Here is a 144179-nt window from a genome sequence, read left to right on the forward strand (position 1 = left end):
TGTGGATGATACCACTCTAATGGCAGAAAGGTAAGAAGAGCTCAAGAATCTCTTGATGAGGGTGAAAGAGGAGAGTGAAAGAGCCAGCTTAAAACTAAACATTAAAAAAATTAAGATCATGGCATCTGGTCCCATTATTGCATGGCAAATGGAGGGGGGGAAAGATGGCAGTAGTGACAGATTTCCTCTTCTTGGGGCTCTAAAATCACTGTAAATGGTGACTGCAGCCATGAAATCAGAAGACATTTGCTTCTTGACAGGAAAGCTATGATAAACCTAGACAGTATGTTGAAAAGCAGAGACATTACTCTGCCGACAAAGGTCTGTATAGTCAAGGCTATGGTCTTTCCAGTGGTGACATACTTGTGAGAGCTGGATGATAAAGAAGGCAGGGTGCTGAAGAATTGATGCCTTCAAACTATGGTGCTGGAGAAGACTCCTGAGAGTCCCTTGGGCAGCAAAGAGATCAAACCAGTCAATCTTAAGGGAAATCAACCCTGAATATTTGTTGGAAGGAATGATGCTGAAGCGCCAGTATTTTGGTCACCTGATGAAAACAGCCAACACTTTGGGAAAGTCCCTGATGCTGGGAAAGATTGAGGGCAGGAGAAGAGGGTGTCAGAGGATGAGATGGCTGGATGGCACCACTGATGCATCAATGGATGTTCAATGGACATGAACTTGGGCAAACTTTGGGAAATAGTGAGAGACAGAGAGGCCTGGTGTGGTACAGTCCATGAGATTGCGAAGAGTCAGACACGACTGGGAACTGAACAACAATAACATAAGCTCCTAATTATTAATATTAATATTGTCACAACTTAGCCTTGTTTTACCTCATTGCTACTGTAATTCTTTCCATCCAGCGTTTCTATCCATTCAAATTCTCTTGTCTGAAACGTTGCAACTGCTACAGGCATCACATAAAAAGTTGCTGCAATCATTAGCTTTTCAGTTTAATATCTACCTGAGCTATTTCAAATCCTGAAAGATGATGCTGTGAAAGTGCTGCACTCAATATTCCAGCAAATTTGGAAAACTCAGCAGTGGCCACAGGACTGGAAAAGGTCAGTTTTTATTCTAATCCCTAAAAAAGGCAATCCCAAAGAATGCTCGAACTACCGCACAATTGCACTCATCTCACACACTAGTAAAGTAATGCTCAAAATTCTCCAAGCCAGGCTTCAGCAACACATGAACCATGAACTTTCAGATGTTCCAGCTGGTTTTAGAAAAGGCAGAGGAACCAGAGATTAAATTGAAAACATCCGCTGGATCATCGAAAAAGCAAGAGAGTTCCAGAAAATCATCTATTTCTGCTTTATTGACTATGCCAAAGCCTTCGACTGTGTGGATCACAATAAACTGTGGGAAATTCTGAAAGATATGGGCCTACCAGACCACCTGACCTGCCTCTTGAGAAACCTGTATGCAGGTCAGGAAGCAACAACTAGAACTGGACATGGAACAACAGACTGGTTCCAAATAGGAAAAGGAGTACATCAAGGCTGTATATTGTCACCCTGCTTATTTAACTTATATGCAGAGTACATCATAAGAAACTCTGGGCTGGAAGAAGCACAAGCTGGAATCAAGATTGCTGGGAGAAATATCAATAACCTCAGATATGCAGATGACACCACCCTTATGGCAGAAAGTGAAGAGGAACTAAAAAGCCCCTTGATGAAAGTGAAAGAGGAGAGTGAAAAAGTTGGCTTAAAGCTCAACATTCAGAAAACTAAGATCATGGCATCTGGTCCCATCACCTCATGGGAAATAAATGGGGAGATAGTGGAAACAGTGTCAGACTTTATTTTTTTGGGCTCCAAAATCACTGCAGATGGTGACTGCAGCCATGAAATTAAAAGATGCTTACACCTTGGAAGGAAAGTTATGACCAACCTACACAGCATATTAAAAAGCAGAGACATTACTTTGCCAACAAAGGTCCATCTGGTCAAGGCTATGGTTTTTCCAGTGGTCATGTATGGATGTGAGAGTTGGACTGTGAGGAAAGCTGAGCACCGAAAAATTGATGCTTTTGAACTATGGTGTTGGAGAAGACTCTTGAGAGTCCCTTGGACTGCAAGGAGATCCAACCAGTCCATCCTAAAGGAGATCAGCGCTGGGTGTTCGTTGGAATGACTGATGCTGAAGTTGAAACTCCAGTACTTTGGCCACCTCATGCGAAGAGTTGACTCATTGGAAAAGACCCTGATGCTGGGAGGGACTGGGGGCAGGAGAAGAAGGGGACGACAGAGGATGAGATGGCTGGATGGCATCACCGACTCGATGGGCATGAGTTTGAGTAAACCCTGGGAGTTGGTGATGGACAGGGAGGCCTGGGATGCTGCAGTTCATGGGGTCACAAAGAGTCTGACACAACTGAGCGACTGAACTGAATTGAACTGAAGCATTTTTTGTTTAATCATTCTGAACTCTTCTTCTCTTAAATTTCCAGTCTCCCTTGCCTCTGGATCTTGGTTTGCTCATCTGTTGATGGCCCAACCTCAGACCATCCTGATTGTTATGAGTTGAATTGTATCTCTCCTCCCCACCCAAGTTATGCTGGAGTCCTATCTCCCAGGACCTGAGACTATGACCTTATTTGGAAATAGTCTTGATAGAGGTTCTCTTGTGGCTCAGCTGGTAAAGAATCTGCCTGTAATGCAGGAGACCTGGGTTTGATCCCTGGGTTGAGAAGATCCCCTGGAGAAGGGAAAGGCTACCCACTCCATATATACTAGAGTATACATGACTATATACTGTGTATACTGGACTATACATGGACTACATAGTCCATGGGATCGCAAAGAGTCGGACATGACTGAGCGACTTTTACTTTCACTTTAATAGAGGTAATTAAGTCAAAATGAGTGGTGTTCACTATGACTGGCATCCCTATGAAAGAAGAAATCTGGACACAGACAGAAACATACAGAAAGACAATGATGTGAAGAGACACAGGGAGAAGATGGCCGTCTATTAGCCAAAGAGAAAGGCCTGGTATAGATTGTTCCTCATAGTCCTCAGAAGGACTCGATCCTAATGACACTTTGATTTCAGAGTTCTAGCTTCTAGAACTGTGAGATGACAAATTTCTATTGTTTAAGCCCAATTTGTGGTACTTTATTATGGCAGTCCAACACACGAATACACTGATCCTTATTTGATAGCACCTTGTGTGTGTGCTTAGTCACTCAGTTGTGTCCAACTTCCTGCAAACGGATGGACTACACCATGCCAGGCTCCTCTGTCAGTGGGGATTCTCCAGGCAAGAATACTGGAGTGGGTTGCCATGCCCTCCTCCAGGGGATCTTCCCTACCCAGGGATCGAAGCCATGTCTCCCTCACTGCAGATGGATTCTTAACTGACTGAGCTACCAGGGAAGCCAAAGAATACTGGAGTGTGTAGCCTATCCCTTCTCCAGGGGTTTACACCTTGGGATGCAGCTCTGATCACTGTTCCTCAGCTCCAGGTACAGAAACCAAATACAGGATATCCCATCCCACAAAACACAGCAGCAAAACAATATTCCTTATGCTCTCTATCTGGAGAAGTAAACTGGATAGCCACACTTTGGGCTTCAAGAGCATTTTTGTTTTACGCCTCTGTACAAGTAATAATTATTAGTCTCTTTCAAAACATGTAATTCACTATTGCATTTACTAGTCGATATTGTTAAAGGTATTGCTCACCATATCACCCATAACCCTACATGGAATCCTGTGTGAGAAACTTCTGAAATTCATTTCATAAATTGGCAATATCTATGAAAATTATAAATGTAATGATAATCTATGCCCAATAATTCCAGATTGCCCTTAAGGTGGATATAAGCTTGGAGTGTTTGAAGATCAGGAAAAAGGCCAGTCTTAGTCTTTCACCTTAATGAACAATCAAGAGTGGAGTAGAGTAAGGAATATTCCATAAAACATGAACTATTTTCTATTTGATCTTTTTGGATCCTTAGAATTTGGAACATTTAGACTAAGAGTTTCCATTCAATATATATCTTGCCCATAGCATGTACGTGTGACTCTTCACTTTGTGGATCCTCAGATATAAGAGTAAGACTACTTTCTGTTACTGTTATGAAATGGGTCAGAGAGTCAAGAAACCCATCAGGTGTGTCTTACAAAGTAGCTCTATAGTGTAGCCCAGACAACACTCAAACTGTACATATAGCAAGAGTAGACTGCTTATAAATTATTAATATGAAAGCTCAGAAGCCTTATACACCCAGAAGAAACAAACACTTTGCACCTGCTTCTGTAATTCTTACATAAGTGAAGGAAGAGCTGAAATTTAGACTGTTTTGTGGTTTCTTTGGCTTCTATCTGCCCCAAAGAAAACAAATACACACACAGCTGTTATAGCACTTGCTTTCTGCTCCAGAAGAGGATAAATATGGAATAGAAATCTTGAGTGTCTGCAGACGTTGCCTAATAACTGAAAAGAGACAAACACAGCAGGTCTCTCCTGGCTCCAGTAAGGAGGCAGTAATTCACTATTGAAGGGAATCTGCACCTGCTGTGACGGCTGCTTTACGCTCATTTGTGCACCAGAGGCTGTCCATGCATAACAATATAAGTTTAAAGTGGAGGAAGTAACATCACTACTGTGGATCTGGAGGTAGAGAGCTGTATGAGGATCCCAAACAAAAAAAGGTTAAGTGACCAGTCCTACTGAGATGAAAGCAGTTTCCCAAGCTTGGTCCCATTAAACCAAGGGTGCCAAGGCCAAGTGTGACTCCAATTGAGAGGTAGTGACCAGAGATTAAATCAGTGCAGTTTTTTAAAATATATATTTTATTTTTTACATTTCATAAACCAAAGATTTGTGAATTCCAGATCATGCTCAATTTAAATGTTTTCAAAGGGTCGTGCAGTTGTAATACAATAAGGTGGTTGGCTGAGGTTGGTGATGTTAATAAATTTAACACTTGTTTTTTACTGTTATTTCCTGTTGTAGTTATCGGTGGTATTGGCCAAAGATGTTATTATTTTTTTTAATGCCATTGATTACAGAGAGACGGAGTAGCCTTCAAAGTTTCCTTTGGAAAGGTCTTGCTTTTTCTTCCTAGTATAAATAATCTGGCAGTGATTTTTAACAAGAATCATTTGGCAAAATATGAAGATATCAATCACAAGTGCTTTGAAACATTTCAGAAAAAACTCATCCATTCCATTCATCCAACCAGCTTTGATTGATTGCTGAGGTGACCTTGAAACTGACACCTGAAGGATGAGTAAAGCTAATCTTAAGCAAGGTAGGTGTGATGACCATTATAGATAAGCAAATGGCATAGGTTCTGATATATGAGGGGGGCTTGGAGGTAAAGTTACTCCAGTTAATGAAAGGAAGTGTGCTTCTAAACTCTGGTAGAATAGAGGACAAATAAGGAACAGTCCCTGCCCAGTGGGAGCTTACATTCCAGTAGGGGGAACTAGACATGTGCACTAATAAAAGTAACAGAATATGATCAATTTTGTGATAAGAAAGTGAACAATGGTTTAAAAGGGCCCAAAGATAACTCTACCAGGCTTTCTATAATGCTTGAGCTGAGTCATGAAATATGATCATATACTCCCCAAATCCCCATTTGTCATTTCAGAGAATAACAAATGCTCCAGACAGAGGAAACTGAAATATGAAGGCAGAAGTTAAAATAGCTTGATACATTCAGACTGCTGAAGCTCACTCCATTTAGAATAATTCATATACTCATTTATTAAACAAATTTCTGAAAACAGTGAAGAAGATGTGTTCTGTCTATGCATGCATGAAACCTACTTTATAGTGATGGAGGCAGATTTTTAAAGTAAAATAGGTAGCCAGTGGGAGTTTGATGTATGATGCAGGGAATCCAAAGCCAGTGCTCTGTGACAACCTAGAGGGATGGGAAGGGGAGGGAGATGGGAAGGGGGTTCAAGAGGGAGGGGACATATGTATACCTAATGCTGATTCAGTTTGATGTATGGCAAAAACCTTCACAATATTGTAAAGTAATTATCCTCTAATTTAAAAAATAAAATATAAAAATGAAGGGGTATAAGGCATGCCCCCCCCAAATAAATCACTATGTAAGTAAATATAAAATTACAAATTTTAAGTGTTTATAAAGGAAAAAAGTGAGAGCTAAGGTAGATACAGAAAAAGGGACACAAGGAGGAACAGAAATATTCTTTAAAGTCTAGGATGTGCTCTTACAAGAGGTGACTTTTAAAGTGACACATAAAGAATGAACAAAAACTAATCTTAAGCAAAGTAAGTGTGATGACCTTTATAAGTAAGTAAATGGCATAGATTCTGACATGAGGAGAGAAGGGTGGGAGGTAAGGTTAATTTAAGAGTTAAAGGAAGGAAGTGCATGCCATCACCTTACTAAGGTATTTAATCTCAGTCTTGTAGGCAATACAGAACCATAAGGTAATGTTGAAAGAAACAAATATGATCATATTTGCATTCTTTCTTGGCAGGGTAGAGAGGTATTAGCCACAAAGTAACCAGTTAGGAAACTGAGGCAGTGGTCCAGTCAATGGAGAAAGGAATGATAGAAGTGATGTTAAGGAAGGAAAATAGTAGGTGTATAAAACAAGCCCACAGTTACTCAAAAAGCAGTGAAATTCAGGAAATTTACCCAAAGGGAAGATCAAAAAATGAGAGGAAAAGTCAGTGGATGTTATTTTTCATGGGACTTCCTTAGGGCCTCCTTTGTGACTCTAACGATTCTTTGATTTTGAGTTTGCCTACTTAGCATGCCATGTTTACCAGAGGTCTACATAACTTTATAAATATTTCAGAGTTATAGTTTTAATTATGCCTAAGGCTATATATTTTTACAAATTTAAAATTTTAATTTTCTGTTAATTGTAATTTATTTTCATACTTTTCAAAAGGAAATTTTGAGCTTTATTATCTTATGGTCAGAAAAGACCTATTTTATTTCTCCTGTCTGTGGCATTCTTTATGTCATAAACTGTAGTAATAAATGGCTTTTGATTGTAGTAACCACAATCAGTTCAACTCTTCTTTGTTTAATCAGTCACAGAAGCCAGTCTTTGACTATCTAAGATTTATATCTGCCTTCTGTTAACAGAATCTTATATGCTCATTAAGAAGTTAGTTCACTCCTGCCTGAGATACAAAAGCAACTAAATTCAAAAGGTATAATATCAGGTAACATTGTGTTTGCCTTCAAAGTGTCTATAAATTTCAGCAGGTGTCTTTTGGGTACTCAAACTAGCTAGTGATGCTACTTTATCACAGCATCAAAGAGAACTGAGAATTGTAACATGACTGTATTCATGCAATGATGTTCTACCATTAAACTTTATTAGTCAAACTTCTTTCAGCATAGTATAGTTGAGCTTCTGCTCACATGGGGAAAGGGGGAATAGGGTCAGCTGGTCATAGGGTGAGATGTACAGGGTATCAGTGACTTGATGGATCACCAAGTCCTACCAGAAATATCCTTCCTTAGGCCTGTGCTTGTATTGTACACTTCCAAATATATTCCAAATTATTCAATGTTAGTAATACTTTTTGTGAAAGTCGCTCAGTTGTGTCCAACTCTTTGTGACCCCATGGAATATACAGTCCATGGAATTCTCCAGGCCAGAATACTGGACTGGGTAGTCTTTCCCTTCTCCAGGGGATCTTCCCAACCCAGGAATTGAACCAAGGTCTCCTGCATTGTGGGCAGATTCTGTACCAGCTGAGCCACAAGGGAAGCCATTTGATTTATACTGATTTTAAAGATGATAAAGCAACATTATCCTACAGCCTCTGAAGTCTCTTTTTTAACTAATAAACTGTATGATAGCTCCCCACCTGATTTTGGCTTATTGGAATAGACTCTATATTTTAGACATTGTCCTTAGAAAATTTATGATTTATCAGTGAAAATCCTAAGAAGTAATAATAATGAGAAATTTGATTGTATCTCTTGCTTAAGTTTTCCAAAAGAAAGCCAATTATAGCAATTAATTATAGCAATTTAATTATCTTTCTCATTATTTTACCCTAATATCTATAAAGTTATGTGTTCCTTCTTGGTGTTTCCATTGTAGTTTATGCACCTAAAAAGGGATAATGTATTTTAAAACACTGTGTACTTGCATGTTATAAAACTACAAATATATAATTTATTTTAAAGGTCACCAGATAAAATAAATATACATAATATGTAATAAACATTAAAATATAAACCTTTCTTTTCTATTTCCATGTAACTTTCTGTTTATTAGGAAATATCCATCTGCTGGAAATGGCAAATAGAAATGGAAAAAAAGAGTAGTTGATATTCAACTACTGACTACCAAAATGGCATTTTTGAGTCATTTTTTATGACAAGATTCTTAGAAGCCAAGCACTGTGGAAAGAGAAAATAAATCTCTAATTTTTTTCTACTCTTTTAAAATATCAAGCAGGACAGGCTGACCTGAACATCAAGTTCCCATGGGTAGAGAGAATCAGAAGACATATATCCTTTTCATATAGGAAAGTGAACAAATTCTACTTCTTCCAGCATAAAAGACTGTGGGAAGAAAACTTTAAAGAGACATGGAGGAGGGTCAGTCCCTCAGACATTCTCCTCACGAAGCCCCCATCCTCCATTTTCCCACCAACTCCAGGGGATTTTCCTCCTATTTCCTCTTTGCAACTCTTGAAAGAAATGATCTCATAGGGTACTACCTTGTATCAAAACAAAGAACAAACTACACACATAATACCAAAAACAATGGAAAGGTTTGACTTGTTTATAAGACTTGAGCTAGCCCTGCAAATGCTCCATCATCTCCTTTAGTGTATGGAAAAGATTCAGAAATTTGTATGCAAGAGGTGGGGCCATAAGGAAAGCAATCAAGCCATTAGACTTTACGGTATTGCTGCAACAGTGTTCAGGGCACTTATCAAAAGGATCTTAGTCCTAGGAAGCTGAGTACAGTGGGCTGAAACTGAGAGGGTTATGCAATGCTAGACAAGAGTCACATTGGAACTTAGTGAGCCTGGGTGGAGCACTGGGGCCTAACCAGCTAAGAGAAACAAAAGCACAGTAAAACCTGTGAGAGAGAGATGCAGTAAGTCCCAACCAGAAGCTTTGTCATAGAGGAACTAGAAATCAATGCAGGATTTATTCATGGGCCATGGATCTTATTTGTGGATCTTAGATTCTCTCTCTCCAGCCTTTGTGAGACTTGAAACCCCTCCCTAACATTCTCAGATGCTATCCTAAGGGAAAGCCAGGGGGATGGAAAGCAAGTTGAAAGATTGAGCATTAGAATCCTCAAAGATAAGGAATTATCTTTGAGAAACTATTCAATCCCCAAGAGTCTGTGATGCCATTACTTACTGAATTTAAGTTTCTTTTGGCCCTCCTGGATGAAGGACTACGGGAATAGATCCATTTAAGAAATTAAAGAAATTGCTTTTTTGTTAATTTGAAAAATAACGTGTTCAATCATCAACTGTACCACACAAATCATTTTCTAAGCACGTTTATCTTCCCTTTTAGATAGTGAGTATATTGTGTAAAGACCTGAGTTTTCTGTTTGTTTGCTTGTTTTTTTGTTTTTTAAAAATCTTCAGAGCACTTATCAAAAGGATCCTAATCCCAGGAAGCTGAGTACAGTGCTCAGCTTTCAAAAATGGTAATGGGTGTGAATATAGAGAAAAAATAATCTAAGTATCCTTTGATTTATAAGATATATAAGCGTACACTTTATAATTCTTTCTTTTCCATTTTTCTACAGAGAAATCAGATTGATTATATTCTTTGCATATGTTAAGTGAGTGAATTAGTGAATGAATGAGTATCTAGTGAAGAAAGGCCTGGGAGATCATTTAAAAAGTACACATTTTGCTGGTTAGGATCTGAGGTAAACAGACATGAAAAGTGCAATGAAGACAGACATCCTGTTGAGAAGTGAAGTTCTGGGTGAAGAGATGAATACTTGGAATCTTCCAACACAGAAAATTAAGCCTCACAAGGATTACTGCATTGAATTATATTTGACCTTTAATCTCAAATGCCATTAAAAGCAACATAAGCAAAAAAAGAATATTGGAATCTTCATTTCATTTATACTTTTCATTTGAACTTCAATGAAGCTCTCTTTGTTCTCTTATGTGAGTAATGGGTTCAAGGTTTTTGTTAGTCTTTTTGCTGCAGCAGGGTGCAGTAGCTGAACTTCTTCTTTAACCTGTATGAGTACAGATTCATTTTTCAATTGAGGATGTTATCTCTAGAAGGAATATATTTCTCCAACACAATTCAAGAGCAGAGTCATAATAACAAGTCTTCCCAATGGTCTAAGAAAAGGAATCTGGCTCCTGGCAGCTGAAGAACATGCTGATGCCAACATGGCAAAGGCATCTTTTCACTGCAAGTAAAAACTGGCACCTTTCAAAAATGGTAATGGGTGTGAATATAGAGAAAAAATAATCTAAGTATCCTTTGATTTATAGGATATATAAGCATATACTTTATAATCCTTTCTTTTCCATTTTTCTACCAAGAAATCAGATTGATTATATTCTTTGCAGCCAAAGATGGAGAAGTTCTATACAGTCAGCCAAAACAAGATCAGGAGCTGACTGTGGCACAGATCATGAACTCCTTATTGCCAAATTTAGACTTAAATTGAAGAAAGTAGGGAAAACCGCTAGACCATTCAGGTATGACCTAAATCAAATCCCTTAGGATTATACAGTGGAAGTGACAAATAGATTCAAGGGATTAGATCTGATAGAGTGCCTGAAGAACTATATATGGAAGTTCATCACATTGTACAGGAGGCAGGGATCAAGACAATCCCCAAGGAAAAGAAATGAAAAAAGGCAAAATAGTTGTCTGAGGAGGCCTTACAAATACATGTGAATAGAAGAGAAGCAAAAGGAAAGATATATCCATTTGAATGCAGAGTTCCAAAGAATAACAAGGACAGAAAAGAAAGCCTTCCTCAGCAATCAATGCAAAGAAATAGAAGAAAGTAATAGAATGGGAAAGACTAGAGATCTCTTTAAGAAAATCAGAGATACCAAGGGAACATTTCATGCAAAGATGGGCACAATAAAGGACAGAAATGGTATGTACCTAACAGAAGCAGAAGATATTAAGAAGAGGTGGCAAGAATATACAGAACTATACAAAAAAGATCTTAATGACCCAGGTAATCACCAACCTAGAGCCAGACATCCTGGCCTTAGGAAAGTCAAGTGGGCCTTAGGAAGCATCACCACAAATAAAGCTAGTGGAGGTGATGGAATTTCAGCTGAGCTATTTCAAATCCTAAAAGATGATGCTGTGAAAGTGCTGCACTCAATATGCCAGCAAATTTGGAAAACTCAGCAGTGGCCACAGGACTGGAAAAGGTCAGTTTTCATTCCAATCCCAAAGAAAGGCAATGTCATAGAATGCTCAGACTACTGTACAATGGCACTCATCTTACATGCTAGTAAAGTAATGCTTAAAATTCTCCAAGCCAGGCTTCAACAGTACACAAGCCACGAACTTCCAGATGTTCAAGCTGGTTTTAGAAAAGGCAGAGGAACCAGAGATCAAATTGCCAACATCCGTCGGATCATCAAAAAAGCAAGAGAGTTCCAGAAAAACATCTCCTTCTGCTTTATTGACTATGCCAAAACCTTTGACTATGTGAACCACAACAAACTGTGGAAAATTCTGAAAGAGATGGGAATACCAGACCACCTGACCTGCCTCCTGAGAAATCTGTACGCAGGTCAGGAAGCAACAGTTAGAACTGGACATGGAACAACAGACTGGTTCCAAATAGGGAAAGGAGTATGTCAAGGCTGTATATTGTCAGCCTGCTTATTTAACTTATATGTAGAGTACATCATGAGAAATGCTGGGCTAGAAGAAGCACAAGCTGGAATCAAGATTTGCCGGGAGAAATATCAATAATCTCAGATATGCAGACGATATCACCCTTATGGCAGAAAGTGAAGAACTGAAGAGCCTCTTGATGAAAGTGAAATAGGAGAGTGAAAAAGTTGGCTTAAAGCTCAACATTCAGAAAACTAAGATCATGGCATCTGGCCTCATGGCATCTATCTGGTCCCATCACTTCATAGCAAATAGATGGGGAAACAGTGGTAACAGTGACAGACTTTATTTTGGGGGGGCTCCAAAATCACTGCAGATGGTGACTGCAGCCATGAAATTAAAAGATACTTGCTCCTTGAAAGAAAATTTATGACCAACCTAGACAGCTTATTAAAAATCAGAGACATTACTTTGCCAACAAAGATCTGTCTAGTTAAAGCTATGGTTTTTCCAGTAGTCATGTATGGATGTAAGAGTTGGACTATAAAGAAAGCTGAGTACCAAAGAATTGATGCTTTTGAGCTGTGGTATTGGAGAAGACTCCTGAGAGTCCCTTGGACTGCAAGGAGATCCAACCAGTCCATCCTAAAGGAGATCAGTCCTGGGTGTTCATTGGAAGGACTGATGCTGAAGCTGAAACTCCAGTACTTTGCCACCTGATGCGAAGAACTGATCTTTTCATTTGAAAAGATCCTGATGCTGGGAAAGGTTGAAGGCAGGAGGAGAAGAGAACAACAGAGGATGAGATGGTTGGATGGCATCACCAACTCAATGGACATGAGTAAACTCCAGGAGTTGGCAATGGACAGGGAGGTCTAGCATGCTGCAGTCCATGGGGTTGCAAAGAGTCAGACATGACTGAGCAATTGAACTGAACAAACCAAGAAAAACAGTATGCCTGAATGCTATGATAACTTCTCTCTTTACTCCACCCCCAGAAAATGAAAGCAAAGACTGAGTCCGAAACAGTCAATGCTACCCTACTTGAGAATAGGGACCCTTTGGTGAGACAAACAAAACAATTAAAATTCTCTTCTTCCTTGTGATATTTCTAGATTTTTCAAATGCCACTTAGAGTAAAGTGACTCAAGAGAGTCAAGTGAGGATAAACTGGAGGCCAAAGGTACGGAAACAGGGAGTTTTGAAGCTAAATTTATGCCAAATCTTACATTTACAGTTCCAAACCATTAAATTGGCATTTCTTTACATCACTGATACACACCAGCACAACACACCATTTTGCAAGGTAGTTCCAATCACGTGCCTGACTGTCAGAGATAACCAAATACTAATATGGCGGGGTGACTCTCCTGGGAAAATTGCCTAACGGTAGCTTCCTTATCTGTAACAGGGGATAGTGAAACCTCCCTCCCAGGGTTATGGCAAAGACTAAATGAGATAATGGCTATAAAACACTTGGCACTGTGTTTGGCACATAGGAAATACTCACAAAATAGTAGCAATTATTACTATTATTACAGCTCCAAAGTTATGAAGTTGAGATCACCATGAACACCTGTGTAGCTAGGAGAACACTATCATGTCCTGATATATTTCAGATATCTGTTTTCAGTGCTATAAACCTGGTGTATCAGTTAACTGAACACATACAAGCATAGTTAAGATTCTGCTAAATGTCAGAAGGCAATTTATGAAAATGATGAATGCTTCTTAGACCACGTGATATTTGAAGCAATTTTTTCTCATGCTTCTACTTACTCTTACAGAAATTCTCTGTGGAAGACAAGTGGTAAATGAGCGGCAGTTTCTGCAAGAAACATAATATGAGATATCTTCAGCTTTTGAAGTGGAACATGGAGGGAATCAACTTTTTAAGAAATAAATGGAACAAACAATATATGCTCTTTATGTCTGGCATTTTTACAGCAACATTATCTTTGTGAGACCCATCCATATTGTTGCATGAAGCAGCAGATACTATTTAAGTATATAAATATATGCTAAGTTGCTTCAGTAGTGTCCGACTCTTTTTGTGCTACTGACTGTAGCCCGCCAGGCTCCTCTGTCCATGGGATTCTTCAGGCAAGAATGCTGGAGTGGGTTGCCATGCCTTCCTCTAGGGGATCTTCCTGACCTGGGGATTGAACCCGTGTCTCCTGCATCTACTGCATTGCAGGCAGATCCGTTACCATTAGCATCACCTGGGAAGCCCCATAACACAATTTATTTATCCATGATATTGTTGAGTATTTGGGTTATTTTTTCTTTGAGTAAGTCATAAATAGTACTGTTATATATTTTAAAAATAATTTAAAAAACATTTATTTGGGTATATATTTCATATGTTGAACTATCCTTGCATTCCCATAAAAAATCCCACTTGGTCCTCACGTACAATCCTTTTGATATGCTACTGAATTTGATTTGTTAGCATTTATTGAGAATTGTTTATTCATGTTCATAAAACATATTGGTCTGTAGTTTTCTCTTCTTATACTATCTTTGTTAGACTTAATTTCCTGTGATTTTGTCTTCGAGCCATTGTTTAAGACTGTATTATTTAATTTCTACAAATGTGTGAATTTTCAAGTTTTACTTCTGCTGTTGATTTCATCCTGTAGTAGTGACGGAATATAATTTGAATCATATTTGTCTTTTTAAATCTATTGAGACTAACCTGAAAAATGTCCCAGGTACATTTAAGGAGAATGCATATGCTGTTACAGTTAAGTAGAGTGTTCTGAATTTGTCAGATCTCACTGATTTACTGTGGTAAGTTCTCTGTGTCCTTTCTTATGTTCTACCAATTGTTGACAGTGGAGTATCAAAGTCTCCTCCTGTTATTGCAGAGCTGTCTGTTTTCCTCTTCAGTTCTGTCAGTTTTTGCTTCATAAATTTTGCAAGTCTGTAATTAGGTATGTAAATGTTTATAATTATAACACATTCTTGATGTACTGAAGCTTTTATTAACATATACCGCTCTTTGTTTCTTTTAACTTATTTTTAATTTAAAGTCTATTTTTTCTGATATTAGTATAGCCACCCTTGCTGTCTTTTGATTACTGTTTGTATGGACTATCTTTTTCCATTCTTTCACATTCAGTCTGTTTGTATTTTTGAGGAAAGTGAGTCTTTTATAGATGGCATATATATTGGATCATGTGGTTTTATCCCTTCTTTCAGTCTCTGTCTTCTGATTAGAGTATTTAATATATTTGCATTTAAAGTAGTTGCTGATAAGTAGAGGCTTACTTCTGTCACTTTTCTATTTGTTTTTTGTATTCCTTACAGCTCTTTTGTTCCTCATTTCCTGCATTAGTGTCTTCTTTTATGTTTACTTGATTTTTTTGTAGTGAAACATTTAAATTTCTTTCTCATTTCCTTTTGTATATTCAATGGCTATTTTCTTTGTGGTGACCATGGTGATTGTATTTAACATCCTAAGATTATAACACTTTAATTTGAATTATACCAACTTAACTCTGATAACATACAAAAAATTGAATCCTCCAGAGAGGATTCAATCTATTTTAGAGGGAAAGAAAGAGGAAAATCAGCTCAATTTAATCTAGGACTAAACTCTTCACAGCTCTGTCACTATCTGTTCCAGTTGCTGACATCACAAATTTACTGTTCATATTGTGTGCTCTAAGACCTAAATTAATAATTTTTTTCTAAAAAATGCATTAGTCTTTTAAATCATGGATATGACAACATGTAGATTTGCAAACTAAAATTACAATAATACTAATTTTAGACAATAATTAAAAATATATTAGTCTCTTAAATCATGTGTAACAAAGAGTGGAGCTACAAATCATTGTCTGATATTACCTTTTATAGCTGCCATGTATTTAACTATTGAGATTTTTATTTCTTCAGATGGCTTCAATTTATTGTCTGATTCTCTTTCATTTTACCTTTCTTTTGAGCATTTCTCACAAGGAAGTTCCAATGGTAATGAGGTCTCTCATTTACCTAGAAATGTTTTAAGTTCTCCCTCACTGTGAAGGACACTTTTGCTATACATAGGATTCTCAGTTGACAGTTCATTTTTTCCTTTGAGCACTTTGAATATATTGGCTCCTGGCCCCCAAAGTTTCTTATGAGAAAAATCTGATGATCTTATTGAGTATCCCTTGTATGTGATGAACTGCTTCTTGCTGCTTTCAAGATCCTCTATCTTTGATTTTCAAAAATTTTATTATAATGTGTCTTGGTGTGGATGTCTTTGAGTTCATCTTACTTGGAGTTTGTTGAACTTCTTAGATATTTATATTCATGTCTTTCATCAAATTTGGAAAGCTTTCTGACTTTATTTCTTTAAATATCCTCTCTACCTACTTTCTTTCTCTTCTCTTTCTGGGACTTTTGCACCGAATAAATGGTCTGTTTGATAGTGTCACTTAGGCTATGCTCAATTTTTCTTTCATCTTTTTTCTTTCTATTTCTCACTTTTAGTAATTTCCATTGTTCTATATTCAAGTTTGATGATGCTTCTGCCTGCTCAAGTATGTCTTGGAATCCCTCTAGTGAATTTTTCATTTCAGTTATTGTACTTTTCAGCTCTGGGATTTCTGTTTGGTTTCTTTTTATATTTTCTATCTCTTTATTGGTATTTTCAATTTGTTTACATATCACTTTCTTGAATATCTTTAAACAGTAGTTTTTAATTTCTTCACCCTGTATTTCTTGCAACAGGTATTTTAAAGGAGCATTTATTTATCTTTATTTTTAATAGGCAATACTTTCTTGCTGCTTTGTTTGTCTTACAACTTTTTTTGTTGAAAACTTGATGTTTGAATCTAATAATGTGTAAACTCTGAAAATCAGATTCTCCCCTTGCCCCGGGGTTTGCTGTTTTTCTTTCTTTCTTTCTTGTTTTATGTTTATGTTTTCTTTATCTCTGTTCCAAGGATCAGCCTGAGGTGTAAACTTAAAATCTTCTCAGGTTTTTTTCTAAGCCTTCACCTTTCCCATGCATGGTCACTTTCTCATTTTCCTCTGTATGTGCAGTTGCTTTTGAATGCCTTTGGCTTTAGTGTCTGTCTCCCAAAAGGGAGAAAAAAAAAAAAAAAAAGAAAAACAAAGTAAGGAGACAGGGCTCTGGCCATTTAGGTCCCTTAGAAATCACTTCAGCTTGAGGGGAAGAGCTGAAAATGGGGGAAATACAACAGCTGCCCCTTCCTTTTTGCACCTCTAAGATCACAATCAGTGATCAACAATTACAGCACTATTTCCTGATATTTGGAGAGCAGGGGCTTTTTGCCTACCCTTGCTTCCATAAGCTGTGTCTAGCTGCTGCAGCAATGTGTGTACAGTTGCCTGCTGTGAGGCTGAGGCTAGGGGATGGGTAGTTACTACTGGGCTAAGAGCTAAAATTGGCTGGTTAACCTCAATTTACTGTCTATGACTTCCCCTGAAAGTTGCAAGCCTTCAATATACTCCAGAGTTTTAAATTAATTACAGAAGACAGATTCTGCCAGCAAAATTGTTGTCACAGTAGAAAGACAGTTTTCTTGTGCTTTCTGCTCCTCCAACTCCCCAGAATTCTCTCTACTTCTCACTATTTCTTTCCTCCATGCTTCAGACTGGTAATTTTCTTCTGATCTATTTTTCAGCTCACTAATTCTCTCAAACCGTGTTAAATATCCAATTAAACTCATCTAGCAATTGTTTAAGTTCACTTGTTGTATTTTTCAGTTCTATAAATTCTATTTGATTCTTACAGTTTCAGGGGCAGAATTCCTAATCTATTAAAATATAATTACTTTGATTATGTTAATTATTGCTACTTTTAAATCTGTTTCTGCTACCTCCAATATTTGAGGACACCTTGTTTCTGCTGTGTATTTTTTCTCTTGGTCTTATTTCCTAATATAGATTTTTTTTACTCAAATGCTGGCCATTTTATATGGAAAAAATAGTGACTCTGGATGTTATATTCCTCCAGAGAGTATTCAACCTACTTTAGAAGGCAAGAATGAGGAAAAGCAGCTCAATTTAATCCAGGACTGAACTCAATCTTGGTACGTTTCAGTCTTCATCTAAGTTTCTTGCATTCTTAGGTTGTAGGTTTCTATATTTCCTAACAGAGAGCCTGAAGAGTTTCCTGAGGATTCTCCTGCTTAATATGCCATGAACCTCAACTTTGGTCTTTCTGACCCTTTTGGGTTGACAAAATTGCTAATCTACTTTTTATTCTCACTATGTTATACTGAACCTTTTGCCTTATGAAGCTAGTTAGCAACACTCTGATGGGGAAATGGTATTGATGTTGGTCTTATTTGTCTCAGCCTCACTTCTCTATGAAATCTCAACAACCCTAAACTCTAACTTGTCTTTCTTCATGCTCATACAATTGCATAAAGCTCTGCTGGATTATCTGCTTCTTCAATTCAGTTCAGTTCAGCCGCTCAGTCATGTCCAACTCTTTGAGACCTCATGAATCGCAGCACATCAGTCCTCCCTGTCTATCATCAACTCCCAGAGTTTACTCAAACTCATGCCCATCAAGTCTGTGATGCCATCCAGCCATCTCATCCTCTGTTGTCCCCTTCTTCTCCTGCCCCCAATCCCTCCCAGCATCAAGGTCTTTTCCAATGAGTCAACTCTTCGCATCAGATGACCAAAGTATTGGAGTTTCAGCTTCAGCATCAGTCCTTCCAATGAACACCCAGGACTGATCTCCTGGTTGGATCTCCTTGCAGTCCAAGGGACTCTCAAGAGTCTTCTCCAACACACAGTTCAAAAGCATCAGTTTTTCGGCACTCAGCTTTCTTCACAGTCCAACTCTCACATCCATACATGACCACTGGAAAAACCATAGCCTTGACTAGATGGACCTTTGTTGGCAAAATAATGTCTCTGCTTTTTAATATGCTGTCTAGGTTGGTCATAACTTTCCTTCCAAGGAGGAAGCATCTTTTAATTTCATGGCTGCAATCACCATCTGCAGTGATTTTGCAGCCCCAAAAAATGAAGTCTGACACTGCTTCCACTGTTTCCTCATCTATTTCCTTCTTAGCAGGTACTTTTTCTTTTCTTTTTTAAAAAAAGTCTGGTGTTCTGTTCCAAAATGTGGCAGAAAATGGCAGTCAACCCAACAATTAAGGAGACTTGGAGAAAGTTTGGTTTACTTCAAAAAGTATTCTTCTCTGGAACACGATTTTCAAGTGTTGGTTGCCTTGGAAACTCTTAGATATTCAGCGTAAGGAAGATATAAGTATTTCAGATTTTCTAGTTGCTCTTGGAAAGAGCACTGTTGGTCTGCTCTTAGCTACTACATACTAGAAAAAAGGGGAAATTTTGAACTTTTATTGAGTATTTACTATTGCCAGGCACATAGTAAGGATCTGCCAGGAATAGATCCTTCCTATGCTACATTTTTTTCAGCAGTACCTTGAGATGCTGAGAGTCAGATATTAGACTCAAAGGGGTTACATAACTTTCTCAAAGTTTTTAAGAGGCAGAATCAAGAAATACAGTTCCAATGTTTTTAAACCTTTTTTCACGATACTAAACCCAACATGGAACATAATAGACTATCTGGTAATGATTACAGGTTAATGGTAAAGTCCTACTTTAATGTCATTTGGTTATATATAATTGGATATCTGAAGTCCCATATAATAATTTTAATAAGGAAACTGAGATAGCCAACAGTAATGAAAACTAAAGAGATCACTAAATCTTACCCTTCAAATTCAGGTAAATAATTCAGACTTCTGGCTTGAAGAAGCAGAATATGCGCAAAAGAAAAATTGCAGCAAGAGGAAAAAATAAAAAGATGAGTAGAAAAGGGGAGCTATTTAAAATCATGCATGCTGGAGAGAAGTGGTTCTTGTGTATTAAATGCAGAACTGGACATCACCTTTAAGAAAAGCAAAGGTATAATTTGCATAGAAGAGGTGAATAGTAACTTAAAGTGTTGAAGTAATAGGTTCATGATCAGTGAAGTGTTGAAATAATACATTGTTTTAGACTTAAAAAAAAACAGGTTTCTAAATTCCATTATGTAAATTCTTCCTTCTTATCTGTAGTGATGAAAAGCAAGAAAAGAATGGCAGGAAAATGTGACTGGAGGTAATAATCACTGCAACTGGTATACATACACATTACCTTACAGCACCCTTTTGAGGCAGGGAAGAAAAAAAAATGTAAAATTTGTTACTACTATTTACTGTTGAGCAAAATCTAAAGTAAGGCAGATATAGATGTGTTCAACATAATAGATAAAAACTTTTAAAGGAGGTAAAATATTTATATACCTAACCAAACAAATAAAGGACAGAAACAGTATGGACTTAACAGAAGCAGAAGATATTAAGAAGAGGTGGCAAGAATATATAGAAGAATATAAAAAAAAAAAAGATCTTAATGACCCAGGTAACCATGATTGTGTGATCACTCACCTAGAGCCAGACATCCTGGAGTGCAAAGTCAAGTGGGCCTTAGGAAGCATCACCACAAACAAAGCTAGTGGAGGTGATGGAATTCCAGCTGAGCTATTTCAAATCCTAAAAGATGATGCTGTGAAAGTGCTGCACTCAATATGCCAGCAAATTTGGAAAACTCAGCAGTGGCCACAGGACTGGAAAAGGTCAGTTTTCATTCCAGTCCCAAAGAAAGGCAATGCCGAAGGATGTTCAGACTACCACACAATTGCACTCATCTCACACACTAGCAAAGTAATGCTCAAAATTCTCCAAGCCAGGCTTCAAAAGTACATGAACCAAGAACTTCTAGATTTTCAAGCTGAATTTAGAAAATGCAGAGATCAAATTGCCAACATCTATTGGATCATAGAAAAAGCAAGAGAATTCCAGAAAAGCATCTATTTCTGCTTCATTGACTATGCTAAAGCCTTTGACTGTGTGGATCACAACAAACTGGAACATTCTTCAAGAGATGAAATACCAGACCACCTGACCTGAGAAATCTTCATGCAGGTCAAGAAACAACAGTTAGAACTGGACATGGAACAATAGACTGGTTCCAAATTGAGAAAGGAGTACGTCAAGGCTGTATACTATCATCCTGCTCATTTAACTTACATGCAGAGTACATCATGAGAAACACTGGGCTGGATGAAGCACAAGCTACCTGAATCAAAAGCGCCAGGAGAAATAGCAATAATCTCAGATATGCAGATGACACTACCCTTATGGCAGAAAGTGAAGAGGAACTAAAGAGCCTCTTGATGAAAGTGAAAGAGGAGAGAGAAAAAGCTGGCTTAAAACTCAACTTTCAAAAAACTAAGATCGTGGCATCCAGTCCCATCACTTCATGGCAAATAGATGGGGAAACAATAGAACACTGTTTCACAATAGAAACAGTGACAGATTTTATTTTGGGGGGCTCCAAAATCACTGCAGATAGTGACTGCAGCCATGAAATTAAAAGACGCTTGCTCCTTGGAAGAAAAGCTATGACAAATCTAGACAGCATATTGAAAAGCAGAGACATTACCAACAAAGGTCCGTCTAGTCAAAACTGGTTTTTCCAGTAGTCATGTACAGATGTGAGACTTGGACCATAAAGAAAGCTGAGCACTGAAGAATTGATGTTTTTGAACTGTACTGTTGGAGAAGACTCTTGAGGGTCCCTTGTACTGCAAGGAGATCAAATCAGTCAATCCTAAAGGAAATCAATCCTGAATATTCATTGGAAGGACTGATGCTAAAGCTGAGGCTCCAATACTTTGGCCACCTGATGAGAAGAATTGACTCACTGGAAAAGACCCTGATGCTGGGGAAGACCGAAGGCAGGAGGAGAAAGGGATGACAGAGGACGAGATGATTGGATGGCATCACCAACTTGATGGCCGTGAGTTTAAGCAAGCTCCAGGAGTTGGTAATGGACAGGGAAGCCTGGCGTGTTGCAGTCCGTGGGGTTGCAAAGAGTCAGACATGACTGAGTGACTGAACTGAAGTGCTGTTGCTGCTGCTGCTAAGTCGCTTCAGTCGTGTCCGACTCTGTGCGACCCCATAGACGGCAGCCCAACAGGCTCCACCGTCCCAGGGATTCTCCAGGCAAGAACCTTGGAGTGGGTTGCCATTTCCTTCTCCAATGCATGAAAGTGAAAAGTGAAAGTGAAGTCAGTCATGTCCGACTCTTTGCGACCCCACGGACTGCGGCCTACCAGGCTCCTCCATCCATGGGATTTTCCGGGCAAGAGTACTGGAGTGGGGTGCCATTGCCTTCTCCGCTGAACTGAACTGGAATGAACCAAATGAATGTAACAGACAATAGAAGGAGCAATCAGGTTGGTTGTTGATCTATGAGCTAATACTATAGGAATAGTGGAGAAACTGGGGATGAGAAGAGAAGACCTGTGTAGAAAATTAGAGATTTATAGGATTCAGGAGAGGAAAGCAGGTGGAGAATGGGTTGTATTAGGTTCCAGATTTATGAGAATAGCAAGCCCAAGAAGGTTATCCAAAGTGGCACACCCACTGGATATGCTATAAATAAGCACTAACATCAGCTGAAGAGCCTTATGTTTTAAATTGGCCAGTTTTACCCAGGCCTGAGGCATTTTGTACCTATCCTATAAGATTCTACCCCACTTTTCCTTGGCTTAGAAACAGAGCTCTAAGGGCCCAATGTTTGGGATTCTGCAGAGGCAGCAAGCCAGCCTGGGCCCTCAAGTCAGATGTGTTATGTAGGGACAAGAATCCAGTGAGCATGCAGGTTCTCTATCAGATGATTATTAAAAAAAAAAGAAAAAAACAAATCCACCAGGCTTGAGCCCTTCTAGACAGGACTGAAGGGTTAGCAATGGTTTCCCTGGCAGTGCAGCGTACTGCTGCTTGCCTAGAACCATTCCCAGTTTTAAGCTTCTTAGTCACAGGCATTTCCCCAGGGTTTTTCTAAAATAAGAAGATCGCAAGAATTTAGTGTCCTATTTTCCTTAGAGTCCACAGGAATCTTAACCTGGCCATCTGAGAAAGGAACTTAGCAAAGCAGAGGACGGAAATTAACATTGTTTAAATGATGACTGCGATAAGGCTATTCTGCGTTTGTTTTCTTCTTTCCTAATCCTCCCTATGGCCATTTGTGGTTCATCTGAATCTGCCTGCTGAGTAAGACTTGATTTCCTTAGAACAGAGAAGGTATGGCACCTGTAATTTCATATTTCCTCTGAGGGCGTTTGGCACATCTTCCTGACTACTGATTGTTATTATGTTTATAAACATAATGTGAATACACTAAATAATATAGCTACATACTCACATGTAATGTTGCCTGTTCATTTGCTCCAGTGTTATTTAATCTTCATTTTCAATTTGACAAGCATTTATTCGACTACTTAGTGACAGGACTGACGCTAGTTAGATAAAATAGGCAGAACTAAGTGGTTACCTGGATAAGCTGGAGGTGGTGTCAAAGCGAGAGGAATTTGAGGTAACTGCTAGGTTTCCTACTGGGGAAAGAGGAGGAGCATGGGAAGATAAGGCTGAGTTCAGTTTTGGACATGTTGAGTTTAAGGTTCCCTAATGCATGAAGTTAAAAGACACTTCCTCCTTGGAAGGAAAGTTATGACCAACCTAGATAGCATATTAAAAAGCAGAGACATTACTTTGCCAACAAAGGTCCGTCTGGTCAAGGCTATGGTTTTTCCAGTGGTCATGTATGGATGTGAGAGTTGGACTGTGAAGAAAGCTGAGTGCCGAAAAACTGATGCTTTTGAACTGTGTGTTGGAGAAGACTCTTGAGAGTCCCTTGGACAACAAGGAGATCCAACCAGTCCATCCTGAAGGAGATCAGTCCTGGGTGTTCATTGGAAGGACTGATGCTGAAGCTGAAACTCCAATACTTTGGCCACCTCATGCGAAGAGTTGACTCATTGGAAAAGACCCTGATGCTGGGAAGGATTGGGGGCAGGAGGAGAAGGGGACGACAGAGGATGAGATGGCTGGATGGCATCACAGACTTGATGGGCATGAGTTTGAGTAAACTCTGGGAGTTTGTGATGGACAGGGAGCCCTGGCGTGCTGCGATTCATGGGGGTCACAAAGAGTCGGACACGATTGAGCGACTGAACTGAACTGAACTGAATGCAGTGCGTGGGCTTCCCTGGTAAAGAATCCACCTGTCAATTCAGGAGATGTGGGTTCCATCCCCTGGTTGGGAAGATCCCCTGGAGACGGAAATGGCAACCCACTCCAGTTTCCTTGCCTAGGCAATCCCATGGACAGGGGAGTCTGGTGGGCTATAGTTCATGAGGTAGCAAAGAGCCAGACAGGACTTAGTGACTAAACAACAACAAAATGAAGTGCAAGTTCCTCAAGAAAATAGCTATTGTTTTTTTCAGGGTTTACTATACAGCAAGCACTATGTCAAATAACTTGCATGCATTCTTATGAATATTTGTGGTTTGTCTTACTTGGAAAGATGAGTAAACGGAGGTGTAGAGGGGTAAGTAGCTTGCCCAGTTGGCCCAAGGTGACAGTGAGTAGGTGGCAAAGCTTAAGATTTAGATGTTAGGCTCACTGACAAACCAGTGGTAATTGACCCATGAAAGTATGAGATCTTCTACCCGTTTATTGGAAATGACAGAGAGGATGAGGAACAGAACTCTGGATAGTATGAGTATTTAAGGAGTAAGCTGAGGAAAAAGAACCCTCTATGAAAGCCAAGAAGAAGTGGTCGGAGAAACAGAGAACCAGGAGAAATCTTGAAAAGAGAGTGCTCAGTACTGTCAGTTATGGCAAAGGCATTTAGCAAGTGAAGGTCTGAGAGTGCATTTGCCAACGTGCAGGTCCCCAGTGTCTTTAGTGGCACATACAAAGTCAGTGTCCAGTGATCTGAAGAATATACGGCTCCAGTGAAACCGCACTAGGTCCCGTGTGAATATGTTGGGCCTCCCAAACTGTAACAGAATGAACCTATTACCAGCTCACTACCTGGAAACGTGTTTTTAGTCCTACTTTCTTTGATTATTGCAAAATCCCCAAATAATCCAATAGGGCTATTGGATGGAGGTGGGGTGGGTAAAAGGCATTCACCCATGCATAGGAAAAAATGTTCCTAAAATGCCACTTATGATAAGAACCAGAAGTGGGAGGGCAAAAGAAAGTTTCTTCCAAGTCTGGCATAAAAGTCATCTCAGAAACACTAACGTACGGAAACGCTGCAGAATCTCTCTTGCATTTTACTCTTTCCCCCTGTTTTTGTTGTTGTTGTTGTTGTGAATGAGTATATATATACTAGAATGTCAACCACGAGGAGGAAAGCATTTCCACCCCTACAGCATGCTATTTGCATGAGGGTGGTATTTTCTTGTTTACATGTCATGGAACCTGTGACCTGTCACACGTGATTATCATGTCAGCTTATGAACTTGTCAGAGACTGCAACTCCTGGCTTCCACCTCAGAGGGGAAACTGCTTAGGGTCGGGGTGGGGGGCGGCGGGCATTCTGCTAGCCAGATGAGGCAGAGTTCTGCCAGCCCCCAGTGCCAGGGAACCCCTGGGCAATAATCAATACCAAACCTAACTATGAATAGGACCACACAAGGGCACATGGCTGGGAACCAAACCTCCTTCCTACCTTGGTCTGATCTCTTGGCAAGTTTCCTTACTAGTCCCAGATTTCCTCCCACTTACTTGGGGAGGAATCTAGAAACGAGTTATTTTTAAAAGGTTACGGCAGGAGGAAGGGTTGGAAAGCCGCTCTCAGATACTGGAGCAGTCATGAGGAAGAAGGTTCCGGTTAATTACACAATCCAGAGCTTCGCATTTTAACAATCGCTGATGGATGGATGGAAGTCAAGACAAAAGCCAAGGAAAGATCTACACATGTTTGGAGACTTTGAATCAGAAATGCTCTTTTCTAACTCTTCCCCAAAGGAAGTCACATGGGGAAAACAAAGTAGTGATTAGGGAACTACACAGGCCACAGCCTTCTCTGAGGCCTTCTAAGTTCCCAGGCAAAGCCTGCCGCCTACTTGGGAGATGAGCATGTGCTCAGAGCCTCAGCTTCTCTTCTGACATCTTTCTGCCAGATGGTTGTTCTCGCATTCTAGAGGTGCTTGGCCCTCCTGGTTCCGGCAACCCGAGCCCAGAGAACTTTGATCCACCAATTTTCCCCTCCCTCTACCCCGCTGATGAGCAGGACCTGGCGCCTAGAGGAAAGGAGAGGCCAGGTGCAGAGACCCTTGGTGCTCTGAAAAGGAGCCCCCTTGCCTGCCTCTGTGTGTTCGAGGTATTGCATCCCCACTGACTCCAGGGCTGCCTCTGAGGGTTCCAGGTCAGCCGTCTCCCGACTGGCCAGCTGGCAGCAGGAATGGACACCTTTCACCATTTACCCATTTACTGGGTGAATGAGCTCCTTGCTCACAAATTTCCCTGTAGAGTTATCCCGATGGCTTTTCATGACAATCCAGAATCTCAATACATTACAAATGTTTTGTGTAAACACAATAAGGGTGTGGATCCAACCCACTAGTAATTGTTAATAGGAAAAAAAAAAAAAAAGCAAAAAACCCCACAAAGACCTAAACAAACAAAGATCAGTTCTGCAGGATCTGTGCCAGGAGGATTTGCTTTCTTGGGGACCTTCCTAGAGGGTCCTGCCAACTCACCCTGCTGCCCTAGATCCCTGCGGTGAGAACTCTGGGACTTGGTCTCTGCTGTTGAGGCCTATCAATACCCTGGAAGGAGCTGCCTTCTGGAGCAGTGAGGAGTCCCCCGGACCTTTCCCACAGGATTTCAAAAAAGCATGCCTGACTGCAAGAGGTGGGGGTGGGGTGCCACCTGCCTTCAAACCCGGTCCCAACCTGGCATCTCCCTTCCCTTGGACGCCCAGGGAGTCTTCCCCTTTGTTTCAACTTCTTCTGGGCTTCAAGGACACTCTGCCTACCTTCTTCCCCTCAAGTAGCCCTCAAATGCCAACCCATTTCCTGGACGGGGCCTCCCAGGCCTCAGGACTTAAGCGCAGAGCAGACAGCCCCGATGAGGCAGCCGGACCATCCTGGCACAGTCTGCTGGTATTTGGGCTCTCGGTACAGAAGACATTTTGGGGAAATATTGCACATTGAAATGTACATATACATATGTATAAATTACATATTTGATCGACAAATGTTAAGCAAATGTATCTGGTGTTTCGTTGAAATGGTTAGCATCGTGGCATTTGGCAAGATCAGTTGATATTATCCCAAGTGGATGATATTAGAGAGCACCTGGTTTCTCTGGAAAACACTGCGGAACAGTACTGGAGACATTCAGTTACTTTTCCAACTGTTCATCTCTTCCCAGTCGGTCGCTACCTCTCGGTCACCAAGCAGGCAGACGGTACACCCTGGACAAGGCAACTTTCTCGGAAGCTCAATCTCCTCTTAAATGACGGAGATCAGTGGGTCTTCGGGGGAAGCGGCAAGTCCTGTGGGGTGTCAGAAGCCTCTGGTTCCTTATCCAGACCTTTGTCACAAAGCGCAGTTCGGTCGCTATCAAGGACGAGAAGAAATAGTAAAATAGAACTGTGTAATGAGGACGGGGGAGGAGGGAAAGGCTAGGGCCTGCTCCAATTCTGGGAAGATTCGAGGAGGCTGACTCGGCTGCAGGGACAAACCCAGCGGCTCCTCGCAGTGCGTGGAAAGAAGGGAGAAACAGCCCCTCGGCCCTTTCACCCAAGCGCGTGCAGCCGGACACTGGGTGGAAAGCTCTCTATGAGATTAAGTCGCGTCCGTTCCAGCCGGTGGCACGGACACACGTGGCGCTCGGCTTCGGCGCGCGCAAGCAGCGGTGTTGGAAATCTTCGCGCAAGGCACCCGCCTCCAACGCTCCCACTCCTGCGGGCCCACCCGGGAGCTCGTCCGTCTCCCACCAGCCTCCCGCTAGCCCTGCCGCGCAGCTCGCCCCGGTCCAGACGCGGACAGATGTTTAGACTTGGAGCCGCGACCACTGGGGAGACGGAGCGACGGGCTCGGCGCTGGCGGGGCTCTGGGGCTCCCGGTCGGGGGTGCGAGCTGGCGGGTGCGGGGGAGAGGGCGGAGGGGGTAGGGGGGCGAAGGGATGGAAAGAGGAGGGGGGAGTGGGTGGACTAATGATGAAAAAGTCTTCTCCATCCCGGCTCCTTAATTAAATGCATGGAAAGAACCGAGGCGAGCACATCTGGTTTCAATCTGCAGCCCTTTGATGGCATCAAATGTTCTTTTCCTAGATCAGGGCTGGAAGTTCTGGGCTAACTATGGCCGTTTGGAGCCCAGAAACCATTTACACACACCCGGACCCTTCTTTCTCTCCAGTCCAGCCTCTGGGCTATAGCAGAAAAAGTTTAGTTATCAAGCGAGTGGGGGAATATGTGTGTGTGTGTGTTTAAAGAACATAAGACGCCACAAATAAGCACTTAATATTTTACTTACTCGTCATATAGTAACTCATTTCTAATGAGACTATTAAAGCTGTTACTAAATTCCAACAGGTCATGAAAAAATCGCTCAGCACCTCTCTGTCCTCTGTCAAGTTAGGGCTCAGCAGTCGGACGACAAAGCCTTATCCGTAGATTTAGATGCGGGCTCGTCCACCCCTCTCAGTCCTTCCTCCCCTGCCCCCACCCCGCGCCAGCCGGACTGGACCCCGAGCCTCCGCCCGCAGCTGGTTCTAGGAGTGCCCAACTTCCTCCGCATCTGGGCAGCGCGACCCTCTCGGCTTAGCGTCGTAGCCTGGGGAAGCGACCTTGGCCGCACCAAAGAGGTTACGAAACTGGCCAGGGTTGGGGGAAGGGGAGCAATTATGACAAACTCCTAGAGTCCTTTCTTCCGGTTAAATAAATATGTAAATTTCCTACTGCCTGGCCCTGGGATTCCTAGCCGCGCGGTGAGACTCGAATCGATTCAGCGCCTTCTAGATCTGCCCCAACCTGCCTCTAGTCCACGGAAGAAGCGTGGAAGAGCCTTCCATTATGATCGCTCTTGTCATTTTGTCACATTATTTAATAGACTGTCTCTGCAGAACCGAATGTAGCCTTGATCTCCTTGCCCTCTCCCTTGCTCTTAGGCGCTCCTTCCACCCCCACCACCCCCAAATTGTTAGAACAGCAGGAAATGTTATTTAAAAAAAAAAAAAAAAGGCAGAGAGAGAAGAAAATTTGATTGAGACAGTTGTGGATTTTTTCCAACAAATTTCCCCGCAGCTGTTATCAAAACATGCAAATGAGATTTTCCAACAGGATCTTAAATCTGGAGGAGTTAATGCCGAAGCAAAATAATCAGCCCGTTTGAAGTGACTGTGGGTTTCAGTTTGTCTTTTCTCCCCGTGATACTATTGCAGGGGAATGATAATTAGACCTTTACTTTAAAAATCCAAAGGGGCTCTCTTCCTTTCTTTTCCCTCCCTCTTCTCCCCCTCCTCCCTCTCTCCCTCTCTCGCTCCCTCCCTCTCTCTTTCTCTCTTGCTCAGAAGTTGGCAAAGGGGGTTTTCTTAATCAGACTGTTTTCTGGTCCGAGGGAAAGGAGGAAGAAGGAGATTGTGATGGAGAAAGGGGGTCTGTAAACCGTCAGGCACCGCACAAAGGCTTTGCCACGTAATTACAGGCTCCTATTAAGTCGAGATCTGCCCTCCCAGGGGTCTCCAATTTTCTTGTATTCCCTACAAAGCCTCCTCTGCATGCCAGTTTGTGCCTTTTGAAGTGCCAGAGAGCTTCTTGATCCAACTGAGAAGGAAAAGGGAGCTCAGCGAGAAGAGGGGGAGAGAGCGAAGGGAACGGGGGAAACCCACCACCACCCTCCTTCGGACTCTTGGAGCCCCCCGCTTTTTTTTCCCCCTCCTTACGAAAAGTAAAGTGAGACTCCTGCTCTCCAATACATCTGCAAGACATCACCCTCTCCTCCTGAAACTTTAGTCACTCCTGAGAATCCACAGGAGTGCAGAGAGGGGGAACACGTTTTCTTGAAGATGTTTTAAAGCTGGAACAAGCCTTCTTCTGTTGGTGCTTGAACTCTTGCCTGGGAATAACTTTTTTAACCTAAAAAAAAAAAAAAAAACCCACTTTGATTCTTCTCTCCCACCCCTTCTTCTCTCTTCTTCTGTTTGCCTAACTCCCCCGCCCTGCTGGCCTCTCCTTTCCTCTCTCCCCCTTATTATTATTTTTAGTGCGTGCGTGTGGACGCTTTTGGAGAGCTGGAAGGGATTTTTTTTTTTTTTTTTTCTCTCTCTCTCTCCTGACTTGAACATAGGGTGACTTTTCATTTTATTTTTTTGGTGTGGATTATCTCTTTGGATCGCGCCGGACTTGGCCTCAGGAAAGCAACCGAGGCTTTCGAAAGCTGCTGGTGCAGAACTCTCTGCTCTTACAGAAGGGGGTCCCCCGCCCTCTTTCCACTTTTTTTTTGTTGTTGTTCTTCCCCTCCTTCTCTCTCTCTCTCTCCCTCTCTCTCTCCACTCCCCCCCTCTCTCTGCCCCACTCGGCTCCTCTCCCCCCTCGCGCCCACAGCGTTTGGTGTTGATTCGAGCGGGAAAGGGGGGTGGGTGGGATCGGAGGGGAAGACCATGACCTCCAGCTACGGGCACGTTCTGGAGCGGCAACCGGCGCTGGGCGGCCGCTTGGACAGCCCGGGCAACCTCGACACCCTGCAGGCAAAAAAGAACTTCTCCGTCAGTCACCTGCTAGACCTGGAGGAAGCGGGGGACATGGTGGCGGCGCAGGCGGACGAGAGCGTGGGCGAGGCGGGCCGGAGCCTACTGGAGTCGCCGGGACTCACCAGCGGCAGCGACACCCCGCAACAGGACAGTGAGTGAGGGGGCGCGTGCCCGCGGGCTGGGTGTGTGTGTGTATCCCGGATCGGGGGCGGGGGCGTCCGGGCTGGGCGGCTGGAGCTCGCCGGGGGCCGGAGGGAGAAAGTCAGGAACGAGGAGAGGTTGGTGGCCGTGGCCACAGGAAGGGCCGATCACAGACGCAGAGAAGAGGAGGGCTCCGCGGAGGAACGAGCCCGGGCGGACGCCTGAGGGAGGCTCCGCGGCCCCGGCTGGGGTCAGGGACACCGCCCGCCGCCGACTCTCGCAGAAGCCGGCAACGCTGCCTCTCCGTCCCGGATGAGCGCGGCTGGCGGCTCTTCCCGCCTGCCGGCCGAAAGGGCTGGGCAGGAAAAGGGTCCCAGATCGGTGCAAACTCGGGGAGCCCGCCCTGTTTGAGAAGACATCGGGTTAAGGATGCTGAGTCGGGTCCGGAGGGCTTCTCCTGGGTGGCGAAAGCGGGTCGGAGGGCGGAAGGGACCGGAGAGGCGGAGGGCACCGCGTAAAGCAAGCTAGACCCGCGCTGCTTCGGCGGCGCAGCGCGCGCGGGCTCCGAAGGCCGGAGGTGCCAGAGGGGCGGCCCTGGAGCGCCCGGCTCCAACGCCGGATCCGCTCTCTGTCCAGGAATGTAGCCGACACCTGCCTAAGGGTTTAAGACCCCCGGTAGAATGAAAGGCCTGAATGACACGGGAAAATTCAGACGAAGCAAAGGGAGGGTCCTTCAGGGGTGAAACCCGAGCCGCTGCCCCGCGTGGTCCCACATAGGAGAGATGCGCGGCGGAGGCCCGGGCTCCAATGCCAAGCCCGGTGTTACATTGGAAGAACTCTCCCTAATAGCCCTAAGATTTCCAGAAAAGTCCATGTAGAGTCTCCTTCTGGCACTCTCCTTGATTGCTATCGCGTCTCCAAGGAACTCTTGTTACTAGCTATGCTTTATAAAACGTGACTTCAGGTATATCCATACGTCCTGGAGGAGTCTATAACAGACCTGTCAACTGGCTGATCCCAGGTGAAATGGGGTTGGATATTTCCTCCTCAAGGTTGCAAGAGTCTGAACTTGGCTGGAAGTTTTTGAATGAGGCTAATCCCTTTCCATGCCATTATCTGCTGACTGCTCTTTCCTCTTGGAACTCAGAGGCTGTGGAACCAGGGAACCCACTGGCAATCTATGATTTTCAAATAACAGTGCCAAGGTCAGACTCTTGGAAAACAACATAGCAAAGCAAAGGAGATTTAGAAACAGCTGGAAGCAAGTCCTGTGCAAAGTGGTGGGAGAGCAGTGCTGAAACAGGCCGCAGGGACAGCCCATCCCTACCGCAGGCTGCCTGCCCGTCGCCCTGCATCACTGGTCCAGGCCTGGGCTTCCCTCAAAGTATTTTAGCCAGAAGCAAACTAGGGCCCATCCACCCTACTATGGGCATGGGCAGAGGGTGATGGGGGATCCGACCTGGCCAGACACTAGGGAAAAACTAAGGAATGAAGACCCAGTGTCCCCAAGTCCTGGATAACAGCTAGGTGCAGAGGTGTCCTTGTTGAGGTTATTGGCGCCTTCTGGGGAGCTGTTTGCTGGCGGCACAGGCAGGGAGTGAGTTAACAGATGGTGTAGGCACTTGTAGTTCAAGAAAATGCATTGTGAAATAATATTTAAACAGTTTACTAGGGAATATTTTACCAACTGAGCTATCAGGGAAGCAAAGAGTAGGGAGAATAGTATTCTGAATTTTCATGTGCCTATCACTCAGCTCCACGGCGAATTATTAATCACCCAGCATTTACCATTATTCAGAGAAGGCTGGAGTCACAACAGAAATCAAGGTCATGAAGAAACTGCAGCATAGAAAATCAGGGTACATTGAGGGAGACCAGCCAGGGTTGCTTTGCCCCAAGAGCAAGCAGAGGGCTGTGTAAAGCAGGCCCAGGGTAGGTGGCCAGAGCAAGCCCAGGGTCCACACAGGCCAGAGCTGGAGGGATGACGGTCGTTCCTGTCTTTTGACTTTATGTGGGTGCAAAGAGAGGGGAGTTTGGGTTCACAGTGGCCTCCTAGTGGGTACCCAGCAGGGCTGGGTTGAGGAGACCAGCTGGGAAGCACCCCTAACCTGAGGTGAGGCTGCAGGCTGGCGTGGGGAGGACTCAGGGATGGCTTCTAGACCCAGGCCTGAGGCTGCGCTGAGCACGTGGCGACTGTGGGGCGCTAGTTCGCTAGGGGACAGGCAAAGGGCAGCAGGAGGAGCTGGGGACGGTCTGTCCTGAGGGGAAGGGATGAGACCTGTGGGAACCTGCCCGCTTGATACTTGAGTACATCACAGAGTTTCTAGGAGTAAGGAGCGACCCTGAAAAGGAAACTGAGATTCTGGGGTAAAGCATGCTCGAAGAAGAGTGTAGACAAACAGTTCCAGCAGGAGGCCACAGAATGCAGTTCGAGGTGATGGGGATATGGACACCTGGGGCTGAGGAAGTAGCCAAAATAACACACACACCCAACCCCCGCCCCTCCACACACACACACACACACATGACAGGCCTTGCTTTCTGGAGATGACCAGGGCCCATCCTTCTAACAAATGGGTAGTTGCTTTTAGAAGCTGTGTTTCCTCAACCTCCTTCCCCATCTCTGGGGTGAGAATAAGAGGGTCTGGTAAGTTGAATGGTACCAAGTGTTCAGGAGGACCTTTGTCCTTAGTTTTGGGCCCCAACCAGGAGATGCCAAGGAAGCTGTCACAGCTACCCAGAAGTCAGGACTGGAGCGCTACTGGGCCTTCAGTTTGCCATGGACAGTGAGGCTCAGACTGTGAATCAGAGAAGAGAAGAGTCTCCAGGCAGAGGGCAAGAGCTAGGCTACCAGCTGCAAGGGACAGAGGATGGCACCAAGAGTCAGGCTCTTTTTGCAGCGTGCTGGGTGTCTACTCAAGTGAGAAACCATAATCTCCTTTGGAGAGATGGGGAACATCTTTTCTTCTCAGAGCTATGTAGAAACACATCCTCCCTAAAGTTTCTATTCAACTCAAATAAGTAAAACAGACTCTATTTACACTTGCAATGTTAGATTATTAATTTTGCAGATTTTCCAATTACAAACTGGACCCATCTTAGCAAAGAGGAGCCAAGCACTGTCCAAAGTGAAGGTTTCCCACTGACCTCCTGCAGGCCACACCACTAGTCTGCTTCCCCCCTTTTTATTCATTCCACTTTCCTCTCTGTTGACGGATTTCTTTCTCCTTTTACTGATATTCCCAACCTAGTAAATTTCTCAAACTTAAGGGTTCAAACACTTTCAGTGATTAAAGAAACGGTTCTTTAACACCGTTAGAAATCCAGTGGCTAATGGGGGAGTGTGGCGTGTGAAGGGTGGGTCGGCGGCACAACAGGAGAGGTCAGGGAAAGGAAAGAGGAACAGGGCATAAAAATAGGCAGACCTACCCCTAGGAGGACGGTGCATCCCGCTGTCATTTCTTAATCTGAACTTCTGCAAACTCTTAAAAAAGCTCCTGCCTTCCACGTTCCCAACCTCTAAATTAGTGAAACCAGATTGTCCTAATAAGACCTTTTGTTGGAAACACATGTAGTCATAAAAAGGTAGACGGAAAGTCAATTAGACACGCGCGCGCACACGCACGCATTCACAAGGCGGTGCTAAGTGTGCCCCGGGAGCAGCTGGGCCCCGGGGCCGCTGTGCGAGGCAAATACAGAACAGCGGCGCGGGGAAATCGATTTGTCACAAAGGGAGAGGTGTAAACGCGGCGCGAAGGAATCACCCGCCCAACCCGCCTGCCGCACTCCCGGGGGCCCGTCTCTGCCGGCTCTTCAAGGCCAGGGAAACGCCCTGGAGAGCACCGGGCGCTTTGCTGTTGGAATTCACTTCGGAACATCGGTCCCCTCTGGAGTCTGTATTTGCAACACCTATGGCACCAGATATTTGCGGCAACACCCCGGGGACCTGGAGCCGGTGCCGCCACTCTGAATTTGGGCCTCAATGATCTCGATTCAAGGGGGAGTCAACGAAATACACCGTTTTAAGCGTAGCCTAGAAACATTTTTTTTCTCTTTAGAGGAGGCAGTGAAATCCAGGATCGAGGGAGGTCGCAAAGTCCCCAGGGTCGAATGTCAAGTCCAGAAAAGATGTGGTGAATCTTGTTTATCTTACATGCAGGGGCGAAGGGCTGAATGGCCTCAATATTTCGAAGAAACTGACAGTCTAGTGACTTCCTCCCGCTTTGGAGCGAAGGGCGCCTGGAGTTTGAAGCGTCGGGGAGGTGGGCCTCTAAAATCCGAGGCCCCGGCTGCCAACTCCCCGAGGCTCCAGATCCCCCAATTTTAGAAGTCAGTGAGTCATTGGCTCTATCGTACATTTCACCGAGGAGGCACTGGCGAGACTCCGGAGCGCCTTTCTCTCACCTTGGGCGTCGCGCAACCCTGCTTTTTTGTTTGGCGACCTTAACCTTCTCCCGGCAAGCTCAGTTCAGAACCAGGGGAGTTCGGTGGGCAGCAACAGGTCACCCGGGTCCCTGCAGTTCCTTCGTCTTCCCAGGGGCGTCATTTTAGATTTTACGGCACGTGTAAATAAATCATCTCCAAATCAACAAGAGTCACCCTCCCTCCCGCCCCTTGCGAAAAAAAACCTCAGCAATTTCAGAGCCAAAATTATGTTCCTACTTCACCGGCTCAGATCCCCTCAGATACGAATTTTGAACGTTGCTCTGGCCAGTAGCCACCTCCGGGAACATTACATTTTTTCACTTTTAAGTAACATCTATAGATATTCAACGATGAGGATCTCTAGACCAATTTGATTTTTCCTTTAAAAGATGTGTTTCTTTTACAGTTCCTCTCCCCTATCTTGTTTACCTGCTCCCTCTCTTGGGGACGGCAAACCGTCTAAGCAGACCTCTAGCTCCCGGAGAACCCCAGTCCTTTGCCCGAGCCAGGGCCTCGGGTACAAGGAAGTTGCAAATGTGTGCGCGCCTGTGCGTGCGAACCTCGTGTGTCTACGGTTCCCGGCGGTGCGCACTTTCAATGACTCTTAGAATATGTATTTATTTTTTACCCTTTAGTAGAGATGGGTCAGTAAAAGCCATAAGAAGTACAATTTTTAGGAATGGGGGAGTGGATTTGTAGAAAAGGAGATAAGGCTTGCATTGTGCTCATATTTTTCTTTGCAGAGGGTGGAAGAGCTTTGCGGGGCGGGGTGTGGGGGGGCGGGTGGTAAAAATCCTTCCGAGGAACAAAAACTGAGGTTCAGCATCCTCCATACAAGCGATTTGTAAATTCAACCAACAGGATCCTCGGAGCATTCCTCCGAGCTAGGGATCCCGACATATACAGGACAAATTTCGGTAAAAGTCCAATTCCCAGTTGCCACTTGGTGTCCAAACATTTACAGAACTACCTGTGATTGCGCACGATTGTAATCTGATTGGACGGGTTTTTTTTTTTTTTTTTTTCCTTTCTAATTGGGGTTTTAATTTAAGATGGGGCGAGCGCCAGTCCCATAGGTTTGGTACCCCCTAACTTTTCAAAAATTCAAAGAAGATGCACATGTCAACAGCATTATTATTTATACACAAGATTTTGGATTCTTGTAAAATCAAATAGTTTGATGAGCAGGTTAAAAACACTCAGTTAAAAACCAACCATCTCAAACAGTAAATAATAGTATCAACAAGCCACCACGACTTCCTTTTCTCTGAATGCTGTTTGTTATAAAATCAATAAATGCGGAGACACAATGCTGAGATGTCTGGGGGACAGTCATCGGTGTTTAGGGCTCAGAGGGTTTGATTTTCATGTACGAAAATTTTTGAGCAAGGAGTCTCCACCGGGTCTGAATATTACGGAGATTCTTGGCGTGGCCATTTGTCTAATTTAGTGAGGCAGCCTGAAGGAAGCAGTCGTACAGAGAATTATGGGCTATCAATTTTAGGTTTAAGACCAAAAGAAAGAAAAAAAAATTACTGCATTTCACTTGTCCTGGAACCACTTTTCTTGATGAAAAAATATTTGGGAAGCCGATTATAGGGGCAATAGCCCACTTTAGGGGAGGGGAAGGGGAACAAAGGCACACGTGGTGGTGGGTTAGGGAAATTTTATGAAAGAAAATAAAGAAAACATGTCAGAACAAATCAATCACAAACACAAGTGACTTCTCAGACGAGTCTGAGGACAAGCAGAATCAAGGATTCCGCTGTTCCCCGAAGCTCTCAAATGCAGAAATTTATGTAGGTCTGAGTTGGGACCAGAATGCTGTCTTTGGGTCCTTGGGAAACTGGATGGCGCAGTCGCTTTGCTGCACCACCGTAATGAGGGAGCTCTAATTCTTAAGAACTTTGGACCTCCTTTTTGTCCTTACTGGTTTCCCCCAGACTCAGCTCCAAAGGAGAAATACGTTTGAAAAAATGTGTATTAATTTGAATCCCCAGGACCTGAGTTATGAGAAAAGACAGGGACAGATTCTCTGGTTCCTATTTTGTCTACTTTCATGGAGTTATTTGCAAGTGATTAGAAATGTTCTTAACAGGCGTATAAGACACTGCAATGAAACTTTGATGCGGGAATGGCGATCGCACTGGCCAGAACTTCAGACTCTGACTCTCTGCCGGGTGGGTTGCAGGAGATGCGGCGGAAGAAGCAAACAGTGAGGGAAAATTAATTCAGTAAATCAGCGAAGATAAATAGAGCCATAGTATTTTAGATTTTAAAGTTCTCCATCTCTGCCGGCCGGGACAAAGATGCAATCCCCCGCCGCACCCCACCTCACCCCCTGGCCATCTAATTCCAAGGGCGCTGGGGCGCAGCTCTCAGCGAGATCGGACTCTCGAGCCTTCCTAGAAGCTCCTTCCCTTGCTTTCTCTCGCCGAAAGGGGGCGCATTCCTGCCAGGTCCGGGCTGGAACTGAACCCCCGCCTTGAAAAACTCTTGGGTGCCAGCAGGAGAGAGAGACATAGTGGAAGACCTCTCTACACAAGTAGCAAGAGATGGGAGATAGTCGTGTGCGGGCACTCCAGGGACTGCTTAACTGTATGCTCCACATGCGTTTTAACGGAAACACGGAGCTAGCTGGTAGGCGTTGTGCCTTCCACTTCTTTGCAATGAAAATGGTGAGGAGTCCAGGGTTAGCAGGAAGAGGCTGGAGGAGAGTGGGACTAGATGACCCTGGGTAAGTGGGTGATTGGACTGATGCCTGGGCCCTATGGGGAAGGAGAAGGTTTGTCCCTGTGGAGGTGGGTGAGACTTTTCTGTAGATGAACTCCAAGTATTTAAAGAAAGAGGGACAGATTTGAGATAGGGAGCTAGCTGTATCAGTGAGACACTGCAAAATGGCCACAGAAACCCTCATAGTACCTGGGTCCTTAGATAGGGCAGAGCTTTGGCCACCTTAGAGTTCCCTTTCCTCTCAAAGAAGAACAGTAGCTGCCTCCACTGTCTTGTGTGTGCATGCAACTTGGGCATTTCCAACCCCTGAATCTGACTCCTGGCCTCCACTGATCCTTCCTTCGGGGGCAAGAGTTTCAAGAGACTTACAGGAAAGATGAGGATACACTTTTAGCAAGTCTTGGGATTCTTCTACTTCTTCCTTGGTTTATTTCTCACTCATTGACCTTGGAGGGTCAATAGGACAAGTCAATGCTGGGAAAAACAAAGTGGCAGAATGAATATTTTGTCTTCTTAGCATCCATAGTGGTTAATACATACTTTCCAAGATAATCTTGAGCTTGGGTATTCACTAGAAACAGAAGCATGAGGCCAGAACTGGAAGGGAAATTGCTTTCCCACAAACGTTTGTCTGAGAGTAAGAACATTCACCTCATTCACTTAGTTTCTCACCATCAGCCATGTCATTATGTTTTAAAGGACCGCATAGGGCTGGAAGGTGGTATAGTTACAAATAAGCATAAAAACAGATGGGTGCTCTTCCAGTGTTCTGAATACATGTGGGGAGGCCAAATCTTTTCAAAGACAATTGAGATATACAACTTAAAGGCCAAGGGGCCCAACTCAATAAAAATTTAAGCCAGAACATGCTAAGTTCAATCAGCTTGACTGTGGGCAAAGTGAAGGGCCTAGCCAACACTTTGGATATATACAGAGAATCACGTTTTCTCGTTTCCATTGTACTTATCCACGCAAAGTAATGCTGGTCTTTAAAGGGTTTAGTAGACTTGGCTTGGGCCTGGTGAGTGTCCTGCCTTCCTGAGCTTATCCACCATCCTTTTCTTTGAATTCATTCCCTGTACCCCAACTGGCTATGCACAACCTGTGTGCTGCAGAGAAAATTGGTGCCTAGAGGCCACATGCTAAGTCACTTCAGTCGTGTCCGACTCTTCTTGACTCCATGGGTTGTAGCCCACCAGGCTTCTCTGTCCATGGAATTCTCCAGGCAAGAATACTGGAGTGGGTTGCCATGCCCTTCTCCAGGGGGTCTTTCCAACCCAGGGATCCAGAGGCCTCTTAAATCTAGAATCCTTAGAAAAGGTGAGGACTTTTGATCAATAATGTACCAGGCATTTTCTCGTATTTATCCTCTCTAACAATTCATTTTATAATGGCCTAGTTAGAGACTTCACTGGGATTGAGGTTTGGGGAACTGGTTACTAGTCTGTTTCTTTTACAAGTAGCTCATAAATATGTGAAGTTGAGCATTCCAATGGAAATAGGCATTGAATCTAAATCTTTATAACTGGGCACTGGCGCACATCACCATTAATCCAGACTGGGAAGTGACACTAAATAATTATGTACATCGTGACTTTTCTTTCAATTTTCTACCTGTGCTGCTTCCCTAAATACTGGATTATAGCAGTCATATACCACTGGGACAGGTGACAAACTCTCGCCTGTGCTCAGTAAATGTTTATTAAGTGATAGAATGAGCTCCCCAAGTTTAGAGGATCCCCTTCCCAACCTAGTGTAAGTACTAGGGCCCCTCCCCTCTTCTTCCCACTCTAAACCCTTTAAAGGCTTTAGAGATCTCCTCTGTGTTGCATGCTTAGTTGCTCAGTCGTGTCTGACTCTCTGCAACCCCATGGACTGTAGCCCGCCAGGCTCCTCTGTTCATGGCATTTTCCAGACAAGAATACTGGAGTGGGTTGCCATTTCCTTTTCCAGAGATCTCCTCTAGGCTCACCATTTTAGTAACCATCTATATACAAATGACTCCCAGGCTATATCTTCAAGGCCCCCTTTGGAGCTGCAGATCTGTGTATGTAGCTACCTAGACATTTCCATTTGAACAGCACAAAATGCTTCAACCTCAAAGCAGCCAAAACATGGCACCAGTGAGCTCCTTTTCCCAATCTTATCCTCTCATAGCTTTTTCTATTTTCCTGTATCAAAACATGTGGTTGCGATACTCAGAAACTTCGGACTCATCCTAACTCCTTCCTTCAAGCCTCTGTTCAATCCTACTGTAAATGCTGACAAATTTCTCTTCTCAAGTCATTTGAATTCATCTCCTTTAAAAATCTCTAAGATATCTCACTTGCTTTCTAAGCCAGCTTCCTAACTTATTGGGTCTCCCTGCATCCATGCTTGTCCTCCTCCATGTAGATGATGACAGAGAGTGGATATAATAGATTGTCAAAGAATATTGGCTGAATGAATGAGTGAATGTTAGTGCATTTTTTACAAACATATATATATTTTAAAAAATCATGGCTCTCCACTTCTTTAGAATTCACTGTTGCTTTTCGTTCTTTTCTAACTCAAGACCAAATTTTTGTCCTGTTCTTTTTTAAAAATCACTCTTTACAATTTATATTTTTTTCTCTGCCCCAGCAATCTGCTCATTCACACACACACATGCAGATTTGAACCATTCCTCTACTTTTCCCTAGTATGCTAGTTAGACTAGTACATGTGCTCTAGTCTCTTTTCTGATTCTTTGACTTCTGGTCTGATATGTCCCGGCTCTGTGCCTCTTTTGTCCAAACCCACCAATGCTACCTTTCAAGGTTCTGCTCCCATGATCTACTTGCAACACCTTTGACTGCCTCTTTCAGACCAAGCAAATCCCTTTTTTCAGTGCTTACTGTAGAAATAATCAGTTCCTGTACAAATAAAGCTTAATTCTTTTCTAAATATTTTATAATTGTTAATTTACTTTGAGAAGTTTCTTAAGATTACAGACTTTTTTTTAGGAGGGGAAAAGATTTATTCCACAGTTGCAGTATGCAAATAAATCAAATAGATAATTGGGGGGTGCAATAGATAATTGCTTCCACTCAATTGGAAGCATTGAGTGGTTCTTCTGTTTATGAAATCTTTAGTGCAAGTAATTTTTAAAATATGAGTAATACCCGAGTGCAATACAGGCTCATTTTAGAAAATGTATTATCTTACATTAAAAAGTTTTAGCGGGAAAGTCAAGTCACTTATATTTCACCACCCTGAGGTAGACACAGGTAACAGTTAAATAGTAAAAGTATTTCTTTTATCTTTTGCATAAAGCTTGTGTTAACATTCTTGATGGCCAATTAAAAAAAAAAATTAAATGATTGTGTTTCTCCCAAATTAAGAAAACACACACACACTGAACCCACTTGCTCTCACCGGAAAAGTTAAACAAACACACAAACAACAAACAAAAGCTCTCCAAAGATGATGAGAGCTGTGACATCACAGTTATTTCCCAGCATTCTCAAGTTCCAGTGGGTACATTTCCAGCAGTAAAGACCTTCTGAGTAAACAGTTTCTTTTTCTTTTCTGCTTGTTCTAGCTGGGAACCTTCCCTAGACATGAGCACATGTCTCCTTTAGAAATTGGAAAAGCCTGCATAATACCTAAAGGACATTCCGAGACCACAGTTGGAGAGCTACTGCTCAAAAAAATTCGTTTTTTATATGATTTAGTGAGGAAAAGTGCCACAAAGCAAATTGCAGAGAAAATATCTTAAGGGACTGAAAATTTTCTATTATTGTAGATCCCTGGATCTTAACTTTCTTTTATTAAACGTTTTGAGACTCATACATATTTTTGTAGAAAAAGGAGGAAAAGGATATTTTTCTGTACCCTGAAGAATGATGATCAAGTTGGATAATGACCTATTCCAGCACACAGTAGTGTGTTTTGACAGAGAAAGAAGCACTTAACAAAATCAAAGATAATGCATTCATCCAGATATGAAAGTCGGCAGTCCCCCAGCCCTTACTTAAAGTGATAATTGCAGAGAAAATATAAATTGTTATTATGAAGTCTCTGTAAAAATCATTCCCAGGCAAGTTTATGTTGAAACATTTGCCTGATGAGTGCAAATATTTTCTTTAGGGTAAGTATTAGCAAGTGATATAACATCATATGGAACAAAATTTTAAAATTATTAGATAGAGCTAAATAATTCACCTTCTTCCTTCTCATGAGAAAGGGGGAACAGGGAGAGTAATCATCATTTTTGAGGACTAAAAGCCACACTTGCCCAATAAAAGTTTCTGCAGTTTCCCACATTGCCTAGTTCTAAAGGAGGGAAAAAGGGGAACCACCCAGAGCGCTTTGCCTACAACCAGATGTGCCGTTCAGCAGCTCTAATCCTCAAGTTCGAGGGAAGACCACAGGATGAATCCTCCACACATTTAAGAAATAAAACGTAATTTGGTTCATTAATCATGAAACTGAAATCTGCAGTCTCGCTACACATATTTCAAAGGCTGAATCTCCTCTGACAAGAGAAAGAGAAAATAATATCACTGCACGTTTGACTGTTAGGAGTCTGTTCTCAGCTTCCCTCGGGGAAGAAGAGATTTTTCTGCATGTGATCATTTTTTACTCAAAATATATGAAGTGTTATTTAAATTTATAACTTTTTCCCCTTTACCCTAACATTCTCCTTTCTCAGAGTGGTAAGAATATCTGTTGTCTGCACTGTTTTGGATTTTTTTTTTTTTCGGTTTGAAGATTCAAAGCTACCTTAAACAGGCAGGAAATTCCAGCTGTGTTCGGGTAGGCCTTAAAAGTACAATTATTTAAACTGCAGTAATATACTCAGACTGCTGGTTTACTTAATTCTTACCCTTTATTACTTGTATAAATTGATGACCTACTTTGTCTTAAAGGATTAATAACATTAATAAGAAGGATAAAGTGAGATAAAATATGAAACTACTTCACAGACTCTTAGAACATATGCCAGTGCTATTATGTTTTATAAAGGCAATTCTAAGAAGTGAGTTGGGATCTCATAATTCTTTTTATTTTACAGATAAGGAAACTGTGGCTTGGAGAATTTTAGGGAACTACTGTTGAATGCCTTGAATCTTTCTCTCCTGATTCCGTTTTAATTTTTTTGTTCATTGTGTCCCACCACCTTTGACGTCAGCCAGATTCTTTTAGATACATTATTGTCTAGGGAAACAACACTGAGTTAGGAGGGGGACGCCAGCATGCCAGTTCATGGCACACAGCTGTGCTGCACAAATCTCTTTTAATTCTTCTGACTCTCATTCTTTGTTATAAACTGGGCATATAACTTCCACCATAAACTGTGCCTATCTTCCTCATGGGAATGTAGCAGGCCAAAAAGATTATTGCATTTGTAAAAATATTTGAGAAATAAAGGGCTCAATTTATGTACATTAGTATATGATAAGGAATACTAATGGAGGCTTTTCTAAATTAACTTATCAAATAAAGATCGAAAGTAAGAATGCATTTCAATACATTTAAACTCTGTTCTCAGAAGCAAGAATATTTAATTTAGGTTTAGGGACACTAGGATATTCAGAGCATTTTACTTTGTTTCTAGATAAATCCATGTTAAATGATGCTTCCATTATTTAATTACTGGTTGACTTTAAACAACTCTCTGGGTCTTGGTTTTCTCATCGAAAGAATTGGCACGTTAGTATCTATCACTCGGGTTTATTGTTTGGAGTGATGAGATGATGTAAACAAAGACCCCAGTGCCTCACTCCCCTTCTCCCTGCATGCTTGCCTTTTCCCTGTTCTGCACTTCAATTGCATCTCTGAGAAGTTCAAGCTCAGTTATGTGTTCAGTGTGGTTTCCCAATCCATGATGGAGGCCATTTAATGTCACTAAAGTTAGGACTATTCCCATCCTCCAAGTCACAGTCTTGCATCATATCCCTCACTGAATGACTAGGGAACATCCATTTTTGATCCACAGTTAGGAGCTTATGCCTTACAATTTTTAGTGACACTCCTAAGACCACACTGTAAGTTCCTGCAGTGCCAGGGGTCTGGCTCACACATTCCTGACTAAGGTTATTTCTTTCAGGTCAACCTCTCCTTCTTTAGCATGAAACAATATTGCACATCTTTTTAAAGTTCAAGATGGCATCAACCTCTCATATTGCCATGTGCTTCATCCATCACTGCAGACTTTTATTGTGACTGAAGAAGACAAATACCCACCCCCAATGTAGACATTGAATTTAATTACGACATATGCTTAGGATACCAGGTGTCAAGACTTCTTATCCAGACCTGACACAGCCAGTAAGTTTCCAAGAGGCCAATCATGTTACAGTTTCTCTGTGGTATAATATCTGTAACGCAGCTAACTGTCTTACCTCTCCTCTGAGGTTTCTGTGGGGTTTACTTAATTTTTTTGTACATGAATAATATCATGTTAACTGTGATTATACATAAAGTTGCCATTCTTTTTGCCAACTTAGACTTCCTAACCAGTTGAGTAAGATAAACATTCTGTTCTCAGTTTGATATGTGACCTGCTTTCATATGTATGGCTTTGAAATCTGATAAACTTGGAAGGCATACAGACTGCATTTCTATATCATGAAGCATCCAAGACTCTTTTTTTTTTTTTCCAAGCGGTTAACGATTAACTCCCCCTGGCATTCTTCCATAGCAGAACAGCATGGCTAATGCTTGTGGTGCATGAAAAGAAAATGGGTCACTGTGGGTGAGACACTTTGATGACGGTTTATTGCAAGACTTGTGAGCTAGATGTCTAGAGAAGCAGGGTGCCATATACCTTCTGCACATGATAGATGAGGGATCATCTTCTAAACATACTCAGTAGTTATTAGTCAGAGATTAGGAGCATAGCTGTATCGGGATTATTGGTTCTGACATATGGAAAAGCGTTTGTGTGTTTGCTAAAAATGCTTTGTGCACTTTACAGTATTATGTAGACTCTAATTGGGGATGTAGATAAGTGGCTTACTCTTTCCTTTAGGGAGCATGTAGTCCTCATCTAGGAAAATTGTCCTTTGGTCCTTGTAGTTTCCTTTCTTTCTCCTGTATATGTCTCTCCCACGAGCAGTTCATTTTTAACGATTTGGAGGAAAAGGGTGAAGAGAAATAAACAGATAATCTGATTCTGTCCCTAATGTGTTTGCAATCTAATCCTGTATGTCTTTTTAAAAAATTTATTTGATTGATTAATTTATTTTTGGTTGTGCTGGATCTTCATTGCTATACTGCTTTTTCTCTACTTGTGAGTGGCGGCTACTCTCTCAGTTGTGGTGTGTGGGCTTCTCTTGTTGCGGAGCACAGGCTCTAGGGTGCGTGGGCGTCAGTGGTTGTGACACACGGGCTCAGCAGTTGTGGCTCCCGGGCTCCAGAGCACAGGCACACGGCTTAGTGATGTGTGATGTGATGCACGGTCTTAGTCGTTCCATGGCATGTGGGATCTTCCCAGATCAGGGATCGAACCCGTGTCTCCTGCATTGGGAGGCGGATTCTTCACCACTGAGCCACCAGGGAAGTCCTAATCCTGTATATCTTGAAGTGTGTTGCCCAACTCACCCATGTGCATCGAAAGAAAATGTCTTAAAATGCAGATTCCAAGACCATCCACACCCAGTGAATCAGAATCTCACAAACATTTGCATCTTAAATATCCTGGATGGTTTTTATACATCACAAAGTTTGAAAACACTTACGTACACCACTTTCTCTCATAGTAATTGGTATCAAATGATGTGTTTCTTTGTGGCATCCACTGGGTAATGTGTGTTCCATCGTTATTTAACTCTCCCTAAGTGTCAATCTTACCTTTTTAACCAGGTGTAATATAGTTTTGAATACACAGCAGAGAGGCAGATATTTTATAACTTCAGAGTACTTAATACAGTGTTTTTCATCTTGTAGATGGCTTAATAAAAAGCAGTTATTTAAAAAAATAAATGCATGAACAAAGTGGGAGATAAAAAAAAACACATAAAGCACTCACTAGGTGCCTGGCATTGTTTTAAATGCTTCACATAAAACAAAGAAAAACAGTTTGAGGCAATTATTGGGAGTTGTAAAAATCCCAACTGTGATGAATTTTCAGTGATTGTTATCTCAGCTCTTCTGGGAGAAAAGCATGTGTCATAGAAGGGGCAGTCTATCACGCAGATACTAATATTTGCAATTACACTTTAGTTTTAAGTAAGTTTTCAGATGAAAGTATTGCACATTTAGAAAGTTATAATTCTGTATTTAATATCTCATTGTCTTACAAAGTTCTTTCCTTTCTGATGGTGGATAAAGCACAGTTTTTCTAATATTATGCAATTTTGTGTACTTCTACACGGTGTGAGGAAGCTGAAGTTTAATTTACCCTTTTTTCAGACATTGTGAGAAGGTTGTATTTTGAAATCTCAACACTACTTTTCCAAGTTTGCCATACTTAGAGACAAATTTATTCCATTAGTGGGCACATACATTAGCTTGGCACATACTAAAGTTACATCTCAAATGTCTCCTTTTAAGGTGTGCGCCAGGGTTTTTGCCCTAAATGGACTTTTCTGTTAAATGTCAGGCTTTGCTTTTTTTCTAATGAAGTATATGTAAGTCATAGATTGCTGTCCAAAGAGTGTGTGGGGAGATGTGGGTAGCCTCTTAAATGACAGATCATTCGGTTAAAAAGGAGTTGCATTTGGAAAAGCAGGGTTAGTGTGATTTTTAGAAAGCTCAGAGGAAGAGAACAAGAAAGGAGGGCCTTTGCAGCCATGAGAGGGGCAAAAAGCAAGGGGAAAGGCTTTCCTGGAGTCATAGCTGCAGCAAGACTACCACTGAGTTAAAGGCCTCGAAGCCCATCTGGGATCCTTTGGTGACATAAACCTTGCTCTCGCGGTTTATGACATCACTGGAACCCCCTGAGTGGAATTACAACTCCATAATTCACAGTTAGCTGTTGTTTATTTTATATTTAATCATTTGTGGAGCATACTGGCAGGATACTCAGGGGAACTATGTGGTTATGCTCCTGCAAATCTTGTTGTTGCATAATTAAGTACGTCAGAAGTAATTCACCAGTGTCATAACATCCCATATTTCAGGTCTTGCAGATGCTGGCCTTGCTTGTGATTGTCCTGAAAATTATCTTTGCTGACTCACCTTATCAATGAGTTTTTCTCTGAGCCGAACAGTTACCAAAGACAGCTGGGCTTCCTGGTTTAAATGGTTTTCTGAGTAGCAAGCATAATGCTTCCATAGAAAAAAATAATCCCCTAAGTGATAATCAGTTTCTATAATGTATCTGTAAAATGTGCTTCCATTCCTATTAACCCCAAAGAATGTAAAACGTATCAATGAGATAACAAAGAAGGTTCTTGGATTAGTAAAGTGAATTTAGATTAGTCTCTCTATTTCTTTGTGTTTGGCCCTGTGGATCAGAGATGATACCACTTTAATGTCTTTGAATTTTTCAATGGAGAAAGGGAGATAAAGGAAAGAAATTTAGATTCGTTGAGCACTCATCATGAGCAGGTACTGTGCTGGGTGATTTATACTACTTATGCTGTTTTATTTTTCACATAATATTAAGTTGTAGATGTTATCATGCCCAATTTACAGCTAGGGTTTTGAGACTCAGAGAGCACTGAGGAACTTGCCTGAAGCCTGATAAAACCAGAACCTGCCTTGACCCCTCTGGTACCCTGTATTCCATCATCCTATCATTTATCCTCCAGTGGCTGGAAAAGTGGAAGAAGATGGTTGAGTTGAATATGACACAGAATGTGGCTCTTCTGTGACATTTAGTGGTACATGGTACTCCTGTAACTGTGGTACTGGGCTGTGTATTGGGATTACAGTTAAAAAAAGAAAATAGTCCTTTAGAAAATTGCATTCTCACAAAGAAAACCTCTCATGACACTGGATACTTCAATGACAATTAAGCAGCAATGTTCTTAGCCACTCAGGCATGTCCGATTCTTTTGACCCCATGAACTATGGGGCTCCTCTGTCCATGGGATTGTCCAGGAAAGAATACTGGAGTGGGTTGCCATTTCCTCCTCCAGGGGACCTTCCCAACCCAGAGATTGAACCCATGTCTCCTGCATCTCCTGAATTGGCAGGCAGATTCTTTACCACTAGCTTCCCTGGTGGCTCAGATGGGAAAGAATTCGCCTGAGATCCCCTGGAGAAGGGAATGGCTACCCACTCCAGTATTTTTGCCTGGATAATGCCATGGACAGAGGAGTCTGATGGGCTACAGTCCACAGGGTCACAAAGAGTTGGATACGATTGAGTGACTAACACTTTCACGTTGGCTGCTATGGAAATGATTTTTATTTTTTGTAGTGAAGAATAGGGTTTTATTTAAAAGAATCAGTCTGATTTGGTTATTTGGAATTGGAGATTCATTTTTCCAGATGCAGTGTTATAAGTAGTGATTAGGGTCCCAGGACTAAGACTCCACTAGGGACTTCTTATTGACTCAGTCGGTAAAGAATCTACCTGCAATGCAGGAGACCTGGGTTCGATCTCTGGATCAGGAAGATCCCCTAGAGAAGGAAATAGCAACCCACTCTAGTATTTTTGCCCTGGAAATCCCATGGACAGAGGAACCTGGCAAGGGCCAGTCCATAGGGTTGCAAGAGTCAAACATGACTTAGCAACTAAACCCCCACCAGGTACCAGGAAGCCTCCCTCAGACTAGTAAATGTGTGATATAGATGAAGAACAGTGACAACGGAGGCATCCAGAGAGTTGTGTCCTGGATGAGTGTCTTAGTGGCTCAATCGTGAGGAGGACAGGGGTGTCTTTCCCTTTCTACTAGTATAAGTGCTGGGAAGATTTAGAGCTGGATGGATTTAATCTCTGGGCAGCCATCTTCAACTCCTGCCTCCCGAACAGCCGTGTCTGAGTCCATCCCCCCTCTCTAAGCGCTCTCATGCCATGTATGGCATGGTCACATTGCCCAGTTTCTTTAAGAATGCCACTGAGATTTCAGTGCCTCAATCGTTCTGCTTACCCCTCTTCTCTCTTAGTTCCAGCAAGAATGGTAAACACATAGAACCAGTAGTTTATTTATTTATTTATTTTTTAGAACCAGTAGTTTAATGGGAAATAATATACTGAATTGCCATTATATACGCAAGTACTCAATAAATCCAGGGCTGCCCAAGGCTCCGTCTTCTGAGATTTTCTAATGAAACAAATTGGGAGACCTAGGTTGACGTCTGTCATGATTGTGGAAGACTCCCATTCCATCGCCTTTCTCGTTCTGTCACTCATTTCCTCATGTTTGACAACTATGTGTTGAGTACTTGCTTGTGTACCAGTCACTATTCTAGGCATGGGAGATACAGCAGTCGAACTGTCACAGAGATGAATTGTTTCTTCTCAGAAACCTTACATTCTCTTGGGAAATAAAGGCAATAGACATGTAAATAATGAACAATTAGATAAATGATTCAACTGCACATGATGGTAAGTCCTAGAAAGGAAATGAACAGGATTATATGAGCAAGAATATAAATGAAATAAATGAGCTTACCATGATGAGCGTAAAGAGCCTCTCAGGCAGTGAGTGTGAACAGCAAGTGCAAAGGCCCTGTGGCAGGGACAAACTTGATAGGTCTAAGGGACAGAAGAAAGGTCAGTGTGACTGGAAGATAGCAAGTGACGGGGTGTTTGGCAGATGAGATCATACACATAGGGAAGGGACTGGTAATAGTGACCTTGTAGGTCAGGGTGAGAAGCTGATAGCAATGGGAAGCCAGTGGAGGGATTTAAGCTATGGAGTTTTAAAATCTGATTGATGTTATTTAAAAGAACAATATGATTGCTATACGGAAAATAGATATCAGAGGAGAAAGGAGAAGCAATTAGGAGGTTATTGCAACGGGCCACGTTGCGGGGTGGGGGATGGCATTATGAACCAGCGTTATGAATCAGCCATATGAATACAAAGCTGAACGTAGGTGTAGGTGGCAGGCACCAGACTGTGCTTACTCTAGGGGCTCCAGAGGCAGCTAGGAGCCTGCTGGCTTAGTAGATAAGAGAGGCGTCGCCGGGAGCACTGACCCCAGGTTCTTACTGTTCTTAGCCTCATCTTTTCCGTATTTCCTTACCCAGGTTTTCTCTCAAACTTGCAAGCCTTTTCTCAGCAGGCTCTCTGGAGTCAGTTGACAAAGAAGGGGGAGTGGTTGGGTGCAGCGGGGTGTGAAATGAGGGCAATTTTTTCCTTGAGTTTGTGATTTGAAAAGTTTGAGTCTGTAATTCAGGTACTGCCTGTAATTTTCCCAGAAAGGAAGGGTTCTGTTTTAAGTTATACAAAAGTGGCCTCTTTATAATTTAGCAAAACATCAGAAAGCAGTTTTGCTAAGGACCACAGTGCAGATGCGTGGTAACTGAAATGCCTTGAGACATTAGTTGTATTTCCTAGGTTGGAGTACCCCTCTCCCCTCCACTTTTAGTGCATGTGCATGAATACACCAAAGGTCAGAAGTCAGTGAGGTCTTTTCTCCAAACACTGAAATAGTACGCAGAGTTCAGATGAGCTGCAATCAGAACATTTAGCTACCACCGATCATTCAGCTAATAAGTATTTGTTGTGTTTAGCACCATGTCAAGCACTTTGGAGAATACTAAAGATACATATGATATGGGCTTTGGTCAATAAAGCCACTCATCTAATTGGTGAGATGAATCTAATACTGGCTTTCGCATAGCTCACTTTTGGTGTAATTTTAATACATCCAATCTTGAGATCACCAATCCTCTATACCTGTTCCTCCTCTTTTCCCATCACTCAAGGATACCGCAGGCTACCAGGTGGAACCAGCTAAAGCTTTCAACAGAAACTGCAGCCCCTATTTGTCTTCTATTCTACATGCCTGTTTCTCAGCTCAGACATTTCTTCTCACAGGAGCTTGATCAGATCTTTCCTTATAGTTCTTTACAGATGGAATTTTCCATGACCTGAAAGTGGTTCTAAACTGGAGGAAGAATTTTAAACTTGTGAGAAACTACTAGTTGGAAAGAAGAAACTTTGAATAGATACATCTTGCTTCTTAAAAAAAAAATTAAAAGAACTTTTTTATCAGCATATAATTGATCTAGAATGTGGTGTTAGTTTCAGATGTACAGCAAAGTGAATCAATTATACATGTACATATGTCCATTCTTTTAGAGTCTTTTCCCATATGGGCCTTTACAGAGTATTGCAGAGAGTTCTTGTGCTATATGCTGCTGCTGCTGCTGCTAAGTCACTTCAGTCGTGTCCGACTCTGTGTGACCCCATAGATGGCAGCCCATCAGGCTCCCCTGTCCCTGGGATTCTCCAGGCAAGAACACTGGAGTGGGTTGCCATTTCCTTCTCCAATGCATGAAAGTGAAAAGTGAAAGTGAAGTCGCTCAGTCATGTCCGACTCTTAGCAACCCCATGGACTGCAGCCTACCAGGCTCCTCCATCCATGGGATTTTCCAGGCAAGAGTACTGGAGTGGGTTGCCGTTGCCTTCTCCCCTGTGCTATATAGTAGGTCCTTATTGATTACCTGTTTATATATAGTGGGCTTCCCTTGTGGCTCATCTGGTAAAGAATCCACCTGCAATGTGGGAGAACTGGGTTCGATCCCTGGGTTGGGAAGATCCTCTAGAGAAGGTCAAGGCTACACACTCCAGTATTCTGGCCTGGAGAATTCCATGGACTGTATAGTCCATGGGGTCACAAAGAGTCAGACATGACTGACTTTCACTTTCACTTTTCACTTTTTAATATATAGTAGTGTGTATATGACAATCCCAGTCTTCCAATTTACTACCCTCCCCTCCCCACTTACTCCCTGGTAACCGTAAATTTGTTTTCTATATCTCATCTTGCTTTTGAAGAAGATTTTGAATTACCAGTACTTTAAGCATTGTGCAGCTTGTAGTACAGTGAGAGTTAATAAATGCCTCATTATCTCATCTTCCCCATCATTCTAAACCTTCTAACACTTCTCATGATTTTTCAAGTTATTTGGCAAATGATAAGTTATAGTCAGCATAAACATACAAGTATGCAATTGATTAAGCAGACCATGCAGAAAAGTTCAGTATTTGGAAAGAGAAGCTCAACCTCATATAAACTGAATCTTGGAACAACATTTCAGACCCCTGACTTCAAGAGTAGAACTCAAAGACAGTTTATTAATTTCTTGGCACAGGGAATTTAACAATATGTTTCCTGAGACTGAAATATTGACTTTGCAACAAGGCTTATTTGAAGTTTTATTAGGCTTCTCACTTCTTCTGAGCTTCCATTAATGTCTTTATTAATGATCTGAAAAAAGGAGCAGAGGAAATTGGGTCGGAATAAATGATTTTACACCAACAGTAGTTAGAACAACCAACTGTGCACATGTCTTGATTCAGGGGGACTTAAAGGATAGTGTGAGGTGGGGAAGGCCTGCAGCCTGGGAAGGCTGGTCACAGGGTGATTCAAGTCCAGACTAGTAGCTGACTAGGGACCAGCTCAGCAGTTTTCAGACGGTTGACTCCAAGCCAGGGGATTTATAGAGACAATCTGCAAGACACATTTAGAAGAAAGATGATTTGGGAATTACAGTACTTTCATCCAGACTTGGAAGTTTAAAAAAAATTTTATTTTAGTAGATGAAAAATAGAAGAATTTGGATTTGGGAATCAGATAATCTAGATTTTAATTTTGCCTCTATTTTTGCTTATGTGTGCTATTTTTGGCCTCTATTATACCTATCTATAAAATGGAATAGTAATGCCTGCTTGATTTGTCTTTTTCTTTTAAATCATGGAGTCTTGAAGGGGGCATAACTTAGAAGAAAAGATGTATATGGTTTGAGGTCTGATCAACACTAATATAAAAGCCTACTATCGCAGGAGGGTAACAAACTGCTAGGGACTCAGAGGGTAGATTTTTCAAATGAGCAGGAACACATGAGGAAAGGCTTCCTGGAAAAGGCAGCATTTGAGCGGGACTTGGCTATTGTAGAATTTTTTTACAAGTCAGAATATAGTGAGTTAAGAATACTATAAACACTAGGCAAGCAAATTTCAATGGACATGTACCTGTTCAACCCCACAAAGACACTTCCAAGCCTAAGGGGGAGGCCTGTGAATTTCCTTGGCAATAGCCGACATTGCTTCTCTCTGTTATAGTTAAAGATACAGACCCTCTGTCTCCAGGCTGCCAATCTGGGCACTTTTCAGCAGCATTAAGCTCACTTAAAAATGATTTGACACAGCATTACATTTTTTAAAAAAGCGTGGTCAATTTTTCATCAACAGTACAAAAAACAAGTTGCTGTTTGTGTTCCAGATATTTTTGAAAAATACGGTCTGGTGAGTGGAGAGTGGCAGCTTGGAAAAAAAGCTGGCTTAGAGGACCGAAAACCTAAGAGGGCAGAAGCAGGCAGCTCTGTGCTTTATAACCCAGCTCTGCACTTTATAACCCAGCTTTTCTTTAAAGGAGCTATTGGCAACCCTGGAAAGGGTGGGGGAAGCAGAGGGGAAGGAGAGAAGTGGGAAAGAGAATTTCTCGTTCAAATAATCCCATGGTTTTCAGCAAGGTCAAAAGTCTGAGAGCTCTGTGGTGCCTTGGGGAGTGGGACTAAGGAAAATGTGACTTGGCAAGGTCAGCAATTTCTGACACTCATTCAAATTCTAGCCTTAGGGGGGGAGCTATGTGATGAGGACAGAGGAAGAGCTGGCATGAACAGATGACATTTAACATCGGTGGGAGACAGGCGGCTGCAGCAGCTTGTGCCCTCAATTCCAGGGGAGACATTTCCAGAACAAACAGAGTCACCTCTTAATTGCCTGCATATGGATTTCCCACTTGGTGGATTCTTTGAAGGTCTACGGGTTGCCGGTTGCCGACTTTAACTTGCACACTCCAGAGGTACTTCGTTTCGTTATCCCAGAGACTACATGTTGAGAACCCCAAATCAGCTGGAATCTAAACCTAAGCTAAACTTGTTAGAAATGTATGCCTTCTAGGTAAACGAAAACAAAGAAACTGTGTGATATTTTTCAAGTGTGAATATAGAAGCCTTCTTGGACTACCTTTCGTTTTGGGAAGTAGAACTAACATTCATTGAATACTTTGTAAATGGTCAAGTTTTTCTGCTCTCCCTTAGTTAGGACAATCAAGAATTGATTGGACCTCCCTCCCATTCACTTCTTCAAGAGGGAGGAGATATTTGTCTACATGTAGCTGATTCACTTCATTGTACAGTGGAAACGAACACAACATTGTAAAGCAGCTATATTCTAGTAAAAAAATGAAAACTAGACATACATGTGATATGAATACCACACAAAAAAAGAATTGATTGATCACTTCCTCATCCCCATCTCAGATGTCATTTAAGCTTTTTTGTTAACACTAGGCTTTTTCCAGAGTAACACAAAGTTAAACAAAAAGCATAGTTTTCTATGATATTAAGAGCTTTTATAAAAAAAGATCACCTTGATCATTTAGGATTCTTTTTTTTTCTTACAGGTCAAAATATATTGTGAGTGGAGAACAATATAAATACAAAACAGGCAAATTTCAAACCCCATATGTGAAAGCTGTTTTTTAAATAATGAGAAAACGTTGATGTCGTACATTTACAGTCTTTTGACGTTTTGTTTGGTGAACAAATTCATGGGAGGTATTCAGGGAGGTTAAACAAGAACTCTTAGTCTACAAACCTTCCTCTCTGGCCTCTAGACTTTGGATGTTCATGGATGCTCCACAACTTGTGAATTCTTTCCTCTCTGTCCTGTGCTAAGCCAACAGGAGAAGAGCTTTGTTCCGAGAGCACTAGGCCCCACTGGCCAGGGATGTGGGCTTAGCACGGCAGCCTGTTTCATTGCCTCACTTCACATTCTGTGATTACTCTCTGAGCCTCACCTTCCTTTTCCCCCAAATGAGGAGGACAAAGCCTCCTGTTTAGAGCTGTGGTGAGCATCCAGGGACATCACGTATTGAGAATGGTTAGCACTGTGCCTGACGTGTAGCACATTCTTACAGAACGGGAGTTATTTTATAATAAGCACTTGCTTGTTATTTTACAATGAAACAGACACTGTGGAGTCCTTTATCACTCAGCCATAAAAACTGTGTGAATATTTCCTTGAAATATTTGTAAACATCTGGAAACAATTTAGTCTGAGGACAGTTTAGGTAACTAAAGGGACTCATTCTTAAAATGAATATATAGTCTCAGGAGACTCTGGGGTCAGAGAGCAAGTGACCAAATACTTCTACTCAATCCAGAAAGCTTTGTGGGGAGAGAGAGGGAAACTGAAGAAGGAAGAAAGAGAATGGGTGGGAGAGAAATAGATTTTGCTTAAAGCTAAGCCTCAAGTAGATTTTGCTTGAGAAACAACATGTTGCTTACTCTGTGATTTCCAAGTCAAAGCATCTAGGCTCTATATCTATTTATTTGCTGAGTGACTTCTAAGTCCAGTGCAATACCTCTCAAAACATTATTATTATTATTATTAAATCTATTAACCTAGAGATCTTGGGAGATAAAGCCTAGAACTACCTACTGAATTTGGACCCAGTAAGCAGTATAAAATCACTGAAGGGAAACATGAGCACTTAGAGTACAATGTGGATCAAAAAATGTAATGTTTCATAGTGTTAAGAGATAGCTGTGAAATTAGGATACACATGCAAAAATGAAGGCATTGGATTTTTTTTCTATTTTTCTAAGAGATTGCCTTTATTTAAACAATTCATTTGCAAAAGCAATTGGATTTTAACATTTTGCTCTTGAAGATAATATAAAGTCAGGTATGTTTTAAGGGGTTCCAACTTTTAGCCCTTTAAGATTAACTTCAGTTTCATGCTTGGAATAATGTAGACTTCAGAAATTTATTTACTTGTTAAATTTTATTTAAAAAAATTCTGGGTGCCCTTACTTATTTAGCCAAACAAGGACATTTATATAAAATTCATATTCTTTTCTGACTATACTGTTTCATAAAGTAAAGGATACTATAGCACTAAAATAATAAAATGAATAAAACACAGGGGCTTCCCCGATGGTTCAGCAGTAAAAAAAATCTGCCTGCAGTGCAAGAGATGCCGGAGATGCGGGTTCGATCCCTGGGTCAGGAAGATCCCCTGGAGGAGGAAAGGGCAACTCACTCCAGTATTCTTGCCTGAAAAATCCCATGAACAGAGGAGCCTGGTGGGCTACAGTCCAAAGGGTCGCAAAGAGTCAGATACGACTGAACAACTGAGCACACACGCACACAGAATAAAACATATGGGTGCATTTAACTTATTAAGAAACTCACGGCTTTATACTTATGTCCTTTCCAATCTGTGTTGGAATCTTGAAAGCTTTGTCTTCGTTCTGAGGACTATTTTTTGGAAGTCTCTGATCGAGGTATTTTTTGCTTCCTATATATTCACTGTATAATTGCTGATTTCATTATTAAAACTCAATGATTTCATGGTGACCCAAGTTCAAGTAAAATTTATATTATTCTTTAGCTATGCATTTTCAGCTCTTAGTTCTGTGTCCAAAAGAAATGTTATCATCGATATGCATTAACAACCAATTACATATTTAAAACCAGATGGGAGATAATCTGAGTTGAAATAGACATTCGCACCTCTTTTTCAGGAATTATTAATTTGTTGTTATTGTTCAGTCACTAAGTTGTGTCTGATTCTTTGCAACCCCATGAACTACGGCATGCCAGGCTTCCCTGTCCTTCACGATCTCCTGGTTGTATTAAATCCATCAGGATACACTTTTATCTTATCCACCCAATCTTAGATTCCCCAACTTCTTATGAGCAATGATAGAAAAACTTCTAATTTTCAATTATTTCACAACACCTAATGAAAATACATGTTTACTCTCTAAAGACAAAGAAAAATCTTGATTTATTGACTGGATTGATATTAATTTATAGTAAATCCATGGCGCCTTCTCTAGCTCTTAAAATATAGTATGTGCCTGTGTTAAATCACTTTAGTTGTCTCCAACTCTTTGCAACTCTATGGACTGTTGCCCACCCGGATCCTCTGTCCATGAAATTTTCCAAACAAGAATACTTGAGTGGGTTGCCATGCCCTTCTCCAGGGTATCTTCCTGACCTAGGGATCAAACCTGCATCTCTTATGCCTCCTGCATTGGCAGGTGGGTTCTTTACCACTAGTGCCAGAATATAGCAGGGGGCTATATTAAAAAAGCTGATTGAATGCATAATGAATGATGATATTCCTGGCTGTCACAGGCTAAATGACACCACAGACTGACAATTTTGAGTTTATTTAATGCACGTGACAAATTATAGTTTATGTTCTGGTGAAGTTTTTGCAACATGGAATTTGTGAGGGTGGGGAGGTGGTCCATGAAGATGAAAAGACGGACAGCATTCTTTTTTGTGTGTGATGACGTGAGTGGAAACAAGGCTGTGCTTTGAGGGAGTTTTGTGTATTTAATTTTAATGTTTGTGACCAGAAGTCATGCCAAGAAGCATGTGATTTTTTTTTTCACTTTCCGTATGATTCTAAGGTCCTGATATTCATCAGCTTAAAAAAAATCTTTGTCATTTCTTAGATATTTTTCTTGCATTTGGACAGCAGGTGGCGATATGAGGTGAGATGTGGGGAGCCTGGGGCTCTGAGGTTGGATCATGTCATAGTGAAAGGAAGCAGGTAATGATCTGGACAGCAAACTGATCAGATACAGTAGAGTGTGTGTTTAGAAGACAGAGAAGTTAAAAAGGAAGACGTTTTAACGATTTGGCTGTATTTTGGCTAAGAAAGACTAGGTTGGCATTCATCATTTGTATGAAAAACACTGTTCTCACCAGATTCCAGACAGTATTTCACATGGAAAATTCAAGAGTTACCAGAAGGTGTGTATCTCCTGTTAGCCATTTTGATCAGTATTTCATAATATACAAGACCCACCTTCCTCCCTTCTCTCTCTACATGGAATATACAAACCTTGGGCTGAATAATGAAAGATGAATAGGTGCTAATCACTTAGAGCTGATTGGGAGAGGGAAGTTATTATACACAATAGCACATTTTGCCACCAAAAACAGTTCAAATCTGTGTGGCTGTGTACAAGAAAAATTGGTTGAGTCTTAGCATTTAGCCATAGTCATACCCAAAAGCAAAATCAGTAATTATCATTACTAGATTGGTTTTGAATTTGAAAATATGAGAGAATTAATGTTTGGCAAAACTTCCCCACCTCCTTCTATATATGAGAATTTGTGTGATAGAAGTAATTATAGTATAAATTGGACTTTAAACATTCAAATATTTTTACAGATCAGGATGAATTAAATATGGGCCACCTAGATTTTGTTGTCAGAAAGAACAGGAAGTGTGATTCTGGGAAGAGATTGAATAAAATATAGTTTAGAAGCTAATCAGAGAGATGGGAATTTCAGAAGAGTAAGAGCTGGGAGAGAGAATAGCAAATTGGCTTGATGCATGCACTGCCTTTGGGGTCAGAACCAGAGACTACAAGGACTGATCAGAGATAGTCCATTAGAAAAGGCTTGCTGGCAGGGAGAAGACCAAAAGGATTTAAAGAAGATAATGTGAGTTTTTAAAAAAGGTGCTTCTTTGACAAAATTTGGGTTTTAGATTGCCGTGGAGAGAGTAGAGTAATTCTTTCAAGTGAGAGACATGTTTTGTTCACCAGTACAGTGGCTCAGTGGTAAAGAATCTGCCTACTAAGTCAGGAGACGTGGGTTAGATCCCTGGGTCGGGAAGATCCCCCAAAGAAGGAAATGGTAATCCACCAGTTGTCACGCCTGGGAAATCCCATAGACAGAAGACACTGGCAGGACACGAGATGGACTAGAGTTGGACATGAGTTAACGACTAGACAACAGCAACAAAAAACAATTTTTCCAGTTCCCATCACAGACTTGGAAAATTGTTCCTCAAAAAGTATTTGTTGAATAAAGGAAATAAAGCATATGGGTTGGGTGCCAGTAAGCAAACTCCAATTGGGTTAAAAAAATGTTTTTTTAGGAAACCTAGGTGTTAAATATAAAGTGATGTCTTAGACACTGCTGATGGATTTAATCAGGTCAGTCTTAATCCAAGTAGTGAGAACCAACTTGTTTTTTTAGAGTGCCACTCAAATGAATGCTGACTTCAAGAAGAAATTACATTAATTTCTTCCTTCCTTCTTCCTCCCTCCCTCCCTCTTTCTTGCCCTCTTTCCTTCCTTCCTTCTTTTTTTTCTCATGTTTGTTATTATTTCAAGTACACTGAATTACATTGTTCCCATTTTTCCCTCCTCGCTCTCCTTCTTTTTCCCTCCCTTTTCTTTTTCTCCCCCTATTTTTTTTTTGCATTCCCTTTTTCACCCTTCCTTTTCTCCTCACCCCTTCTTTCTTCCTCCTTCTGCTTCCTCTCCCTCTTCTTATGAAGTGAAGTGAAGTGAAGTCGCTCAGTCGTGTCCGACTCTTTGCGTCCCCATGGACTGTGGTCTACCGGGTTCCTCTGTCCATGCGGTTTTTCAGGCAACAGTACTGGAGTGGGTTGCCATTTCCTTCTCCAGAGGATCTTCCCAACCCAGGGATCGAACCCAGGTCTCCCGCATTGCAGGCCGACGCTTTACCATCTGAGCCACAAGGGAAGCCTAGTGACAAATATGGAATTGAAAATCAATAAACTAAAGGAGCACAGTCCCAAGGGCTTAATGTAACCTTATACTCTGGTGACTGACAGAGATCTAACAGCAGGCTTCAGGAGACCCTGTGACCTTCTACTGGGGGGGAGGGAGCAATGCCTTATTACAGCACTTAAACCTGCCTTTTTGCAACATTAAGAAATATTTAGTGCACAATCATGTGTACCTGATACTGTGTTAACCATTCTGAGAACGCAAAGTTCCTTGTCTCTCAAGAAACTTGAGTTGATAGATAGATCTAGAATCTAGATTCTAGATTAGATAAACACAAAATAATTATAATATTAAACAGAAAGTGGCACTATAAGAGAAGAACAAATTATTTGCAGTGGAAGTTATTTTTATCCTGGAAGCCCAAAACTGGAGTAGGATTTATATTTCTGGGAAAGAATATGCATTTAACAATTTTCCAGAATCAGGAAGTTCTTCCTAAAGCTGACATCCTTATGGGTTAAAAATCTAATTATTTTTCAATAGTTTCAACATTTTTGATTAAATTTTTAATTTGAAGGGTTTAACTCAAGAGAAGAACCTTGAAAATCCCAGTAAATGGGTTCAGTAAGACAGTTGAAATATCCTTCCTTGTTTCACTATTGAATTATATATTAGAAAGTAGGTCATTTTCTAGAATGTAGTTAAAGGATAACCTTACATTGTTATAACCCTATATTATAATGAGCATTATAACCTTATTACTATTACTAAGTTCTGCATTATATTTATTTGATGAAAAATCAAAGCAGTAATTTTAGAATTAGATTTGTCCTAGTGTTGAACTTTTGCAAGATAAAAAAATGATTGTCTATGACAAGTATTGGGAATTTAAATGGGTCTAATTGAGAATCTTCATGGAAGTAAGTTGAAGAAATCTTCCACTAATTAATGTCCCATCTCTCTCTCTCTCTCACTCTCACTGTCTCTCTCTCTCACACACACACACACACACACACACACACCCCTGCCTCTCTTACACTTCTCTGCATCTGGGGCTTTTGGAATTTTTATATCATCAAAATGGCTTACATTCTGCAGAAAGCCCTTGACCTTAAGGTACCTTGGGAAATTTTAGGAGCTGGCCTAATCCTATATATATTCCAGGCAAATTTTGACAGCCTTATTGCTTTTCATCATTAAGTGATCCTGGAACTTTTCCTAAATAGTTGGGCATATTAACACCGGCATCTTGATTCATTTCCAACCCAACCTTCAATTTATTCCACTTGGGCTAGTCATAGCATTCTCCCCTGCTCCTTCTGTGACCTGAGCCATTCTGGGAGAATGCTATGTGTGCTGTTAGTGCTTGTAGAGGTCTCAGGTGACAGAAGCCATAGAAAAGCCAAATAGCATGGTTTTGTTATTATTACTAATCACAGGGCTTTACCTCAAAGGAATGAGAGTGAGAAAAGATCATTTAGCTTTGATAAATGACTTGCAAAATAGAATATGCTGTAGAAAGATTCTAAATATTACTATACATAAAGAGTGGAGACAGCATGCAAATGTGATTAAGGAGGTGGGGTCAGAGGGCAAAACTAGAATATGGGTGCGCTTAGGGTCAATGTGACTGAATTGTGCTATGATGTAATTTCCTGCACATACCAATCTCAGAGTTAGGTTTTCAGGAAACAGGATATTTGATATGGCAGCACTGCCTTACTTATGAAGGGGACCAGAAAAGAACAACAGTTGATTTTCTTGCTAGGCTGTGATCCCCCAATTTCCCTACCCCAAAGCCCAATAAATTCAATAATCACTATCATAAATAATTTGAAAATTGGTATTACTAGATAAAACTTGTTCAGCCAGACTCTAAAAAGGAGAACTTTTAGGGATGAAATGTTTGATAGTATGGTTGGTATGATGAATGCATAATGAGCCATTCATTACTTGAAATTTCTTGGAGATTGAATTAAAAATATAAGAAGATCAGACCTTGTATTGGACTAAAGTTTGAAATGAGACAAGGGATCAGGAAAGATCTATTCTCTCAGAAATCTGATATGATTGGAGGAAAGTGAGACATCATAGGAAAGCAATGAATCTACGTAGTATAAATTGCAGGCGAGTTTTTGCTTACAAAATAAAATGGTTGGGGGGCAGTAATTCCATTTTATTTCAGACACTTGATTCCTAATTTCCATGTTTTCTGTCTGCGAGAAGTGGAAATGGTATTGTTCATCATAGATAGATAGCACAGAGTTTTCATTTTTGATAGTACTTGGCAGTTTTTTTGGAGGAAGGCTGCTGCCACAAAGGATTTTATTACCACATTCTTTGGTTTCTAGGTGTAAGTGGGTCCAAAATCATAGGTGCAAATGGATCCAAATTTCAGCAACACAAGGTTTTAGTTTCTCATTTGTGTTTGTTATAGTCCCTGCCAACACCTGGAACACAGTAGAAAGGTTGGATCAATTTTTAAAATGAATTTAGGAGAAAACAGTAACTTACGGAATCTCTGAACTCAAGGTTGAAAGAGAACTTATAAATGATTGAATCAAATCTATTCTGGGATCTGGAATTCCTTCTCTGGTATTCCTGGCAGACAGAATCCAAGGCTTGCTTAAAGATTTTCACAGCTAGGGAGTGCGCTATCTAATAGAACAGATGTTTTCTTGGTAGAGTGGAAAGTATCTTTACAAAATGTATGTGAAAACTTTGTGCATGTGTCTGCTTGTGTGCATGTATAATACATATGCCCATTTAGAAGAGGCATATTCCCTAACTTCATTTTCTTATTGGAAAGCTAGTCATATGGGCTAAGAAGTGTGAGCATGCTTATGGGGAAAATAAGAGAATTGGAATAGTGTTTAAAATCTGGGAAATGTGCCCACTGTATTTACCAGTCTTTTAAGAAAACATATTTAGGCTTTTAGTACCGAGCACATCTTTTTATTGACTCAGGACCTTCTACTATTTCACAATGAAAGCAGACTGTAAATAAAAGGTTACTGATTTTCTTTTTTTCCTTTTTCCTGTAGTAACCAAATGCTTTCAGCCACTGGGGTCTAATGAGAAACAGCTGTGCTTGAAGTGTTGTTTCTATAGATAAAAAAATTTTAAGTACGATAACATCTAAGGCTTTTTTTGTTGTTAGAATAACAATAGATGCAGGAACTAAGAGGTGGCTAAAGGCATCAGTTCTTCTAATTTGTCATTCAGCTTCTTCATGAAATAAATTTGGAAGTGGCTGTCTCACAATCCGGTGCACTGGGAGAGAGGCCGAGGTCTCTAACACAGCATGTAGTTCCAAGAACTTGCAATGGGAGAGACTAGTACACCCACTGAGATGTCTTTGGAGGCCTGATTTATAAGATATCTGATATTAGAATGGCTAAATGCAATAACTCTACCCCCATAGACTATTAGAGCTAGAAGGGGCTGGAGAAGATGTCCTTCCAGACCTCTTATTTGCAAATTCCTATTATGTGAGGAATTTGAAGTGATTTGTATAAGATCAGCTCACGGGTTGCAGTCGGAGCGTCTGTTAAATGCTTCTTATTTTCCACCAGTGGCTTTTCCAAAGCTGCCTTATGGTTGTAACACTCAAAATAAGATGCTAAACAAATACTACATACCTAAACTTTCAATCATTCCCCCACCCCCCCTTAGCAAAACCTTTCTGGAATGTATTTGATGCTGGTGTCGTCTCTGTGTTCACAATGCTTGGTGAAGGAGTATGTCTGTTTGGGTGGAAAGGTCATTCTTTCATGCTGCGAATACATACACACATGAAATTCTCAGTCACAGTTAGATAGAGAAGAATATTTTCTTCTTCAGAGTCAAGATCAGAAGCCTTTATACTGCCAGCTGTGCTTGACTTCTTTTCACTTTGGACACATCAAACCCCAGTCAATTATATTTCCTATTAGTTCTTTTCAGTTGGACATATCAACTCCCAGTCAGTTGTATTTCCTACTACTTCAAATCACTTCCTATCATAATATTGTAAATTAACTATAGTTCAATTAAGAGATAAATAAAGATTAAAAACTCAGAAAGGAAAATAGAGGCTATCACCACCAGCATTTTTGGATTTGAATGCTGGCAAGAGAGTCAAACATCAAAGAAATTTCGCTGCAAAGCTTTTAAATTCAGTGGGCATTGGACTGTTCTAAAATAAGTGAGGAATTGAAGTGGTGCTGTTCATTATTTTGAAATATTAAATCTGCAACACGTAAGCAATGATTTGACTAATAATTGATAGTGACTAACTATGGATGTGCTTTTTTTCACTCATTTCAGTGAGGAATCATTTTTAAAGTCTTTATTTATGAACCTATAGTCTCATATTGGCACTAGATAGCTTAAGATATTCTAAAAATCAGTCATTCTAAGTTATTGATAAATAATAAAAAGAAAATATAAAACTATACGTATTTGAAATCCTGAAACAATTTTATTTATTTGATCTTTATTTTTTAAAATAAAATGTGTACATATTTAAGGTAAAAAACATCACTACCTGTTAGTTTCTATTATAAAGTCATGTCTCCAGTCAACAATTAATTTATAAGAGGTATGAAATCACATCTTCTCCCCCCTCCCCCCCAGGTATCCTAACCACATCTCTTTTCACTTCTTTTCCTGGGTGTACTCTTTTTTGCTGTATTTTCTGGGGCCTTTGCTGGAACCCCAGCTGAGGTAGTGTAGCACAGGTTAGAACAACTTGGGATGATTTTTCTGGGACCTTCTAGATGTTTAGTGCGGAGAGATAAAATATTGACACGCTTCCCTCTAGACTTCAGCATAGAAGGCTTAGGCTTTTAGTTTCCTCTTCCTGTAATGGTGTGTGTGTTCAAACTCCATTATAAAAGAGAGACAGAGAGATCCACTCTTCACATCTGCACTGGTTACTTATGCAAGGTGCCAAGTAGTCAGGAGCAAAGGAGAGGGTGATACGTGAAAAGTCCCAGGGTCACATGACAGTAAGACAGAGCCCGGCGTGCTTGTCTAGAGCTGTTTAGATACTTGGTGGGTGTTACTTCCTAGGGTACTAAATTGCGTCATTAGTCACAACCAACAGTGACATGTCTGTATTAGAGAAAAAGAGGCAGTCTTGAAACTCAACATCATATTTTTCTTTTTGTCTTACGTTGCTTGTTCCCTAGTGTGCAGTCCTCAGAGAGGAATGCGCCCCAGTATTCCAATAGTTATGAAAAGATAACAGAAGTACAGCTGCTGGTTCAGAAGGGATGTGGTTAAGATTTTGTTAAGCCTCTTGAAGTCCCTTACAAGTAAAAATACCTCACTGATTGATTCTGATGTTTCAATTTTCCAGTTAAAAAATAAATGGGCGAAGGATGCATTTTGCCGTTTGTGTTTGAGATTTGTATCTGTTTATTTACATGCAAATTACTTTAAAAGCTAGGAAAACCTATAAAATCGTAAATATTCCACACTGGGGACTCAAACTAAGAGTATTTGTCAAATAAATGAATTCTCCAAGATCTGCTTTGAGCTACTTTCTTTGCATCTAAGCACAGCCTCTCTTAGAGGAAGGAAATAGTAAAGTTCTCACAGAGAGAGAAAACGTTTACCACTCAGTAAAAATCCAGGGCCTTGCCGTATGAAAGCTTTAATTTAGCTCGGCTCACTCTTCCATGACTTAATTTAGAGTACGAATAAAAGATTATTTTTGGGCAGAGAATCTGCCTGGCACATTCTCTGAACCTAATAGAGCTAAATAAAGCTATCCAAACGCCTGTGATTTTTGGAGGAGGTCACCCACAAGTGATAGCCCTGTGATAGTTTTTAAGAACACAATGGACCAAATGTGAAGGAACTTGCCCTAATCTGGAGAGGTCAGGAGCCTCAATATATAAATGCTACTGCTGCTAAGTCACTTCAGTCGTGTCCAACTCTGTGCCACCCCATAGACGGCAGCCCACCAGGTTCCTCTGTCCCTGGGACTCTCCAGGCAAGAATACTGGAGTGAGTTGCCATTTCCTTCTCCAATGCATGCATGCATGCTAAGTCCCTTCAGCCGTGTCCGACTCTATGCGACCCCATGGACAGCAGCCCGCCAGGCCCCTCTGTCCACGGGATTCTCCAGGCAAGAATACTGGAGTGGGTTGCCATTTCCTCCTCCACAATATATGAATAGACCCACTTAAACACACATTAACTGGAAAAGAAATGGAACATGAACATGCAAGTGTGCCTGAGTGTACACAAACACACACACACACAGACACACATCAGTGCAAGAGGCAGCAAGAAGAAAGAGACAGCACATAGGCTTAGAAGTAGAGTGAGGTGTGTCTCACTTTTAGCTGTGGTACCTACCTGGTTTCCATTGGGAAAGAGAGAAACTTAATCTCTTTAAGTCTCAGTTACTTTATAGGAAAAATGGGAACAATTGGAGGGTTATCATATTGGATGTGAAAAGTATAAACATTCACAATCACCTTACAAACCTAACATTTTAGTTTTGATTTTTTTTCCTTGCCTTTGCCTTTTCTGTTTTTTTTTTTCTCCCCATAATAAATGTAAGACAAACTCATCACTGAAACTTAGAGTATAGAGAAGACAATATGAGAAAAATATCTATTATTACATCACTTAGAGGTGAATACTCAACATTTTGATTTATTTCCTTCTAGTCTTATTTTGTTGAATATTATTTCACATAGTTAAGAATAAACCATATGTCTAACTTGCATGTATACATATGGACATAAATGTTCACAAGTGTTCTTCCATAACATTAAAAAGCCTTTATAAAAACATATTTTAATACTGCATATTCCTTCTCCTCATCTTTATCAACATTGTTGCCAACATAATCATTATCATCATTTATGGATCACTATGTATAGTGATATATATATATATAATATATATGTATATATATATAAACCACTATAAACAAAAACAAGTGGTTTATATATATTCTTTTATTTTACTTCATTCTCATAAAATACTGATGTTTGCATGCTGAGACAAATATAGTCAATAAAAACAAAATATTGAAGGAAATAGTTATATTAATATGTAAGTCTCTGAGAGAAACTCCAGGACCATTTAAGTTAAATTAAGTGGCAACAAGCTGATAGTAATATTGACAATGACCTCATAGTTCTTTGGAAAGTTAAATCTAATGAAGATATACACATATGTTTCTTGAGAAAGATGCTGTATTATTTATATATACACTTGAGAATAATTTTTTAAAAAATTTAAAATCTGGAAAACAAAGCATCTTTTTGTTTTTCTGTTCCTAGGAAAGAAATCATTTAAAGATGGTTTAATGCCTCAGTGAAATGCAAAAAGACTTCTTCCAAGAACACATAGGCACCATTCAGGATTTGAGAAAGTGTTTTAAAATCACAGTAGAGGCCTTTTGCTTATTAAAATTCACTATTTTTCTGACCAGTTAGCCTCTAAATGAAGCAGCTGAGAGGAATAAAACCATATTATTTCTTTAGTTTTCAGAAACCAATCTTGTCATTTCCATTTTTATCAACAGAGCTCATTCAGAGCAGAATTGGAGCAAAGTTGCTGCTGACTTGATTTGGCCAGAAATTCTTAAACAACACCTTAAATCACCATCGCATCTTTCTGCTGGCTTGCTGGTCTACCAGCCTCTGTTAGATGAGGTGAAGGCACAAAGAGTGCAAGAGATGGGGGAGTCAGTCTTCAAACAGGAAAAGAGTGGGCGAGGAAAGGTCCGGGGGGATCTCTGGGGAAGGGGCTCTTGGTGTTTAATGTTCTGGTCCTCCCTTCAGAGTGGCCCGCTGGCCGCCAAGGCTGGTGTTATCCTGTGTGCAATGTTGATGGTCTGTAATCCTTTGTCAGGGTAATTGACGGTGAAGTCTGCACTTTTGCAGCTAATGATAAATAGGGCTTTTAAAGGCTGTAATTTCTTGTTTAACTGATGCCAGTTGCAAATACTTTGTGCTGAGGAATAATTCCTCTCTGCCAAATAAAATACAGTGGAAGTCTGGGGCGTGTTTTTCAGCTTATTGTTAATCACAGCTTGCCTGACAGAGCACTTTCTATGTAGGAGATAAATGCTTGGGCCGTCTGGCTGCCAATTTCAGTACAGAAAGGACTTTTCTTGTGGAAAAAGCTTTTCTGTTTCTCCAGCAAACATTAATAAGCCTTGTTTATTTATTTTTTTTAAATTTTTATTCTTGTATAAAACTCTTACAGAGAGGCAAATGTTTGGTTCCTTGAAAAGAGAGGGATTCTTTGAGTTTCTGAATGTGTCTCATTTCTTCCTCTGTTCCATCCTGGGGCCGTGGTTTGGACATAGCTCCTCCAGATAAAGGGCAAGAAGGCAACTTTCTCAATTCACAAAAAACTGAATTATGAGCAGTGGGGTTGGGGATGAGGATCCTGAGGGTTCTGCCCATTTCAAGACTTAAGGGAAAGTTATAGTGAAAAGGGCCATAAAATGGCAAAGAGGAGAGAAATAAGGGTTCCTGGTGAGCTGAGAAAGAGACAGGCTCGCTTGGATTTGAATTGGACAAAGCAACACAAAAACATGATGAGAAATACCAGTTTGCCTCAGAGTACACAAATGCATGCATTTCTGGCAGTTTCATATATATCTAATTACATTTTAAATGTACAGCAGAGTTAGCAATTAAAAAATATCCTGTGGTCAGTATTTTGTCATATCTGATACTATGTTTACGGAAATTTTCATTTTTTAGAATAAATAAGTTGCTTAAAGTGAGACTCCTCAGGAGCTCAGGAAGCTCACTAGTTCTCAGGTGGAGTGTTGGAGGGTGGAGGCAATTCCTGGTAGTATAAAGCCTTTGACAGTGTTACTGCAGGTTCCTAATGGAGGGGTGCAGGGTCTTTTTGGATACATATTTGGACCATTTGGACAGTGCTTCAAAGCTCTCCCGTATATTAAAAGATGGTGCTTCTTCATGTCCTGAATTTGTACTTTGCATCTTCAGTAATTCAGACACACATCTACTTAACAGACTGAAAGGAAGTTGAACAGGAGAGTTAAACGTAGGTCCACACAGGAGAGTCAGTGAGAGATGATGGACAGGGATATTAAGAATCAGAGATGCCTAAAGCATCCTAAGCATTCAGAGCAGCCGGATGGACTGCATTACTAGTACCAACCTCAGGAATATATGTAACATCGATGTTTGCCACCTGCCCATTCAAAACTGTCCTCTATGCAGTTACCAGGATGCTATCTGAAAGGCAGACCTGCTCCTGTCACCCACTCCCCTGCTGATTCCTGTGCACTAAGGATGGAGTCCAAATGCAGGTTGTTAAGAGGCCCTCCACTATCTGGTCCTACTTTTCCCACAGCTTCATCTTTTTCTTAGACCTCCCAGTGCTCAGCTTCAGCCACTTTGAAGAAAGTCAAGATCATGTCACTTAGCAGCTCTGCATTCTTGAGATACCTACTTTCCAGAACTTCTAAAATTAGGACAATGCATGCACCTTCATGGGGCTGGAATGAGAAATAAATGAAGTGAAAATCCTCTATTAGGAATGAGTAATATTGCTTCCTATCACTGCCTTTCCATTACCAGTAGTCTTTCCGCCCAGGTCAAAATGTGTATTTTTTCCTTCAAAATCCAATGCAATTAGTTTCTCCTTTTCTGTGACTCTTTTTTCATCAATTTAGACACAATTGATCCTTGATTTGATCCACAATTTTATAGTGTATGCCTCCATTACTTAGCTCATTTTTTTGAAGTTACTTGTTTATATATGTTTTTCTAACTAAACTGTGAGCTCCTTGTGGGGGTGGGGACCACTGGTCTTTCATATTCACGAGCCAGTGGGTGTTCAATAAACATATGTTACACTGAATAGAAAGAAAACACAAATAGAAAATCTGAATTGATTCATCATTGCAATTTAATTTTAATTCCATGGTTTAAGGGCTCATATAAACTTTGGGAATGAACTCAGTTTAACTTGTTGGCTACTGATCATTCCATCTCTACTCAAGCCAAATGCTTTGCTTGCTTTGTTCAAGAACTGCAGATTTGTCAGATCTCCCCCCCGTAGAGTTGGCATATGTGTGAGGTGCATGTGAGGGGAAAGCAGGCACACATTTCTGCTAACAAATGTAATTTCCATCACAAAAAACTAAAAAGAGAACTACCCAACTTAATTTCTTAGTGGGGCTAACCATGTCCTTTGATTGAGGTTCTGGTGTCTCTGTTCACATCAAATGATGTTGAATTTTGATTTGTTTTTTCTAATGTTTTCCATTGTTCTATCACACCCTTTCAAGGATAAACACTTTTTAAATTTTATTTTGATAACACTTAAGACAAAGACAGTATAATATGGTTCTTCCATAAATGGCAATAGCAGAGTATTTCAAACAACGTGGGGATTCCAGAAAGCTGAGGTTTTGGCAGTTCAGTGATTGATGATGCTGAGTGTAATGGATGGGTACTAGATCTATGCAATTATCTTGTTCCCATTGGCCTTGTACATAATTGGATTTATCCTCCCATGATTCTGGGAAGAATTTGTAACTAGTTGATCAGGAGAAGAATAGAAAAATCTTGTAGGCTATAACTTCAACGTTTTAATATTTTGCCAAATCAGATGCTCAGAGGTATTTCTCTGAATGAGACAGCTCTTATACAAATCATACGATTGCAACCCAATCATGTATATGAAGAAGTTGGTATATTTATTTCAAATTCTCAGTTAAAATTATACCCAACGCATGCCCACAAATTTCTGTGCACTTCTTAAAAAGTTCTTCTGTCTTTTAACAGCTTTAGGAAGGAAGTTTCCTAATCTCTGCATTCTTTGAGGAAAGAATGCCAGTTCTATGAAAGACAAGCAGAGTAAAGCATTTTAGAACTTAGGCTCTGTAGCCAAACTGCCAAGAGTCAGGTGTCAGCTCTGTGCCCCTGGTCAGGCTGCTCAATCCCTTTCAGCCTAGGTTTCTTCATCTGCAACATGAGGATAGTAATAATATGACCTCTTAATGAAATATAAAATAGTCCATATAAAGTTCTGAAAAATGATTCTTGGAAAATAGTAAGTACTCAGTAACTTTGTAATTAAGAAATATTAGTTAAGTACTTGGGAAATCATATTAATGCAACATCACACCAGATCCTGGAAAATAGATAAGAAAGGTACAAAACATCATTTCTGCCTTTACAGAGTTTATAATAATGTGTCTTATTTATTTGACATCTTCTTTGAACCTCACAATAATCCATTAAGATTTTTTCATTTATTAGTAAAGAAACTGGAGCATAGGAAGGATGTGAATTTGTTGAATGATAGTGAGGGGCAGACAGGATGGGCACTCAAGGCTCTGTCTTCTAATTAGTGTCATTTCCAGTACACGCCACTCTCTCCCTTTGAGTAGATATTGAGGTAATGGTACACTGTATAACAATGTGTTAAAATGTGTGAACCAAGCACTTAAAGCAATTAGAGTTAAGAAAAGAGAATAATTAATGTGATCAAGAAGAGTTGGGACAAGTAAAATAAAATTTTTCATTAAAGATAAAAATAATGAATTTATCCACTGTCCATTTAAAATTCTGAATGCTAACAAACATTGGTTTCGCTTGTATATTAAATTAATGTTAGTTTTGCTGAACTGTATTAATTATTAACATATATTTTTCCTTAAAATTGTATTAAGAACTCTTATCCTTTCTTATACCATAGAGACATTTGGAATATAAATGAAATAACATATGTGAGGTGCTTTATGATCTTTGGAAGAAAGACACCATATAAATGCAGCCTCTCAACCCTCAGAAGTTATGGACACAATTACATTGTCTCTCTCTAATGGAATTCTGTGCTGTTCAACTGCACTGAGAATAAAGCGGGAGACACAGATTTCTAGTTCTTTTCCTGAGGTTTAAAAATCTCTAGGCTGTGGTTAACTTCTGGCTTGAGACCACAAAAAACACACTCCAAATATTCATCATATCCAAAGGTTAAGTAGGGTGCAAAGATGTAATTGATTTATTGGCCAGTGGTCACTGTAGTCATTGTATAGGACTCTTTGCAAACTTGCCTTCTCAGCTGTTCTATATGCTTAGAGGAACCTTGCAAAGCAAACTAGACTTGGGAGAACCAGTGACATACATCTTCCTGTCTCCCGTCCTGAGCCCCCACAGGGGATGATCCTGGAGAAACTCGCCATTGTGATAGTCTTTGTTGGAACAAATAAAATGGTAGACAGATTTGCCCCAACAGACCTGCACCTTGTGTATGACAGACTACACACCAAACTCTTCTTAATCCTAAATGTCAGAGTTACTCTCTTAGCCTGGGGAATAAATTGCTTTTTTGGATTCTCTCCTTTTGGAAGAGGCATCAACTTGCAATGTAACTAACAGGCCTAAATTCTGTTGTTACTGGATCCATTGTAACATTATTTTTCCAGTCCTGACAAGAAACTTCTTTTCTAGAGGGACCCATAAAACCTACCTAGTGGCTTTGGTCTGGACTTTGAAAGGTGTACTGCGAATGGTTCTAAAGGCTTGCATGTTACTTGGGTCCTGGTGGGATGGTGTAAATATATTAACTCTCCAAGCTTAATGAAAAGCCTCCTCCTTAGTGATTCAACTTTAATGCACTCCTACTCCTTCTATGTCACTTTCCCTCCTGTGTCTACATTATGCAGCAATTTAAGACTTTATCAGATGGTAAAGAATCTGCCTGCAATGCAGGAGACCTTGGTTCAATCCCTGGGTCAGGAAGATCCCCTGGAGAAGGGAATGGCAACCCACTCCAGTATTCTTGCCTGGAGAATTCCATGGCAGAGGTGCCTGGTGGGCTACAGTGCATGGGGTTGCAAAGAGTCGGACACAGCTGAGTGACTAAGCACATTGATACAGCACTTAGTGGTACCGACCAGCACAACTTGGCAATTGACTTACTTGGAACTTTATACACTCTGTGTTGGTCTATTTAAATGTTAAACATCTGTAATATCTATTTAAGATTTAGTTGTTGTTGTTTACAGCTGAGTCCAGCTGGCACTGATATGACATGAGCCATTGTCCGGGAGCTCCTACCTGGAAACTAATATGTCAAAGTGAGTTACCAGATACAGCTGGCATGAGACGAAGTAATAACGATAGGTCTTTGCAGTTTCAGTGGGCTACGTGGAAAGCCCAAACAAGTAACATCTTTCACAGTGCCAAGAGTTGGTCCTTTCCACTGTGGGCAATTGGGTCTGCTTCTGGTTCTCACGTATATAGCACTGCTGCAGTTCAACCCAGGATTCTCTGAGCTGAGTCATGCACACACTTATACAGACACACACAGGCCCCCACACACGCACATACACACAGACGTTTTATAAAATATGCCCTCCACCTTTAAATGCCAGATTATTTTAAAATTTCAGAACTTTATACAATGTTTTTATCTTTACTCTCTGTTCAATTGTTTGTGTATGTGTGTGTGTGTCTTAGTCATTCGGTCATGTCTGAGTTTGAATACCTGCTAAATCTGAACATTTTCTTTAAAGTTTATCTAAAAGAAAATGAGCATCTATGCAATGTTGAAATAACCCTGACATCCACAAAGATCATCAGTAATGTTATTTAAAGCATTGAGAATACTACAAATTTGACCACAAAAATGTGTATCCATAGAATTATATAATCATAGATTCCAAAATTTGAGATAATTAGGAAACAAATATATTATTCTTTCCTATATACCTCTCTGAGGGCACAGATTTATTCACTGCTCAACTATTTGAAGAAGCATTTATAATTTAAAATCAGGAAAAGATATTAAAAAGTCTAATAACATGCCCTGTTTGATAATAGTAGAGATGGAAACCAAGCTTGGCAAAGGTACATCCTTAAGATGACATGACTAGGAAAAAAAAATCACATGAATTTTTAGAACCAGGCGGGTCAAGAACCTAGGTTGTCTGACTTTTCAACCACTGGAGTACCTCCCCACCCCACCCCTGCCAATTATATAAAATTGTCTTTATAATAAAATTCTATGAAGACATGAGTATAGGATTGCTAGAAAAGGGTATGACATCACTATTGTGAAAATCTGATCTGGTGCTATGACTAATTAGATAAACTTTGATATAAAATTAGACTCACTAGTCAAAGAGTTAACTCTGCTGATGTCACCTGGTGACCCCCTAGGCTTAGTGACCAACAGAGTTAGTGCCCTTTCAGCTTTTGGGAAGCGCTGAGGCTGGTGCTAAAACTGGACATCTCCAGGAGAGAAAATCATGGTAATCCTCCAGCCAAGCAGCTTTACTCCCAAATTGACAGATCATTAGTAAAGAATTTAATGATGTTTTCAAGGGAGGTATGACCACTACTTCTGGAAAATCTTAGTATGAAAACAACCAGATAGAATAAAGTGAAGAAGACTACCAGCAGGTCTGCAAAGCACAACTGAATAGCCAGAAAGGGACCTGATTTCCTTATAGGTAACTCCCTCTTTGTCTAGATTTCAAAAATGTAAAACTGCAATTTAGGATGGTCTCACCTGCCCAGATCAGATTACCATATGCACACTTTCTTCAACCAGTTTATAGCAAACATCATTTTTTCCCTCAAAATCTCTTCTCCCACCTACATACCTAATCCATATTATGGTGGTGGTGTGGTTTTTTTTTGGTGAGTCACCTGAGTTCATAAAATCTTCCATTTTATTTCAGAGATACTTCGTTTCAAAGGTTCTCCCTTTTGGTAAGCTAACCACATTGTCAAATCCTACACCGTTTTAATTAAAATTGCAGAGGAATAGAGGGGAAAGAAGAAAGCCAGTAAATGAAAGTTCTAGCAGTGACTAAAGAATGGTTTTGTAGTGGAATTCAACTCTAGTTTGTCCTGGTTTGTCTTTCTTGTTGGCTCAGCATATTGCTATAAAGTCCTTTCTTGAAAGTAACTTAAAAGCTGGAGAAAAAAAAACCTCAAGGTAGAGAAGTCTTTAAAAAAAGACTCAAGGATGTGGAAGGAAGAATGGTTGTATTGCATTGAAGGCACATTGGAAACAGCTGTCAAGGAAGAGAGTGATTTAGGTGGTGACTAAATAGCCACTGTTCTTACCCTTGGTCATCCTCCTTTTCTAGTTATCTTCTTTTTAATCATAAAACTTGTTATTAGGTCTTTCCTCTCTCCTGGCTTCTTCCTGTTATGAGTTGAGCAGTATAAAGTCTTCTCGCAACCCTCAGATGATGGGGAGTTGGACGTGGTGGCTATGACATGAGTCACAGTGACACAGAGATTACTCATAGATTTCCACTCCAGGCAGACAGAGTCACCTATTAACAAGGAGTTCTTTAGGGCTGTTCAACAGCAGGGGACATGATTCAGTGGAATAAGATTGTCCCTCATGGATTTTTGAGTGCTTTGCCCAAAATCTTTTTTTCTCTCAGATGACCTTAGTGCATCAGCTTCCTTACTAGTTAAAAGTCACATATCCCTAGAGAGGAAATCACCATATAATTAAGGTTTAGGTGTGGTTGACAGACAGTAATGTTCTTGTATGTTGGAGAATGAATTAGTCATGCTTTTTCCCAAGCTCCTTTACCAGTGAAAGGGAACAGAAACATAGTGACTAGAAGTGACTAACTAGAAGAGAATACAACCTAAAGCTAGACATGTATTTTTAGAACAGATATAACTATATCAGGTCAGGACTAAAATGTTCAATAATTCCATATGTGTCATCATCACCAAGGTCAAACATTTAATGAGTGCTACTGAGATGTATAGAGGTCTGTTCTACATACTTACCTGCCTCAAGGCTTTCTTCTAACTAGGGAGATAATTACTGATGGGGAGTCACATACAAAGAAATTGCATGAAAGCCCCAGATAACACATGCTTCTGGAATTTACATGCCTTGTAGAGAATGCAGTAACCCTTCATAACAGGAAAGTTTGTGTGCCAAGACTTTATAGAAGCTCATCCCTGAAAGGGCTGTCAGGTTTGATGGCTGAATGTGAATCAACCAGATGTACCGAGTAGGCATTTTCACCAAGCACAGTTAACATATATTCATTCAGTCATTCAAAGAAAAGAGCCTAAAGTATGTCAGGCACTAATGCTAGAGAGTGGGATACGACAGTTAAAAGTCAGAAAAGGTTCCTGCCCCCTTGAAGCTTATATTGTAGTGTGTGAGCCAACCAACAACAATAATTACAAATTGTCACAAGTTACAAAGCAGATGGTTCATTCAGATGCTGGAAGGGAAATAGTTACATCAAGGTTACTTCTGCTTGGTGATCAGAAAAGGTCTCTATGAAGAGCTGACAGGTTAACTGAGACCTGGAGGAGGAGAAGGAGACATCAATATAAACAGTCAGTGGATATAGGGAAAGGCCTAGGATGTGTGGTTAGGAAAAGACATACAAGATCAAAGAAGAACATGAATGAAAAATGAGGAAGGTGTGATTTGTCACATCATCAGTTGCACAGTCGGAATGGGGTGGATGAAGTGACAAGTCATAATGCAGCTGAGGAGGTGTTGCTGAATTCACACATGGCAGAGGGAGGCTCATGCTAACTGCGCCTTCTCACTGCCCACTTCTGTGTCTGATGGCTACCACATCTACTGGAATATCTTTTCTCTGTTATTACTTTATATTTCAAGTGCCCGTGGCCTCATTTTCCAAATAAATTATAAAGTTCCTTGAAGGTGAACTATGTGTAATATCTCTCTATTTCTCAGAGCATCCACTTGCCTGGTGTGTAGTAGATACTTAATATTCGTTTGAATGAATGAAGAAGTTGATAGTCAGAGGATGTGTAGGTCAAGAATAGGTGTGATTGTTGTTGGCGGCACCAATTTGGGGATTAGTCTAAAGTGGTTGACATAGACAGTATTTCAGTAAGTCTGCTGTCACCCAACCCATGGTAGTAGAAGTCAGTAGAAATAGACTTATTTTCATTTCTGGTTTTTTTTTCCCCCTTTGAACACTCGCTTCAGTTGTATCTGACTCTTTGCAAACCTATGGACTGTAGCCCATCTGGCTTCTCTGTCAGTGGGATTCTCCAGGCAAGAATACTGGAGTGAGTTGCCATGCCCAGGGGATCTTCCCGACCCAGAGATTGAACCCGTATCTGTCACATCTGATGCATTGGCAAGTGGATTCTCTACCACTAGCGCCACCTGATGTTAAAATAACTGCTTCTTAGTGAAAGACAGTGTCCGACTCTTTGTGACCCCATGGACTATAGTCCATGGAATTTTCCAGGCCAGAATATTGGAGTGGTAGCCTTTCCCTTCTCCAGGGAATCTTTCCAACCCAGGGATCGAACCCAGGTCTCCCATATTGTGGGCAGAAGGGAAGCCCAAGAATACTGGAGTGGGTAACCTATCCATTCTCCAGCGGATCTTCCTGACCCAGGAATCAAACCAGGATCTCCTGCATTACAGGCGGATTCTTTACCAACTGAGCTATTAGAAACCTCTTAAATTTGCTCTTTCCCTAGACTATACTTAATGGGTGGATTAATTTCTTTTAAAATAAAGATTCACATTAATTTCAACTTGAAGATCTATATCTGGCTGAGTACTCTGAACATGGAGGAAGAGGTCAATCACTTCAGCTTCCTCCCAGAATGAGTAATTACAGAACAGTCTTCATCCAGTGCATCATCTAGTGAAAGGTTTTCCAAAAGACAAGAACTAAACAAAGCAAAACCAAAAGCATAACAAAAACAAAAGAACACGATTCAGTCGTTGCCTGAAACAGACAATTATTAAAAGTTTTCTATTGGGCTAAATACTAATAATAGAAAAGCAATTTTAAAAACCCACAATGCTGGATTTGAAAGAGATCTTGGTTACCAAGTCCAACCTATAATTTTTCCAGTAAGGACACTGAAGCCTAACATCAGAGATTTGGTCATTAATCCTATTGAGTTAGGATCTGAGCCTCCTGATTGCTAACCTAACACCCCTAACTGTCAATTTCCACAATTGCTTCAACAGAATTTAAAGCAAAATAGGAGGAAATGTGTGCACCTAGTTGTTATAATTTAAATAAATGTATTGGTTATATCTTAAAGCAAATCATTTTACAGACAAAAAAGTTGAAACCTAGAGATGTTACAGTGTGATACAGTTCTCAAAAAATGTCAGACTTTAAATCACGGGTTATACTTCAGCTTTTCTAATTCTTTAAAGAGAATTTTAAGTTCCCTTCTCTTAAACATTGTTTAAAAATACCAATCTTCTCATGCTGACCATTTTGGCAAATTTTAGTCTTCATATTAGTTTGATGTCAGAGACCAGAGTAATACCTGAGAAGGGCTTTAATTTCCTCTCTAGCCCTCTTCACTTACTGTAGACAGTATTATGGAATTATCCTTGGCTCCATCTTCATTGTGAGGAAAAACTAATTCTCTGTTCTCAGTGGCTTTCTCTGCTATAGGCATCTGTCCTTTTAACTTGAGACGAAAAACATAAGGACATATAAGTCATGCTTCTATTCTTAAGTGTTCAAATGCCTCGTAATTGTCTTTTGTTTTATCCAAGTAAAAGAGTCTTGTCCTGCCACTACTGTCCTTTCAAGAGCTGAGCTGACTTCCTATAATTATGTATATCTCCTTCATTGCTACCTGCCTCCAGCTTTATATATTTTTAAAGAAACCTATTTTTTTAACCATATTTTTCTTCCAGACATTAAATTTTTATACCCCTCAAAAATGAATCATTTAAAAAAATGACTCATGGTAGTTGCCTCCCATGAAGACACCAGTTTCTACAGCTAATGTCAAGATTGATGTTGTGTCTTTTACAAAATGACAACAAGCCTTACTACAAAGGAAAAATGCTACCCAAGGAAGGCAGTGGCTTATGACTCCTCTGGAGCATTGTTTGTAATCCTACTCAAATGCCGGGTGCTTCCAAGGGGACCACACACCTGGAATATTGCAATTTTAGAAAGCTTTTAAAATCTCAGTCAGAAGGCACTCTTTTCCCAGAACTTTGCTTTCCTTGGTTTCTTTGTATCCCTTTGGAATTCACCAAGGCGCTCAGACATTTAGAAAAAAAAAAAAGTCACTGAATAAATATTGAGTAATATGACCCAACTTTTGTGTTTTTAGACATGTGGCAACCAAATTAGTCAACCCAAGGCAAACAGCCTGCGGAATCATTGAATTTTCATAGCCTGGGTTTAGCTCTTGGCTGTCTTCCTTTTTCCTCTCTTTTTTTAAACTCATTTTCAGTGAGATGACTTGTTAAAGGAGTAGGTTGCTTACCTGTCTTTGAGTGTTGCAATCTGCCTGCTTTCTGAAAGTTTCTTTTCAAAATTTGTATTGAGAAAGGAAAATTGCCTTGTTAGAGAGCCAGGAAATTGATTAGCGGTAGCGAAGCGATCCAAATGGTGCTTTTGGGAGAAACTTCAAGGCATGATTTCCATGTACAATTTTGAGTCTATGGTCATGTTTCAGTTCTTTTTAATTTATGAAGTTTTTACTCATTTTTCAGGCTCCCTAGATCTCAACAATGCTCCCCCATCAAACCTAACTAACCCATAGCAACATATTTGAATATTTTTCTCACCATCTCCCCAGTTAGGCTGTGATGGAGCTCTTAGTGAGCACTTAGATACCAGCAAGCAGTGAATAGAAGAAAAAAAACAGAAGAAAAAAGGAAGAACGGCAGTGATTTTGAATAGTCCCTCTCCAAGGAAAAATCAGGGCAGCCGTGGTAGCTGTAAAATCCACCACTTACAAATTGACTGCTATATGTTAGTCTGTCTGCCTGTTCTGTGTTTGTTGAATTTTCAAATGACCCGAGGAAGTAGATAGTCTTTCTTCCATCTTATTGTTTTGAAAATTGAGGCTCAGAGAAGTGAAGTGTCTTACCCAAGTCCACACAGCTGGTAAAGTAGCAGGGCCTATTGGAGAACACAGGTCATTCTGATCGCCAAGCCAGTGACCTCGCCTCTCTACTCCACTGTACTCTCCCGATTATAGTTGGCTCTCATGGAAACACTCTCATTTTCCACTTTTCTTGACATCCGGAAATGAATTGAAAAATGGGTAAATAAGTGATTCATCCATAGAGAAATTGGGAGTAGTTTACATATCTGAAGCCAGAATTTTATGTCTTTATCAAAGAGAAGGTACTGAGTTATCCAAAAAGTTCATGCTTTCTGTAACATCAGCTGGGAAAATCCGAACGAACTTTTTGGCCAAGCCAATATTTTTGTGTACACCTATAATAGTTCCAATATATGAACATTTTATATCTGATTACTAATTTGTATTCACTGAGCATTGGAAAGAGCTTCAATTAAATACATAAACTTTGTACTCTGAAATTACAGTCTAAAATAGACCCAGAGTAACATGGAAAATGACAGCATGGGGGAAATTATCAACATAGTCCCAATAGGGCCACATGGGAAGGCTTGCTTTTTACCAGATATCCTCAAGGCTCTGGTCAGGAGTCCTTTCAGAAAAATGTCTTAAGACAGTTAAAGTAGATAAGGTGATGTGGATTGTGTTGGTATTTTTGACTCTATGGAAATGGATTTCCTACAGAGGTAAAAGGAAACATGTAAGATGAAGTGAAGAGCAGTACACACTTTTATGATGCCTCATATTCACCGGTGTTTTCTATTTCAAATGAGACTTGGCTATACTCAGAGAGCTTTCAACTTTTACCCGAATCTGCATGAAACCACTATAACTTTACACAGAGTCACTGATCCATCTTTTGAGTGAAACCCATTCAAAATAATGCTATTTTACACATTTCTAAAGCATTTTCTTCTGCAAAGAACGTATACTCTCCAAATATTTAAGGTGTTTTAATGCTACAATCCAAGGTTTACGACTCATACTTGACTAAAAGTAAACCACGTGTATACCAAGTTGACGATAAAGAAAAAAATATACTCTTCAACGACCATCATGCAAAGTTCAGCTTCTGGCAGCCGAGATGTGATAGTTCACCATGAGACGAATCACAGCTGTACAGTTGGACGTTTGTACTGGCTGAAACCTGGTCACTCTGTTTTTTAAAAAACTTTTTATCTTGTATTGGGGTTTTGTTGTTATTCAGTAGCCAAGTCGTGCCCGACTCTTTGCGATCGCATGGACTGCAGCATGCCAGGCCTCCCTGTCCCCCGCCATCTCCCAGATGTTTGCCCAAGTTAATTCCATTGCATTGGTGATGCCATCCAACCATCTCCTCCTGTGTCTCTCTCTTCTCTTTCTGTCATAAGTGGGGCTTCCCTGGTAGCTCAGATGGCATTGAGGTGAAGCTGACTCACAAAGCAGCAAAGGGACTTGGCCATACATATATGTATGTATCCATGTATATATACATACACATGTATCCATTCTTCTCCAAGCTCGCTTCCCATCCAGGCTGCCGCATAACACTGGCAGTGTTGTTTCATTCCACTCCATTGGAGTGGAGTTCTCTGGGGTAAAAAACCTGGCCCCTATTGACAGTTGCTGGCATCCAGTGGTGGAGGATCCTGGGTATGCTGCTGAGATATGGATGTGCTACTGAGCTTGGCTTTGGTCATTGGGATGTGCTAAACTCAGTCTACAGTCACCCCAGTGAAGGACCTATGTGCCATTTATCGGAGCACTTATTAAAAGGATGCTGTCCTAATTAGAATTGGAGCTTAGGGTAACCAAAGAAACGCAAATGAATGCCACAGCTGTATCTCACTGCTTTTCATAAGCCTTGCAATAAAAGCTAAACAGTTTTTAGTGGCTTTTACAATTATACTTCCCTTCAATTTTCCAAAGGTTACAGGGCCTGAACCACACAAATCCCATTAAAGTAAGTAGTTGTTGTGCAATATAAGTTCCTTTGAAAACATTCTTCAATGCCCATAAAATGATCAGCGGGCTCCTCTTTAGATCCGCTTGCCTGCCATGTTTTCAACCAAAAGACAGATGACAGGCTTTGATGTGGTGGTTGGTTTTTGCTACTGAAGCTGGCGTTTTATCTTCTTGCATCAGATTTCTTCTCAAATGGATGTGACTCAGGCATACGAAACACATTTTTTTTCTTCAGATTTTATCCCTAAAATATGTTTTTGCTGTACCTTGAAATTACATTTGGCTGACCGATTTGGAATCTCAAGTCTCCCACAAGATACAGAGCGGGAGAGGGTCAGGGTCTTTGGGAGTTAACTGGAGCCCAAGTGGGGAGTACAAAGCCTTGGTGAGGAGGGATCTCTGTCTGCTGTCTGGTCCTCAGGCTTGAGGCTGGCCCTCCTCCCTGTCTTCTCCACCCTCCCTTCAGTGTAACTTCAGCAGTCCCAAGTCAAGTTCAGAGTGAATTTCAAGCCAGAATCAAGAACAGAGGTATTGTCCTCTTTAACTTCTCCATGAAAGCCTGAGGGGTCTCCTCCCTGGAATTTAGAGCTTTCTTTTCTAAAGAGGAGCTTGATAAGTATTCTAACATCCTATTCCATCGGAAACTCCATTCTCTTTAAGACTCTTCCTCCCCTTTGTTTCAATTATTCATTATCTTAGATCTGCTTATCTTATAGGAAATAAAAATGAAGGACTAACTCCTTCATTTAGGGAAGAGTCAGAACCACACAGCTCTCTCCCATCTCTAAATCTGATGATGAAGCTATTTAAAAAAGAAACATGGTAAAAGAATGGTTTTTTTCCTCCACAGGTAAAATTATCCAGGGACAAAAAGATAATGTTAACCTAATTATTTGCTATGTGCTGTTAAAAAGACTAATTGGAATTCAGACATGATTCAGCCTCTTAAACTTTAGGTAAATCACCAGGGTGGGGCCTGGTGGCTCAAATAGTAAAGAATCTGCAAGACCCAGGTTTGATCCCTAGATTGGGAAGATTCCCTGGAGAAGTATTCTCCAGTATTCTTGTCTGGAGAAACCCATGGACAGAGGAACCTGGCAGACTACAGTCCATGGGGTCACAAAGAGTCAGACATGACTGAGCGACAAATGAACACAAATCACCAAGGTTCTAATTTTCTGAAATTGCTTCTGTACCAAAATACTCTACTCTTTGAAATTTTATTGTCACTTAATTTATCAAAAGACCTTATATCATTTTCATAGAAATACCTGAGTGCATTGAGGTGATAAAACATTTGCATAGAAAGAAATGAATCGTACTTTTAAAAAAAATTTGATTATACACTAAAATATGTATAGGAATTGAGATATGAAGGAATCAATATGGATTGGAGGTATCAGCAAATTTTATAGAGAAAGTAGAATTAAAGTGTGTCATAGGAAACAGATTTTGCACTGTGTCCTAAAAGGAAAGAAAAAGAAATGCTACTATGAATGAGGGGAGAAGATAGAAGATAAGGGATTACTACTGTGTGAAAGTAACCCTGCACATACTTAACTGGTGAAGCAAGGACTTACAGAGGCCTTTGAAAAGGGAAATCCAAGAACATCTCGATCAAAGTAGCTGTCCTGGATGAGAATTGTTGCATTGTTTTAAATGGCTTTTCTGGCAGAAATAACATGTAGAACACATGGACCCCCTTCCTGAGACCCTCTATATGGCTAGTATGGATAAGACTTTTTCCCATACAGAGTTCTCCCAGGGTAGTGCTTTTTACTTATATCTCTAACTTAATTGTCTTACTCCTGCGTGGGGCGTCTATTGTCATTTGCACTTAAAAGTACGATGGAAATAGAAGTCCTGGCTTCCACACTACTATATATAGAATGGATAAGCTACAAGGACCCACTGCATAGCACAGGAAACGATACTCATATTTCATAATAACCTATAAGGGAAAAGAATCTGAAAAATTATGTATACATTCTTTTATACATATTGTACATATACTGTATATATTGCATATATAAGATACTATGTAATATATAAAATATTATATATCAGACATATGCAATTTTATATATTATATATATAAAATATTATATAAAATACATACTATATATAAAATAATATATAGAGAGAAAATTCAGATATATATCTGAATCACTTTGCAGTATACCTGAAAATAACACAACATTGTAAATCAACTATACTTACGTTAAAAAAAGAAGTCCTGGCTTCTAGCTCTGGCTCAATTTCAGCTTGTATTGTGATTTGAGGCAAATCACTTCATTCTTCTAGGCCTCCTTAACCTCATCTATAAAATAAGAGGGTTGAATTACATAATTTCTCTGGTTTTATGTGGTGCCAATATTTTATGACTCATGAATCAAGTGAAAATTCATCTGTTAATAATATAAACAGGTGATCTTATTTTTTTTTTGCTTGTTTTTGTTAGAAAGCATGACAACTACGTTCTTGAAATTTACACAATCATAACATAATCTTCCATAAAATCTGTAAACACCTTGGATTTGAAATGTAATTTTGATAAATATGTATCCATGTACCCTGGTGGCCCAGTGGTAAAGAATCTGTCTGTCAGTGCAGGAGACACAAGTTTGATCCCAGGGTTGGGAAGATCCCCTGGGAAAGGAAGTGGTAACCCATTCCAGCATTCTTGCCTGTGAAAACCTATGGACAGAGGAGGCTGGTGGGCTATAGTCCATGGGATTGTGAAAGAGTCGGACACGACTGAGCGACTCAACAGCCACCACCCCACTGTGGTTACTCTGCACTTTGGGAATCCTACCCATTCCAGAGAATTCCAAGGGAGTGATTGCTCAGTCATGTCTGACTCATGGACTGTAGCCTGCCCAGTTCCTCTGTCCATGGGATTTTCCAGGCAAGAATACTGGAGTGGGTTACCATTTCCTTCTCCAGGGGATCTTCCCAATCCAGGGATCGAGCCCTAGTCTCCCACACTGCAGGCAGACTCTTTACCATATGAGCCACCAGGGAAGCCCCTTCTAGAATTCCAAAGAATTAGCCATTTCCTGATGTCCAGCTGGCTGTCAGTATCCTTGAACAGCATCCTTCTAAACTGACCTTTTATAGTAGCTGTTTTTACAAGAAAGAGAATACTCCAGCAATAATAAAAATACACTAGTTTCTCTCCCCTATATTCAACCAGAGATTATATTTTAAGTCTTTATCGCAGGTGTTTCAAATGTCTCACATTTGTCTATTATGTTCACATTTCCTTTCATGCCGCTGATGAGACTGTACTGGACCCTGTTCTGTGTTCCTGGGGGAAAACAGGGAGCTCGTAGTTCGTGATTAGTGAGCAAAGACAGACAAGCCCAAGGGCTGCCGCTTGAGCTGTGTCTGCTGCCCCCTCACTGTCTCTTCCTATTATATTACACTTGTGCTCTGAAGGATGTTTACCAGAGCCACACTCCTTGGACCCCTGTCATCCGTGTGTCTTTTCTCACCTTCAACATGATCTGGACTGGTGTTTTCATTTGTTAAAAACAACAAGGACATTTACTGGGAAACTTCTGCTGGAATCCTTTCAGGTCATCATAGCTATTTATTCTCTGTCATAAACTATAATTCTCCATTTCCCTTACCCCCACATCAGGGGAGTTGGTGGTTTATGGTGGACAGTCAGTGGAATTTGAGTGAACAGTGGAAGATTTCAAAGAACTACTGAGAGATTATGTAGCAGGTTGTAGCACTAAGAACAAAACATAAAACCTTCTTGTTCTCCATCACAGTTTGGCAGTACAAGAAGAAATGGGCTTACCCAACAGCATAAAGGATTTAGAATTTGTGGTTATACCTGTGAAAACATTTCCTCTGAGGAAAGAAAGCAAATCATGGGATCGGATTAATAAGGAATTTCCTTTATATGATTAAAATGGCCCAGGGTCTGTCTAATTGGCCTCAGTCTGGGGTTGGTGTGGAAGTTAGAGATTTTTTCAGACTTCTGTTTAACAGGAACATGAAACGCGGGTGCGGTGCTATCATAAAGGCATGAATGACCAAGAGAGAGGGAAACCTGAAGCACAAGACATGTAGAACTGTAAACAAAAAGATTTGGAAAGAGAATGGGAGCAGGAAGAATGCCTCCATATATTCAAACATGAAGGAAAATACAAATGCAAGGCAACAACTGAAAGATGTATGATCCTAGGGTGTTTGAACTGTAGTGTTGACATTATTGTAAAGTAATTTTTCTAATAGCTAAATGGTGGTAAAATCAAGGGTGTTGTTGAAATATTCCAGGCTTTGATTATTGCTGTTGTTGTTCAGTCACTCACTCCCAGAAATCATGATAATCAAATTGGCTTCATTCTCAAGAGGCCACTGATCTGACCTTCTTTCTTTTTCTTTTTTTTTTTTTTTCATTTATTTTTATTAGTTGGAGGCTAATTACTTTACAGTATTGTAGTGGTTTTTGCCATACATTGACATGAATCAGCCATGGATTTACATGTGTTCCCCATCCCGATCCCCCCTCCCTCCTCCCTCTCCATCCCATCCCTCTGGGTCTTCCCAGTGCACCAGCCCTGAGCACTTGTCTCATGCATCCAACCTGGGCTGGTGATCTGTTTCACCCTTGATAGTATACTTGTTTCAATGCTGTTCTCTCAGAACATCCCACCCTCGCCTTCTCCCACAGAGTCCCAAAGTCTGTTCTGTACATCTATGTCTCTTTTTCTGTTTTGCATATAGGGTTATCATTACCATCTTTTAAAATTTTATATATATGCATCTTTAAAATGCATATATATGCATTAGTATACTGTATTGGTCTTTATCTTTCTGGCTTACTTCATTCTGTATAATGGGCTCCCTGACCTTTTTTCTTATTGAGAGTGTCACAGAAGTGCCTTCGAAGCAGGGCTCCTGGTTGAGGCACCACAATGGAAAGAACCAGGGAGGTGGTCAATTCTGAAGATAACCATAAAGATGAAAGAATGAATGTCAGCAGCTTCTTAGACACTGAATGGGGGAATGGGGTTGAGATCATATGGTTTTTTTCCTACAGAAACAGTTTCCTCAAGACAGGGAAAGTTTCACATTTTCCCTGGACACAAATTCAGCAAGCACTTACTGTATACGGGTGCTTTACCTCTCAGGAGGGAACGAGCAGTCTCTGTTCTGAGCTCCAAGGGCATCACTGGTGAAGCAGCACTCGTGAAGAAGGTGGTCTCTCATCAGAAGCCTTGGAGGCCTCAGGTAGGCACTGAGAGATCTGGCCTGGGAGTTCCTAGATTTAAGCTGCACGTTGAATCCCCACCCAACTCTGGAACATGCCCCCAGTCTACAGTAATAATACTATAGCTCAGGTGTGGATCATTCCTTGTGGGATATCAGGAGTCACACTAGTAGTTTTCATGAGTGTTTTGTGTGTTCATAGTTACAGAGGGTCAGGAGACTTCTGCTGTTTTTGTTCAGTGGCTCAGTCATGTCTGAGTCTTTGTGACCCTTGGGACTATAGCCCACCAGGCTCCTCTGTCTATGGGATTTCTCAGGCAAAAATACTGGACTGGGTTGCCATTTCCTCTTCCAAGGGATCTTTCTGATCCAGGGATCAAACCCATGTCTCCTATATTGTCAGGTGGGTTCTTTATCACTGTGCCACCTGGGAAGCCCTCAGGAGAATTTACATGTTGAAAAAAAGCAACTTGAGAGCTACTTCCATTGAATGTGGAACAAGTGGCCATGCTCTCTTTCCCTCCAACCTCACTCTCACTCCTCGTATTTTCTTTTGAGATGAGTGGGGAAAGCGATTGGAAGGGTGAGTCTGGTTCATCAGGCCGAGCATGTGACTTGGGCCTGAGCAACTCAAGCTGCAAATCTCTGAGTACTGCAGGGGCTCTGCGGTGCCTTGGGTGTGAGCGTGAGGGCTAAGACAGTGATGTTAGCACAGCTGGTATCCCGCTCAGTTCCACATGTCCATCATTCCTGCTGGACCGAGGGAGGGCAGCAGGACAGAGCACACGACTCTCTTACAGCCCTGGGCAGGCTGGACGACCAGCTGGCCACAGTGCCTTTGGGGGAACTCTGAGAAAATCAAGGAGGAATCTTGATGGCTAAAAACTTGAGGACATGATTATCCAAAGGTTCCTAAGACCTCAAAGCCCTAGAGCTCAAATTTGGGGTGAAACTGGCTCAGAGGTCTTTCAGGACTGTTCTTGAGTTCTTAGTGAATTCCAGGTCAGCGTCAGCTGGGGTGGGTAGGTGTTGTAGCACTAGCCCTGATCTAAGCTGATGCCCTTGACACCTAACTCAGCAACAGCATGGAACCGTGAACAAACACAATGAGAAATTATTTGTTTTTTCCAGGAAGATGCATGGGAAAAACAGAAATCCTTCTAATCTGTTTGAATATAGCTTTTCTTCTATAACTGCATTTGTGTTGATGTGGGTTTGTTGAGGTGACATAACCAGGGAATTGTTCGGCTCCTCGGTTATGAAACTGTGTGAATGAACATAGTATTACCTAAGACAAATGAGGTCCAAAGCAATCTCTTCTCCTTTCCCCATCTCTGGAGATGTCCAGAGAATATAGAGAGGAGTAAAATCTTTCTTTAACCCTCTTTGACAAAACAGGCTTCAGGGAGCATATTAAAAGATCTCTCTGAGAGTTCAGGTCTGGTTGAAGATTTAGAAGCAAAAAACAAACATCAAAACTGCTGTGGGTTCTTGGCGTATGAACTTGATGGCATTTGCACCCGGAAAGTGGCATTTGGCCCTAGCACTTTGATGAGCATGGGAGCCAAGGAAACAGTTTCACTGTAGATATACAGTGAAGAAGTATAAACCAGACCTCTGACGTGACTTTAGCTCCTTTATCATCAATTTCTTGTATTCCAGATGATCAACTGAACTCAGAGGAAAAGAAGAAAAGAAAGCAGCGGAGGAACAGGACAACCTTCAACAGCAGTCAGCTGCAGGCTTTGGAGCGTGTCTTTGAGCGGACACACTACCCAGATGCTTTTGTGCGAGAAGACCTTGCCCGCCGGGTGAACCTCACTGAGGCCAGAGTGCAGGTAACCAGAGTACTCCCCGCCTCAAAGGCATGTCTCTGAAGACTGTTGAAAAACACCACTTGTAGGTTTCAGACCAGAGCTGATAGTAAGAAGGATTATAAATGGGCAGCATGAAGGCAGAATCAGTTTCTGATTGTGTTTCTTTTGGCAGAAGCATAGTTTTAAAAATCAAAGTGAAGGCCTTTCAGTAGGGCAGAATACGCCTTGCTGGCAGTCTCACACCTCTCATTGTTTCCCACCCTTCCAGATTCATGTTATAAACATTGTCCTTCAGAGGATTTGACTCTGCACCTTCCCCACCACCTTGCCCTAGCTTTCAACTTGAGCAGTCGGGTGGTCAAAGAGATGAACTCTCTGTCCCCCACCTCAGTTTTCCTCCCCAGACTTTGGGAATGTCCACATCTTCAAGAAACATATTTATAGTGATGGACATGGATGGCGGTGGGGAATGAACACAGCAGACGCTGAACTTAGAAACTGCATTAAGAGCACATTTAAGTAAGTGATTTTGTGTTTCTGTGAAGTGAAGAAGGGTAAGTGCATATAAAACGAGGTGAAGAGAGAATAGTAATTCTTTCAAATATTAATGCCATGACTCATCAACTACAAGCCACGCATCTAGAAGTAATACAATCTGTGATTAGGAATAATAATGATGATAATAATAACTAATACGAGCTGAGCCCTTATATGCTAACCAGTGTCCTTAGTTACATAACTGATCTGTCTAATCCTCACCCCAATTCAGTGAGGTGGATAATATTCATCTGACAGATACGGAAACTGAGACTCAGAGATTAAAGGATTGTGTATAACGTGACACAGCTAGGAAGGGGCTGAACTAGAATTTGAAGACACATATGCAGATCTAGAGTTCATGTTTTTAAGCATTATAGTAGGTTTTAAATAAATACATAAACAAGTCTTCTGGCTACATGCTTTTTCAAGCAGTGCTTTGCTATCTCTGCTCAGAGTCCAGATTTGATTATCTTCCATATTGCTGGAGGTAGGCTTGTCTTCCCTAATAAATTATTGTTTGTAAATCTGTGTTCAGTCTGAGATTGAAGAATTTCTTTTTGAAAAATATTTCTTTAAAGATTTATTTACTTTTGGTTCTACTGGGTCTTCATTGCTGCCCGGGCTTTTCTCTAGTTGCAGAGAGTGGGGCCTACTCTTCATAGCAATGCATGGGTTTTTCATTGCGGTGGCTTTTCTTATTGGGGAACATGGGCTCTAGAGCACAGACTCAATAGCTGTGGTGCACGAGCTTAGTTGCTCTGCACATGTAGGATCTTCCTGGACCACAGATCAAACCCGTGACTCCTACTTTGGTAGGTGGAATCTTCATCCCTGAGCCACCGGGGTAGGCCCTGGGCTTGAAGGATTTCTTTCTTCAAATGATAACTCTCTTGATGGGGGACTTGGGCTAGGGTGTGGAAGGGTGTGGAGGCTAGGGACTGTATGCAGAACCCTACACTGTGAGAGATATTTGTTGAGGGTGAGGGTCTAAGAGGTTGCCTCAGCCTGAAGACAGTGTGCAAGCATTGTCCCTGTGAAATGGGGATTTCACTTAAAAGTCCTCCCCAGGAGAAAAAAAAAAAATGTCTTTGACAAAAGGGGTAAGTTGCCTGGACACTGTGGTACCCCCAAGGATAGGTTAGGAGCGGGCAGATGTGAGGATGCTGGTGTTACTATGTGGGAGTCTCTCAAGGCTCAGATGAGAGTGGTCCACAGGCACAAATTCAGTTCTGCTCTCTCCATCCTGCTGTCCAAAGCACAACTCTGAGGTCAGCCTTCCCACATCCTCTTCCCCCATGCTGCTCACCACAGTTCTCCAAACATGCTCCCTGTTTCTACTCTGAAATCCTTTCCTTTCTCCTTCAAAACCCATACTTTTTTATGCCCCAGGCTTGGCCTCCAGTGGTATAATAAATAATTTTAGGTCAATAACTCACAGTGCCTGAAAGTACCACTTTTGCCATGGCGACCTGAATTTTAAATAAGGGAACCTGAACAGGGCAATGTTGGGAATTAACAAAAAAAGGTGAAAGAGCAATTTTGGATTAGGGAGCTAAATTGGTCCCATCGCAATAAGCAAATGACATTCTTATGTGTTGAAACTATTTTATCTTCTTCCTTTTCCATCCTACTATGTTCTAAAGTCTTTTAGAATTGTGAACATTTCCCATGTAAGCAGGACAGAATTCTCCCTTTGTGACTTTATTCTTCCTCTATGAAGACTTACCCTTTGCCAGTCTAAACCACTGCCTCTGAATCTGGCCTTCTTTATATTTATGGCCTTTATCACAACGTGACATGTATTATATTGAGTTGTGCGCAGGCCAACTTCCCCAGCTAGACTGTGAAGTTCTTTTGGATGGAAGCCATATCTTATCATCTTTGCAATCTCATTTTTTCCCTGTCTTTCTTCCCTCTCAAATATCTATCAAGCATCTGTTATTCTCTTGGAACTGGTTTTGCTTTGCTGGGGATAAATAATACACTGGTTTTTTCCTCAAAGATATTCCAGACTGGGAGCAGAGAAGACAAATGTGCAGATCATACTATTATCAGAGCATAAGATGATTCCTACACTAAAGGAATGTTCAAGAATTAGTGATAGATCAGAGGAAGGACTGATTAAATCTGCCTGGGGAAAAAGAGAATATATGAACATTGAGTAGCCATTCTATGCCAAGTCTCACAACAACCTGTGAGTTGGTATTGTCATCTTTATTTGATTGTGAGACAAAGGATCAGAGACATATATAACTATCCAAGGACAAATCTTTAAGTCATGGAGCCAATATTTTTCTTTAACTCTGTTAGGTTGTAAAATCACGTTCCTTCCACGCTAACATTTCACAAAGAAGGTGATGTTCAAGTTAAACCTTAAAAAAACAAGTCGTTGGCACCTGGATAAAAGGGGAGAATACTGCAGACAGAACATTCAGTGTGAATACATATAGGTGGGAAAATAGCCAAATACATTTGGGAGTCTTAACCCCAGAGTAAGATCTGAAATGATGAAGCACCAGTGCATGAAGGCCAAGTGATACAGAATGTGGCAGAATCGATGGACAATGAGCTAATTCTTGAACCATCTTTGTTCTAGAATAAAGATAAGATATTATCTTTGATGTGTTTGATAAAACATTTTGATTTTACTCTGTGGGTGGCAGAGAGAGTCAGTGGATGATAGAAAGCTAAAGAGAAGCACTAATACAATTATATTTGCATTTAAAATGATAACTCTAATAGAAATGTGAAGGACACCTTAGAAACAAAAGAGCTGAAACCAGAAAAGATTCTTCCTCTACTGATTTGCACCCTGGCCTTCCATGGGGGCACCAGTCACATGGTATTTCTATGTGAATATTGCCAGCTAGCACTGTGAAACTGTCCCACTCTGCACCATGGGATTTCTTTCTCCCACATCTGTCATGCCTTTCCATAACTGTACCTAAAATTCTTGTATTGCTGTCTTTCAAATTTACATGTCTATCTTCTTTTAGTAGATTGTGAGCTGCTTATGAGCAGAGTAAGTCTCATCTCTTCATTCCCAGTATTTAGGCCAGGATCTAGAATGTGGTCTCCACAAGGACTTTGTGAATGAGTAAATGAAGGAATAAAATTCCACAGCAGTACAGAAGAATTGTAAGATCCTGAGTCAGATGTCCTTGAGCTCAAAAACTGAGCCATTTATTACTTCTGTGAACTTCAACAGAATCTTTCATCTCATTGAAATGGGTTTCTCAACTCTGAAATAGAAATAATAACACCTAGTTTGGAATTGTCATAAGTATAAAAAATGTAGGTAACATGTTTGTATAAATTCCTAACCCTAGTAGCACTTAATAAATGGTAGAGTTTTTATTAGCTGTCATCAATGGTATCAGTGCTGCCCATTTCCTTGGACGCCAGCAATTAAATACACTCGAACCAGCTTCCAACTTTCAGTATCTGAATTTCTGTTTCACAAGTTTCTTTCTAGAACTTCAGGAGACATGCCAGAAGTGTTGGAACTTTAACCAGTAACTGACAGGAGCCAATGTATGAATCCACAACTCTCTCACCCCTCCAGTGGGAGGTGTATGCCCTGTGTTATCCTTAGGGTCTCTCAAGGACTAAGCGCCCACAGACAGAGCTGGTTCAGTAGCACACCAGTTAAGAGGTTGCTTTTCTTCTGTTACTTCCTCCCTCTTCTGTGGTTATTCCTCGCACCTCCCAGATAAACTATTTGCTTCTGAAATGCTTAACGCAGGGTCTCCTTTTGGGAAGATGGGAGATTTTCTTTAAATATCCAATAAGTATCATAAAAGCAGATGATGTTTCTGCCCTTTGAAGAACTTTGAAGAAACTTTAAAAATATCACTATACCTGTGGCAGAAGTCTGGATGAGATTTTTCTTTTTACTATAATTCTGAGAGGAATTATAATCCACAATTTGCTGTCAAATGCGTTCGTCATGGATCCCGTATCTGGTGGCCTGATCACTGGAAGCACCTCTTAGTCTCTGTTCTTAATAGCCCTGGAACAGGGCCCACTGGGGAAGGATTATGGCATGTTTTCTGTTGTTCTAGGAAGAATTCCATGCTTAGCCTATATCTTCCTTGGGAAGGTGTTATATGGCAAAAATCAACCAGGAGTTTATTCATGGAACCTCTCCTTTGTTTTTCCTCTCTCTTCTCATGCCCTTCTCTCCTTCCGACAATCTTCCAGGTGTGGTTTCAGAACCGAAGAGCCAAATTCCGCAGGAATGAGAGAGCCATGCTGGCCAATAAAAACGCTTCCCTCCTCAAATCCTACTCAGGAGACGTGACTGCTGTGGAGCAGCCCATTGTACCTCGTCCTGCTCCAAGACCCACTGATTATCTCTCCTGGGGGACGGCCTCTCCGTACAGGTGAATGACTGGCCCACCCTCCCTTGCTCCACCTCCACACATTTCTCAACGGTTGGTCACATTCAAAGCTGCTTGTGCAGCTGGCTGACATTTCTTACTGGGTTAACCTCTTCAGAGACATTCAACTTGCTGACATCCCCAGATTTTCACAGGAGATCACTAGTTGCCCCAGGAGCAGGGTCTGGGGCAGAAGAGAGAGGGGCAGGCCAACAGCAGTCTCCTCTTGGACTCAGGAACTCTTGCAAAGGTTTCAAAGATGGGGAAGAATCTAAAAGAAAAGATTGTTAAGCTATGCCCAGAGTCCCTCTTGCAATCATTCTGGAACAAAACTTTATTCCGTTTCCAAATTGGATAGATTGGTTGGATTATGCTCTAGTAGGAATTTAACACATAAGGCTCTAAGTGTAGGACCAAAGGCAAACTTCACAGTAAAACTGATGTGGAATGAAAAGAAATAAGGAAGGGGAAAAAGAAGGAAAGAGAGAGAGAAGGGAAAAAAAACCCAAGATCATTCAGATCACTCTCATGGCCATAGATCTTTATTAATAGGTGGGAATGTCTTATGATCCAAGATGCTTTCCTATTCTATTGCTAGTTCTTGTCGACTTATTTGAAGTTCTTTGGGGGTTAGTTTGTGTGGGTTTAAAAAAATATATATGAAAGCAGTGTATAGTTTTCACTAAATTTTTATATTTAAAAGGTGAAAAATATTAAGGAAGCAAATAACATAATATTATTTCAATTGCTTGGAAAAGCTTTTAACTTTCATTGATTATGCTGTTCAGACAAAAACAGATTAATGCCAGTGGGAAGCTGAAACGCGTGTGCCCAATGCATTGTCATCGGTCTAAAGTGTCTATTTGAAGCTAAGCCTGAGTACTCTTAGAAACCAGATCAAGGCTCTGTATTCTCTGGCCAATTGTAGCAGAGGAAGAAGTATTTACAAACCACATACTATGCTTCTGTTTACCTTTTTATTGTTAAGGTTAATTAAGCGTTTAAAGAGAGGTTTTAAACTAAGTGTAAGAGATTATCTCCCAGTTGATGCTGAGTTCCTGATGTGAAATGCATTAGTGAAATGCAGATAGTTTCGAATTTGATCTCTCTAATTAAAGCAAAAACCTTACCTAAATATTCTTTCTGTTTGAAATCAGTTCCTTGAAATAAATGCCATAAATGCATTTGGAAATTTCTTTTAAATTCCCCATTATGAAATTAGCCTGACTTGCTTTGGTCTATGCTTAGGAAATTGGAAATTTCTATTGCTCTTAGACATAGTATGCTTTGCTGATTTCAAAAGATTAGTCCTATTTGTGTGTCCTTTTTAAAATTTAGACTCCTCTCCCAAAGGATTTACTAAAAACATATTTTGCAGACCATTATAAAATCACATATTCTTTAATTTTTTAAATAAGTGAAAGATTGCTTTGGTGGGTTTTTGTTTTTTTTTTTTTTTTTATAAATATTGATAGCTCATAGACTCATTAAATGGTTTGGGAAATGGATTTGGATCAGAGCTTGAAGTCTCTGGTTTGAATTTGGTCACAACCAGGAAGTTTAGCTCCTTTTTATTTATTCCTGGATCCTAGTAAGGAACTTTTTTTTACCCGCTATAATAACCGAGATGGCTGTCATGTGGTCCTTACCAGTGAGAGATGGAGGGCAGTATACTGCATAGTGGAGATGAAAACCTTAATATTAGACTAGATTACCTGGACCTCAGCAGAAGTTCAAATCCCATGCCTGCATTATACATACTTTGTATATGGGCATCTAACTGAAATTATTAACATGCAATTTATGTATGCTTTTTGGGGAAGTGTTATATTTTAATTTGAAAGATTGTGTAGAAATTCTAGATACACTTTAAAAAAACACTCATAATTCCACCATCTTGAGATGACTAGTGTTTATTTTTGCAATTAGAGTTCAGTATTTTATATAGTATAGACATAGTGTAAATACTATTTTGTATTCTGCTCCTTTCACTTAAAATCATATAACCTAGTTGCTTCTTATTCAATTCATGGTATACTTTTATATCTTTTCTCTCTTAGACACAGAGTTTGTAAAAAAATAATTAAAAATTTCATAGAATCTGACTGTTCATATTCGTATGAAGGATAAATTAATCTCCAGATTTAAGTAGAAAAATGATGGTTTAAACACTAATTTAATCAACAATTATGTTTTTGACCCAGGGTTGACTGAAGTGTTTCTATTTTGATTAATTTCGAAAAGTGGCAAAAAATTATTTTGTTCCTTAAAGATATTTCTGCTGTGTTTAGAGCCAAAATACTCATTACGATCTCACATTTTGAAGCTTGGTAGGAAATATAAGTGTTGTTAAGGAAATATAAAAGAAAACCAAGTGATGAAAAGCAAAGGAAATGATAGATCTTTTGTGTTATGGAAAATTAACTCGCTATTTCTGTTGGTACTATTATGTCAAATTAGTTATCTCACATGTGACATTCATTAAAAGGCATTTCTCTTGGTTAATCCTTGGATGCTCCTGTGTGGCAGCTTTGTCCTTGATCTGGTTCCAAAGAAGAGACTGAACACTTGCCCGAATTTAAGCCTTCGGCACGCAAAGTTAGAGCCAGGGCTCATGATCCCTGTTTCTGTCTAATGTATTAGGCCATATAACCCTGCTTTCATTCACATTAAATCTTACTCTGTTGAAAACAGTAAAAAGAGTAAGACTGGAAAACTACATAAACGTGCCTGTTTGATTCAGGATTTGTCTCAGATGCGGGAAGCATGCCTGCCACTGAGATCCATGTTCTGGGGGATGTGGGCATTCCCTGGCATGAGTGAGACATGCAACCCAGGGACTGTGAGGAGACAATTTTGCCAGAGAGGACAGTTTGCTGACTTCCACAGCTCTCCTCTGGAAAAAGAGAGGAAGAAACCAAGTCTCAAAGCAAATAGCTTGTGTATGGTCAGAATTATGATATGGGAAACAACCAACACGTTCCCCTCCCCCTCCCCCCGCCCCGGGTGTCTTTTATATCCAGAGTGGTGGTTGTATAATTAATCATCCAAACTGGGACACTTGTGAGAGTAAAAGGGCGGTGCTATTAATAATTACTCAAGGACAACAGGCATAAACTGGGATTGTCCCTGGCAAACCAAGACATATGGTTTGCTCTATTTATAGCATGTCCTGACCTCCTTCATTACCTCGAGGATATTAGAGGTGATGATGTCAGGCGGGCAACTGAGTCGCCCAGAGTAGCAAAGTAGTCCCTAACTGGACACTACTCTTCTGGCAGGTGTCTTCTTTATCTACCCAAAGTCAGTGGAAAGAAGCTTGTCTTCGGCGTGCATACTCACTGCTTTGCTCAGAACTGTTTCCTTAGGCAAATGGAAGCACACACAAGCACCAGAGTTGTTAAGACTCCTGTCTTGTACAGCTTTGCCTCTTGGGCAGCAGTGATTTACCAAGTCCTGGACTTTTGACTGTCGTTTTGAATGGAGTAGTCAAGAAACCTTTCCTCAGGGACATCCTTTCCTGTGAAAGATAGATAAAGAATGGTCTGGCTCTGCAGTACTGGTCTGGAGTGCCATTTCCAGAGGGAGGGCTGGGCTTCAAAGGAGACTAATGACAAGTGAAAGAGAGGCCAGTGATCCTTATCCACAATTTCCCTCCCCCAACCTTCTCCTCCTCCTCCCCTCATTTGATCGTGGTCACAGTGCTGCCTGACATCTGCTGAACGCATTTGGCTCATTTCTCCCTTTCACACTTTCAAAAATAGATCCTCCTCCCTCCCAAGATGTTGTTTACACGAGGGGCTTCATAACGGATTCTAACGGAAGACACTGAAAAGGTAACTTGTCAGAGGGGGAAGAGGGTGGCTGCTGGGGGTAGGGTGTAAGTGGGAATTAAGTATGTTCAAGAAAGCGGGGCTTACAGTCCTAGAAATGAAAGCAGTGAGGCCTTCCAGTGGGAAATACTATTGGAAACCAGAGCTGCAAGAAAAATACGTCCATAGAGTTCAGGGTAGTCTGATAGCCTAGAGAAGGGCTCTTCAAGGATTACTGGGCATATGAATCACCTGGGATCATGTTACAGCGCAGACTCAGATTCAGTAAGTCTAGGGCAAGACCTGGGAACTGTACGTCTAACGTGCTCCCATGTGATGCCCAGGCTGTTGACACTTGGTACATGCTTTGAATAGTGAGGCTTTAGAGGATATAGGACAGAGGTCAGAAGAACTATGTTCTTGTCCTGGCTCTTGTTGCTCTTCAGGCCAGTTGAGTCATGAATCTCTTATGTACCTTGTATCTAAGATTGAGCTAGTAAGAATTTCCCTATTATATATCACAAGGCGCTTTTGGAACCTACGGTTAAGCAACGTGCATTTCAAAAAGAAAAACAAAAATCACTGAGACAGCAGAAAGATGCAAGACTTCATATATAAAACATTTTTAGAGGAAAAATGTTTGCAATGGCAGATGGATCACTGAACGTGCAGTGCAAACTGAAGTCTTAGTAATGAAATATGGTCCAAATGTGTCCACTTTAAGAGCTAAATGCACATTTAAAGAGATCAACTTCTGAGTTTTAAAAACAGAAGTTGGAAATGATTACTTAAATTACAAAAGATCACTTCCCAAAGGATTTATCAGGTCTCTCTTTAAAAGTTTAAATTCCCCTAGGAAAGCTCATATTGAATTTTATTAGATGGAAGCACGTATACCTCTGTTGTTCTTGCACTGACAACAGAACAAACCCAAGAGATGATCTCCAAACTTCACACATCACAAACAAACTCGCAAAAACCTCAAGCTCTATAGCCTTTGGAAAAATCTGAGAATCCCTAGGATCTCAGAAACAGACTTCTTGGGCTGACAGATCTGTCTTTGGGGTGAATTTTTCCATAGCTTGGTATCATTTGTCCGGAAGGAGCAAATAGAAAACAAAGACTTGAAAACTGAGTCAGGTATTATCCACCCGCACCCTCAGCTCTCCTTAACTGTTTTGTGATTGGTGGGATCTGCATTCTGGGTGGCTAGAAAGCAGAAGGGGAGATGTTTGTAAGTTTCCTGGCTTCCATACCATGCATAGTATTTTCCATACTTCCTTTGGTGTTTGACAGCCATTTTAACATATTATTCCTCAGGACAACCTCTTAAGGTAGGTTGAAATTATCAGAAATGATTTGTCCCCCGGTGAAAACAGAACTCTAACCCTGCTGGTGGTTAGCATTCTGCTGTCTATGGCTGAGCTCCATCTGTTAGGAATCTCCAAATAAGGAGATGGAAAAATTTCAAGCTTACTTAAATGTGTCAGCTCTCTGCAAGTTCCAGAGCAGATTTGCTGAATCAACAGATGGGATACAAGTATTTCTTTTTCATCTCTGAGTCTTCCAGGCCTTTTATTCATCAGTGTGATTTCTTGGTCACGGACACAAAGAACTTTACATTCTTAAAAACCAAATAGAAATGTTGCTTTGGCCAAATGCTATAAGCCCAGTCTTAGTCCTTATCTCATGTCTCCATCTTGTTAGAGGAATAGGCAAAAGGTAAGATCAACGGGCAAGATCTCTAGGTGTCAGTAAGCAAGCTCTTTGTGCTATCATGTGCTTAATAAATTGATTAGTTTTAACCTCATCTTTTTAGCCCAGGAAGCTTAATCCTGTTTAGGAAGTCTGAATGGCCCCCCAACTTTGGTTGAAAACAGCTTATTAACCTCATTGGTTTCTGTCTTGTGAGAAAACGTTTCAGAGTTCTCTTTATTTTCCTAACACAGAGCTTCAAAAGTTTTGATGACAAGGAAAACAGGTGGTCATGAACAATCTCAGATTGGCAGCCACTCAAGGCTTTCTTGCATCTGTTGTTACTTTTGGAAGTGGGTCCTCTCCATCATATTTCTAAGGCCTTTTAAAAGCATGACTAAGCTGCTTTTAGATTAATTTTGTCTTTTCTGACAGTAACATGTCTTGCTTGGCACTGGTATGCCAAAGGACTGGTCCCTACTTGCCTAAATGGAGCTTTTAATTTAGGTTGAGAGACTAGACTCATGTCAAACTACTGGAAGGAAAACAGAGTCATTTTCTTTAGTATATGCACAAAATATAACCGAGGTCTCTGCCTATAGAGTTATGTAGTCTAAGCATTTATTTAGAGGCTGTGAATTAAGATGGTCTCTGTTTCTTCATCTTACTTCTTATGGCTATGCAATGCTGAAATGTTAGACCAATTTTTGAAACTTTATAACTTTCCTAAACATTTATCAAGTGAAAATCTTATCATTTATCAAGCATCTAGTATATTGCAAAACTAATTCATTAATAGCAACTGCTTTCTTATTCTGATAACCTTCTAACTTGAGAGCTACCTATAAGGCATTGTCATGGTCTCAAAACACAGTGGTGTCTTTATAAAAGAACCACAGTACAATTAGACAAGATTTTACAACTCTGCAAACACAGCCTGCTGTTTAAGGAGAGGTGTCTCAGTGAAAATCTAGTCTCCCAGGCAAAATACAACTCTAATTTCACTAATCTGGGTTTCAGATGGGAAGTGGATCAACATTCATCTCATTTGGAATATTAACATGTGGCCTGCATTAGACAGAGTCTCAATATTTCCAAGAAATGTGTTACCATACTAAGTCTTCTGACTAGAAAACCAGATGACACTAGTAAATTATGAAGTTTACAGCAAACTGGTTGTATAATAGACAAAATTGAAATCACAAGTACAGTAGACATTTCTAGAAAACAGTAACAGCATCTTTAGCAAACTAATCCCCCACCGTTCTAACTCCCTTTGTCAACTAAGGAAAATGGACCACACCATTGATTATCAAAAGAAAGACAGACTCTCTATTAAATGAGACTTTCCTTGTCCAGAATCTCAAAGGATGTCTCAGGAAATTGAGTCAAATTCTTAAAAGCACAATATTCCATGTTTGCCATATTTCCAGTTTGCCATCAGAGAACTTTTTCTCTTTTTGCTCCCTTGTGAAATTTTAGCTTTCTGTTTTCAGAAGCCATTCAATTTTATTCTCAGTATTTAACAAAAAAAACAGATAACTCAAAATCCCAACTTATCTCCTATCCATTTAAACTGGTACCATGTATCATCTTTATGACTTAATTCTCTCACAGAAATCTGGCTTAGAAAGGCTGATTTGGTTGATTTCATAATCTACAACTTAGGTTCATTTCCCAAATCCAGTTGTCTCTTTTCTAGATACTTAGATTTTTTTGTTTGTTTGAAACCTTAGACTTCAGTATATCCTAGAAATTTCTCAATTATGTGATTTATGGATTTGCATTTCTTTCTGATAGGGTCTTGAATGGAAGCATGTAATTCATATAGAACTTAAATGATAATATGAATATGGATTTTGAAATTAAGTGAAACTTCTTGGTATATTATAACAACAACAACAACAACAACAAAACTTGTCCCATTTTAACAGGTTGTTCTGATTATTTTTTTTCACTCCTAATTAAAACCTACTGAATTGAGACTGTTTTTCAACTGTTGTCTTTTGGTAGATAGTGGTTAAAGTAATGGCCTATTCTGTAAATCTAACCTGCACCAATATTTATTCATTTTTTGGTTACTGTTAAAAGCTATTTGTGGTGGGTTAAGAATATGCAATCATCAGCCCCTGCTTTTGTTATGTCCCTTCTGATTTTTCTCATTCTAATAAGATAGCACAATTAATGGGAAGGACTGGTTCCTTAAAATAAAAGTCTGTTGGTAAAATACTTTTAGAAATCATTGCTCACAGCAGGGTGACAGAGATCACTGATACTGAGCAGTAATCAGTTTAATCATACAGTACCTAGTTATTTCTCAGTTACTTACCTATTCACTAAATACTTTCTTGAATGCCAAATATGTGCTAGATATGGTGTTAGCTCTGCCTGGAGGCACAGTGGTGAACAAGGCAGATGAGGTGTCTCATCTCCGGAACTTATAGTTGAGGAATTAAAATAAGTGCTAAAAGGAAAAGTACAGGGTGCTATAGATGAACCTAACTTTGTCTAGACAGTTAAGATCAGGTACCCAGAAAGAAGTAAGAGTTTGAAAACTTTCATTTTCAAAAATGAAAGAGTGTAGTATTATTTTGGAACCCTTCTGAGTCTTCCTCCTGCAGTAGGACACCCATACAAACACACACACACCAGTGTTATAAGGGTCTTAAATTAAGGATGTATATTTCTAGTAAGACATAATTATAATTTTTAACCCAGTTTTCCTGGGTTAATTGCTAGTAACTGAGCTGAAACAGGCTATTGTGAGTCTTGACTATAATTCTTGACTTGAAGTCTTGACTGCATGGTGTCCCAAATAAGTATTAATGATATAGTCTCCCTATTTGTAGAGTAGCTTTAGTTTTTTTCTCTTTCTGGTCTGACACTTGATCCCCAGAACCACAAACTCCTGTGTGGCTGACAAAATTGCACAGGAATGCAGGCACCAGAAAAGCACATGTCATTCCATTTATAAGTCTATCTCATTCCAGCCCTCAGTTGAAAGGTATTTTGCTAATCTTAGAAACAACTAGAAATATGTTCATTTAATTAAAATGAGTTGTTACTTTATATCTATTTAGTATCAAGTAATAGATACCTTGCATCCTAGTCTAAGAAATCTTTACTTTTCCTTTTAAAGAAATTCTTGGATGTAATTAACAGAAAGCCACCAATTACAAATTTCTGCCCAGTGGTATTCCTAGGTCTTAATTACAGTCTCTGACTTTGGGTTTTTCTCTGCAATAAGAACAGTCAGAAACAATTACCTCTGAGGTCAGGAATACTGAAACTGGATCATTTGCTAGTTTATATAGGATATTTAAACATTTCCAAAATAATGGATGCGACATGCAGTGTAAGCTGCTCAAGTACTTTTGAGTAAAAGTTATAAAATCAAGGCCAATAGGGATGGAAACTTCTTGATTCTGCAATACTTGGTACCATCAACCAGTGGATCAAGAAAGCCAGAGAAGTCATATTAGGTTGTTGAACTGGTTCTTCAAGGAAACTATTTAATATGATATTCAGTGATTATCTAAAATGTGTTAAAATGTGTTAGAATTCAAGTCAGATACCTAGAGTGAGCAAGGCAAAATGCCCTTTAGTTTCTTTTTCCAAATGCCTCCTTCTCTTCCTCCTTGCTACCAGAAACTAGTGATGTAGGCAGGACAGGATTAAATACTGGTTTAATTGGTTAGCTGATGAAACACCTGCTATCCACCATAAGCAGCTTTCTTCTCTCACCCCAGAAATAAATCATTACTCACTGTATCCAACACAGAAAATACTTTCCCCCTCACCTTGTTCCACTCTCCACTGCTTTCCCCTGCCCTTCAAAACACTTGCCACTAAGGACCTTCAGCACACTAAGGGCCTTAGACTAATGAAAACCTGGGGCTGTAAGGGACCTCAGAGGTCATGTAGTCCAACCTGCCTGCCCCCATCCTGAGACTTGCACCCATCTGGGGCACAGACTTGCGACTTCATGAAACTAATGCCTGTTATTCTCCCTGCTCTCTCCTTTGTCCCTACAGCGCCATGGCTACTTATTCTGCCACATGTGCCAACAATAACCCTGCACAGGGCATCAACATGGCCAACAGCATTGCCAACCTGAGACTGAAGGCCAAGGAATATAGTTTACAGAGGAACCAGGTGCCAACAGTCAACTGAGGAAAAAAAATAATTAAACAGGCCTAAGAAGAAATCAAAAACCATAAGACACCTATCCTGCTCTGTCATTTCTACATCTGCTGGGAAAAAAAAAAAATAAAAACAAACAAAAAAACCAGAACTAAACTATTGGGACCATGGCAGAGAAAAGCAGGAGAGGAGCAAAATGAAAATTAGTTAACAAATGTTCCTCCTCCCTCTGGGATACCACCACCACTTGTTTCTGTGTGTGTTAATTTTGTTTTTCCTTCTATTCATATGCTTTGCTTAATATACTCTGAGCTTCTTCAGTTAAGTTCAGCCCACCCACCCCCATGATTGTATGGGTTTTAAAAGAATCAACAGCAGCCAAAGAAACCATATATGTATATATATATTCAGAATAATTGCCTGTAGTCTCCTCATTGACCTGTTTGAACCTCAGTGCCTTACCCCATCCTTCTTCCCAGTTCTCTGGACAGAAGCTCTAGGAACTTCTGAAAAGCCAAAGTCTTTCTGAAGAATTTGTGCCAGACATAATTCCCTTGCTCATTGTCTCCATCTCTGTTGGTTATGGTAAGGTTACTCCTTCAGCTACTATGGGGAAAAAAAAAAAAGCAATTGTATACAACATCTGGTCACTGGCCTATCTAATCCAATGTGATTGGCTATGTCTGGCTAATTCCAAGCTCTAAGCTCTAGATTTAAGCTCTAAGCAATAGAGGATAATATCACCTCACTACTACCCCTCACCCCTATCCAAGCAGTCATCTTAAGTTAAAGATATTTGTTGTTTCTTGAGTAATTTGCTAACATAGGCTTATCTGATAGAAGACATATTTTTCACTTGAGAGAGGAAGAGACATTTCTCTAGGAAAACAAACACTAAGTTGTGAAAGGCATGGCCTTACATCTCTTTGGTGCCTTAAGGGTAGTCAGATGCACACTTATATATATACTGTATATATTTATATATTATATATATATATAAAATATTCTTGCAAGCTTGAGTTTGCAGTTTCTCAAACACTACCAAGAGCAAATTTCACACCATCACCAGTGTCCTTATTTCTACCGTGGTAAGACTTTTAATTAGGGATCTTGTTTCCTTTCTTTCTCTACACAAAATTCTCACTATGGCCACAGAGCAATTGATAAAGCAGCTGTCTGAGAACAGTTATGACTTTCACATTAGCATTTTAAATAAATTAGAAACAACTGAGGCTATGAAAATGTCCTTAAGTTTGGCACCTGAACTCTGGTGAAATGCTGATGCATACTAAACCATCATGAGAATTAGACTTAGCAGAGGAAAAGCCATTTAGTTATCTGTCCTTTTTCCACTCAACAGGAATACGAAAGATACATGATTCAGTGAAATACTTAAAGGTTTATCTAAATTCTAAGAATTTGAAAGGCAATTGTTGGCTATTGGTATCTTCTAATCTACTGAAATAAAGTTTAGTATCTAGGGCTGGGAGCCAGGACTGACTGATCTTTTGTTTCTTCCTCTTTTGTTTCCACCCATGCTTTTGAAACTTGTCAGGTAGACATGACCAAACCACATTATCATGTTGTGCCTTGGTTTACCTTTTTTTTTTTGTAAAATGGGTTTAACAATACTTACCTACCTCACAGGGGTGTTGTGAGGCTCTAATCATTTGCTCCTTTATCCTTTCCTGTATTCTCTGTATGTCCAGCACTTTGTAGCCATGGGAGGGAAGGGACTATGAAAGTATACTATGTTCATAGAAGGCTATGGTACCCAGAAGCCTTGTTTTCTAGCAAGGAGATGCTACCTTGCTGTAAATACTCATAACCGTGCATTTGGAAATGAGAAATAGGTTTATATTTGCAGACCTCTCAAAAATCACATCATTTGACCAAAAAATAACTTGAGACACACAGAACAGACATCTCTTTGACTTATATTTTCATCTTGACCAACTTGGATTTATATATAAATGGATTAAACTAGGATTTATAATAATTTTTTAAATTAGTTGAAAAGCTTTAGATTGATTTTGGCCAAATATGCCAACTGTGAGTAACAGGCAAGGATTTGGGACTTAAGCTCCACTTTCAGGACACATTTGTGATTTTCCCTGGCATATCAAGTTGAACTAATGGTGGTATTTTCAGTCCAATAGTCATCAATCTGAAAATGTATTTCCAATGTTGATTCTAAACTTTTTTTTTAATAAGAAGGAAGCCCATCTTATATGCATTTTGCTTTCATCAACTGATTTCCTCTTCTTTTAACATACTATTAAATCATTTCTTACTGAATGGTTTATGTAGCCTGGCTGAACAACACACATTACTGCTTCCTATTCTTCAACTAATTCTCTTGTCCCACTAGCTGCTGAAGATTATCAAGTTTTTATCCTAACAGATTAAAACATTCTTTGTGAAAAGAGTGCAATCCAAGAAACTAGTGAACCTTTGGAGTTTGGGGAGAACAACTAAAAGATTTGCGGTGTATAGTGCAGGGAATAGACATCATAGGTGAAAAGATTTTGCTAAAAATGGGGGGAATCTTAGAAGAGGGAGTAAAGAGATAGAGGATCATGTAAAACAAAGTCATTTGAAACTTTCGTCCTGACATTCATTTTGAGTGGTGAAGAGAAAAGCCTGAACCCCCATAACCCCAGTGCTGGATGAAATTAGGTAGTGCCTGGGCAAGTGCTTGCTGTCCAGGAATATCATAGAGTAATCAATACTGTCAGTCATAGGAGCTTTTATTGCTAGTGAATCAATACCACAAACATCGACTATGTAAGGATCTGATGGAGAAATGTACACAGGGTACCAGCACTCAGTTTTGTTCATTCATTATTGATTTTTAAAAAATAGAAGTTTCATATGTGATTTGGAAGAACAGCATTCTGGCTCCTAAGCCAGGTGTGAGAGGGCCTCAGGGCCACGAAGTTCAAAGGCATATCCCTGTTCTTCATCATCTATACACAGATAACAGATGAATACATGCCAACCGTCTGTGTTCCCAGTCCCTCCCCAAACAAGACACTGATTTGTAGAGTACTTGGCAGGTTAAATCAAGCTGGAAGAGGTGACTGGATAAAAAAGGGAATGACATTTAGGGTATAAAGATCTCATAAGAAATGTAATATGTAAATTATATCTTGCTTTATGATGTAAAATATACATTGTTTGCGCTAGAATAGAAGTGATTCCTTTTCAATAAAAAGAAAGAAGGATACGACTATGTCTGCTGAGTCTGATGGTTCTTTTCCCTTTGAAGTTTAAAAACAGATCTGCTAAGATCTAAGACTGCATTCAGAAAAAAAGTGAAGGTAAGAGGAATTTCTGAACAAGAGAACTTCTTAGAGTATAATAATATTTTCTAAATATTTTATTTGTTTCTCACAGACAAAGACAACAGTGGGAGAAAGTGGGGGCATGTTTTAGTAGAATGGGTAAGCATAGAGTGAACCATTAAGGAGAGTTTTGCTATTTTTCACCCACCCCTTTAGTATTCACAATAATGTATATCATTAGACAAAACAGATTAAGGACAGCCTTTTCTTTTAGAAAAAAGAAGTAACCAAGTAAAATTTCTTAAGCACCTATTGTTACAGTATTGAGTGTGTAGTAAGTAGGGGAGGGGGTGGTAGAAAAATGAAATAGGAAAATGAGTTATTTTTCATACAAATTAAAGTAAATCTGATTTAAATGGCAACTATAGCATGAACAAATTTATGCAATAGAAAGTGAAGTTGCTCAGTCGTATCCGACTCTTTGCGACCCCATGGACTGTAGCCTAGCAGGCTTCTCCATCCACAGGATTTTCCAGGCAAGAGTACCGGAGTAGGTTGCCATTTCCTTCTCCAGGGGATCTTCCCAACCCAGAGATCAAACCCAGGTCTACAGTATTGCAGGCAGACGCTTTACCCTCTGAGCCACCAGGGAAGCCTATAGTTTAAGACAATAAATGTGTCCAAGAAATAAAGCAGATGGGAGTTCAGAAAAGGAAGCAAGAAAACACTGGGCTGGAATGGGAGAGAATTGCCCTGAGGAACTGGGACTTGAGTTTCATCAGCAAGGATCTGGGCAGGAGAAGGGGAGGTGATGGATTTCAGGTGGGGAGTGGTACAGAATAAAGGATGAAGGGAGGGATACAAGAATGAGGAATTTGTGTTCCGGGACCAAGGCAAGATGGGCCTAGAAGGGATGGAGAGCTTATTTTGAAGCAGAGTAGAAGAAAACACTGAAATTGAAGTTGATTCTTCATCTTGCAATGTATTATGTGTCAAAGGAGTATGGATTTTTCCTCAGGCCATTGAGATTCATTGAAAGTTAGCAGGATTGTTGTGGTAAAAGGATGAAGATGAACTAGAGCAGAACAGAAACTGGAAGCAGAACAGAGAGAAGAGGAACAGAAAACAAAAGATTCATAGGAAACATCTTGCAAGGAAAAAATCAATAGAACTGTATGATGGGAGAAAGAGACTGGAGTCAAAGTAACCCTGATTTGAAACCTGGGCATGAGGGGGACGAATCACTGACAAAAATCAACAAAAACAGGAGCGGGCCAATAACAGGAGAAGATAATTGCAGAGAAGAGGGCCAATATATCTTTCTCCTTAACAGGAGAAAGTCTAAGGACTTTCCTGCCAATCCAGTGGTTAAGGCTCCATGCTTTCACTGTGGGGGTGGGGGGCATGAGTTTGATCCCTAGTTAGGGAGCTAAGATGCCACATGTGACATTGGCATGGCCAAAAAAAGAAAAACCTGAAATGTAAGTAATGTTCATTAATGTTCAGTAAGTGAAGAAGTAGGGCTTAGAACTGAGGTCAAGGGTGGAGACAGAAATTTGGGATTCATCTTTAAGGAAGTGACACCTTGAGGTATAAGTATGAATAATTCTTCAAGAAGAGAGAGTATCATTGTGACTCAAGTAATTATTTCAGTAAGTGCATTTTGGAAGTAGTTAGCCCAGGGAAAAAGACAGGACTTTGAAAAACACTTCCGATTAGGAAGAGAGCTACTGAAAGCAGTTTACAAGGAGGTTTTTAAGAAATAGAGGAGAGCTTAGCTTCTTTGTTATCTCAGATTTAAGAAAAGAGAAGTTTTTAAAATGAAGGGAATCACCTTTCTCTAATAATTAACGATGTTGAACATCTTTTCATGTGCCTCTCGGCCATCTGTGTGTCTTCTTTGGAGAAATGTCTTCTGCCTAGTTTTTGACTGGATTGTTTGTTTTGGTCCTGTTAAGCACCATGAGCTGTTTGTAAATTTTGAAGATATCACCTCACACCAGTTAGAACAGCCATCATCATAAAAAAAAAAAAAAAAAATCCACAAACAATAAATGCTGGAGAGAGTGTAGAGAGAAGGGAACTCTCCTACACTGTTGGTGGGAATGTAAATTGGAGAACAGTATTGAGGTTCCTTAAAAAATTAAAAATAGAGCTACCATATAACTCTGTAATCCCACACCTGGGCATATATCCAGAGAAAAACATGATCTGAAGGGATACGTGCACCCAAATGTTCATTGCGGCACTAATTACAATGGCTAAGACATGGAAGCAACCTGTCAAGTGTCCATTGACAGAGGAATGGATAAAGAAAATGTAGTACATATATGCAGTGTAATATTAACCATTAAAAAGAATGACATAACGCCATTTGCAGCAACATGGACGGACCTAGAGATTGTCATCCTAAGTGAAGTAAGTCAGAGAGAGAAGGAGAAATATTGTATGACATCCCTCATATGTGGAACCTAAAAAGAAATGATACAAATGAACTTACTTACAAAGCAGAAAGAAACTCACAGACTTAGAGAACAAATTTATGGTCACCAGGTGGGGGAAATAGGGGGAAGGAATAGTTAGGGAGTTTGGGATGGACGTGTAACATACTGCTATATTTAAAATGGATAACCAGCAAGGACCTACTATACAGCATTTGAAACTCTGCTCAGTATTATGTAGCAGCCTGGAGAGGAGGAGAATTTGGGGGAGAATGGACACATGCATATGTATGGCTGAGTCCCTTCGCTGTTTGCCTGAAACTATCACAACATTATTAATTGGCTATACCCCAACACAAAATAAAAAGTTTTAAAAAATAAATGAAAAGAAGGGAATGCTCAATATACTCAAATGCTGTAGGGCACAGCAGCTAATTGGAGACAGAGAAAAGGCCACTGGATTAGTGGTTTTCTAGAGTTACTTGAGTGCTGGAAGAAGGTACATTTTGGCAAGTTATGGTAAGAATAAGTGCTTGATAAAAATGGAAGCAGTGGTCATATACCAGAGGCCTCCAAACCCCAGGCCTTGGACTGGTATAGGTCCATGACCTGTTAGGAGCAAGATGTCACAGCAGGAGGTGAGCGGCAGGCGAGCAAGCGAAGTTCCGTCTATATTTACAGCTGCTCCCCGTCGCCTGCGTTGCTGCCTGAGGTCTGTCTGCTGTCAGATCAGTGATGGCATCAGATTCTCTTGGGAGTGGAACTCTACTGTGAACTGTGTACGTGAGGGATCTAGGTTGCATGCTCCTGATGAGAATCTAATGCCTGATAATCTGATTCTGCACTGTGGTAAGCTGTGTAAGTATTTCATGTAATAATAATAAAGTACACAATGAATGTAATGCACTTGAACCATCCCCACCCTGCCCTGGTCTGTGAAAAAATCGTCTTCCACAAAACTGGTCCCTGATGCCAAAAAGGTTGGGGACCACTGCTATAGATCACTTGCTTGAGATTTTTGGCATTAAAAGTGTATTAATAAGAATACTTTCAGTGGCAGTTGGCAGAAGCCTATCAAACTAGTTCAAATTACTCAGAGCTTTACTCAAAGGACACTAGGGCTGCCTACTGAACCCAGAGAAATACTGCTGGAGCCAGTGTAGCTCTTGGGGTCCCAGACACTGGAATGAGGCCCATACCCTTAGGCCTAGCAAGATCCATACACCCTGCCCTGGGTCTCACCAGCACTCTTCTGACTATGCAAAGAATCTATGGGCCAGATGAATGTGCCCACATGGATTCTGTATCTCTCATTGCAGACCATCCTTCAGGCACTTGGGGTTTAATTCCTTTCCAAATGATCTGGAATCCACTTTCAGGGTTTCCATTATTTGTGGGGGTTGGGTAGATAGGTGGTCCTTGGATATGCATGCTGCAGTTATTCCCAGGTGGCTCAGTAGTGAAGAATCCACCTGCCAATGCAGGAGACACAAGAGACGCAGGTTCGATCCCTGGTTTGGGAAGATCCCCTGGAGTAGGAAATGGGAAGCTGCTCCAGTATTCTTGCCTGGAAAATTTCTTGGACAGAAGAGCCTGGCGGAATACAGTCCACGGGGTCACAAAAGAGTTGGACACAACTTAGCGACTAAACAGTAACAATGCATGTCTACTTCTGGTGCAGGATGGGGCTGGGTGAGAAGAGACGTGGGTAGGCTACAGGCTGCAGTCTAAGGCCTGGCCAGAGGCTCCCTAAAATGCCATGTTCTGGAAAGGAACTACAAAGCAAACAGTCTGATTCAGAACGAGAACCTGGCTTTTCCTGTCATTATAAATGGGTTCATTAATGGAGGAGGGTGAAATATAATTTCTTTAGCAGTTTGTTAGCTTAATTTATAACAGTAGTGTTTGGATGTGAATATGCAGGCCTTTGTTTGTTCTCTAGCCTGAATATGGCTCTAGCATCCCTATGGATGAGCCACCAGGCTTGGCTGCCTTTTGATTTAATTTCTGGAGATTACATTAACTGGAAATCAGTGCCAGAAAGCTTTCTGAGTCATAAATCTTCAATATGAACCCATTTGGGCCCCACATTTTTTTCTCACTTAGAAATTGGACTCAGACCTCTGTGCATCTGTAGGACCTCAGCTTGAAGGCTTCTTTCAAATCTTCCTTGGGACAGGGTGACAGGAGAATTTTGAACAGAGTTTATCTGTCCCCTGGTGGCTCAGATGGTAAAGAGTCTGCCTGCAATGCGGAAGACCAGAGTTCAATCTCTGGGTCAGGAAGATCCCCTGGAGAAGGAAATGGCAATCCACTCCAGTAAACTTGCCAGGAAAATCCCATGGACGGAGGAGCCTGGCAGGCTACAGCTCATAGGGTCACAAAGAGTTGGACACAATTGAGCAACTTCATTTTCACTTTATCTGTCCACTATTAGTCAGCATACCAATTTATTGTGGTTTACCTGGGTTGTGGTTTACATTATGCTTGTGGGAAGACAGAACAGCAGAGAGTTTGAGAAGGAGCCGAGAAGGAAGATTTCAGTTATTGCTTTAGTTCCTCTTAAGCCCCAGTACTTTCCATTGTGTCTCCATTGTGTTTCAAACTTCCTTTACTTGACAAGGGGGGATTTCTGTTGCAGTTCAGAGTTTTCGATGGTCTGATCCTTGGAGTCTTGCAGACCTGGCATTTGGTTGAGATCCTCTCTGTTGCACAGAATACCTCAGGTCATTTCGTTCTAGAGTTGAAGGCCTGTAATACTCATTTCTATATTGTCAGGTGCACTTTAGTTGCAAGTGGCAGAAACCCAATTGAAATTAGGTTGAGGTGGTTTAAATAAGGTGTTTATTAGCTGGATGGAAGGTAGGTCAGAGGAAGAAAGGAGGAGTCAAGGGAATCGAGGTAGCTCTGAGAAGCTCAGTCACTGGAACTGAGACTTAACATCACCAAAACCCTCTGTCTGTGTCTCATCTCTGCAGGCAAATTTTCTCCATGGAGTAAGGAAAGTGGCTGCTGGCAGAGGAGACTTGCATCCTTTCAGCTTAGAAGAAAGATCTGAGAAACCATCTCCTGTTATAAATACCCTGGGAGATAACTTCAGTGTCCTGGTTTGGTTTATGTACACTTGTGATCCAACCACTGATCCCTAGCGGTGGAGATGTTCTAAGTGTCTAGACCAGTGGTGTGTGTCTTTTTTGGGCACCACTTGAGCACCAGTGCAATGCCTCTTGTCCTCACAGTCACTACTGAAATACTCAATCCTCAGTATATTTCCAGAGTCTTGTAGATAGAACATCAACTAAACCAGTGTATAAATGCTCCCCACTTTCATTTTCAGGCATACCAGTTTTGGACATCAGTCCCAAGTGGTGGTGGCCACCTTGATAATGGACCCTTGCATTAGTTTTCCATTTTCATCCTTTTATTCCCTCAGCTTGTCATTCCTGTTCCCTTTGACCATTTTCCAAATAAACCATCTGCATGTCAGCCATTACCTCCTCTGTGCTTTACTGGGGAGAGGGTGGGGGGAGGTCTCTGACTAACATGGAGCTTTATCTCTTTTGCCAGGGGACATCATCTCCAAAACTTGGATTGAGTACTGGGAACCTGCTGTTACCAGAAGAAAGAGAGAATGAAATGAAATGTAGGCAGATAAAAATAACATAGGTTCTCCAGGTTGAGGAAGGAGAAAAGAACACTTTTGACTGTCAACTGTTTTCCATCTCAATTGGTATTAACTTCCTTCTTGCTGACGTTGACAAATGCTTGCTGCAAATACGTCAATTAAAACTGTACCAATTCCTTTCTTCATTCTTGTTGAAGAGACAACTAGCATTTCAACAAAGTCCGTTTACTCTTCTTTCTGGGCACACGGATAGGTTTCATTCCCCAGCATCCTTTGCAGGTAGGTGTGGTCTTGTGACACCTTCCAGACAATGGAATGCGAGCAGCAGTGGTATTTGACAGTTTCGATCCTGGCTCATAATTCCCACCTGCGCTTTCCCTTGCTCTTTCTTCCCTGTGGCTGAATGCTAAGACAGCATCCAATCAATTTTGGGAGCCACATTTTAAGGATGGTAAAGCAACAGTCAACCTGGGGCTGGAAATGTGACTTCAGGAAGATAAGTTGCAACTCTTGCTGACCTGGAAACATTCTGGAGTATTACATGGTAGAGAAAATAAAGTTCTATTCTTCAGTCCTTGAAATGACAAAGTCTATTTGTTAACTGCAACTCAGCCCAACCTAAAACCTCCTTTTCCTTTCTTCTCCCTTCTTCCTTCAACATCATGTGCATTTCATAGACTTATGAGTTACACATAAGCACACATTCTTCCATATTGGACATTTGAATATTATAGTATATGGTTTTGTAGCATCTTGTGCCCTTTGTATAATATGTAACTAACTGAATGTTGTAGTAAATAAATACACTAAATAACACTTTCAATAAATTAGTGCCTGACACTGTAGAGTTCCTGGAAAATATGTCAAAATGTTATTCTAGTTTTAAAAAGGCAGCATTCCTGAAAGTAAAAATGCCAGGTCATTTACAAACTGAAGACATCTGAAAACAATTTCTTAAAGTCACATATTTATTTGCTTAGTGACACTCAGTTACTCAGAGGTAAAATAAGGCTAGAAATCCTGGACAGCTAGAGAAACTCACACATGTGTGCAGGAAGACATGAATAGAAATGTTCATCATAGCACAGCTTGCAATAATAAAATATTGGAAACAAACGAGATGTCCGTCAAGGAGAGAATAAACAAACTGTGATATATTCATACAATGGAATACTATTCAGAAATAAAAAATGAATAAATGAGAAATGACTACACACATCTAGAGTTTCTGGAGACCTCTCAGAAACATCACTCTGAGAAGAAAAAATAAATTGTAGAAGGATATATGACACTATTTATATAAAGTTTAAAAATAGATAATAAAATCATATATTGTTTATAAACACATGTGTATGTGGTAAAATACATAAACATATAAATTAAAAAATCAAATGAAAAATAACTTAAAAATACTAATTTCTGAAAACAGCAATTTCTGAGTAAGGAAGTAGGGGACAGAATCTGAAGAAGCATACTAGGTGCTTCAAATAAATCTGAACTATTTCATTTCCTTAAAAAATATGAGATGAAAATAAAACAAATACTAAAGGTTGGCAAAAGCTGGGTGGCAAGCACAGTATGTTCAAAATACTGGTCTCTGTACTTTTGTGTGCTTATGATATTTCACAGTGTGTTAAATGTGGGAAAAAAGATGGGCATGTATATCTCACAACCTCAGCAGAGGGTCATGCAAAAACTGTTGGTGGGTGTGTTTGTGTGATCTTAGACTTTGCTCTAAGGCGTCCCTGGCAGCCCAATGGTAAAGAATCCACCTGCCAATGCAGGAGACTTGGGTTTGATCCCTGGGTTGGGAAGATCCCCTGGAGAAGGAAATGGCAAACTGCTTCAGTATTCTTGCCCAGAAAATTCCATGAACAGAAAAGTCCATGATGGGCCATGGTCCAGTCAGATACGAATTGGTGACTAAACAACAAAAACATGAAGACTTTGCTATAGCCAAGCAGGGAGCAAAGATGTTATAATACATTTTCAAGAGGACTTAAAAAAAGTTCTACATATAACCCACCCCATCAAGCTTCTAGACATGGAAGAAGCAATGCCCCTTAAAGATTTATGCCAAGAATATTTTCCTTGGCTTACTACTGTAAACCTAAATTTCTGCCTTCACAGGAAGGGTTTCCAGGAGTTTCCCATTATCTGGGCTGTATAGGTATCCTGTATATAGGCTCTCTCTCTCTCTCTCTCTCTCTCTATATATATATATATATATATGAATATATCCAGTTTATATTATATATATAAATAAATATATTCCATAGACATGGAATATATATATATGGAAGCTATATTCAAGATATAACTTCTATATCTTGAAGTTATTATTAGCCATTATCACTCCTGCATGGTCTTAAAGGCATAGGACATAGTTTTGATGCATGTGACGGAAGCAGAGAAGTATGTGTGTGGGGTATGGGAATCCTGTGGCAGAATACCAAACATTGACGGAAAAATCTACAGAGGGGAATATTAGGGAATAATATGATATCATGGAAAAAGCATGGATGTTGTTTCTAGTCTCTGTTTTCTTATTTGTGGTGTAATCTTGGCAAGTTATTTATTCCCCATGAGCCTTTTTTCTTCTTTTGTAAAGTAATACCTACACTGTGGCTTCCCTGGTGGCTCAGTGGTAAAAAATCCACCTGCCAAACAGGAGACATGGGTTGGATCCTGGGTCAGGAAGATCCCCTGGAGGAGGAAATGGCAAGCCACTGCAGTATTCTTGCCTGGAAAATCCCATGGACAAAGGAAGCTGGCAGACTATAGTCCAGGGCGTCACAAAGAGCTGGACATGACTGAGCAACTCAGCATGAGCTTGGGTACCCACACCATAGAATGGTGGAGGATTAAACAAGGCATCATACGGGAGGGTTAACATGCTACTTAAATCACATCATAGAGTTCCTTTTCCAGCCATACTTACAAGCGACACCTCAGATACAGTAGAGAGTCTTGGTTTGTGGGTTAGAAGGCCCAGATTCTGTGCGGTGACATAGCTGAAGGAATTCAAAGATGAGAGATATGTAGCAACCAATGAGAGGAGGAGGAAGAACATGGAAAGGAAAAGAGGGAGCGTAGAGAATGTGCGTGACTGCCCTCCTCTTCCGGGAATTATATGCAAGATGTTTCTCCTGTTGCCTGTGCTGTGCTGAGTCACTCATTCATGTCCAACTCTCTGTGACCCCATGGACTGTAGCCCGCCAGGCTCCGCTGTCCATGGGGATTCTCCAGGCAAGAATACTGGAGTGGGTTGCCATGCCCTCCTCCATGGGATCTTCCCAACCCAGGGATCGAACCCAGGTCTCCCACATTGCGGGCGGATTTTTTATCATCTGAGCCACCAGGGAAGCCCAAGAATACTGGAATGGGTAGCTTATCCCTTCTCTAGGGGAACTTCTTGACCTAGGAACTGAATCAGGCTCTCCTGCATTGCAGGCAGATTCTTTGCCATCTGAGCTACCAGGGCAGCCTCTCCTGTTGCCTCAGTTCAGTTCAGTTCAGTTGCTCGGTCGTGGCCGACTCTTTGCAACCCCATGAATCACAGCATGCCAGGCCTCCCTGTCCATCACAAACTCCCGGAGTTTACTCAAACTCATGCCCGTCGAGTTGGTGATGCCATCCAGCCATCTCATCCTCTGTTGTCCCCTTCTCCTCCTGCCCCCAATCCCTCCCAGCATGTTGCCTAGCTACTCTTAAAGCTGAAGCTGGTTTCCCACCCTGTCCTTGGGATACAAAAGTGAAACAAAGTTTACAAGCCTCTTTTCCCCACCCTCTTGCTAATTCTACAGAGCAGTGAGTGAGAAGAGTTTTGATGAATTTTTTCTCTTTCGTAACACAAGACAGCCTAGCCCCGCAGAGCTGCATCTTGAGTGAAGACAAAGCCCCCAAGTTATTTCACTTCAACCCCTTTCCCTACTGTTTCTTGCTGTGCAACGCCCCTGATACTCGCGGATGGAGTGTGTGGTGCCGGTTAGCCAAGGAGAATCTCCATCAGCCTGGACAGCACTCCCTATTCCTCCTGACCCCTTGCCTTCCCCTTTCGGTCCTCAAGTGAGTTTTCAGTTTTCTTCAAGCTAACTATTTTTGTGTAGTGAGAATAAAAGCAGCCACCATAGATACCTAAGGATGATTATAAAATGTCCCTTCCTCCAACTTTAAAAAAATGAAGTGGGGACTGTGTCCCACCTGCCCCTGCTGCCTCTGTCTCCAGGCTCCTAACTCAGCCCCTGTCCTCCCAGGTAGAGAATGAACCTGCTTCTCCATCTTACCCCAACACCAAATGAATTGCTGATGGCCAGGTGGGATTAAAAGTATCCTGAAAATATGCTGTAGGCAAGAGATGCACAAAACACAGGGGTGGAATTTTGAAGAAAATGTAAATCAGTTGAATACCAGGCCAAATAAACTGGTCTTTAGAAACTGGTCTCTAGACAGATAATATAGACTGCTCCCCAGGTGGCTCAGTGGTATAAAGAATCCACCTGCCATTGCAAGTGATACGGGATCGATCCCTGTGTTGGGAAGATCTCCTGGAGAAGGAAATGGTAACTCACTCCGGTATTCTTGCTTGGGAATTTCCATGGATAGAGGAGCCTGGAGGACTACATTCAATGTGGTCACAAAAGAGTCAGACATGACTTAGCAACTAAACAACAATATTACAGACTTTAAAGTCAAGAGTACTCTTAGGATAGGGTAGATCATTCCATAATGGTGAAAAAGAAAAATTCAACATGAAACTATAACAGTTTTAAATAATACTTAACAATGTTTAATGACAGTCTTAAAATTTATAATCCATACACTGATGGAATTATAAAACAAAATTTAGAAATTCACAATACAAATTGGAAATTTTAACATACTTCTCTCGGTAAATGATAAACACCAAAAATTAGAAAGCTTATAGAAGAGTTGAACAAGACAGTTCATAAGCTTTGTCTTTATATATATTGATCTTATAAAATAAATTTTAAATATTAAAGAACTCATATGAGTGAAAGAAAGTGAAAGTGTTCATTGCTCAGTTGTATCTGACTCTTTGCGGACGCCATAGACTATAGCCCACCAGGTTCCTCTGTCCATGGAATTCTCCAGGCAAGAATACTGGACTGGGTTGCCATTTCCTCTTCCAGGGGAATCTTTCCAATCCCGGGATTGAAGCTGGGTCTCTTACATTGCAGGTAGATTCTTTACCATCTGAGCCATCAGGGAAGCCCCACATAGGCAGCATACTATATAAACTATGTTTTTATCATAAATTAATTAAATCCAATATCATTAGCAAAAGAACTATGATGGGGAAAATACTATAGGCCATGTTCGAAGTTCACAGACAGCATTCAGTAATCCAGAAGAGTGGATTCAGGAAGGTACTTCAATGTTTTAAGGAAAGAAGATAACAGGCATTATACCTATACAGGTACAGGGGATAAGCCCTACAACCAGCCAAAGGTCCTGACAGTCTGGCTCCTGGAAACTTCAGAGCAATTAACTCTTGTCCCCATTCTGCTGTACTGGGTTCAGGTACATACCAGGACTAAACTCATGTTGGCCTATAGGAGTTGAGGGAGGTGATTGAATGTACTATATTGAATTGTTCCCAGCGATAATATATTATATAATAGTAAGTTTGATGATCTCAGGCTTATATTCTGACAAGCCTATGCTCAGGCCTCCTCTGGTCTGTATAAGACTGAGAATGCTGGGTTTCCTGAATAGTGATATTACCCTCATTTCTTTAGACATTATAAGCCATAACTGCAGGATCTTAGGGTGTGGAAATTTGCCCTTCCATCTGTCGTAGAAAATGTGCTGTATATCCTGACATCACTAACTTTATTAAGGATCCTTTAGAAAAACGATCCCAGATTGGTTTCCTAAAGCAATAGCTGTTTGAACATTCATAAGTTTAAGCCCCCTAATGAAATGTATTAAATGCTGTTTGACTTTGCTTCCCAGAAAACTACAGAGTGTATGCTTTTTGAGAAAAAGAAAAAACAAGAGAGTATGGCCACAAACAAGAGGATAGGATATAGTCAGGTACTTTATGCTAAATTGGCAGGATTTGTAGACTGGTAGATTGGGATTTTCACTCCTGGGAGACTAAAAAATTAGGAAATTTATTACAGCAGTCCTTACATACTTTTTTGCTTGATGACTTTATCCTCAGACTGGTAGCTAGAAAGTTGAAAATGTCAAAGAGAATTTTTGAATAAGTTTCTCATTTCTCAAGAAAAAAGAAGGAATTTTGAGATAGATAATGATATAGTACAGTTCAATATAATTTTCGACTGACTGAGTAGGATTTTTTCATTAGCACACTTCAGAAATTTGTTGTGGGTCCACCTTTTCTCAATATATTAACCAATTACTAGTGCAAAGGTAAGAAAATCTTATGCTTATCAAAATTTCAAATGACCTAAGCCTTGAAAGAATAGTTGATACACTTGAGTCAAAGGATTGCTTTTAAGATGGATTAATTTCAATATTAGATCATTGGTTAGTGGGTTCCTAATTTAAAGGAAGGAAACGAAACCCTACCTAAAGCAACATCTTTCTTTAGTCTAATTTCTACTACACACTCCCTGGAATGGCTAAAATTAAAGAGACTGTCAATATCAACAGTTGGTGAGGATGTGGAGCAACTGTAAATCTTACATATTGCTGGTGGAAGTGAAAAATGATATAACATTTTACAGAACAGTCTGTCAGTTTCTTATCAAGATGAAAATATAATCGTCATAAGCCCCAAAAATTCCACTCCTAGATATTTATCCAGGAGAAGAGAAATACTTGCCTATATAAAGGCCTAGACACAAATGTTGTACATTTTGCTCATAATAACTCCAAATGGAAATAACTTAAATGCTCACATAAGTGAATAAACAAACATTTATTGTTCAGTTGCTCAGTTGTGTCCAACTCTTTGTGACCCCACGGACTGTAGCACACCAGGCTTCCCAGTCCTTCACCATCTCCTGAAGCTTGCTCAAACTCATGTCCATTGAGTCAGTGATGCCATTCAACCATCTCCTTCTCTGTTGTCCCCTTCTCCTACTGTCTTCAATCTTTCCCAGCCTTAGGGTCTTTTCTAATGAGTCTGCTCTTCACATCAGGTGGCCAAAGTATTGGAGCTGCAGCATCAGTCATTTCAATGATTGTTCAGGATTGATTTCCTTTAAGATTGACTGGTTTGATTTCCATGCAGTCCAAGGGACTCTCAAAAGTCTTCTCCAGCACCACAATTTGAAAGCATCAATTCTTCCATGCTCAGCCTTCTTTATGGTCCAACTCTAACATCCATACATGACTACTGGAAAAATCATAGCTTTGATTATACAAACCTTTGTCGGCAAAGTAATGTCTTTTGCTTTTTAATACACTGTCTTGGTTTGTCACAGCTTTTCTTCCAAGGAGCAAGTCCCTTTTAATTTCCTGGCTGCAGTCACCATCTGCAGTGATTTTGGAGACCAAGAAAATAAAGTTTCTCATTGTTTCCCCATCTATTTGCCATGAAGTGATGGGGCCAGAATTTTTTTGAATGTTGTGTTTTAAGCCAGCGTTTTCACTCTCCTCTTTCAGGTTCATCAAAAGGTTCTTCATATAAACATACATGTGGGGGATATATATATATATATATATATATATGTATGATACTACTCAGTGATGAAAAGAAACAAACTATAGATTCATGTAACAACATGGATGAATCTCAAAAACATGCTGAGTACAAGAAGATAGAGACAGAGTATGTATTTTGAATCTAGTATATGACATTCTAGAAAAGACAAATCTAACCTATAGGAATAGGAGTTCAGTGGGTTGCCTAGGGCTGGGGTTGGGAGGACTGACTACAAAGGCTACAAGAGATCTTCCTGAGGGCTGGGACAATTCTCTACCCTGACCTGGGCGACGGTTCCATGATGGCACACACTTGGTAAAGTTCATCAAGCCATACTCATGAACTATGTATTTGTATGTAAATTATGCTTCAATAAAGATTAAAAAATGGTATGATTTTAGAACTCTAAGAAAATGTAAGTGATATCAATAAATCATCTATAATAGTAGTAGAAACAGAAGTACATTGAATGACCCTGTGAAGAAAGGTTTAAACTGTAGGAAGGGGGAATCTAAGAACAGTTGTTAATCAGTGACTTGAGCTGCAAAGCAATGAACAAACTTTTGGTACATGCTGGTTAATTCAGTTAACAGGGCATTCATACAAAAAAATTTCCATTGTAATTTCAGAGAATATTATCTTTTCAGAATTGTTCTGAAGGCCTTAAGGATTAGGGTCGGCACACAAGCAATTGCAACTGTTATCATGATCCTAAATACTTTAAATTACATTTGCACTTCCCTTGGTGAATAATATATCTTATGTTCACATGGAAGTTTCCTGAAATTTAAACACAATCTATCATCAGAAGATAATAACGTTGGTACCAAACACAGACAGAACACTATTTTCCAATATGAGATAATGTGCTTCCACTTCACATGAATGTAAATTGTTTTGCAAATCACAGAAGGACAATGGAAAAAACCTAGGGTGTTACTTTTAAAAACTAAAATTCAAAGATGGATGTCAATCTATGAATATGAGAGCTTGATGGTAATTTAGGTAAGACCACAGACTGATCCTAGATGCTGAAATTTTCTCTGCTGAGACAGTCAGGTTGGTTCTAGAAGCAAGCCTAAATCAAGAAGAGTTATACATTGTACTCTCTCCAGATGGAGGCTCACCAATTTTAATGAAGGAAAAATGACTTGTACATTTTATTCTAATTTTGAATTAGGTATCTATGAGGATAATTTTAAAATACCCTTTTTAGAGCATCATGATATATTTTCAATGCTTGAATGGGAAGGCACCAATATGAGTAAAATGCCAGCAAGATGCCAGCTTCTGGTTAGCGAGCCGTTCTTTGGGTTCACTGTGGAATATACTAACTCTCAAGTTCGTTTGAGTTTCCAAACCTCTTGTGGCAAAGTAAAAATCAAAAAAGAGAAGAAACAATCCTTTGACATATTTTGCTTGCTGGGCAGTACTATCGCATAGACTTCAAAATTAAATCATTAGTGTAAATGAATTTTCCTAATTATGCTTGGGAACCTGGCACACAGTTTTGAGAGTTGCTTCACATTGCCCTGCCCAGCTTGAACTCTAAAAATTGTTCAATTGCTAAACCAAACATGCCTTAGGTTTGCCAAGGAAAATAATCTATTTTCCTATTTCCTGTGCTCCATCAGGGTACAAAACACGGAATAAGCCAAAATTCCTCCACAGTGGGCTTGCAGTCTTGAGGAGACCATTATTTTTGATGCAGAAAGTCAAATATTTTTTCCAGAACCAATTTTCTTGCTGACCACACCGAGCATTGAGAAATCAGCAAGCGCCTTCTTGGGAAAAATTGAATTGAAGAAGGAATTTGGCTTTAGAAAACAGGAAGTGGTTTTCTATTACTGTATAAGGCCAAGACAGAAAGACTTCTAAACCACATTGTCAAAGGTGTGTGAATAATCTCTAGAGGCAGTGACTATTCCTTCCGAAGCTTATCTAAACCAAAGCCATCTTTATCCATTATTCCTCATATAATGACAAAGTTATGATAACACCGATGGACTTTTCTCTCTGTTCAAGGAAGAGGAGATCGAGTTGGGAAAGACCAGTTCAACACTTTTAAGAAGGCTTTAGTACAAACATATTTCATCCATTAGGGTAATGTTTTCCTCAGGCTTGTCCAGGAATAAATCCCAATCTTCTCCCCTTAACATCCCAAAGACACAGTTGATTTGTTTTTAGTTGGGGCAATGAAATGTTTAAATGGGAAACACATGTCCATTTGGTCTGGAGAGGACATGCTAGGAGCTTCTTGTTTACGAGGCCCCCACTCAGCAATAATCTGACAGCCACAGAAAGACTAAACAAGCAACTAGCAATTAACTCCTAAATAATAGTTCTTCCTGGGAAGATAGTAGATTTTAAATCCATGTAGAATACTCAGTACCTAATATAAGATTTAAAAGGCTCTTTATTTCAAAAAGGAGGAAGTGCTGTTAAAAACCTTACTTAGCTGTTGCCTTTCTCTTTGTTGGAATGCAAACAATTTGATCTGTTCCACTCAAATACTCATGATGCTGCCTGCCCTAGGTGGTATTTCTTCCCAGCATTTCTTTGACTTTTATATTCTTTTATAAATTCTAAATCCCAAAGCACAATCTGGGAAATTGGGAAGAAAAATATTATCTCCTAAGACAATTACCAGAGAAGGCAACGGCCACCCCACTCCAGTACTCTTGCCTGGAAAATCCCATGGATGGAGGATGCTGGTAAGCTGCAGTCCATTGGGTCGCTAAGAGTCGGACATGACTGAAGCCACTTAGCAGCAGCAACAGCAAGACAATTACACTGAATAAACAACATAGAGAAGTTGCTGAATCAAAAAAATCTCAGGAGATAGTGACATGTGGAGTGGAAGTTTAAGGTCAGCATTTTTGGTACCAGGACAGGAGCACATAGCAGGGATCACAGTTTAATCAGTCTTGCTTATAGCTGTTACCATGCATGGCATAAGTGCTCGTGGCCCCGTGGGCTGTTAATAGTGAGTCTGTCTTGTAAATAAAATAAATATAGTAAGTTAAACACATGGAATATTTTATACAACTGCTATGAGTGGTGTTTCTGGAAATAATAGCTTTTAGAAACAAAATAAGTTCTTAGACTGATAATGTTGACCCGCAATTCCGTATACTACTCTTAACCTTGTTAGAAGATCTAAATGTTACATTGTTTAAATCCCACCCAATAATGTTTTCTGGTGTTTTCTAGTGTTTGCATATTTGTTATCAGACTATAGGTCTTTTTTAGTACTACTAAACTTAATATTTTTGGGGGGCTCCAAAATCACTGCAGATGGTGACTGCAGCCATAAAATTAAAAGACGCTTCCTCCTTGGAAGGAAAGTTATGACCAACCTAGATAGCATATTAAAAAGCAGAGATGTTACTTTGCCAACAAAGGTTTGTCTAATAAAGCCTATGGTTTGTGTGCATGTATGCATGTCATGTATGCATGTGAGAATTGGACTGTGAAGAAAGCTGAGTGCTGAAAAATTGATGCATTTGAAGTGTAGTGTTGGAGAAGACTCTTGAGAGTCCCATGGACTGCAAGGAGATCCAACCAGTCCATCCTAAAGGAGATCAGTCCTGGGTGTTCACTGGAAGGACTGGTGCTGAAGCTGAAACTCCAATACTTTGGCCACCTCATGCGAAGAGTTGACTCATTGGAAAAGACCCTGATGCTGGGAGGGATTGGGGGCAGGAGGAGAAGGGGATGACAGAAGATGAGATGGCTGGATGGCATCACTGACTTGATGGACATGAGTTTGAGTAAACTCTGGGAGTTGGTGATGAACAGGGAGGCCTGGCATGCTGCGATTCTTTTCGGGTCTCAAAGAGTTGGACATGACTGAGCGACTGAATTGAACTAAACTGAAACTTAATATATATAATTTGTTAATAATGAGCATTAGTACAGTAATAATTAATAATAAATGTATTTATAAAGAAGGGTTTCCCAGGTTTCTCAGTAGTAAGAATCCACCTGCTAATGCAGGAGACATGAGTTCACTCTCTGGGTCCAGAAGATCTTCTGGAGAAGTAATGGCAATCCGCTGTAGTATTTTGGCTTGGGAAATTCATGAACAGAGGAGCCTGGGGGGCTAAAGAGTTTGCCACAACTTAGTGACTGAGCATGCATGCTTGCACATATTTATAAACAGACATGTTTTGGATATTCATAATAAAAAGTAAAGAGCATATAGAATGTTGAAAATACTTGAAGAATAACTTATGACTTTGGGAATTGTCAAGAATTCCTGGGAATGAGGACTAATTAAATCCTAAGATTAATACTTGGGAATTTGAGGCACTAGTCCTTGGTGAACTTGGAAGGAAACATCATTCATGAACAGAACACCAAGTTTCAATATTCAGTGCCTTAGCGAAGAGTGGTCAAAATGTTTTGAACTTGGAAATTGGAAGAGCTAGATTAAAAACCTTCTTACAGAGACATACCCTCTAGACAGCTTTCAGCAACCAACTGGCAATATGGAAATACTAACAATTTACTGGATTGTTGATGAGCTCAAAGAAGATTAAGAATTTCACTTTGTACCCTTTCATGTACTTTAGGTAAATTCAGGCAATTATCTCAAATAATCTTGCCAAATTTTGCATGCCCACTATAAAGTTGGAAGGAGCCAAAACTGAGGTGGAAGGCTGACTGGGACATTGGTAGAAAGAGCTTTGTGGCTAGTTCCAAGTTGAAGGAGTCTTTTGGGCCTAGAAAAGAGAACAACAGTCTCAAAGGCCCCTTGCTGAATCATCTAACTTCGGAGAAAACAAAGCATAACTTTAGTTCCATCCTGATGCTCCAGGCCAGCTGCATCTATCTGGGACTTATCACGCCCTGTCCGGAAACCTACCACCCCCTACACCCGCCCAGAAGACTTATCACCCCCTGCCCAACTACAAGTGTCATCTCAACAAAAGAATACTCAAAATATCCCGCCTGATTGACGTTTCCCTTATCGCTTCCACAAACCTCCCTATAAGTATGAAGCCTCCCTGATCCCTTTCAGCGCTCAGCCTGGTCGTTAGGCCGACTGTCGCCCCTCCTTGCCTGAATAAAGGTAACCTACTTCTGTTGAGGTCGTTTTTCCTTTTCTGCCTCGCTGAAACTATGCCTTACACAAGTATTCTGCCCATAATAGACTTCTCCATCTGCAAAATGGGATCAGGAAGGGGCATGGTGAATGGCGCATGGATTTTGAGATTCTGGAGGTTTCTGCTGACTGTCCCCAACAAGTTTCCAGATTCAGTGGCCTTTCTTTTTTGATACTAGAAAATCTTTTACCAGCCTAATGAGAAAACAAGCAGAAAAGAATCAACTAGAGCAAAAATCAAAAATCAAATGTGACCCAAGAGACTGACATGTACATACTGTTATATTTAAAATAGATAAGCAGCAAGGACCCACAGTACAGCCAGGGAACTCTGCTCAATATTCTGCAATATCAGCTAAAAATAAAGGAAAAATGTGACCCAAGCATACTATCCAAATATTTAAGGTCATTAGGATACCTTAGCCATCCAGCTTTTCTACTGTTTCCAATTTCAACCATTTAAGTACTATATTAAACTTTCTACAACATCTGTATAACATCCGTACTCCTTTCTTTAATATTGCCCTTTAATTTCATCCATTTCTAGTCTTGTCCAAAACAATAATAAACATGAAATTATTGATTGATGTGCAAATTTTATTTCCCTAAAACATATTTGTACAACTGTTACACATATCATAGCACATTGGTACATAACTATTAAGAGTAAACAAATGTCCATCTGTGTACCATTTCAGATTATCTTGTCTACCACTGGACCACACTTTGATAAAGAGTTCTAAAGACTATTTTCACTGAGTGTACTAACAAAGCATAAGAAAAGGCATTTTGTCTTAAGTGAGTAAGTGAAAGCAGACCTGTGAAGTCACACAGGACCCCACGCCCAGAAGGGTCCCATGTTCGGTGTAGTACTCTGCTATCACCTTCCTAAAATTCTTAATAATTTTTGAACAGGAAGCCCCACATTTTCATTTTGCATAAAGTGCTGCAAATTATATAGTCAGTCCCAAAGGGATAGAGAACTATAAAAAAAACTGAAAGCACAGAGATAAATCCACACACCTATGGACACCTTATCTTTGACAAAGGAGGCAAAAATATACAATGGAGAAAAGACAATCTCTTTAACAAGTGGTGCTGGGAAAACTGGTCAACCACCTGAAAAAGAATGAAACTAGAACACTTTCTAACACCATACACAAAATAAACTCAAAATGGATTAAAGATCTAAATGTAAGACCAGAAAATATAAAACTCCTAGAGGAAAACATAGGCAGAACACTCTCTGACATAAATCACAGCAAGATCCTCTATGACCCACCTCCCCGAGTGATGGAAATAAAAGCAAAAATAAACAAATGGGACCTAATTAAACTTCAAAGGTTTTGCACAATGAAGGAAACTATAAGCAAGGTGGAAAGAGAGCCTTCAGAATGGGAGAAAGTAATAGCAAATGAAGCAACTGACAAAGAATTAATCTCAAAAATATACAAGCAGTATATGCAGCTCAATACCAGAAAAATAAATAGCCCAACAAAAAAAATGGGTCTAAACAGATATTTATCCAAAGAAGATATACAGATGGCTAACAAACACATGAAAAGATGCTCAACATCATTCATTATCAAAGAAATGCAAATCAAAACCACAATGAGGTACCATCTCACGCCAGTCAGAATGGCTGCTATCAAAAAGTCTACAAACAATAAATGCTGGACAGGGTGTAGAGAAAAGGGAAGCCTCTTATATTGTTGGTGGGAATGCAAACTAGTATAGCCACTATGTAGAACAGTGTGGAGACTCCTTAAAAATCTGGAAATAGAACTGCCATACGACCCAGCAATCTCACTGCTGGGCATACACACCGAGGAAACTAGAATTGAAAGAAATACATGCACCCCAATGTTCATCACGGCACTGTTTACAAGAGCTAGGACATGGAAGCAACCTAGATGCCCATCAGCAGACGAATGGATAAGAAAGCTGTGGTACATATACACTATGGAATATTACTCAGCCGTTAAAAAGTGCATCTGAGTCAGTTCTAATGAGGTGGATGAAACTGGAGCCTATTATACAGAGTGAAGCAAATCAGAAAGAAAAACACCAATACAGTATATCAACACATACATATGGAATTTAGAAAGATGGTAACCATGACCCTATATATGAGACAGCAAAAGAGACACAGATATAAAGAACAGACTTTTGGACTCTGTGGGAGAAGGCGAGGGTGGGATAATTTGAGAGAATAGCATTGAAACATGTATATTACTATATGTGAAATAGATGATCAATCCAAGTTTGATAAATGAAACCGGGCACTCAAAGCCAGTGGAACAACCCAGAGGGATAGGATGGGGAGGGCGGTGGGAGGGGGTTTCAGGACTGGGGGACACACGAACACCTTGATTCATGTCATTGTATGGCAAAACCACTACAATATTGTAAAGAAATTAGCCTCCAATTAAAATAAATTAATTTTAAAAATGATTGGCCTTAGAACATAGTTCAAATGTGACACTGAAATTTGTTTTTTTATCAATAATTCTTTGCAATGAATCATTAAGTAGTTATTAGAAAAAACTCGGAGAAGGCACTGGTGACCCACTCCAGTCCTCTTGGCTGGAAAATCCCATGGATGGAGGAGCCTGGTAGGCTACAGTCCATGGAGTCGCTAAGAGTCGGACACGACTGAGCAACTTCACTTTCACGCATTGGAGAAGGACATGGCAACCCACTCCAGTGTTCTTGCTTGGAGAATCCCAGGGACAGAGGAGCCTGGTGGGCTGCCGTCTATGGGGTCGCACAGAGTCGGACACGACTGATGCGTCTTAGCAGCAGCAGCAGAAAAAACTATCACCCTAAAATTATGTAAGACATCCATGGAAGATTTAAAAAATGTAAGATATTTACTGCTTTATAGTAGAACTTGTAGTCAGGTTGGGGAGTTAAGGTGATATTCATTAATCAATTGGCTACTCTATAATTAAGAGCTGAAGTACATAAAGTTGATAAAAACTATAACAGTAGTTTAGAAAAGAAAGGCATTTCAGAGCAGGAACAGTTGGAAAAGATGTGAAAGGGAAAGATTTGAGCTACCTATCATCTCAAATATTTATTTTTAGAAATGTCTATGCTAAACTGTCATGTAAAGTCCTCCACAGTCAAGTCCCAACCTCTCTTTTCAACTTCTTCTCTAACCACTTTCCCCAAGTACAGATCTGTCCCTAAAACTTGAAAAACCCAGGTCAAAAGTGTCAATGGAGGATCACATACCATGTATTTAGATGTTTAAAGTTATAAAGCAAGGTGAAAGTGGGAAGTGAAACAGTTAGTCGCTCAGTTGTGTCCAACTCTTTGTGACTCATAGACTGCAGCCCATCAGGCTCCTCTGTCCATGAGATTCTCCAGGCAAGAATACTGGAGTGGATTGCCATGCCCTCCTCCAGGGGATCTTCCTGACCCAGGGATTTAACTCAGATCTCATCATAGGAAGATTCTTTACCGTCTGAGCTACCAGGGAAGCCCATAAAGCAAGGTAGTAAACTTGGATAACACCTGTCAGAGTATCCTGCCTGCACTGATTGTCCTATCTTTATAACAATCTGGAAGGCTAAGTTCAAATTTAGATTTCCTGGACTCTTTAGAATGGTGGGGTGGGAATAGCTGGCTCCCAGCCTCAGACTTGCAGCCTGCTCCCCTCCTGTTACTGCATCCTGCTCTAGCCCACAATGTGAGGAGCCTCATACATAACATGTGGACCCTCAGCTCACACATTCAAGTTCATCCATACCCACTTGCCCCAAATATCTGCCTATTGTCCTCACTTGAGTATAGGTGAGTTCACATCAGCAGCATGATGTGCCTTGGGAAGATGAATTTGGGGGAAAAGTTCTGTGTAGGTCATCAAGCAGGATTAGGGACATTTGGGTAAGGAAAGTCTGGATCCCAGGAAACCAGATTGGGGTCTGCAAAGGGCAGGGGTGGGAAGGAGGGTGGACATGTGCTCTCGGTAGGCATATCTTTTTGCTCATGGACTTGTTCCATGGAAGGTGTATCATTGAGGAGGACTGAGCCTGCTCCTGCAACACACAGAACCTCAGGAAGGTACAGCCAACATACCCTGAGTGCTCTGCTATGCTTCGTCTCTCAGTTGTGTCCGACTCTTTGCGACCCCAAGGACTGTAGCCCGCCAGGCTCCTCTGTCCATGGACTTCTCCAGGCAAGTGGGTTGCCATGCCCTCCTCCAGAAGATCTTCCCAACCCAGGGATCAAACCCAGGTCTCCCACATTGCAGGTGGATTCTTTACCATCTGAGCCACCAGGGAAGCCCAAGAATACCGGAATGGGTAGCCTATCCCTTTTCCAGGGGATCTTCCTGACTTAGGAATTCAGCCAGGGTCTCTTCTATTGCTGGCAGATTCTTTACCAACTGAGCTACCAGGGAAGCCCACCTTATGTGCTACCCACTTCCTAAACTGAAAGTGTTAGTTGATCAGTCATGTTCGATTCTTTGCAACCCCATGTATTGTAGCCTACCAGCTCCTCTGTCCATGGAATTGTCCAGGCAAGAATACTGGCATAGGTTGCCATGCCCTCCTCCAGGGGGATCTTCCCGACCCTGGGATCAAACCCAGGTCTCCTGTATTGGATGCAGATGCTTTGAGCCATCAGGCAAGCCACTTCCTAATTTCTCCTTTTCACTAAAAAAGTGTTTTTAAGTATTTCCTTGTCTTTATACACACCACTCTGCCTCTTGTTCACCTAGAATACCCATGCATACTCGTTGAGTGTGATAGGAACTTGGTCATATGCCAGCTGATCTTTGAAGATCTGCAAACTCTCTTAGGCACAGATAGTTCATTTCTGCTTCGTGGTCCCTTGACATTTCATTTGTGCCTCTATGACGGCCTTTATTACTGTGTATTGTAATCACTATCTTCTCTACTGGATTATAGATGCTTTATGCATGCTTGGTTTCTTGTACCAAAAGAGTGATTAGTGATACACAGTACTTTGTCTTAGAAATGATTTACTAAGAGAATAAATGAATGAAATATACTCTCATGGCCCCAAACGCACCATGCTATGTAAAAGTTTATTTATCTTGGAGCATTACCAATCTCTAGGTGTAGACTTAAGCATCTACATGGCACCATCCTGATGGAAACTGGAAACATTTATTCATCCAGATGTTAGAGATAAATCCCCAGATGACTGACTGAATTTTTCAGTTTTCATCAGAATGATTGGCATTGTGTATATGGGGCTTTATGTTAAGAGCCCTTGTACACACACTGCAGTAGGTTAAAAAAGTTACTATTAGACACACAAATGCTCAGCAAGCTATTAATGGGATGTAGCATTCTTCATCATGTGCTACTCATGTGAAAGCTGACAAGTTTGGTGCCAAAGGTGATTTCAGTTCATCAGTTCTCATTGTCATTAGCAACTAGCATTTATTAGGCAGTCACATGTGCAAAGCACATTTTCAAATGAAAGACATCATGACAAACACTAGCTGATGAGAGGTTTTTGTTTTTGTTTTTTAAAGCCATAGAATCAACTTTCCTGCTGCCGACCAAGCTATTTTATAAGAATTCTGCCTAAAAAACTCAGAGCATGTACTATACTTTGATTATTAAAATTGCACCCATTTTATGGAAGTCCTCTATTTCGCCAGTTCCCTGCTCTTTGTTATATCCTTGTTCTGTCTTTTATCACTAACTTTAATAATTGAGCATTATTTGTTTGTTTGTTATGGGCTTCCCTGGTGACTCAGATGGTAAAGAATTGGTCTGCAATACAGGAGACCTGGATTCGATCCCTGGGTCAGGAAGATCCTCTGGAAAATGGAATGGTTAACCACTCCAGTATTATTGCCTGGAGAATTTCAAGAACAGAAGAGCCTGGTGGGCTACAGTCCATGGGATCGCAGAGTCAGAATAACTGAGGAACTAACACTTTCACTTACATTTGTTTGTTATATTCTGCCACTTAGCTTGGGTAGCTGAGGTACAGTGGAAATTCAAGTGGAAATACTAAGAATCAGAAGCCTGAGTTCCACTTTGCTTCTGTCATTTGGGGATTTGAGGAAAGTCCCTGAACCTCTCAGAAGTGAAGTTTCCTGATTTGTAATTAGCAATACCTGACTTATGGAGTTGCTGTGAGGATGAATGAGATAATGCACAAGAAAGCACTTTGAAAATTCCAAAGTAATATTGTCCATAAGTATTCAGGGTTATCATTAATTGTGTTTAAGTACACCTTTCTGGGGCTTCCTGGTAGTTCAGTGGTAAAGAGTCTGCCTGCAATGGAGGAGCCACGGGTTTGATCCCTGGGTCAGAAAGATCCCCTAGAGGTGGAAATGGCAACCCCTTCCAGTATTCTTGCCTGGAGAATCCCACAGTCAGAGGAGCCTGGTGGGCTGTAATCCATGAGGTCGCAGAGAGTCAGATATGACTGATGTGACTTAGCATGCACACCTTTCTATTTGAGTTGAGATTTTGTCGCTTTTCAAAAACAAACTGGTGATGTCTGAGTAATGGTTCTTTCCGGTGTCCAGATATAACAGCAAAAGAAGTCAAATAAAGCATAATATTAATAAACAGTGATGATGATGACTGAGATGGGTAGAAGGATAATCTTTAAAGCACAGATGGGAAATTCAACACCTGGAATTTTCCAGAGATTTCCAAAGAGATTCCATGACTTCTGATGCAAATTCCAAAGTTCAGTGTGCTCCTTCTATTGCACTGTCCTCCCCTTCGCAATAGCTTCCCTTGGGGAGTTATAAAGTGAGACCTAATTTTTTATATGCTTTTATAAGGCTCTCATGATGGAAGAGCTGGAGAGCATGAAAACCCAGCTCTGGCCAGTGTGTCCAAGTGGTGCACGGAGCACAGGCCATGGGGAATCTCACGACGGGAGCCTGCCACCCAAGCACTGCTATTACATGTGGTGCTGTGAGAAAAGATGGCAGCCAACAAACAGAGAATTGTCCCCCTTCCTCGGAGCAGTGACATGGGCAAGTGTGTCTGGCAGCTTTTTCTGAACACACACGCTTGGCTGGACATTCCCCTCAGCTTCTAGAGGGACTGGAGAACACAGATATTTTAAAAGTCCAACATCAGGGGGAGAATATAAGCGTATATTACAGAACTGACAGATAGGATTCAGGAAAGATTTGCTTAAGATTAGAACTAGTCCAGGGAAAGGCCCAATTGCTAAAAGCAGCAGTTGTTTGAATTGCACAATGATACCACATGGTGGCTCTGGAAAGAACTGCACTGAGAAGACAAAATGTCTAAAAGCTGTTTTCCCTACAGCAACCTCTTTCTGCCAGGCATGGTGAGAATTTCACAGCACAGGTGCAATTAAAAATAGGAAATCCACTGAATATTGGAAACTGCTTCCTAAATATTTCAAAGAAGTATTTTATTTTTATTTATTTATTTTATAAATATGATTATTTATTTACTCAGCTGTTAGCTGTGGCACATGGGGTCTTCAAACTTCTTTTGGCAAGAGGAATTTTTAGTTGTGGCATGAGAATTCTTAATTGTAGCATATTAACTCTCGGCTGTAGCATGTGGGATCCAATTCCCTGACCAGGGATCAAACCCAGGCTCCCTGCATTGAGAATGCCAAGTCCCAGCCACTGAACCACCAAAGAAGTACTTTTTAACTATTTTCTCTTATGAAACCTTTTCTAATAGTCCCCAGATGGGTAGCAACCTCACAGGACTGGATGTGGTAATCACCCACTTTACCCCTGTCTTTCTCACCCAAGAGGGGTAAATCCCTTAAGGACAGGGCAGTGTCTTTCATCTCTGAATGGCAGACTAGTGTAGTGGAGACAACATCTATGAGACATCAGCCTGTTTCCAGGGTTAACTGTGTGACCTTCAGAATATTATACACTTACTAGACTTAGTTTCCTACCTGAAGAAGTGAAGATCAAAGTAACTACTTCAAAGAGTCATTGCCAGGAAGATAAGTTCATGGGTGAACACTGCCCAGTGTACAACAGATACTTGATCAACATTTGTTGAATGAACAGAAGATGCATCTGTAAAGCATCTGCTATTGTATTTTCTATTTTGAAATCTATATCTTCAGTATTTTATTCAGAAATGCAATTTAAAAATAAGTATTAAAATAAAACTTTCTTTTTGTGTATGCTTCCTGTTCTTTCTTTTGATCTTCTCTCATATCACTTCTTCTGGAAAATACTCCTTGAATTGTGCTTGTCTAATTTTTTTTCAGCCTGTCTCTTTAATCTCTCTTCTTACTACACATGTCAATATGTTAATAGATTTATGACTTGAAAATACTTGCTTGACTTGCCACTCCATCAAACTAATCTTTTATCTTTCTCCATTTTACTATCAAAATTGTTAAGCAAACTTTCTCCTTCTAATGCTTTTCTGTGAAGACATACTACAAACTCTCAAAACTGGTTTATTACCCACTATGCTACAGAAAGCAAATACATTCTTTAATATCTCCAGTGACTTTGTAATCACTAAATTTATGGACTTTAAATATTATATCTTAATTTTTAATAAATTCCTTTAAGAATAAAAATTCTATGTTCTAGGTGCAAAGCCACAATTTCTTAGTTTTATACTATCGAATGAGTCTCCTTAAAGCTCTTTGGACTTAAATATATATACTTTACCAAGATATAAGAATAAAGTGAGGTAGAGTATATGAAAGTTCTTTGAACACTAAGAAGTGTTCTACTCGTATTAAGAAATATTGCTCTTATTACTGTTATCAGGGACACAAGACGACTTAGGAACAGATTTTGTTCTGGAGGACCCTACTGTCTACTTGTGAAAAGACCTATGCAAGATAATTTAGAAATAGGCAGATGATTGCCAAAAGAACCAGTATAAATGTTTTTTGGAAAACATAAAATGATTAGGCTGGAGTGGATAAGGAGTAGGCATTTGATTACCCTTGGAGTTGATCAAAGAATGATACTGATATAGAGAATAAATCTTTGAGGAGAATCTTAAAGATGGATTAGAAAAGTGGTGGGAAAGTGGTTTCAGGTAAATAGCCCTGTAGGATATATACAGTGCAGTAGTAGGTGAAGATTTTGGAAAACTAGGTAAGAGTCATAGGGGTGATACAACTATATTACTATATAATTCCAAGTTAGCCTGAAGACATTCATATAGTACATAAGTGACCAGATGTCGAATTCCAAGGAAGCAAATATTCTGATCAATTTACTTTTGGGGTCATAAAACATTCCTTATAGCTCTAGCATAAGTGTGATTTTTATGGTATATTAGCATTTACATTTAAGCAGAAGAAAGCACTTTTTGATTTATTATATAGAAAGTTAATTGAAGAAAGACTAATATTTCTTAGTTTGTTATAGTTTAACCCAGCAGACTTGACTCCAGCGGAAGGCCCTGTGGAATCCAGTTCTTAACTCCCTTACTTCTGTTTGAAGCTGTCATGGCTGTCATTCAGTCAGAATGGAATCCCTAAGGCTAGAGAATCCGGTGCTCTGGGAAAGCTGCTTCATGCTGAGGCTTGGGAACCTGCCCATCCTCTACACAGGTCTGATAGCTATAATTATATGTGGGAAGGACAATGCCATAATCTGGGAAATGATACAGGTTCCTGTCATGCTCAGAAGCGAGGGGTAGTAGTAGCAGTGTTAGTCGCTCTGTGTGTGTACGTGGTGTGTGTGTGTGTACGTGTGTGTGTGTGTACGTGTGTGTGTGTGTGTGTGTGTGTGTGTGTGCGCGCGCGCGCGTGCGCTCTGTCGTGTCTGACTCTTTGCAAACTCAAGAACTGTAGCCTGCCAGGCTCCTCTGTCCGTGGGATTCTCCAGGCAAGAACACTGGAGTGATTTGTCATTCCCTCCTCCAGAGGATCTTCCTGACCCAGGGATTGAACCTGGGTCTCCTGTATTGCAAGCAGATTTCTTTACTGTCTGAGTATATATATATAAAACACATGTACATACTTAAATAAATGCCTATCTGCTAGATCAGAGGGGTGGATCATAGCCTGTGCACATGTATTGAAATGCAAGAGAGAAAACAGTTTTTAGTTACTTTAGAAAGAATGATTATATATTAAAAATGTGTTATTTATGTAATTGTATATTAGCAAGGCATGTTAACAATAGAATGCTAATTAAAATATACCACCAAAGCATCAGTATTTTATAACATTTTAGACTTAATTTTTTTATCATCTGAATTATAAAACAATTAGAAAAGTTTATTATTTTGAGTAGTCACTTCCCTCACCCTTGAGTTAAATCAAATTGTTCAAATTTTTACTATGCATAATTTTACTTCTTTGAAGAGCAGCTCTATTTTGTACAGAAAGATGAGAGATAATTTTTTTTTAACGCACTAGATTAGAATAGGATGTTTGAGTTTCCCTTCTGACTCTGTCATAGCGTAACTGTTTTTGAACTCTACTGAATTGTCCTACCCCCTAGATTTCAGTATCCTCAACTATTAAATAAAGGCTGTACAACCTCTAAGTTCCTGACAGCTCTGCGATTCTTTGAAATTACTATTCTTTTCTTGTTCTTCTCTCTTCTGCTCTCATTACTTCTATTCTTTCAGATAAAAAAAAATTTTTTTTGCCAACTTTATTTTATCTGTTCTTTTTTCATCACCTTTGTTTAGCTCAGCTTATTGACTAGTATAGTCATAAAAGATTCCCCTCCTTCAGCCTATGTTAATTTCATGTTGATTACTGAAGTTCAGTTTAACACTATTAAAGAACAGAGGTTTGGAGGCAGGTTGACCTGGTTTGAATCCTGGTTCTCCTACTTACTTTTTCACTTTGGGTGAGTCACTTAAATTTCTTACCCACCTGGAAATAGGGTCAAGAATGTCTTCTTTTTAAATTTGTTGTGAGAATGACTTGATCTGTATACTTATGCCAACACATCCAGCTTTTCACTGTTGAGTTTCTGCCTTCAAGCAACCTTCTTCTTTCCATCAAAACATGTTTATTCAGTGTTTACTATATGCAAGCATGCTTCTAGATGCGTGGGTACCTTGATGTAGCATGTCTCAGAGACAGTAATCATTGTGTATAATAAAATAAGTTTTATAGTGTATTAAAAGGTAATAATTGTTATGGAAAATAGGGAACAAAACAGAGCAAGGAGAGTCAGTAATGCCAGGGGAGGAAGCAAGTTGTAATTCTAATGTAGTGCTTGCCTCTGGAGCAGAATAAGCATTATAGAGGCTGATAGGAGATTGACATCAGAGAGCTAATGGGTAGTTGGATAATACAAGGCCCATGGGTCATTGTAGAAGGTTTGGTTTTAGCATAAGTGACACAGAGGAATTTTACAGCATGTTTAATACAGGAGCGCCCAGATTTAATTTTGTTTTTTAAAAAGGATCAGTCTAGCAGTTGTGATGAAGATAAACAAGGATATCCCAACTTCAGCACTATTGACATTTCAAGTCAGATGATTATTTGCTGTGGTGCTGTTTTGTGCATTTATAGTATCTAAAGCATCTTTGACCTCTACCCACTGGAGGCCAGTAGCACCACCTCCACAGTAGTGACCATTAGAAATGGTCTCCAGATATTACCAAATGTCCCTTGGCAGAGGGCACAAAAATGCCCTGTTGAAAGCCACTTGGGTAGACTATTGAGGGGCAAGAATAGAAGTAGGAAGATATTTCAGGGAACTACTGTAATAATCCAGACTAGAGATCATGGTAGTTCAGAGTGGGATGGTTGCAGAAGATGTGATAAGTAGTAGTTAGATTCCAGATAGATTTTGAAGGTAAAGACAAATAGAATTACTGATGCAATAGATGTATGATGTGAGAAGACGAGTTAAACAGAGAAAAGATACTTTTGAGGATGGCTAGAAAATGCTGGCTGCACAAATGGAAGTGTGGAGTTGATGTTAACAGAGATATGTATTGCTATGGGAGAAACAGGTTTAGGGCGAGCAGCAAAGAAAATGAGGAGTTTAGTTTAGAACAGGAAACTCTGTAACCTGCATCACTTAGAGGTAAGGATACCAGGAGAAACCAACAAAAGGAAGTTAAGAAGGAGCAATAGCAAGAGAAAATGAAAGAACATTGATGTTGTGAAAGACTAAAGAAAATATGCTAAGGAGAAGTTATCAATAGTCTCAAATATTGCTAACGGTTCAAGTAAGATAAAACCTGAGAATTGACCATTTGGGTTTAGCAGTGAAGTTTTTGGTGACTATGTCAAGAGTGGTTTTGATCAGGGTGGAGGTACTAGCTTGACTAAAATGACTTTAAGAATTAGAGGAATCTGAAACACCAACTACAGACAACACTTCATTGCAGAGGGAAGCAAAGGAATGGTGATTATAGATGAAGCAATATTTTTGTTTTTGGTCTTCAGATGAAAGAAATAATAAGATATTTGTATGCTGATTGGAATTTTCTAGTAGAAAGGGGGAAACTGATGTTATAGGAGTGAGGGGGAGCCTGGAGTAATGTCCCTGAACAGACAAGAAGGGTTGAAATCTGTGTAAATAGATAACTTGGCCTTATATAGGAACATAGACAGGGTATATGTTTAACAATAGGCAGTAAGGCAGAGTATATTCCTGCATCACATCACATAAGTTGATGTGACAATGGGAATCTAAGAATTCTCCTCTGTTTTCTTCAGTTTTCTCAGTAAAACAGGGAGCAAGGTCAGCAGCTGAAAGTGGGGATGAGGGAGGAGATGTTGAACATTTGAGGAGGAAAAGAAAAGGTGTTAAATATTCATCTAGGACACTAGGAGAGTAAATGAACTAGGTGTGGGTACGCTGACTTGCTGACAGCATTAAGGCCAATGTGAGGTTCTTGGTTATAAAGTTAAGATTTTTTTCCAGCCATGCTCAACTACCTGAGTGCAGGCATGGAATAGAGGGCATGGAACAGATGGGATAGTTGGGCTTATGGGCTGCAGCTTTGGCACAGTGGGAAAGGGCAAGGTTACTGAGAGTATAAACAATGGAATGATTCTAATGATTAACTATAAATTTAATTATGTAAGGAAAAGGAAAAATCATCAAAGGAGTGAAATCTGGTGAGAAAGTGGTAGGGTTATCGATTATGATGAGTTTGAAGGATTGATGGTTGGGATTAGATTGATGAAGGGAGTGAGTGGGAAAAATAGAATAAGAATTAAAAATAATTTAATAAGAATTAAAAACAATTAATTGAAAATAATTGCAGTTACTGGTAGTGACAAAGTCCAGGGAATGATCATGGGAGGGGTCATAGAGGATAAGATTATTGGAGAAGAGAAGTCAAGGACCTGAGCGGTCACTGTCATTCTAGATGTGTGAGCATAGAGAAGTTGAGAAGTAGAATAACATGCTTAGTGTGTTTTAGTGTGTTAGTCACTCAGTCGTGTCTGACTCTCTGCAACCCCCATGAACTAACTCGCCAGGCTCCTCTGTCCATGAAATTCTTCAGGCAAGAATACTGAAGTGGGTAGTTATTTCCTTCTCGAGGGGATCTTCACAACCTAACCCAGGTCTCCGGCATTGCAGGCAGATTCTTTACTGTCTGAGCCACAAGGGAAGCCCGTGCTTAAGAGGCCCTCAATAAATTGATCTTAATTTTTCTGAGCCTTTATTTTATCATCTATAAAATGAAGATTTTAGCCTCTTCCTACATACTTTAGAGGGCAATTGTAAGGATCAAATGGTACAAAATATCAGGAAATGTTTTGTAAATAATGCACCAATGTACAAGCATGAAAACTTTGTTACATTTGTTTTTGTTCATGGATTCATGGTATGGGGCAGAAATTCAGTGAAGTGCTAAAGATTTTAGATTTTAAAGGATTAATAATAGGAGCTACTTTAGGATCCTAAGCAAGAAAGTGACATAGTCAAACACAATCAGTAGGATTTTCTCATTTACACTGGCTAGAGATTAATTTGTAATTATTTACTAGCTATCTCTCTTCTCTCTTTTCTTGTACAAATTTTACACTAACCCCAAACAAACAGATTGGATTATCACTGTTTCTTAATATCACCTTAATATTCTCATTGTTTACATGATAACATCTATATTCCTTTGCTTGGTGTTCAATAGCCTCCAAGATCTGATGTACGTTTGCCTTTCAGCTCACCTGCTGTGCAACCTAATCTCCTCCAAGATTTCAGAATACTACATAACACTTCATGCTATTCCACACATCTGATTCTATTTGATATCATATGCCACCTACTCAATAAAGCCTTTGACCAAAGCTCATCTTTCTTTATTTTTTGTGTCTTTATTATTGAATACATGTATATTCATATAATTATTAATCAATTATTAATTGCAATTGTATCTGCCCTGTAAGGGCCAGGGCAGGGTCATACCATATTTATCTTAGTACAAATGAGCAATGAATTTCATACTCATAAGCACCTATTATGTTTTTTATGCTCAATAAATATTTGTTGACTGAACAAACGAATGGAAGAATGATCGAAGGCCCCCTCCATACAAAGGGCCATGCTAAATGCTGTGTTGACTATTTTATACTTGATCTTAGCCAAAAGGCCAAGAAGTAAAGTGTTGAATATTTTAAAAAGGAAAAATAGGTATATATGCTCAATAAACCTTGATTCATTTAAGTGTTCCAATTTCAAAGAGTGTCCCTGCTAAATTGGAAACTGCTGGCACAGTTAGAGAAAATGGAGTTTGACATGTCAATGAAGTAAGGCAGGGGAGTTGTAGCGTAACGGAAAGAGAACGAAACTAAAATCAGAAGCTCTGGTTTCCAATACCATTCACACACTAGCTTTAGAATATCAATGTCCTCATGTGAAAATAAAGAAGACTGAGCACCCTAGAACTGATGTTTTCAAATCGTGGTGCTGGAGAAGACTCTTGAGAGTCCCTTGGACAGCAAGGAGACCAAAACAATCAATCTTAAAGGAAATCAACCCTGAATATTCACTGGAAGGACTGATGCTGAAACTCCAACACTTTGGCCACCTGATGTGAAGAGCTGACTCATTGGAAAAGACCCCGATGCTGAGAGAGGGCAAGAGGAGAAGGGGGCGACCGAGGATGAGATGGTTAGATGGGCATCATGACTCAATGGACATAAATTTGAGCAAACTCCGGGAGAGAGTGAAGGGCAAGGGAAGCCTGGCATGCTGCAGTCCATGTGGTCACAAAGAGTCCAATATGACATAGCAACTGAACAACAACAACAACATCAAAAACTGAGGTATTTAGATTTTGTGACCTCTGAGGTCTTTTCCAGTGTTAATACTTTATGATTCTAAAATGCAATGAAATCATCAGATTGCTGTCAAACTCAAAATCAAGTTTTGCCAAGGAGAGCCATTTACAAATTTCTGGGTGACCAGTAAACTTTACTGAACAACATAACTGCTCACGAGACAGAATGACAAATTATAATTCTTTTATTTTTTTCCACTATCTAAGGCAAGATGACTGGTTCTACAAGTTATGCACTGTTCTTAGCTCAAAGTCCCAAGTTTTATGCCCCAGTTCTAGTCTAGAAGGCATGAATAAATGCATATCTTCTTCAGGCTAGATGGAAAATGTGTGCCCCACCTCTGTTTCAGTGGTCAAATGCACATCTTCTTCAATCTAGATGGAAAATATGATGTATTTCAAGTTAAGCTCCAACCAATGTGCAGAGAATCACTTCTGGAACCTTGAGAAATATATAAAAAAATAACGCTGCACAATTTCAACCAAATTGGATTTGATGTTTGCTGCAGAGCCTGGAGACTTGCCTCTTGGCAGAAGTAGATTTTTCCCAGTTGGTTTCAAAAGTCTAATGATATGAAACAACAGCTCGCCTTGTAACTTCTAATAGACTACATCTGCCTCTGATGTTTGAGAGTGACCACGACAGCACTCCCGGTAGGGATCTCACCATGCCCAAGAAGATAGCCTTGTTCTTTTAAAGAGTAATATATCGTTTTGTGCACACATGCTCGTGATTGAAGAATCTAGGATTAACAGTGGAGAGACACACAGAGAAAAAAAGAGTAAGGTTTTATTTGTTTAAGGCAAAAACTAAATACCTCGAAATTCAACTTCTTAGTCCAATATTGATTGTGCTTTTATTTCATTGCCACAAAATAAGTAGCATGGTAAAATGAAAAGAAAAAAAAAAAGACAACTGTGGTCTTTGGAGGCAAGTGACTCTGGGCTTAACTAGTAGCTTCTCAAATTTACTAGCTAGGCGTCCTTAAAGAAGTTATAGGATTTCTCTTGGTCTTTTTATTTATCTGTAAAATAGGGACACATTTCTAAAACACAGTGCTCTGAATTAGGTGTGTTGGTGGGTAAAACACACAGATACTTTAGGTAGCACTAGTGGTAAAGAACCTGCCTGCCAATGCAGGCGATAAAAGAGACGTGGATTCAATCCCTGGGTCCAGAAGATCCTTTGGAGGAGGGCTTGGCAACCCACTCTAGTATTCTTGCCTGGAGAATCCCCATAGACAGAGGAGCCTGGTGGACTACAGTCCATAGGGTCACAAAGAGTCAGACATAACTGAAGTGACTTAGCACACACACATGCACTTTACATATGCTAAATCCCCAAATTCTGCCCTGTGATAACAGTAGTGAGGATTGCTATTTTAAACAAATTAAAGGTGTTGTTTTAAAGTAAAGAATTGAATTTTTAGTCTAACAAACAGAAAAGTGAAGCAGCCTTTCTATCAAGTGATTGTTAACTGTAGACAAGGGGCTGACTGCCTATTGCCTCTTAGGAAAGAGAATTAGCAAGACTGGCTTCATGGGTGTTCTTCCTGTGCAGTTGCAAAGGGTCCTGTGCTTAGAAGGGCCTCATGCTTGGTTTAATGCTCCGCTGTCGACACCTTGAAATTCTTAATAATTTTTAAACAGGGGTGATGCATTCTCATTTTGCACTGGTTCCTGAAAATTACATAGTAAGTCCTGAGACTTAGAAAGGAAACTCAATGCTGTATGTATGCTTGCTCAAATTTATGAAAAAGAATGCACACATGTGGAGGAATTATTCTACCTCAAAATAAGAAGAGATATTAGCATTTATGTATTTGGTTTCTGAAGGTAAAGTTAAACCTGAGTTGGTTTTGTAGAGTCTAAGTAGAGTAGATTCAATATTTACAGACATAATCATAGTCAAGATGGGAAGATAAATCAAAGGGTGGCAAGAACATTCATATACAAAAGCTCTCAAATCAAAAGCATTTTTTAGCTAGACTTCCTGGTTTCAAATCCCAGCTCTGCTCACCAGCTGTGTAATTTTGGGGAACTTGCTAAATCAGATTATTATCTATAAAATGGGATAGTTGCAATCTCATTGGATGATTGTAAGGTGCTAAGAACACTGACTGAGTGTTCCAAACTATTACCTATTACTGTCACCTACACAGTAACCTTGGCCAGGTTTCACTAATGATACCTTTGAATTTTATTGCCATCATAAGTCATACCCACTTGAGAATAATGTTCATGCTTTTTAATGTGCAAAGGGAAATATCAATAAGTGGCTTAATAACTGGGAATATATGTTTAAGTGTGAGTCATTCATTTACATATGTATGTGTGTATATATTTAACTGTTAATCACTGAGTGTTTGTTATATGCTAAGTTCTGGGTCAGATGGTACTGGTAAGCTGATGATGATGTTTATCCTCTCAAATAACTCATCATCTAATAGAATATACAAACCTGCAATCAAAAACTTACAAACTGAGTATGAAAAGACCTACAGAGGGATAAGTACCTGGTATAATGAAATAAAAGAGAAGTGCCCCTAATTCATTCTTGAGGAAGTAGAGGGTCAGGAAGGGCTTCAAATAGGAAAGAAAATCTAAGATGAAACCTAAGAGATCATTGGAAGTTAACTATGTGAAAATAGAGGAGAAGCATAAGCAAAGTCCTAGAACTGTTCATAAAAATTACCCAAGGTTCAATATGACTAGAATGTAGAGTGTAAGGTGGAAGGGTAGAGAGATAAAAGGCTGAATTACAGAGGGGCTAAACTATTGACTCTGTAAGTCTTATTCAATTTAGAGCCTATCTTGAGGGCAGGTTGAGTCATTGAAACTTATAAGCAGTTGAGGGACATGATTAAGTTACAGTTCAGAAAATTGGCTATAGTATGAGTAATATGTTGGAAGGGGAAAATTAATGTTGTCACGTAGATAGAAGGCTGTGATATAATCCAGGTGAGAGATGATAAAGACTTGAACTAAGGTAGAGTCAACAGATAACAAATATATAGAATTACCAGGACATTGAGGAATAGAGAGGGGAAAAGGAAGGGGTGATCACAAAGTTTGAGCTTACGGAATTGTTTGGTTGGTGATAAATCATTGATAGCAGTGCTTACGAGGATGACTAAGATTGGAAAAAGTGAAGGCTTAGTAATTCATTTAATTTGGGACATGATGTGTTTGAAGTATCCTTGGAACATAAAATAGAAATGTTCAACAGGTGGTTAGGCATGTAGTCTGAGATTTGGGTAAGAGATTTTAGCTTAGGCAACTATGTGAAAATCATTAGCATAGAGATGAGAAGTGAAGCTATAAAAGGAAGGGAACATGTTTAGAATGAGAAGAGATTAGAATTTAGGAAAGAACCCTGAGTCAAATAGAGGCAGACAGAAGAAAAAGAAATTATAAACCAAGAAGCAGGCAAGAAAATAGAAGAAAAACCAGAAAAGTGTTATCAAAGACTGTAAGGAAAGTATTTTAAGAAGTGGGAAGTAGCCAAAAATGTACAAATGTATCAAGTAAGGTTAATGACTGAGATATATCCATTAATGTCTAAAACGAGGGCATGGCTGATCTTGGAAAGAAAGCTACAGTGATGCTGAAAGCCATCTTATACATCACTGAAGAAAGAATAGAAAGTGAGAAAGAACACAGGAAGATAATGTGGGCTGCCTGTAGATAATGTAGGTTGTCTACAGTGGAATCTATTCATACATTCTGAGAACAATGGAAATGTAAAAGGTAGAAAGTAAAATCACCCATGGCCTATGCAAACCACATAATAAGGAAACAGAGAAAATGCAAAGTCCAATTAACATATAAGTGGAGAAATGAATAATTGAGATTAACAGAATTGATTCTAGAATTCACAATACAGCTGAGAGTCAGTTAAGGACTGAACAGAAGAGAATATAATGTAGTAGGATCCTTGCAGTGATAGAACACAATTAACATCAACTAAACCACCCAAGAAGAGGAATCCACTTTGATTGGAAAATACTGAAGACAGAATAGAAGATACCATTAGTCAAAGCACTGAGTTCTTGGGAGTCAAAAAGGAACAAACTTGGAAAATGTGCAGAAACAGGATTTGGAAGGGGGGAGACATTTTGGGAGCT

At 40.3% G+C, this 144179-nt stretch overlaps 1 protein-coding gene across 3 annotated transcripts; it reads left to right on the top strand.

The window, feature by feature from the left end:
- Positions 1-29221: 29221 nt before the first annotated feature.
- Positions 29222-111952, top strand: PRRX1 (paired related homeobox 1). 3 transcript variants are annotated; one of them, XM_061160300.1, is made up of 5 exons: positions 29236-30554; positions 88012-88187; positions 92910-93091; positions 96853-96924; positions 111445-111952. In XM_061160300.1, exons 1-4 carry the CDS (start codon positions 30314-30316, stop codon positions 96905-96907), a joined length of 654 nt encoding a protein of 217 aa, XP_061016283.1. In that variant the 5' UTR covers positions 29236-30313; the 3' UTR covers positions 96908-96924; positions 111445-111952. The 3 variants fall into 3 exon arrangements, with proteins under 3 accessions (XP_061016281.1, XP_061016283.1, XP_061016282.1); XM_061160299.1 differs by lacking the exon at positions 111445-111952 and adding an exon at positions 102630-102815 and having other exon boundaries at positions 30244-30554; XM_061160298.1 differs by lacking the exons at positions 96853-96924; positions 111445-111952 and adding an exon at positions 102630-105970 and having other exon boundaries at positions 29222-30554.
- The last annotated feature ends 32227 nt before the right edge of the window (positions 111953-144179 follow it).

This window comes from Dama dama, chromosome 14 (assembly GCF_033118175.1).
Source record: "Dama dama isolate Ldn47 chromosome 14, ASM3311817v1, whole genome shotgun sequence".
In the NCBI taxonomy this organism is placed as follows: domain Eukaryota; kingdom Metazoa; phylum Chordata; class Mammalia; order Artiodactyla; family Cervidae; genus Dama; species Dama dama.

Excerpts from the sequence above, each read along its gene's own strand:
- PRRX1 (XM_061160298.1), top strand. The coding sequence starts at position 30,314 with ATGACCTCCAGCTACGGGCACGTTCTGGAGCGGCAACCGGCGCTGGGC. Across the intron at positions 30,555-88,011 it reads CGACACCCCGCAACAGGACA|ATGATCAACTGAACTCAGAG; the intron begins GTGAGTGAGGGG and ends CTTGTATTCCAG. Across the intron at positions 88,188-92,909 it reads TCACTGAGGCCAGAGTGCAG|GTGTGGTTTCAGAACCGAAG; the intron begins GTAACCAGAGTA and ends ACAATCTTCCAG.